We start from the raw sequence: 144,179 nt of genomic DNA, 5'->3' as shown, positions 1-144,179 counted from the left end.
GCACAGCTCTATTGCCTATGTAAGCCGTCCTAAATAATTCAGTTTTGCTCAATTTGCAGGAATCCAGGAGAGAGGGAGCTTTCCTGACCTCTTCAGACTCGCTGTTTCAGAAGTTGAGGGCCAGTACAGAGAATGTGTGTACACAGGCAGCTGTTGATTTTGTCTATTTGCAACGTGGCACATGCCAAAGACCCTGTTGATGAGCAAAGCTGCCATGGCAGACCATAAGGAGAGAGACACACCCATAGATATGAGGGGCTAAGGCCATGAAAGGCTTTGTGTGTGATAGCCAAAATCTTGAATTAAGCCCAGTAATCTATGGAGTAACTGCAGAATGGGAGTAATATGCATGCTATGCCTAGCTTCCGACAATTGAACTGTGGTGTTCTGCACCAACTGGAGTCTCCAAGTTGACTTGGAAGGGAGACCTAAGTTGATGTTGTCATGTGTGACGGACAGAACTGGCATCAGCTCCGCCTCTCCTAGGAGATAGCCAATGGGAGTGGCGGACTGCTGAGCCAGAATTAGTCCATTGAAAGGAAATGAAGGCTTTTGAGGGGGAGAAGGGTTTGAGATGCTGCTAAAGGAGGCAGAAAGATAGCTGGCTGTTAATCTGTCCTTTAATATTGAAACCTTCCTTGTTTATCCCCAGCATGTCATTAGTATAAAATCCATTCACTCCTATGTTCTGTTGTGTAAAAAAGTTTGTTTTGCTTAACCCTGGCTGGCTTAAGATTGGTAGCTGAGGGGAAATATGTCACACACACACAAACGCTGTGGTTGCAACCAATGAATGTAGTGAATTAAATAGTGGCAGCATATATGGGGACAGTAACCTCCGAGTTCTCTTTTTCTCAGTAGCACTGAGCTGTAGCTGGATGAGGGGAGGTACATACAGGGCATTGGCTATCTGGTGAAGCCTCTGGAAAAGAGGGGACCCTGTGAGCATTTAGATCAGGCCTCTCTGCCTGCTGTAGTGGAGGCTAGACAAATGGTGGCATGTGACAGTGGTCTCCCAGCCTTTACCTACCTGGAGGGCAAGAAGAGTGAAAGGCTCGTGTGTGAGAGGGGATCTAGCCACTTCCGCCATGCCGTGCCATGGATCCATGAGCCAGATCAGCAGAGAAAGGCTATTAATAGAGTCTGCAAGGGTCAACTGACCTCCATCAAAAGTGGAAAGCACAATGCTCTTCATGATACTCACTTTCCCAGCCAGCATCACTTCTGTCTTGACTGAGTTCAGATTCGATTTGTTCACTCAGCTACCTGACCACAATTGTCAGGCAGCAATTTAAAGCCACTACTGCATGTATTGTCAAAGGCTTTCACGACCGGAGAACGATGGTTGTTGTGGGTTTTCCGGGCTGTATTGCCGTGGTCTTGGCATTGTAGTTCCTGACGTTTCGCCAGCAGCTGTGGCTGGCATCTTCAGAGGTGTAGCACCAAAAGGTCTTTTGGTGCTACACCTCTGAAGATGCCAGCCACAGCTGCTGGCGAAACGTCAGGAACTACAATGCCAAGACCACGGCAATACAGCCCGGAAAACCCACAACAACCACCACTACTGCATCTCTAGGGATTTTGGATAGAGATAAAGCTTGGTGTCATCTACATCCAATTCCTTAGCTACTAATTATTTCTCCTAAATGCATCACATGAAGGTTGAATAACTTGGAGAACAGCTTCACAAGAAATTACTTTCCTCAATTGTAATAAATAAGTTTTACATTATAAAATAAGTCAAAATACTGCAGGTAAGATAAAAGCCTTTGCTTCAATCCCATACAGAATTAGGCAAATCCAAGGGTTTTTTTCAACTGGTGTGTCTGGGGTCTGAGTCCCAGCCCCCAGACTTGCCTGGAGGGAGCAGTGGGAGGCAACCGGGAGGCAGTGGCCCTACCACCCCAGCCAGCAACCAGGTCCAGAACCTGCCCACTCCAGGGGGAAGGGGCGAAAGGCCAAAGCCTCAGAGGGCTGGAGGGAGCAGGGAGAGACCAGCCAGTCCCACCCTCCAGGGGGAAGAGAGGGGGCTAAGCAGGACAGAGGAAAAGGGCCAAAGCAGGGGGAATAGGGACCCAGCAGCAGCCCAAACAGAGCCCTTACCAGCCAAGGAGGAGAAGCAGCCACTACAGCCCAGAGCCACACCCCGGCTAGAGGACAGCAGCCTGGCTCAAGAGTTGCTAGGAGCCAAGCCCCTCCAGGTGGAGCTGCCACAGGCATTCTGGGGGAGGAGATGGGTAGCCCCACCCAGCATCAATGAGCAGGCAGCCCAGAAGCTGGCCAGGGCAATTCTTCGCGAGCAAGGCCAGGCAAGCTCAGCAGCGCAGAAGCCGGCTGGGGCAGCTCCTCGTGAGCAAGGCCAGGCATGCTCAGCAGCACAGAAGCCAGCTGGGGCAGTTCCTCGTGAGCAAGGCCAGGCAAGCTCAGCAGTTCAAAGGCCTACTGGGGCAGCTCCTCGTGAGCAAGGCCAAGGAGACCTCAGCTGGGAATGGCTTGCATTCAACCCTACTGCCAGCAAGCCAAGGAAGCCAAGAAGGGATTAGTGGTAGGAGGGAAACACCTGAGAGAAGGCACAGCTGGGCCAAGTTAGGAGAGGGAACAAGCCTAGAAGGAGGGCGGGGCGGGGCAAGGAAACCCTATATAAGGTGGCTAGGAAGAGCTCTGAGGTGGTGGGTGTGAGTAAGGAGTGATGGTGTGGAGTGAGAGCAGAATAGTGCAAGAATGGAGGCTTGGAGAAGAGTTCTGGGAGAAGGAGATGATGGAGGACGCAGGGGGTAAGCAGACCAGGTTGAGCAGGCCAGCAAGTGGATTGAGAGGGAGTCAAGGTGATGTATACCACCCCTCCTTCCACAGGGCAGGGTCCGGCAGCATCCCTGGTGCCCCTCTGATGTCAGGGCCGGCCCAGCCGGCGCTCCGCCCAGCAGCGGCAGCGGCAGCGACAAGCCCTGACATGGAATGCAGTGGAACGGCATTCTGGCACCTCTTGAAAATACCCACGTATCTGGTTGCCCCACCCCAATCTCCAGACAGAGATCAGTTCCCCTGTCCTTTAGCAGGCCCACTCAGAGTGCCTGGTGCAGCCCTGGCCCTGGTGCAGAGGAATTCCCTTTCTGCAGCGCCTGCTGAGCGGCCTCTCTGTCACAGCACTGGAAGCCATAGGAGGAGGCAGTGGTGGGTGGGTGGCTGAGCAGCCTCTCCATCCTGGCTCTGGAAACTGGAAGAAGAGGCAGCGGTGGGTGGGTGAGCGCCTGCGCAGCCTCTCCACCATGCTCACCAAGCAGCCTCTCTGTCCCAGTACTGGAAGATGGAGGAGGAGGTGCCGGTGGGCAGGTGCCTGCGCACCCTCTCTGCCATGCCTGCCGAGTGGCTTCTCTGTCCTGGCGCTGGGAGCCAGAGCAGAAGATGGTGGTGGGTGGGTGGTGCCCACACAGCCTCTCCACCACACCCGCCAAGCAGCCTCTCTCAGCACTGGGAGGAGGAGGAGAAAGAGGCAGAGGGTGGGCAGGCACCCACCCGGCCTCTCCGCTGTGCCCACCAAGTGGCCTCTTTACCCCAGTGCTGAAAATCCCTGGTGATATATTGCTATGCTGGTGTAAGGGTACAAGGTATGTTTTTCCTTGAGCAGTATTCATTCCCCGCCCCTTGCCCACTCTGGATGAACGACTAATACAAGCAACATTAACAACAGAAGCAAGCACTGTTACTTTAAAACAGCTTGGTTCAGCTAAGGATGGGACAATGGCAAACATGGAAGGGTCCTTTCAGGTATTTACAAATGTCTTTTAGCTCACACAAAAATGTGCTATTCTGTCACTGGCAGAGGGCTGGGCCCAAACATTCTCCAAACCAATCAAGAACCCAGCCCAGGAGGCAATAGAAATATAAGACATATAACTCTTGAGATTGTCTTGGGCAGCTTGGGATATTGCATGAAGTTTCTTTTTTAAAATGACTGTGCAAATTGCTCGTTTGTAATTCCAGGACAACTCCAGGTCACACATTGAGGGTGGTAATCTGAGGGTTTCACCTAGGGATACCAAATTGCCTGTCCGTTTCTAGCAACACCTGAATATGCTAGATTTGGGTCACCTTGCAAACTGTTCTTGCCTCATCCTGTTTGATATTTAGAAACCATGTATGAATGACTGTTGTTTCTAAGCAAGAAACAATACAGATTAGTTTGTAGTTTGTTTGTAGACTGAAATACTTTTTTTTTCTTTAAAGGAGGCATGCTCACAATATTATTTCAAAGAATCCCGTGTGTTTCTCCCTCTTGAGAGTTCCACCACCTCTTTTCCCAGAAAAAAAGCCCTGGGCAAATAGATTTAAAAGATGCTGGAGATTGTGTTGATAGGTCCATCATCCAGGGCTCATTTCGAGGGGGAATGCACAGGAACGCAGTTCCAGCAGTTCCCCAAAGAGGTCACATGTCAGGTGGCCCCACCCACCTAATTCAGACATTTTGGGCCCATTTCTTCCTGGGTTGGGCCTGAAATGGCCCGGATCTGGCCTCTGACAGGTGGTGGATCACTCTCCTGTTCAGCAGCAGCCCGATCCTGACCATTTTGGGCCCCTTTTTGGCCATTTCGCCATTTTGGGCCCAATTTCGGCCCTGAATGGCCAGGATTGGGTCCAAAGCAGCCAGAATAGGTGATGTCGGGAGTGTGGCATATGCAAATCAGTTATGCTAATGACACATTTCTGGTGATGTCAAGGGTCGTGGCATATGCTAATGAGTTATGCTAATGTGTTGTGCTAATGAGCTCCTCCAGCTCTTTTTCTATGAAATGACCCCTGTCATCGTCTGTTTTAACCACAAGCTGCTTTAAATTAGGTTTTGGAGTTTGCTAAGAATGGGATCTCCAACCTTGTTAACTCTATGGCACATCTCAAATTTTGAGAAGGGCTAGTGGACACCGCCACAAAATGTCTGCAGTGGAAGCCACCGCCAATCACATCATTTTTGGAAGGTTCTAAACCAAGTGTTGTACTACGGATATAAAGCTGGCGCCCCCTGGGCTTTTCTGAGATGTCTTCTGGGCTGAGGAAGGTGGACGTAAGGAGGGATTCCCTCCTTGCTTTGCAGACGAATGGCAGTTTCAGTTTCCAGGAAAAGCAGAAGGTTTGCTGCCTGCCTGGGAGCATGGAGAGACTTCCAAGCCCAGGCTATGGCTATGGTCAAGATGAAGGCTCCCATGTGCCTGCATAGGGTGGCCTTATCCCTTTACTACTCAATTTGCTAGTCAGGAGTAACCCAAAGCCTTCTGTGTTTTTTTCTGTTCCATTCAAGACTCTTTGATTTGTATCTTCAAGAGTCAAGAAGCAAGGTGGCACCATGCAACACATAAGCGAGCACTATGACACCATGTTGGGGGGGTCATTTGTGCTAAGAGAGAATCCTGTGGTTTCCACCAATACTATTTTCCTGACTACAGGTGGTGAAATTGAGAAGCTGGGATTTTTCCAGGAAAAATAACTGAACTAAGAAGTTCCTCCTGATAGGAATAAGCATGATTGGAGGAAAATGATTCTTAGTTATCTGCTATTTGTTAGTCTTTGAGCTGACTGTTTCCTGCAAGATTACCTGGTAATTTTAATGTTTCCTGAATGCAGAAAATCATTTGCTTTAATTAAAGCTAGCTGACCAAGCTTTATCTAAACCACCATGAATTTGTTTGCACACATGTGCAGGTATTCCAATATCCTTGGAAGTTGTGCATTTGTCAGCCACAAAATCTTAGTCTGTGAGAATGTACTATCCTTTCTAACTGCTGATATGAATAAGAGCAAGAAGGAGTCTTATAGATCATGTGGACAGGAGGAGGATAACTAATATTGTGTGTAAGGAATCCAAGCATTTATGTTGAAGCTGTTGTTACTGAATTTAATTGCAGTGCACATTTACAAATGTAAATGCAATTAAAGATTTAAGAGCTGGTTTTATTTAAATTTCTTAGAATTCTTTCATGAAGATACAGTTTGGCTCTGCAGTTCAGCTGGAACCATGGTTCCTGGGAATGGCTCCTCTGTTATCAACTTTGTAACCTAGAGACCATGAATGTAATGTCTGGAAGTTGCCATTCTTTGCTGGGTTAACAGAGGGATTGCTTCTGCTGACAATGGAAGGAAGTTTGCTTAGATTAAAAAACAAACAATGTTTTTAATTCTTCCTTTTTCTCAGTTGATTTAGGCATATGTTATTTTTCTCCAAGTTGAAACTGCTGCTAGAGAGAACTGATAACTTGTCTTCCAGTTTCTTTGAGAACCAAAGAGAGGAGATGACGAGGACAGTGCAAGCAATTATTACCAAATCCAAGTCTCTGTTTAGCATGATTTAGTTTGAATTGATGCTTTAGCCAAAATTTGATTTGTTTGTGGTTGAAGATTTTTAACCAAATCATCTGTATGTGCAGGAATCCCCTCCTACCCATCATAGCCGCACCATCATATTCTATGCTGCTGCTTAGTTGTCAAACAACCCATCCTGTAAGGTGATCTGCTGTACATTTAAGAATGAGAATTTTTGTATGTTTTAACCATCAGTCATTTTGACACTTTTGAGCATCACTGTTAGCCCATATAACTTTACACTAAAATGAAATTATTTTTGGACTGTTTGCCACTGGATAATTTAACTGATAGTCAAGTTTTGGCAATTTTCTTTTTACATTCTGGCTTATACCAGCCCAGTGGAATTGTTGACTCTGAACTTCTCACAAACTGTTCTAGTCCATCCAAGCCTACCAACAGAATTGGATGCAAACCAGCATATGGGTCATCCTTGCTTGGTTCACAGGAAGAGCTCAGGGTAGGGAATGGAAAGGCAAGTGGTATTAATCCTTTATAGTCTGGGTCAGGGCACCTTACACTCCACAAGTGGCTGAATGGGACTTGCTAACCTGAAAGTTTTGTATATACTGTCGAATAGTGATATTCCTTTCTAGACAAGGGTAGATTTGGGGAGGGGAATCAAGAATAATTATATAAGGTGTTTCTTCATTACAAAGCTTCTTAAGAAGGGGGGGTGGGATTGGTGTGGGACTGGGTAGCCATTATATAATGAATTGGTTTATTTAATTGTCATTGTTGATAATATAGATTAAATTTTTAAAAAGGCAAAAAAAAAATAAAAGGTGTGAGGGAGAAACAAGAATTGTATCCTGCCCTGCTGTAGGCCCAATCTGGATCAGGCCCTCGTGACATTTTAAAATAATCTCATTAGGCTTTAAAATGGCAGTGGTATCCACGGGTCAGACCTGTGGATATCATCATATGTAGTCTGAGCGTGCAAATGGAGATGGGAGCAATGACACCCTTGCTTTCTGTGTCTATGCACTTTGCATAGACACATAATTGCTCTAAAAATGAATATGAGGATGACGAAAACTGCTTTGGGTCACCATTGGGAAGAAAGGCAGGATATAAATGCAGTAAATAATAATAAATATAGGGACTCTGCAACTCTTGAGTGAAGAGCACTGCACTTGAACACCTGACATCTGAGCAGCTGCAATTCCTAATGCATTAACACAAACTAATCTATTGAAATGGAGCAGAGAGGGAAGAAGTGGGCACTACAGTATTATAGAAATATTGTAAATCACTTTGAGAACCTTATGGCTTTAAAAAAGGGTATAATGTATAATATAACACTTAAGAAAATTCTTCTGCAATTTGACATCAGTTTCAGTAGCAGTTCATGGCATGGAACAACTTTTCAAGAAAATCTAACTATCTTTGAGCTCAAAGCACTAATTCCACTATCCTTTGGACCCTGGCCAGCGTTTTGACCATCTTTGTTTATCGATCTTGCAGTCTCACTCTGTGAGATCCTGATCTTTGAAATTCATCAATACAAGACTCCAAAAGAAGTTATACAATTCCACTATTGTAACAGACAATCAGAAAAACAGCTTAGTAGCTCTAGACATGCCTGTATTATATTGGGCCCATTAAACCTTTGGGTTTTCTTTAAATGTACGACTCTAGTCTTTGTCTTTTCCAGTGAAATTCATTCCATATAAACAGGTGGGGTCATTGCCTGGAAATAATACAGGCGGGTCTGTATGTTGTTCAAACGTAGTTTAATTTTGAAAATGGTGAAGATTTCCTTCTAAAATATTCTTGCCTGTTGTAAAAAAAGGGTTTTCTTTAGAGATAATGGTGATATTTTAAAATAATGTGTTTTTGTGGGGAGTGAATATTTCTTCTTTTTTCTCCTTTACTCCTTGTTTCCAGGGAACAAAAAAAAAGCGCAGTAAATCATTTACTGCCCCTCTGCAGAGCAGAATGGATGGATAGTAAAACAACAAGGGACAAATCCAAAGGGACAATGCGAGGTTAGGGAAGTGCTTCTCCTCTCTCATATAAAGAACATGTTAAGTTGCTGCTATAGTAAAAAACAAAAATGTCAAAGGAGGGGAGAAGGGTTTTCTCCTTGTGGGGAATTGGATTAAAATAGATGGTGACTGACTAGTGTGAGTAATCATGGTCTCCACTGGCTAGCATTGTGGAATCCTATTGTTAGACCCAGAACACCCTTCTGTTTGAGATGGGTGGTGTTCATTGCTATGAAGAGATTTAGAAACATTGCACTGTAAAAGCTGTGAGGGAACCCTTTGTGTGGCTAACTCTCCCAAACTCTTCCACAGTCCCCGCTAGGACACACACTTGGAAGGTCAGAAACACAGGGAGTTTCCTGGCTAAGGGAATTCTAGGTTTCATGGCACCTTACAAAATGCCCCTTTCTGCCCTCCTGGCAATTTCTCTGCTGATGTCTTCAAGTGGGACCGAGACTGGGGAGGGTGAGTTCTTTCAGCAAGAATTTCAGGATTTCAATGATTTCTAAAATATTATTAGCTCTGTTACAAATTTGCACTTCTTTTGTTGTAGCTATAGACAAGAGCATCAAAATGTGAACTTTGAAACATAGTGCATGGCATATCTTCAGATTCCTAAAGGTGGTGTAAATTTATGTGCAAGGACATTAAAGATATATTAACAGGTAACAATAACCATTAGAATGAATATTTACATCTTCACTGAGGAAGATTTGGGTTCTTTATGTAATGCAGAACTAAGGTTTACAAACATTCCTATACTAACCTTTGTTTGAATCGCAATCAAACAACTTTCTGCTATTCAGTGAGACCTTTTTTTAATTGTGGGAATTAATTATATTAGTATCTATAGGTCTGGTTGTCTGGTAATGAGTTAACTGTTTTACAATCATATTGTGATACCTGTTTGATTCTAAATGTACACACAGGCTTAGTTGCAGTTCTAGAAATGTGGATTATGAAATTTAGAATAAAGTATGAATGGTTAAAATACCATGTTTGAAAGTCCTGACTATTGAAGTCAGTGCCTGTTTCTTTCCACAGTATTGCTTTCATCAATTTTTCCCTTCAAAAGAATTAGCTATCAATGAAAATGTGAATTTTCTGTCTCTAGATTATTGGGATACCTGTTTTTAATGAAAGTAATTCCAAATGAATAAAAAAAATGGGTGGCAACTTTTTACTGAATCAATATGGTGTAAGGGAATGCATCATTCATATGGAGAGATATCTTGAGAACACACACAAACCAGAAAGAAAATTATGTGAATTATATGGTTTTATTTGGTATATTTATACCCTATCATAGGCTCCAAAAGTGACTTACAAATCAAATCTTTTACATGTTTTTAGTTAAACCTGGTTGCTGAGGTACACATTTTGTTTTAAATCTATAATCTTTTTTCCTTTCTAATTACAACCCTCATTAGCCATCTTTTTATTCCATATAAGTTTCTTCACAATTTAAAAGGGAGAGGGAATATACTGAAGGGTATTACATATCCAGTATATTGTTTTATTGCACCTCTGCTGTGATTCCTAGTAATGAATTTTAGTATTGAGAAAATCCAATTAAAATGTCTGGAATGAGAGTTTAAATCTTTCATTGTGCAATTATTCAGTAACAATTTACTTGTTTCCATTACTGTATTGCTTTATAACTGCTTGGCCCTATAATAAATTAAGAGTTAACCATTTTAATAGATCTTTAAGGAACAGAATACTCAAGAGAATCCAAAGGTCTTTCAGATGAATGGTTAAAGTGAAACATATTAACAGCAAAACTCTGTAAGAAGTTTATAATACAATTAAAACAAACAGATCAAACCTAAAATCATATAGCACTTATATATCTGGTATATATTTATATCTGATAGAATTTAAAACAGTTAAACAGTTTTGGTTCACCCTGCAAATCCCTTACTTCGTGCTACAATATTGCTTCCAGTGCACATCTGTTTCTCCTATGTTGGCATCAATCCACTCTAATACACTGAGCCCAGAATGGCTTGGGGTGCTAATGTAAGTATGGACATATCTTTGGTTAAGCAAAGACTAAGCTGACAGCCAGCATGGGTGACTAGATCATTAAAAGGTGGGGAGCCTTATCGTTAACATTTATGTAGAGTTACAATTACTCATGAGGGAGCCCCGTGGCGCAGAGTGGTAAGCGGCAGTACTGCAGCCCAAGCTCTGCTCACGACCTGAGTTCGATCTTGGCGGAAGCTGGGTTCAGGTAGCTGGCTCAAGGTTGACTTAGCCTTCCATCCTTCCAAGGTCGGTAAAGTGAGTACCCAGGTTCCTGGGGGTAAAGTGTAGATGACTGGGAAGGCAATGGCAAACCACCCCGTAACAAAAAGTCTGCCAAGAAAATGTCGTGATGCAACGTCCCCCCATGGATCAGTAATGACTTGGTGCTTGCACGGGGGGCTACCTTTACCTTTACCTACAGTTACCCAGTGTAGCTCAGAGGTTGACAGGCCCAGGTTCAAAACCCCATTCTGCCATAAAGCTTCCTGGGTGACAATGGGCCTACCATTCATGCTCAGTCTAACCTACCTCACAGGGTTGTTGTCAGGGGGAATAGAATAATCTCATCCACATACACCACCTTAGTAGATGGGTGAAAGATTCATTTGTGCAATGAAAGAAGAATGAATGGAGGTCTGCAGGTATAAAAAAGGTGCTTTCTGTCCTGTCCTGTATTATAGAGAGAATAAAAGCTGCATTTGCATTAGCAAATTCCTGCTTCTCTGCCAGATATCAGTGTGGCAGCTGGCTACCCTCCAGCTGCACGAATTTAACACAGTCCTGTACTGGATTGCTGAGCCCATGCTGTTGTGCAAGTTTCTTACTGGCACGCTTCTGGCTGCCTGTAAATTAAGCACTGTTTCTTGGCTACTTGCTGAAAGATCAGCACTTACATGGCTCTGCCTTCTTTCAAACAGGCCCCAGGAATTTGAAAACAGGAGTAGTTCTTCTGATCCTACATTTAGATGTGCACAGGAAGGCAAATTCCTTCCATCTGACTTGTCAAGATCCGTCTTCAGGGATGCTCAATAACCTGCTAGTTTGGCTTATATCCTGCTTACTAGTTACAGTTAAGGAACTGTTTGCCAAACTGCCTACATCTGAACAAAGGTAGATGTGTCCATTTGCATGGGTAGACTGTTTTCTTGCAGCTGCTCCCTCACACCACCTGTCTGCTGGTTCTGCCAGCTCCAGCTGCTAACAGTCACAGTACTAGAAGAAAAAAATTCTGTTGGAGATTTTTGACTATTACTTAGCTCAGAATGTTTTGCTATGGAGAGGTATAAGTAAATCCATTTCACATTAGCTATTCATCATAAAAACCTTTTGGATCCCCTTCTGTATCTTATGCTCCTTAAAGATCTGTGTGCCTCCAGCGGCTGTCCATGAACCTAGCTAACAATGTGACCAATTTGGAATCAGGGCTTTATGGTGGTATTCACTGGTCTTTCTTGAGTACAGGCACCTTTTAGGGGGCTCTCCCCAAGTCCTGAGGGGGAAATTGGTAGGAATCAGTGCAACAGTGCAGTCATATCTAGAAATATTGACACTTTTTTAAAAGCTCTGTTTAGAATAGAATAAAAGCTGTCAACATGATGTTTGCTGGGTGACTTTGCGCCAGTCACATACTCGCAGCCTAACCTATGTCACAGGGTTGTTGTTAGGAAAAATGGAGGAGACTGATGTAAGCCATAGCCGGCACAAAGCTGCTTGATGTGGTGCTCAAAATAAATGTTAAAAAAACACACCAAGGCAAATCTGATCAGAAGGTCACCTCGCACAAGTTCAATCTGCCAATTTTTTTTTGTCACAGTATCCCTGTCTAGTATACCATCTAAAACAATACTTGTGTACATGCAATCTTGAAGCCACACTGTCACTCATTCCTCCCAACAAAATCCCAAGTGCCTACCCTTCTTGCTCTCAAAACCATTCAGTGTTCTCCTATCAGGTTCTGAAGTATTCATCAACCTTGCCACTTGATGTGAATCAACTCACACTGCAGTATAGAGTTGTGACATGGCAACTGAAATGCTACCCGTACTTCATCTCTGCATCTGTTTTAATCCATTTGTTTCCAAAGGTTTCAATTTTTTTGTTTCATCTTTGAATTAATTCATTTTCCACTTCTCTACTGACTTCAGTGGGAAACACATTTTTGGCACTACTACTTGTTTCCCATCAAATTATGATAAATTCATGGGGATCCATATCGGAGATCCTTCCCATGTGATCCTTCCTGATTAATTTCATACAGATACAAGAAAGACTCCCAATTTTATAAGCAATTAATTATCACAAGACAGAATGGGCAGAGGCTGATGCTTGACGTTCAAAAAAGGCAAGAAGAAATATAGAGCTGACAGGTGTTTGGTACCATAAGACTGGGAAGCAGACCTTGGGGGGCACAGAAGCAGATGTTTTCCTTCTGGCCTCATGAAAACAGACCTTAGGGTGGAGTGGCCACTTGGGAGCCGAGGGGAGATAACTGGGCCTTAGGCTAGAATCTTGTTGAAGAGGCAGGCACAAGTCCCTGCCTCTTTCTCCTTGTGCTCTTAAGACAGCCTATTTGTGCACTTGGTGGCAAAAAGCTCTCTCACTCTCTCTCTCTCACACACACACACACGACTGGGCTGGAACTGTCATGGAAATAGTATTTTGGTTTTCTTAACCCATCAATTATAGATAATTATTCAAAATTACTTTTAAAGCGACCATATGATGTGGAAATACTTTTGCTTGTTTTTTTTCTGATTTCTAAATCTATTTTGTTTCTGGTCTCATTACAAAACCTCAGATTCTAGCTGTTAGAAGTGTAACAGTGTATATTAGATCCAAGATGAGACCTTCAGTACATGAACTGTGAAAAGCATGAAGCTACCTCATCTTTCATTTTAGACACCTAAAGGCTAATGGTCCCTTCCTGAATGTAAATGACAAGGTTTTGTTTTGTTTTTTCAAGTCAATAACCTCAGTGACATTTCAGGAGACAGGTAATATGTAATAACCTTTAATGGAATGGTATAATGCTTTAAATAAGAACATGAATCAACCAGCTAAAACATCTCTACAGTTTCAAAGGAGTTTAATTGCTTCTAGATGCTCCAATTAACTGACATACAACTGGTCCTTGCTAACAATATATTTTTTTTATTATGTGAGCCAGTTTGATAAGGCACAGAGCAGGCAAAAGTAAGCAAAATGATGAATCCAAAGTAGGAAAGAATTGGATTTGGATTTTCTGCATCAGGCTCTAAAAATGTCTTTACTCTCCTGTCAACCTTGTAAATGCCACTGTTCTCATTTGCCATGCTTTTCTAAGCAGTAGTGAAACAATAGTACTGACAACTTACCTGAAAACAGGCACATTTGGAAAAATAAAAACAAGTGGTACATTTACAGTGCAATCCTAAAAAGGTAACACCCATCAAAGCCCATTGACTTCAATATATTGTTACTATTGAATGGGTACAATTGGGGTGTGTATATCCTTTGTAGACTATTCCTGGACAAACTTAGACTCCTAAAGTTGGAAAGGAGCCTTATAAATCAACCCCCTGCTTAATGCAGGAAATCCAAATCTAGAGTCTCTCTGACAGATGGCTGTTCAACCTCTGTTTGAAAATTAGAGTAAAGGTGAGCCTCTCATCCCTAGCCCCAGGCAATTGATTGAACTGCTCTTATGGCTAGAGCAGACCAAGATCCTGTAACTTAAACACATTGCATCATAGGATTTATTTTACAGATCCCTGATTATCTTCATTGCCATCCAATCAGCCTGTTACAATTTGGAGACATCCTTGCTAAAGTGTTTCACTCTCAAGGAGATGACGCTACATAATGATAATGATAATGATAATGATAATGATAATGATAATGATAATGATAATGATAATGATAATGATAATGATAATGATAATGATAATATTCGATTAATATACGGCTCTTCAGGATGACTTAACGCCCACTCAGAGTGGTTAAGTAATTATTATCCCCACAACAATCACCCTGTGAGGTGGGTGGGGCTGAGAGAGCTCCGGAGAGCTGTGACTGACCCAAGGTCACTCAGCTGGCTTCAAGCGAAGGAGTGAGGAATCAAATCTGATTCTTCAGATTAGAGTCTTGCCGCTCTTAACCACTACCAGAATGGCAGTCATAGTGGCTGGCTGACCAACGGCTCCCTCCATGCCTCGAAGATGCATAACTTAGAACAATGAGGCTCCCAGGAAGCTCCTGACTCATCCCATAAATGCTCAACCTTCCTTCCCCTCATCTAGCAATCCTAATCAAAGTTATTCAGCAAACCCAGTAGCTTTCCCATCCAGTACTGATCAGGTAATCAAGCAATATTTTTGCCTATAGTTGACTTCAGATAGGCACCATCACACCTCTCCCAACTCCTTTGTCCACCTCTGGAGACAGCCATTAAGCCATTGTTTTGGGGGCAAAGATGTCAGTTTTGCCCCAGGGAATGTTTTGCCCTATAACTGGGCTTCCCAGCGATGTGCTGTGTGTGTGTGTGTGTTCTGGGACCTAACAGATACCCCCAAATTTGTTTGGGTTCTTCTCCATGAAACACTGGTCATTTTTCTGCTATCTTCATGGACCTCTGTCTTCAAGACTGGTAATTATCATCCTCCCCAAACTGCTTCTTCCCACTTTCCTCCTGTTTTTCCTAGTTAGCCTTGTACGTGTGCTGTGTGTATTTGTGTTATTGCCCTTTTTATTTCTCTTTTAATAAAAAAACCTTTCCTGTTGAACATCTGCCTGATTTATTTGACAGTTCTCCAAGGGAATAATGCCCATTCTCCAAAGGAATAATGCCCGTAAACATTGGCAGAGATTCCTAGTTACCCCTTCTTGCTTCTCTCCTTTAATGCTAATTTCCCCAACGATTTAAAGAGACCTCCTATTTGGGTAACCGCAGATCTGGTACATGGGCAAAATAAAGGTTTCTTATGTATGAATTTACCTGTTCTTATCTACCTTGAGGTACCTATTTTTAAATAAAAATATAGCAAAATGGAGTGGAACTAAGCCTGCTACCCTGTACCTTACTCTGCTGCATTCTAGTACTTGATTCCAAATTCCAATAGTGGAAAAGAGAGGAAAATTTTCAATTGTTGTACATTTTTAAAAATTTGGATTAATTATGATGACGTTAAAGCACTGGGCATTTTGGGATTTGAGGCCTAACTGCCACAACTTTATCATAAGATTAGGTTGTAAATATTCTCTTTCCTAGAATATAAATTATTTGCTATGACAGTGAGGCCATGATTGATAATGGTCACAGCTCAGTAATATATTCTGGTTATCTTACCACTGGCTATTACTTGACAGAGTGCCTGTTGAGCACCAGACATATAGACAGCTGGCATGGAACCTCATGGACAAGTGAGCTCTGGATCACCACAATTGTAGCTGATTTGGAGTTTGTATTACTTACATTTGTAAAGAATCCAGACACTGATGAACACTTAGTACATGTACTGGAGGGCAAGTCATAAGAATAGGGCATTCTGTTCTTAGATGTGCAGGCTAAATAAATCTCCAGTGATGCCCCCACAGTGCTTACTCCAGTATCAGGGCATGGGGTCACATCAGCATACTTTGCAAGTTATGCCTTAAAGCCATGGAATTTTCAGAAGTTTAATCAACCAAGTATTTAAAACTGTCTTATATAAGTAATACTGAGTCATTTTCTTGGATATTCATCAGGATTAAAATGTATGTATATTGAATGCAAAATTAAACATTTATTAAATTCATCTCCCTTTAACGTGTAGCAATTTTAATACTTACTCAGAAATCAATGAAACCATCATCTGTACTAAGGACCTAATTGAAGTGGAAATCCCAAGTTCTTTCTTTCTGTCAAAGAACCCTCCAATATTAGTAAGTAATCTGACAATCATTTTAAATAAAATACTACATTATGAACTTCTTTGTTTACAGCCTTGTAACATAACAGAACATTATCTGTTATCAAAATTTTCCTTGTCATGATCTTTGTGTGCAGTTCCCTATAAGAACTCAGTTATTTCATTTCTATGTATTTTAAGTATCTATGAAATTAGCAAGCACTCTCCTCTACTTTTAAAGGAACATTTAGGGAAAACCCATTTCCTGGCTCTGATTTGTACACCTATGTCTTTGTTATATCCTAATTGTCCGGCTACTGCCAACCAGGTGTTATAAAGTGTGACCAGAGACAAAGACACATCATTTATGGGCTGTAGTAAATAATTATTGAATTGCTAGATTCCTCTTCCAAGCTTCAAGCATGTAGCATTTTAGATGAGGTTTAGAGGGTGTGGCTTTTGAAAGAAAGATTTGTAATTCTGCTAATTTCTCTGTGCATGTGCATTAGCCTGCTGCAAATAAGCTAATCACCTGATTGTATTTCTATGTATTTTATTTGTTCACATTATCTATAGTCCGCCTTTCTCACTGAGGCTCAAGGCAGATCACACAGTGTAATCAATATAATCAATGGCTGGGACATACAATAAGCAATACAATAGGGTACAGATTGCAGATATTTGAAAACAAGCAGAAGTCTGAATACAGAGCTGGAAAAAAAGCATAAACAATGTGACATGACATAATAAACAACACAGAAACTACCAAGTAGAAGCATACTTAGTTACAGCAACAGACAGTACACAGTAGTTAATCTACAGTCCCTATCCCTTTATGAAAGCTTCACTCTGAAAAATTTACTTATAGTATAGCCCTATTACGACTGTAAAAATAAAAACCCTGAATAATTTAGTTTTGTATGGATTACAAAATGCCAGGAGAATGAGAGCCCTCGAAACCTTAACAGGCAGGCCATTCCATAAGATGAGGGGGCACAACAGGGAATATGCATGCATGGGCAACTGTTGATTTTGCCCATTTGCAAGGTGGCATGTGCAGAAGGCCCTGTTCAGATGAGCAAAGTTGCCGTGGTGGGACATATGGACTGAGGTGGTCCTGTAGGTATAAGGGACCAAGGTCACGAAGGGCTTTGTATGTAATAGCCAAAACCTTGAATTGAGCCCAAGAACAGTCTCACTTTATTGGGTAGCCAATAAAGTGACTGCAGAATGGGAGTAATACGCTCTGCCTATGTATATAAATAACAACTGCCATTATCACAAAATGTACCTGTCAACAGGAAGCAAGATAGCACATAAGACTATCACAATAACTGCTTGAGTGAATTGTAAACTAGTTGTGTACATTGGACAAGGGCCATACTCATATGATCCTATAAAAACAAGAAAATCACTACCTTCACCATTAAGTTAATAGAAGGAAATGTGAAATGTGAGAAGGGAAATTCTCATTCCACAGACCCTGCCATAAAAAAGTGGCTTCACTACTAGCATATTATGCAATGTCTCTATGTGAAATGTCAGGTACTAGGGCCAGGATATATTTATTTGATATAGCAGTTATAAAAATATCATGATGTCACCTATGTAAATTTGAAATAAAAAATGATCACTTTTCTTTCAGATCTCTGATTTGCACCTTAATGATCAAGAATGTCATGGCAATGAAATAGGAAACCTATATGTGTTCAGCATTAAGACCAATTTCTCAGACTGCGGTACAAGAATGGTAATACACAAATGATGTCCCCATTGCTTTGACTTTTTATATACTTTTTTCTGAATATTGCATTTTGCTCTCATGGCTGCTGCTTATTTAACACAAGAAGCAACTAGTTTGGAAAACTTTCTGATTCTGCATGCATTTAATTCTATATGGAACACTTATACTATCTGCCTTCCTCTAATTCTTAACATGAACAATAAGCATCATTGAAACATTAAGAACGTCTATGGAACTCAAAAAAACCAGTGTGCAGATTCCTTTTATTGTACATATAAATGGCATTTCATGGGACCACTGCGCTACTTGAGTCTATGATCATATATATGTGTGTGCGTGCTGGGAAGTATACTCATACCATTATCTGTATATTTTGCCACATAAATGGTTTAGTTTCAGTGAGGGTATATCTTGGAACTGTGTATGTGTCTGCTTCTGGATCCCTATAAACTAAATTTCCTTCATCATGACTAGGTTTGTCAGCCAGGAGCTTTGTGGGACTGGGAACATTTGTGGTGGGAAAGAGATTGGGGAAATGACATTTTGGCATCCTGCTATGTTCTAGGTATTCCCCTGAACTCTATGGTAAAAACTATAGCATTGAAGAAATTCCTAGAGTGTAATGCAATGCCACCCCCTCCACACACACATAGTTTTGCTCCTGCCACTCCATTGAGTGAGGGTGGAATAGGGGCAGTGGACAATCTCTTAAATCTAATCCAATCAAACACCAGACATTAAGCACAGAATCAGCCTGCAGAGTCAGGTTACCAGCCTCAAGGAGGGGCCTGGATTTCTCCCAGAATTACAACTCATCTCCAGACCCAGGAAAATGGCAGGTTCGTTAGGTAGGTCTCTATGGCATCATCTTCCTACTGAGCTCTCTTCCTTCCCTAACATTTGTCCTCCCCAGGCATCATCTCCAAATCTCCAAAAATTTCCTAAGCCAGAATTGGCAACCCTACTGCACAGGCCTGCAGTACTTTGCCTCCCGTCACACTTGCCCTTGCACAGCTTGTGTCAGTCACATCACCTATATGATACTTAATCCAACCTCTCGGGTAGACCCTGACAACAAGAACAGAAGGAAGAGTAGATTAGGAATCATGCTGGGTTTTGCGCTCTGCTCTGTAGGTCCATGTGCCCCAGAAATTTGGCTTTGCTAGGTGCTCTAGCACAGGGATCCGCAAACTTTTTTGACCATATGGGCACTTTTGGAATTCTGATACAGGGTGGTGGGTGCAACCATAAAATGACTGCCACAGGAGGTGGAGTCATCCATACAGAAGAAGCTGAAGTGCAGGAGAGAAATGGGGTAATTTTTAAAATACTCTGGGAAAGAGGAGTGAGTGAGAATAAAAACAACACTGTGGTGGCAGCTGCTGCTGAACCAATGTTATTGTCATCTGCATAGTCAATTAGATCTCCAGTTGCCAATCAGAAGCCCAGATGGGCAAGAACTCCACCTGGCCCCACCCACTTTCTAAACACTTAGTGGACACCAGGAAAGGTTTCAATGGGCACTCTTCATCTGACACAGCCACCATGTTATTATTTAGCTATCAATGTGGAACTCACTACTAGGGATTTTTCATTGATTTTGCAGGAATCAGATGGCAAACACATTATTTTCATCAACACCATACAGAACAACTTCTCTGATATAATCACAAGAACTTTTATCAACATTACATTTGCCTGCCGATTTCCTATTAGTTACATGGTGCAACAGCCTAATGGAGAAAATAAGATCACTGTTGATGTCAGGTAAGCCTTTTTTTAAAAAAACCCTCAATACTAATGACGTGCTAGGAATAAAGTTACTATAAAGAGGCAGCTAAACAAGGCTGGATACATCATTGCACTAAAAATGCTGCACAAATTTCAGGCTTTACTAAGGGAGAAGAATTTAAGGCTCCTTTCTCAAGGAGAATGGGCTAATCTGGCTTAGAGTTGACCTATTGTTCCCCCTGCTTCTGTGCCCCAGAGGCAAAAATTCAATGTGAAGCTTTTCCAAAGTTGTACTAGCTGAATTCTGCTTGTGATGAAGCTGTTTCAGACACAGAAAACTTGCCAGAAAAAAAACATGAAAGTCACTTAAAGTTCTGTATCATCTGGTCATCAGAAGATGCATCCAGACAAAATTTCAATCAGTGGAACAGAACTTTCTTGCTTTCCCCCTCCTACTGTAGCCTACAGATCTCCAAAAAATGCTGTTCTGGGGACATAGAGACCCTGAGGAATGACATGAGAGGGGTCTACTGCAGGAAGAAGGCATCAGTGGAAATTACTAAGTCACTAAGTCCTATACAGAGTTACTCCAGTCTAAGCCCATTGAAATCAATGGGCTTAGACTGAAGTAACTCCGGTTATGATAGTCTGGATCCAAATAGAGGACTACTAAGTTTCTTATAAGTGGATCCAAAACATTTTGATTTATCCATTGGACCACAATACAGGTGTATAATACTTCTGAAATGGCAGTATTATAATATATAGCCAACGCAGAACTAAGTATTTACTTACTGACTTTAGGGAGCAATCCTAAGCATGTCTATTTGGAACCAAGTCCCATTTTCTTCAATGACACTTACTCCCAGGAAAATGTTTGTAGGATGACACTGCCCACATATTGGCTTTAAAAGTAATTCGACAGATTCAAGTCCATCAATGGTTACTCCGGTGACTGAAGGAGCCTCCATGAACCAAGGTAGCAAATCTTTGAATATCAGTGCTAGAAGGCAACGTGGGGGGAAAGCCCTGGCCTCTATGTCCTGTTTGTTGGCCCTTTTCTCCCACTGCTACTCAGAGAGGCAGTGAGCAATAAGGGTTGCTAGTGGGAAGCGTCCCACCACAGCAGAGACCTGGCAACACTGAAACAGGGTGCTAGGCTGGATGGACCACTAGTCTGATCCAACAGGGTTCTTCCTATGCTCTTATGTACGCCATTAATTAGACTGTCTGCATCGATTTATGCAACTAAAATATGTCTGCTTTATAATTTACCACTGAAGGCTAAATACGCTTTTGTTAATGTTTGATTATTTGTTTGGCGTTTGAAATCACCAGAATAATTGTATGCTTTCAATTGCTTCATTGATCGAACCTGTGAATCTATGCATGTTTGTTCAACAGGACCATTACACTGAATACTGAAGATGGAAACTTTTCTGTGTCCATGATGCTGTATAAAGATCCACAATTTGAAGACATGTGGACTACGATTCCGCTTTTGACTCTAGAGGACAACATATTTGTCAAAGTTAAAATGGTACCTGAAGTTTATTGATTCCCTGATAAATCTGTGAACTGAGGCAGTATACAGAAAGCAAAACATAATCAGGTTCATTTCCTGTCAGAAATTGTTTCAGATAAGAGAAGCTGCATAGGATAAGGGAGGTTGTTTGCCCTTAGGGTCACTTAGGGTCACTAAGTTAGACTGTAAAACAAGACTGGAATGTGCAGGCTTGATTAATGCAGTTCCAGTTCTTCTTTCAGCATTAAATCTCAGTAGTGTTTTGCAGACAGTTTTCCAGCATTGGTGCAAAACCTTTCGTTCTCTCCCTTCATTTCCGGTTTCCCAATTAATACCCAACATACCCATACATCGTAATTTTTATTATAATCTTTATTCTGTCTTCTTCATTGTGTTTTGTGTTTGCACGAGGCATCACTTTTCATTATAAATACTTCAGGTTAATCAGTTCAGGATCCTGCTCTTTTAAAAGGGGGGGGTGAAAGGCTCCAGAGCCCCAGACACAGAACTCCCCAGCTGCATTCAGATATTACTTGTAACCAGCATTAAGCCAGGCCACGCACTTGTTACTGGCCTTGTATATAAACATCCTCCTTGAACAGAGAGAATTCAAGTTAGAAACTAACTTCAATTACTTGTAATAAACCAGTGCAGACATGTGAGTTTCTTTCTGCCAAAACCAGGATTCTAAGACAGCATTTAATTCAGGTTTAGAACACCAAACTGTTGGTGCAGGGCAGATAGGAAAACTAACTCTAGCTACCCCACATGCCTAAATCAATATAGCATTCCAGCTGGGACTCTGTGAATAAGGAGGGAAGCTCCAGCTCACTGTCTGCATGCACACTGTGGCTGATTGTAACTTCAAAGCGACACCTGAATGTAAGCACCATGCCAGATCTGATCTGACCTTTAGTTCTTCGTGTTGTTCCTAGCAGAAGTCAATCAAATACCTCACGGAAACTCCTAGGTAGGGTTTGTCTGTTCCTAGCATCTGATATTCAGAGATAGTTAAGCATAGATATCATGACTAAGCTGATCATCCATGAATTTGTATAATCCTTTTAAGAAGCCATTCAAGCTCATGGACATCACTACATGCAGCAGTAACTCCATAATTACGTACTTTGCCTAGAAGAACTTAATTCTGTCATACTTCTACTGTCAATCAACTCCATTGGATGACTCAAAGCTGGTTCCAGGTTTTGGGGGGCCCTGGTCAGAATGTGCTCAGTGGCCTCCCTATGCCCACTATTATGCTCCACTTTGTGCCCTCCCACACATGTACCCTCACATGCCTGTGCATCCTTCCTTTGCAAGCTTTCCCACCAGCTGCAGTCATAGCTGCCCTCACTGCCTGCACATCCTTTCTCCAATGGTGCTGGGAGGTGGGTGCAGCTAGGAGAACCACTGCCATGAGCACTAGGTATGGTGATGCTTTGTGCACCACCACATGCCTTTCTCCAGCAGCACTAGGTAGCATATGCAGCTGGGAGCAAAGGTGACAAAGCACTCACAAGCTGGCAGTGGAAGGGTGTGAGTGCAAGCATCAGAGGAGATGTGTGAGTAGGGAGATAGCAGCAGTGGGCCCCACCAGAAGCCACAGGCCCTGGCAGCTGCCCCACTTCACCATGTGCTGATGTTGGCCCAGGGCAGGGTGAGTTTGTATTCCAGTATTATGAGACTGGTGGACCAAGTATTCATAGGTGCTGCTGCTGAAAACAGCAACTCTCTCTTTTCTCCTCTTTCTTTTCTCTGTAACTCAAGTATTGCAAAATGTGTAGCACATCATCATATTCTGGTTTTCCTTGACCTTGGAAGTGGCAGAGAATGAAGTGAACTGGGGGTTGGAAAACAGCGAGCATAATGACATTATGTCACATGATTTGTATTGTTATTTACTTGTTTTGGGTTGCCAGCTCCAAGTTGGGAAATTCCTGGAGATTTGGGGAGTGAAAATGGGAGAAAGCAGGGTTTGGGGAGGGAAAGGGCCTCAGCATGGTATAATGCCATAGAGTCCTCCCTCCAACGCAGCCATTTTCTCCAGGTGAACTGATCTCTGTGGCCTGGAGATCAGTTGTAATTCCGGGAGATCTCCAGCTACCACCTGGAGGCTGGCAACCCTAACTTGTTTATTATTTTTACTTCATTTATACCCTGTCTTTCTGCCTAATGGGCATCCAAAGCAGCTTACTTCATTCTCCTTTCCTTCATTTTTTCCCTCACAACAACCCTAAGAGGTAGGTTAGCCTGAGTGTTTGTACTGGTCCAAGGTCACTCAAAAAGCGTCCATGGCAGAGTGCACATTTGAACTTGGGTCTCCTAGATCTTAGCCCAACACACTATCCTCTATATTCTTATGTATAAGAGACAGATGCAGACTGCCAGTTTTGGTGGCAGATCCATATTCTGCATAGCATCTAGTTCTAGCCTCAGAAAAGGAGAAAAAAATCTCAGTTCATAATATGTAATTAGCGCTGTAAAATTTGTTTTGCTTCTTTCACCAAAGTATTCAGCATACTATAATAACTCAAATCTGACCTACAGTGGGGGATGCAATGTTCTTTTAAAAGCAATTTTTAAAAATGGCACTAGTCGTAACAGTCTTTCTAAATTTCAACAAGATAAATAGTGCACCCAGACACAATACGTAATTTCTGTTCGTGCTGTATGAATACTATGTTTTATGACTTTGTGTCAAAGAAACTCTTTTACTGGTGTAGAGTATCTTACCCTGGACTATAAATGTCAGGTAATGGTAACAGGCTTTCAGTGAAAGACATTGGAATTTTAAAATGATATTTATTTGTGTGATAAGTTTTGTATGGGGATTGTTTGGCAGTTTTGCCATTGGATTTGTCTGATCTGGGTCAGGCACACATATGCATAAATACTAACTTTCTTACTCTTTTATGATTTTCCTCTTTGTGTCTGACAGGTTCCAGGTCATTTAATAATTAGGCTTGAAAACTGCTGGTCTACCCCAACAAAAGATCCTGTTCAGGCTATTCAGTATTCCTTTATTAAAGACAGGTTGGTGTCCTTTCAATGGAAACAGATTAATCATTTTGAAAATACGTTAGCTGAGTTTTTGTGTATAATGACTTACAAATTTCCATATAAAATATATGGAAAACATTAGCTTCTCTATAATTGTAAAATCAAAAAGAGTCCAGTAGCACCTTTAAGACTAACCAACTTTATTGTAGCATAAGCTTTCGAGAATCACAGTTCTCTTCGTCAGATGCATGGAGGGCAAGACGAAGAGAACTGTCATTCTCTTCGTCTTCTCTGACGAAGAGAACTGTGATTCTCGAAAGCTTATGCTACAATAAAGTTGGTTAGACTTAAAGGTGCTATTGGACTCTTTTAGATGTTGCTACTACAGACTAACACGGCTAACTCCTCTGCATCTATAATTGTATTTTGCCATTCAAAAATTCCTTTCCTTTTAAAAGAAATGGTAGGATTGAGAGAGCATTCTAGTGAATGCAAATTCATTATGCTTTTAGGGCTGCATGTGCATGTCGCTGATTACCCTGCATAGCTATGAGTTTGAGTCATTCACCTCTTGGATACTAATTCAACTGGTTTCAGTCTTCACATTTACAGCGCCATCCTAAGCAGAGTTATTCCACTTTAACCCCATTGATTTCAGTGGAATGGAGTATATCCGCATGGGATAACACTGTTGGAATTACAAATTCCTATACCATTTTTCAGAATACAGAAGCAAATTATAAAGGAAAAGTTAGTTGCTTTCTGATGTATTTTCATATTGTCATATGTATACATTATATTATTGTGTTAGGATTGCTAGCTGTAGCTGGGAACTATGTTGGAGGAATTAAGGGGTGAGATCAGGCACACTAATGTTGCATCAGTATGTGACATCACTTCCAGAAAAAAAAATGGAAGTGACATCATTATCCTCCCATTTCTCCCCATTTTTTTCCTGCCAGCCTTGGAAATGCTGGCAAGGAACAGGGGTAAGCAACAAGAGATCTCCTAATATAGCAGGCCTTGCCTGCTAATCTTGTGTGGTGGTGGTGGAGGGTACCCTCAAGTCAGAGTTGACTTATGGCAACCCTTGGTAGGATTTTCATGGTAAGAGGCTAATAGAGGTGGTTTGCCACTGCCTACCTCTGCAACCCTGGTCTTGTTTGGTGGTCTCCCATCCAATTACTAACCAAGACTGACCCTGCTTAGTTCTGAGATCTGACAAGATCGGACTCACCTGGGCTATCCATAATCGTGTATGTATGTAAAATATTTTATATGTACATATAAACAAAATATTTGTGAAGTGACCTTTAAACAATGGCCACATTTATGATTTCTTTGACAACCGTCAGTGTTTTAGTATATAGGGCTTTTCTCTTTAGTGGGAAAGCTGCCTTTCTTTCCCTAACAGTGCTGTCACCATGGTAAACTCTTTGAGGGAGGAGATTACAGCTGTAAGCTACAACTTGCAAGGGGCAATGAAGTTATTTATCACATCCAAAGGGTATGAAAAACTGGGGGGAAAGCCAATCCAGACTCAGTTGATAATATTTTTCACCTGCTTTATTTTGTATAGTAAGTAGGGTTGCCAGGTTGTGCCTGGCAACTAGTGGGAGGCTTGAAGTGGAGGACATGGGGGACTGCAACGTCTTGGGCACGGCTACATCTCCTCTTTGGAGAACCTGGAAGTGATGTAGGGTAGCTCTAGGAATCACCAGAAACACTATGGTAAAACTGTAACATTTCCAGAGATCCCTAGATCTACCCTAAGTCACTTCCTGGCTTTACCCGATGACATAGCAGTGCAGATGACGGCAGTGCTTTTTTTTTTTTATTGTCCCACCATGGGCAAAGAGGGCTGCCAGTGGGAGGCCAGGCAGCCCTAATAGACAGTACACTGTGCTAAGGCAGAAATTCTGCTAAGTGGCCTTCCTTTCTTCTGTCTTCATCCGTTTGCAGAGATTTTGATGTAACTACATGTTTTGTTTTGTGCACAGCTGCCCACAAATTGTAAAAGATGAAACCTTGTCAGTAATAATGAATGGAGAGGGTGAAGAAGCAATGTTTAGGATCCAGATGTTCAAATTTGTTGGCGTCTCCTTCAATCATGTTTTCCTGCACTGCACAGTTCAGATTTGTCACAGTACAATATCTATTTGCAAACCAGTAAGTTATTTTTGTCTGTATGCTTGGGTGTTCAAGTATTCAGTGAATATATATATATATATATAATTATATTTTATTCAGTGAATATATAATATCAAAATTTAAAGAGGAGACTTCTAAGGCTATCTTGTGGAGCAAATTCGTTTTACCTCTTCCATACATCAGTTTATCATTATTGTTAGTACTGTGAATATAGCTATCCTGATGCCTGTGAATGGGCAACTCATAAGAAGCCAAGGTCTTTAGCAAAAGGATTTTAATGTTCTTTAAAGCTTGGGAAACCTTTAGTCTTCAAAAAGTGAGGCTTTTCAGTGAGTGACAAGGGGTAATTTAGACCAATTTTTGCAGTTTGAATTCAGAGAAAGAGAGGGAGAGAGAGTGCACTGGGGTGCAGCCTTAGAAGGTGCTCTGGGAATGAATAGGCTGCTGTAATACCAGTTGTAGATGCTTTTCAGGGTTCAGGCAAGTGGGGAGAAAGCATACATTCATAACATAAATAAATGTGTGGAAGACCATAAATATACTTTATACCAAAGGTTGAATATATGCATCAGTTTTAGCATGCAAAAGGCTTTAATAACTTTGAGAGATGACATGTAATAGAATTTAATACATGACAGTATGAGCACACACATTTATCTGCTAAATGTGTATCCAGCCTTTCCATTAGTATCTTCAAGGTAGCTAACAAATACAAAATTGCATCAGTACAAAATAGACATATGAGATGTAGTGTTTCTGTTAGCTGCAGGCAATTGATACTATCAAGAGGTTGCAGTAGGATGGGAAAGGGAAGGTTTTCCTTCGGCCCTTCCTCTTCTGGGACAAGTGGCTTTGTTTCTGCCAGTAGCAAAGCTGGTAAATGGAAGGTTGTCCTTGCAGCTTCCAGGATTTCATATTTAATACCTGCCACAACAAAACAAATTAGAAGATGCAAATAACTCTAAACCATGCAGATTTTAAAATTTTATAGTGATGTTTCGATATTTTTTTAAAAAATAACATAAATAATTTAAAGTGGAGAAACAGGACATAATAGCAGATGTTGAACATTTGTTAATATTTATGACAGCTGTAGTGTGAAAATCTTTATTAAGATTTACTGTTGTTAGTCTGTATGAAAGATTATCTTTCACTGTTTCGTTCAAATTATGGAGCCTTTGTTTTTTTCACAAACATAAAAAGGGGAAGAGCACATTTTTAGCTCAGTATTTGCACATTTTGGACTGTCTGATCAGACTTCAGTCATATGAAGAGGAAATTGAGGTAATATCAGCAATCCAATTTAAATCCCTTGTTAAACTTTATATTTTTATGCAAAGTTCTGAATTGACTGGTTAATAACTGACTGTAATAAGAAAGTTCTGGGGATTACAGTTAAGGTTGTCTTAAACTGCTTAATTATTAAATTTACTGTTCAATTAACATTTCTGTTTTGATTAATGGCAGCCAATTTCAGCTAGTAAGAACAACATTATTTGAGTTAAGACATTGTGTGGGGAAAATGGATAGGGTTTTTTTGTTTTGTTAGAGAACAGACTGTGTGCGCATACTGTTTTTATAGATTTTGGAATCAAGTCCTATTAAGCACAATGTAATGTCAGTCCTCAGTCCTAGGGGCAGTTTAACTGGATGACCTTTACTGGCAATCAAGTAGCAAATTATCTAGGCAATTGAAAAAAGTCTATTTAGTGAATGCAATGTATCATGTTTCAAAACACTATTCCTTAAAACAGTGTTTGCACTTGAATCATGCAATGTTAGGCAAATGAGTACAGCATAAACTGCAGAACTGTTATGGATTGTTTTTTTAAAAAAATACCTTTGAAGTAATTGCATAGCAGTGGCAAGACTCCATACATGAATTTGTTTCTGGTGCATTGTTTCTAAAATGCCATCATATTAAAATACTGAGCAAGGGGAGGATGAAATCAGGTCAGTGTGACATTTTGGAAGGACGCTATTGAGGCTAGTTCTAGATGTCATATAAAGCAACTCAGTGTGATAAATAATGACTTGCGAGCCTTCAAGTATTTGGCTTATACAAGCATCATTCATTTAAATTCAAGATTCTATAGCATAGGTTAGTAGCTGATATCCAGCCACATGTTTCTGAACACTTAAGGCAACTTTCACCTTCAGGGCAAAAAATTCCACTGATTCCCCGACACCCACTGCAGATCTGTCCAGGTAATGACAGGATGCAAGCCCTGGCAACAACAGGGTTTCCAACAGCAGTGATTCTAATGTCACAGTCCAAAATAAAAGTCCAGGATCAGATAATGTACTTCAGAGGCAAAGTCCAAAAGTCAGCCCAAGATCTCAGCCCAAGGCCAGGAAATGTATTCCAGAGTTAAGTTCAAGGATCAGGCAACAAAGTTCCACAATCAAAAGTGTCAGGCTAGCCAGAAAGACTACAGACAAGTTGATCTCATGCTGGCTTCCGCCTCACTGTAGCCTTATATAGGGATAGGAAAGCCAGTCCCCTGCCAGGGGCAGGTGATCCTCCACTCTCACCCTCCACCTTCCCTGCCCCCTCCCCCCGCTTACCTGGGCTCCTGGAGTGCACTCCCGGGCGGAGCAGCACGCTCCTGTGAGCTGTAGTGGCATGATTCGAGCCAAATCCGGCCAGAATCAGGCCCGATTCAGCTGGATTCAGGCCTGATTATGCAAGCCGTAATCATGTGCTCACTCTGCACACAGAGAACAGGAGGAAGCGGTAAGGTAGGTGCCAGGCCTCTGACCTCCTTCTGGGGGAGGAGGGGTCGGGAAACCTGCCAACCCTATATAGGGAGTTTCCCCTACAGGTGAAGCTGAGTCCCATGTTGGGCTCCTCTCCACGTGATGAGTAAGCTGTAGTCATGAGCAGTAGTGGGGCCAGATCCTGCAATTACTTAGTAGTCTCTCCTGATATTTCCTCAGCAGAGGGGAGGTCTCATGTCATCAAACACATACTCCTGACCTTGGCTTTCTCCGCTCCTGTGGTCCTTCTGGAGACCATAGTGGTTTTAGTGGTGGGTGAGTCTGTGCCGCATCCTCCAAGCTCAAAGGCCATGTTATCTCTGGTGGTGATGTCAATAATGGGCCAGGAGGATTCATTTGGGACTTCCCTGAGGGACCTGCCTTACAGAAAGGGTCTGCCAAGGCAGGGCTTTGGGAGGGTGGTTCTCCTCCTCTGGTAAGAACTTCCCACATGATAACAGGGTGGTCCATGACAAGATCTCTATCTTGTTCCCTTTGTTTTTCCTTAGGGTCCACTGTAGATTTTTTAAAGTGCTGCTTTGGCAGCACCTGCCCCCACAACACAAGTATCTTCACTGTGTGACTGAGGCAAGCTCCGTGTATGTAAGAAAATATTTTTAAACTATATGCACACTTTAAAAAAGGCAACCTGTTAAACAGAGCTTCTGCCTGAAATGTTGAACAGTTAACTGTTAAAGAGTTATGCATGACTTCACTCCCTGACATTTAGTGGTTGGCTCTGTCTCCTGCAGCAACAACTTAGTGGTTGTGCTTACCTCCCTGTGTCAGAATTTCAAGTATGCTTGACTCAAAAGGGTTAGGGATCCCTGACATAAAAGAAGGAAATACTGTTGTATTGCTTCCAATCCCTTCCATGCCATGGAATAGCTCACATTAAGTCTGTTTCTTACTTGAACACATTCTCCCTTCCTCTTTCCAGCCACACTCTTCTTCTTCTTTTACTATTCCTTTTTGGTGGTTGGGCAGATTAAAACAGAATGGTGGGTTACATTCTGGTATTCCAGTGTGGTGTGCTATCAGAGTACATGGTTGAACATTGATATGTGTATATGCATATATGTGGCTTTTTGCAGCTGGAACTGAAAAAATTTGCCAGTATGTAACTGTTCTTTTACTTAACCAAGAGATATTTCACGTTTTCATAGGATTTCTTATTGTGAATTGCTGTGCTTCTTTTTGAGATTAACACAAACACATGCATAACTATTTGCCTTTTTCCTAGAATTGCACAAACAATGATAGTCTGGCCAGAAATAAAAGAGAAACCACACCCTTTTCTAATCACATGGTGTCTTATGGTCCTATAAAACGAAAGCTGGTAGATAATGGAGAAACTGATATAAGTAAGTGGCTAACAAAAACTTATTATAAAATATAGTTCTTAATTCAATTGTACACTAGCGGTTCTCCTTTTTAGCACCCTCAACAAATTCTATATCTTTAGTCCTGAAGAATCATACTTTATGTCAGGACTCGGAGATTCAGCTTTAAATTTCATAAACATCACACACAGGGTTTTTTTGTCACAACAGTATTTGTATACTGTTCAATGCATATCTCACTTTGAGATATGCATTGAGAAACCCACGGGTTTTTGTTACTAGTAGTATGACTCTTTGCTGAACTACCAGGCATATTCTTGTCTAGTTGATTCAACATGTAATTTCAGTGAATGAAGAATGACACCTACCAGACACCCTTTAACTTCAGTGGGATTTGCATCTTTGCAGCAATTGAGTCAGTTCAACACATTTGTTCACTGTATTGTCGAAGGCTTTCACGGCCGGAGAACGATGGTTGTTGTGGGTTTTCCGGGCTGTATTGCCATGGTCTTGGCATTGTAGTTCCTGACGTTTCGCCAGCAGCTGTGGCTGGCATCTTCAGAGGTGTAGCACCAAAAGACAGAGGTGACACTGAGAGATCTCTGTCTTTTGGTGCTACACCTCTGAAGATGCCAGCCACAGCTGCTGGCGAAACGTCAGGAACTACAATGCCAAGACCACGGCAATACAGCCCGGAAAACCCACAACAACCACATTTGTTCACTGTTAAACAACACTTTTTGATAATTTATTGAAAACTTTAAGCTTCAGAATGTGAGTAGGATTCATCCTTCACTCCCAGCATAACCAACCTGTTATACCAAAAACTTGCTTAAGAACTGAGTTCATAATTCACTGAAGGATATAGTTTACAAGCACAAGTCCCCATGTTTGATCTCCATAATTTTCAGGCATCACAATTAGTTAGAGTGGCTAGGAGAAGCTTCTTTCAGAAATTAAACATTCTAGGTCCAGTTCAAGTTCTAGTAGGCAATACTGGACCAATGTAATCTCATTATAAAGTAGCTTCATATGTTCAGATAAAATTTGTAGGATTAGTATATTCCCCTCTCACTATCATCTGATGCTGTGTTTACAGCAGCATGTATATCTATTGCAAACTTCTTTGGTAACATATATGCTTTTTTTAAGGTGAAGGAAGACTTCTGCCAATGGATATGTTAATCCTTGGAGGAATCCTAATGGCTGTTCTGGTGATAACTGTAGGTTTTGGAAACCTTTTGTTTCAGTCGAGAAGGACATACCCTGCTATGCAAGCACAGTTGACCATGTCCCGCTTTCACATCTCTGAAGTACCATCATGACAAACTGTTATTCAAGAATACTTTAAAATATTGTAGCAATGGACATGTAGAAGATTACAATTTATTTACATTATTTGTAATGTTTATTTTTATACTTCTCTGAGTCCTAGATTAGCTCTACTACTTCCATCAAATTACAAATATAGTATATCAACATTAGGAAGGAATTTGAAATAATACGAATTAAGTGAACTTATCACTGGAAGTTTTGTAGAACCATATACCTCAGGTATTTTAAAAATTGTCTACGAGTATTATTTTCTTGTAGGAAGAGTCAAATAAACCTTGTGATAATGGTACATATTATATTTTGCTAAGCGTATTCATGCTGGGAATACTGTATACAACAAAATGGATGAATTTTTATCATCACACTCAATGAATGTTCTATATATTGTTTGCAAGTTTCTCCTACAGAAAAGCAAAACCTCCAAGGAGAAAAGGTTAAAATCCAGGGGACCCTGGCCATCGAAGGGGCACATGGAGCTGGATTTGCTTTAATGTGGAGTTTGAGGTGGGACTGGAAGCAGGGTGGCTGTGTGTGTGTTGAAGGAATTTTTCTCCAGAAGCCCATAATGGCTCATAGCTGCTTTGGTTAGATCCAAACCATGAGGTGGCATGTTGATTATGTGATGCACACTTTTATTCACATGGATCTGCATTCAACTTTTAAGGCCTTATATCACCATCTTTCAGAACTAGAAAGCTCTCAAAGATCACTGAAAACTGTAATAATCAGAGTTTGGTCTGTGCTTTATATTCATAAATATAGAATAATTCCCAATATATCCAATCCTATAAATCTTTGCATTCTGAATAAAAATTCTTGAGACAAATATGCTTATTTTTCTATGTGTGGTTGTTAGTGAAAAGTGCCATCAAGTTGCAGCCGACTTATGGTGACCCTGTAGGGTTTTCAAGAAAAGAGACAAACAGAGGTGGTTTGCCATTGGCTGCCTCTGTGTAGTGATCCTGGACTTTTCTTGGTGGTCTTCCATCCAAATACTGACCAGGGTCAAACCTGATTAACTTCTGAGATCTGAAGAGAGAGACGTAGCCTAAGCTATCCAGATCAGGGCTACTGTAGTGAGATACTACGTTTGGGCTGATTTAACCTCACGTGAATATTTCATCAGTCGGCCTTGAGTAGTAACTGGATGAGAGATCTCCAATAAAGGTCAGGTTTGCAGAGGCAGGTAATGACAAACCACCTCTGTTAGTATCTTGCCATGAAAAACTCCACCAGGGGTTGCCATAAGCCAGCTATGATTTGATGGCACTCTCTACCACCACCAGCATCACTTTACAATTTGTGGAGGGACTCTCAGTGTAGCTGAACTGTAAAATAAACCCAGTCAGTGGAAAGGTGTATTGTGTCTCCCAGGTTCAGAGACCTCTGGACCTGGCTCAGCCACAGAGTCTTGGAAAACGTGGAGTAAATAACAAAGAAAAGAGCTTCTGAGCAGCCAGAGAGTATATGGGTTAGCCTATTATTGAATTCAGGGTACGCAGACCCAGTTCACATGGCAGCTTTTCAGATAAAATAAAGCAAATGTCCAGTGGCACCTTAAAAGCTAACAACATTTATTCTAGCGAGTCACAGCTCAATTTCTTCAGATGCTATACTGTTGGGCACTATTAAAAGCAAGCAAATTGGTAGTAATTATATTTGTTATATTTGTTGTCAAACTGACATATGGTAGGGATATAGAAATAAAATAATACTTTAACCAGTTATGGCCTGGGGAGGAAGATCAGTATAGTTCTAAAGTTAGAGATGGGAGTGAGGTGGACCCTAGTGGTTTCTAACACCATTTTCACTCTCAATCATTGTCCACTTTGGTGGGTGATCGGGTGTCACAAAGAACAGTAGTAGTCTCCTGCCCTCTTCCACTGTACAGTGGAGGAAGGTAATGGAGGTGGACACAAGAGGTCAGGCATACAGAAGGCATCTTACTGATGGCCTCAGCAAAAGCTTCATGTTTCTTAAAGTTAAAAAAATAAAGTGGTAGTGAAATATATCAGGTTTGCTCCTGTCTGACAAATGGTCTAAAATAAAATTTTAAAAATCCCAGGCCATGCCCTGATTGGTTGGCTATTCTGCCCAGGGTATATGAAGGGCATAATTTGTATTTTCTGCCCCAGGCATCAAAATATCTTGAGTCATTTCTTGCAGCAAACTGCCCCTTCTTCTCAACAGAACTGATACAGCCTGCTACATCATAAGCACACATGTAGCAAGCAGCAAGACAGCCAGAACAAATGATACAGCTTATTCACTTGTTCATCCTCCAACACAATATATGCCATCATGTGTTAACAATGCTCTTTATGTTGACCAAACATGCAAAACAATAACTGTACGCAAAACAATAACGGTATGCAGATCTGACTTTAGAAATTACAATATTCAGAAACCAGTGACTGAACATTTTGACCTGTTACAGTTGTCCTAGAAAAGAATTTCAAGGAAAGGAATCCAGCACAAAATCGCTGAATTAGAATTAAGTTTGAGACTGTTTACCCCTCACGTCTATTCCCCTGTAACTTCTATTGTGCCTGCTTCTTTCACTAGATGTTAGTTTGCCTATCTAACAACATTCCAGGGTGTTCTGCACCCAACTCTGAATCAACTGATTACACTTTTACTTAAATTGTTAGTCTTTAAGGTGCCGCTTAACTCGTTTTATTTGGCTTACAAACAAGCTACAGCCCTGGCACGTCCCTTTGTAGGCATGTGCCCCTTCTTTTAATATAATAAAGCTACTGTGCAACCAAATCCTAATGCACGTTTACTGGGGGTGAGTGGCACAAGGATTAGATGGCCACGTTGGTCCGTAACAAAATCCAAAACCAAAAGCTATGTAGTTTTATTAAGACACCACCTAACACAACACAGTAATCCTTCTTGATTTCAGTGGAATTGCTCCTAAGTAAGGGCTGCGAACTTTAATATTGTTTCAGAAGAGTGACAAAACGCTTCTAATATGTTTAAGTCTGTTTTAACCAACGTTAATTAGTCTAAGCGCTTCGACCATTATCTCAGAATTCGGCTCATTCCAGCCGGACAGCTTTCTGCTCGTGGACAACTTCGACCCCCTCCCCCGTGGGCAGTTTTGTTTTCCTTTCCTTCACAGGCGCAAGAGCAGAGGCTTCTACAGCACCTCCCCCACCCCTTTTACGACACTCCTCAACTGCTCTGCTGCATGGAGCAAAGGAAGAGAGCGAGGTAGCCGGAAAGCAATGTTGTGAGCCAGCACTCGCAGTCCTCCACCTCACCGGAACCGGATCGAATCTTAAGAGCGCTTGGGAGGGGCGGGCTACTCGTCTCGTCTCTTCCCTCCTCTGAGCTGTTCCATGCACGCAAGCGAGTGGGTGAGTCTCGTGTGAGGGAAGAGCAGGGAAGGGGGGGGGGGTGTCGAGGCTTCCCTCGAGGCAGCCGTGCGCTCCCGAAGCGGTTAAGCTGTTGCTGCTCCCTACCGGCCGAGGGGTAAACAAATGGCGGCAGCAATGGTAACCCGCGGTCGGGGATTCCCCTCAGCCCTCGCCCAGGCAGGAGATGGGAGGGGGAAATGGACTTCGGCTGAAGAAGTCTGTGGCGAGTTCTGGTCACCAGGACGATGGAGGCGCGTAGGCGCTGGGCAGGCTTCCCGGGAGGGACTCAGCGGCAAAAGCTGACCGGCTGACAGCTGGAGCGCTTCTTGCGGAGGCTGCCCCGGAGGCGTCGCGACTACTTTCCTCGGGAAACACTGTTTGCGTGGTTTCCCTTTATAAAAATCCTAGTCGTCTAAAGAAGAGGGAAGGGAGGGAAGGTGTGCAGCGCTGGCGGCTTCCTTCTCTCCGCAACCCCCTCCTCCTCTCCCATTCTTTTTAGTATACAGGAGGAACAATGGCTGTAGTACGGTTAGGGAGGAATGGGCCGCCTCTTCCTTCAGCCCAGTGCGGCCGGATTAGCATTTTCACTGCAGTCATCCGGGGAGCCGCGCAAGCAGACACGCGCCCGGCTCCTAGTGGTCATATTGCCCATTGTGCGTTGGTGTCGAGACAACAGCTGCAAGTCGTCTCGTCGCTCTCGCAGTCCCCACCCCGGCAAGGTGTTTGAATAATTTTCTAGATAGAGAAATACTTGGAGTTTACAGCGGAGACTTTCAGTGTTTCTTTAGGTGTGCACGCCTTGTTTTTTGCGCCAATATGAGGCGCCCTGTGAAGGGAAGCACGAACCTTAAAAGGGGTTAGTGCTGCTCCTCCGTTAAAATGCGGGAGAGGGTGTGAGCTAGTGTTGCTTTGCTTGTTTGTGATAGAGAGACTAGTGCTCTGGAAAGTTGGATTGCTTCTCCGAACAATTTCTTGTTGAAATACATTTGTTCTTCTTATGCATGGAACTTTAAAAGGCTGCCCTTTGGACCTGTAACACTTTGAAACGTTTGTTAACTGAAAGCAAGATATGGTTAGGATAAAGCAAATTTGGAATACACACTTGTAATTCCAGTAAAATTAATGAAATTTAAGAATGGTCTGCTACAGTAAACATTGGCTAGTAACATAATTTCTTAAGAAGCAAATGTAAAGACATTGCCAGTTTTCTGAAGGAAATTCTCTTATCATTTAAGATGACATCTTCTGTCACAGTATGGTTAGAGGTTTTGCGTTAAAAAAACCCTTTTAGTTATTGGCGCTTTCATAGTGAATGGATATCCGTGGGATTTATGTTGTTAGAAAGTGGTTGAAGCCTGATTGCTAAACATTTTCTGGAAATTTTGCACACTTTTAATTTTAATTTTATTAATGATATATGTAATATGTGCTGAACTTCATGTCCTTTGTGAAATTACATAATTTATACTGAAAGGCTTTGGAACAGTGTTAAAATTATTCATATCATATTTAAGTTATTAAGTCTGATGATGTCTACTGAAAACATCTCAATCTCAACCACACCATTAAACAAATATTCATTTTTGTCAAATGAAAATTAGCACTCTGAAAGTAATATTTTGAATGCCTATGTGTTTGTCATTATTAATCCCCCACCCCCATCCCCCGCCGCCCCAGGCCATTGTATAAGGTATCCCAGTTTGTGCTGTAAACCAAAAATTACACATCAGATTATGCACCAGGTCCTCAGTCCAGAACTATTAGCATACAGCTGTGGCTATTGTAGAGCAGGGGGTTAATATTGACAATTGGGGAGTGGAGTGCTGGATGTAAAGGTATTTCTGCCCCCCCCTTTACATCCTTTATGATGGTGGTGGAAAATGTCATCAAGTTGCAGCCAATTTATGGTGACCCTGTAGAGTTTTCAAGACAAGAGACAAACAGAGATGATTAGCTATTGCCTGCCTCTGCATAGCAACCCTGGACTTCCTTGTGGTCTTCTATTCAAGTACTAACTGGGGCCAGGACCCTGCTTAGCCAGGGCCATCCAGATCAGAGAAGCTTTTGTGCATAAGGGGTTTTTTTTTAGCATGTGGCTGCTGAAAACAATTCATATACAATAAAAAACTAAGCATGTTGTTAGCTTATCACGTTTGACTGTGAAGTCAAGAATTATAGTGGCAGATTCCCTCATTTCGTCATCGGCATCATTTGTTGGAAAAAGCTAGACTGATGGCTGCTTGCTTCCTAGCCATGCAGCAGAGACAGACCTAGAGGTACAGCGAATCTTCTCCTACTGGCTACTTGCTGTATTGCAGCATTTTAAAATCTTATCATTTTTTTAATCTGAGCAGCATTTTTATCAGTTAGTTGCTGTGGCTTTGTTTTATTTCTGTTCTAATTTCATTTTAGAAAATTTAGACTGACTCTGGTGTTCCATGATAAAGCTAAAGAAAAGAACTGTTCAATGTATATTTATAGAAACCCTGCCTAATACGATTGAAAGTAATAAATGTAATGATTTATTAAAATTTAAATTTAGTTGTTTCAGAATAATTATTTATAATTATAAAACCAATTGATGATTGAAGTGTCTTTTTTCCTAAATAAAGTTGATGCTTTAAACTTATTTGATACCATCTGACCATTCTGAATTGGTGGGCATGGATGCACTGTAATTTTATCTTTGGTTCTTGGACCTGCATCAAATACAGGACAAACTTTGCCTCCAAGGTCTTCATTGGAAAGTAGTCAGTATTTGCATTATAGAGAAATACTCAGCAATTAAATTACTTTAATGCTTAGTCATGTCAAATGTTTAAAGTAATAAGAAGCCTTTTGAAAGACAAAACATGTTTTATGTCAACCTGAATATTCTTTCTTTCTTTATTTTTAGGAGAAGGTATATTTCACAGAACCCTTTCAGTTTTATCAAATTTTCCCCTCTCCTCCAATTTTTGTTCATCTTTCAGTAGAAGCCCATCCTCTCCCTTCCTCCCAGTCTCTCAGGTTTCGTATCTAAGTCACCATCTACTACAAATGCAAATTAGTAATGGTTAGAATATGTTCTTGGCATTTAAGCTCAAATACATGATGTGTCTACAGTTGTTGATCTGTCAGTATGTCCCAATGCAGACTCACACTGGCAGCAGGCAAGGGATAACTCCCAAGTTGTCCAAGCAGGGCAGCACCCAGTTCCAAGGTTCAGGCACCAATTGGGCACACTCACAGCTTCAAGTCCAAAGGAGGATTCCAGAAACACATCCACAGGAACAGGCCAAGGTCAGGGACAAGAGAATCAGTTCCAAACACAGCAGCAAGGTCAGTAGTAAGCAGACTCAATGCTTCCACGCAGCCACTCCCTCTTTGGCTGCTTTTAACCCTCACAGTGCTCAGCTGCCTGTGCTACAGCAAGCACCTGCCGGCTGTCTCAGTCCTGCTCCTGCAAGCACTCATCATCACTAATGATGCTGGGCCGGTGCTGTGCTGCTAGCCTGGCACTGCGCCTTCTGGCTTGGAGGGCTCTTCTAGCCCTCTGGCAGCACTCCCGAGGCTCTGGTGATGAAGGGGGAGAGCTGGACTGCACCTGGCTTTCTGTTGCCAGCCCAGGGCTGGGAAGCTGAGGAACCGATGTGCTGGGACCTGGCTGTGGATCAATATCTGAGCCTTCAGGGCCTGCCTCCTCCTGCAGTGCTTCTGCCACTGGCTGTGGATCTGGGTCAGGTTCACCAGCTGCCTCTTCCTCAGAAGAGTCCTCTGAGTCTTTCTGCTCCGCTGGGCCAGGTTGGTCCATGACACAGTACTTAAAAAACTTGTAGAAAACAGTTATGTCATTTATACTAGCAATAGATAAATTATGTAGAATGTAATAATAATGCAACATACATACACCTACACCACAACTTTCTTGTGTATACATTGCTTGGCTCTGCTAATTGTTGGCAGTAATACTGGATAAATTGTTTACACATGGGATGTGTCTGACATTAAGTCTGTCTTCCTTGGAATGTGAAGTTAAGTAAGTACCTGTATGGGAGAATACAACCCTTTAGTGAGGATGGGAATTAACAGTTGACAGCGCATAGTAGATTCTCCTACTGGATTTAATAAAAGAAGCACTGTAGCTTGATACAAAGTTAGTGGTCACGAAAGCAATAATAATTATCATGGTATAAAATAGCGTACAGAGCTGTAATCAAGGCCCGGCAGGACCTACTATCCTTCCACTGGGCCTGCAAGACAGAGTTGTTCCACTAGGCACATGGCTGAGGCTGGGCTTCCGCCGGCCTGAAAAAAGGGTGTATAAAATTCTAACCCTCCCTTTGAAGGGATCCTGTTTTTAAATTTGTATTAATAGAAATATGCTGCTGTTTTAATGATGTTTTAATGTAGATGAAATTTTTATTGTGTTTTAAACAGGTTATCTGCCCTGAGCCCGCCCACGGGGAGAGAGGAATAGAAATTTGAAATAAATAAATAATCCTTAAGAAGAATTAGTGTTACATTCAGAGATATCAAGACACTTGCTAGTTGTGGGGGTGGTGTTTGACAAGTGAAGCTTGGTTAGATTTTCAAAACATATTATAACAGTAGCCAGGAACATAAACCATTATGTTAACAGAAATTACGTTATTCTGGAAGACTCAAGTGCTGTCCTTTCCAGAATACTTTACCAAATCAGACTGTTAGACAGTAAATACATTGGTTTTCGTAAAAGTCCTGGGCATGTCATCTGTGTTACGTTGACTGTGTACATTTCTTTCATACTTTGATCAATCCCATATGGCCTAATCTGCCTCCTTAAGATGTTGTCAGTTAAGAGCCTTGCTCTCTGTGTCTCCTACAGAGGTGAGGAGGGTTGTGACCAGCAAGCGCTTTTTCAGTGGTAGCACCTCATGTGTACCTTGGCCCACTGAAGCTCCTCAAATTTCTTTTAGACCAAAACATTTTCCTTTTACCCAGGCTTTTAACTAAGGGGTTTGATATTTTCTTTTTCAGTCGCTTTCTAGCTTGAAGGCTGCTTTACGAAGATCATTTTTAGGCTGTTTTGTGCTGTTTTAATGCTCTGTCTGGGCTAGGGTTTTTATGGTTTGTTAAGCTGTTCTACCTTGTCGGTTGCCTTGAGCATTTGCCTGATAAATCTGGAGGGTAGAGGGCCAAAGGTCTCCAGGGAGATCTGTCAGGCACAAGCTGATATTAAATGAAGGGTGTGTATTGAGCTTGACTCCCATGGAGCTGGGGAGCAGGGACCTTTGGTACTGCCATTGGTGTAGGATGACTTCGAGATGCAATAGACTATTGTATACATATGGAGTTTTTGTATTTGATTGGTATTCTGGTCCTAGAGAAGTTTACACAGAAACACTTTTCTGTCTTTGCAGGTCTGGTATAAGTGAGGGGTCTTTGAGTTTATAAGTAGAAGTGCCTTAAACATGAGATTATCTCCTTCTCTGCTTAGCTTTCTTGTATTACAGTTTCATAAGGTAGAATATTTCTATATCTGGCCCATTTTTGTAAGTGTAGCTGTTTCTGGTGTGGTTTTCCTGTAATAGGGTGTTGTACAAGGGATTCAACGTAGCAGGTGGTAATAAGCTCTTGAATACTTCTGAAAGATTTTGCTGGGATCTTTTAGAAGTTTTGCCAAGGTGCTAGTAAATTAGTTCATTTTGAGATTGATAGTAGTCATGCATAATAAAGACTAGGAAAACTAACCTGTGTGTTTGCCTGAATTCTAATAACTTATTTGTAATTGAAGGTTCATAATCTAATGATTGAAAATACTGGCTAGAATCACAGCTCAAATTTCCATGTATGGAAGGGTTTCTGTCCATGGAGCATGACTTCCCTACCCTCGCCTCTGGTAGCTCAAAATATTCCCTTACATGTTGTACCTGGTTATAGAGAACCCTCCGGAAATACCTTGCGGGAGCCAGAGGGTCTTCCACGGGAGGGAGGAATCATTGAAAATCATTCCCTTTTCTGTCTGTGGAAACTTATCCAAGCCACTGTTTAAAACATTTAAAAACATTTTTTACATTTTAAAAGTTAAAGGATAGAAATGTTTGTTCTAATTCTTTACATGGGGTTTCTGTGTGCATGCATGTGTGTGCGTGCTGTCAAGTTGCAATTGACTTATGGCAACACCAGCAAGATGCTTTCGAGTCAAGTGAGAAGTGGAAGTAGTTTGCCAGTGCCTTCCTTTGCAGAGTTTTCCTTGGTGGTTGTCCATTCAAGCACTGACCCTGCTTAGCTTCTGAGGTTTGACAAGATTTAGTTATACCATGCCACCTTCCCTCCCTTTCTTGATATATTTAAAACTTATTAACAGTAGGTCATCTTGTGCAGTCTTAAACTGTCTGAATGTAGAGCATTCTAATTTAATTCATATAACTGTAACGTTTACAGTGCTACAGGAATATTTTTCCTCAGGTACATATTTAATAGCTAAGCATTAGCACTTTTTATTTAATTTATATCTATGCCATGCTCATGGGGACTCTTTTCTGCTTATAAAATTGTAACATTCTTGCCATTTTGATTAGAGTTGTACAGAAAAAGTACATTTTTGTGAAAATTTGTCCAGTATCACTAGTGCAATCAAGTGTAAAGTAGCAATATATTTGGGTTTGTGTTGTTCTGCAAATCTAATGGTAAGTATCAAAATCTCCATGTAGCACTTTTCATCTCACAGTTATGTTTATATAGTAAACAATTCCAAGAAAAGATTGCTGAAGTGGTTGAAGAGTGTAGAAGAGGATGATTCTTTGAGTTTTTAAAAAATATTCTCTAGAAAAGTCAAATTAAGGCTTGACAGGTACAAAATTAATGGGTTTTTAAAAAAATCAGTGGTTACAAGACAAGTTTCTTGATTGGTCTCTTAAATGCTATATTTTACAAAAGATTTTCACTTTGCCTGCTTGAGAACTTAAATTGTCTCAAAACAAGTGGTAGTGCTGAAAGTAATCAAGCTGCAACGGCTCTAATGCAGTGGTCCCCTTTTTCATGCTCTGCTCCTTATAGCTAGCTGTCTGAAGCCTCTAACAGTGGATAGGAAAATCACCACTGACCTTAAACAAGGAGGATTAAATGTATGAAATACAAAGCATCCTTTCTGGGAGGGGTTCAGTGTTCAGAGTTTAAAACTGTAGCTGTAGTAACAGTACACAAGAGGCAAAGAAGGATTTGGATTACACTTGGAATACTAAGAACTTTCTATTTCAAGTCATTATTATGATCATAGTTGTTTATACAAACATCGGTCATTAGGTTGTTTGCTACAGTTGTGACAGAATTTCCAAACACATTTTGACAGTTCTAGTCAGCTGATTGTAGTATGTACAATAACATCAGGTGATCTACACCTTTGGAGAGCAAGTAGACATTGCACCAGAACTGTGGGTATTTTTAGGCTTCTTGGTTGGTAACAGGCAAGCATACATACTTCAACATCTCAAATGAACTGAATCTAGCTGCTGACATTGCCTAATCAGAAACAAACAGCTGTTCTTTCTAGGTTTGGTCATTGGCAAGAAATTGTGCACTGATTTGCAGTTACCTTAAACAGGGTGAATGGAACCAAGCTTCACTGCATTTAGTGAGCATGACTAAGAGAGGAGTAAGATTTACTAATAAAATACAGTAGTGCAGAAAGAAATGCTATTTTATGAACGTACAGTACCCCACTTGGTGTTTTCCATTGTCATGTCACAGATTGCAATGTAACTACCTTAATTTTTTTACCAGGTCAATATATTTTGCATCTCAAATACAATTTTAGCAGAGCAGTATGGATTGCTCTATGTCAGCAATTTCAATAAATGAAAAATTAAATAACTTCATTTTAAATTTAAATAGTACTTAAATAACAATGCAAACAAAAATTCTGATTTAAAAATGAATAGAACATTTATCCAAACCCAGAGCAGCTATATGCAGCTTTAAAATTTTAGTTTTACTGTTTTGTAAAATAAACATTTTAAAATAAAATATTTTCCATCTGGGTCGCTGCCTTTTCCTGGGAAACCAACTAAGAGCAGGAGGAAGCTGGCAGAAGCACACAACGGTCCACACCCTGGAAACATGGCCACTGCTATGCGCCATCCAGAGCATGAGGGAAAGGCGGGAGCTGAGCGGGCAGCCAGCAGAGGTGGCCGTGGCCAGGCAGAGGGCTGCCCCTACCCCACCCCCCCATATCACACCAGGGTGAGGCAGCCATGAGGATAAACCTGTGGCAGCCTTCACATCTAGCTTGGCCTTCAGATTAGGATTCTGGAGATTCAGGTTTGAATTCCTGCTCTGCTGTGGAAGCTTGCTGGATGTCCTTGGACCAGTCAGACATATTCTGTCTAACCTGCCTCATGGAGCTGTTGTGAGGGTAAAATAGAGAAAGGTAGAAAGTAGTGTATAAATGAAGTAAAATAAATAAATGAATTTTGAAAGGGAAAATTCTGTAGTCGTGATCTACAAACCTGGATTGCTGACATAGATTTGAACAGCTTTTTTGAAGTTCATTATTGGTTAAATTTCAATTGAACATGAGTTTGCAGCCTTTTATCTGATTATGAACTGGATTACTTAGCATTAAAGCAGCAAAGTCCTTAAAAAATGACTGCTGGATAATTAAATAAAAACACTGACTTATGTGGTTAATGCTTTTGTAATTAAAAAATTATTGTGATTCCAAATGCCTTTACTTTTATTAAAAGTTCTCTTTAAAAAGCGCTTTCACTTAGCATCACCTTTTACTATTTTATAAAATATTTAGTGGGAACATGCCTGCTGCCTGTGCAATGAAGTAACTTAAGGAAGTGACCTTGTCTCACGCTGTTGGGAGTATGCCCGCTGTGTGCTTGCTTGGATTGTCTGCTGGTGGCAGGTGATCACCAGGCCGTTTGCCACCTCCTGCTTGTCAGCACTTGGTGAGCAATGGAGCAAACCATGAGGAGATTGCCTACTACCAGCCGGCAACTGGAAGTCCTACTTAACTGTTAGCAGAATGAAGCTGAAGGGTACAGTCTTAGGTAATTTACTTCTACTCAAGCTAGCATAGAGATGTGAAGGCCCAGGAAAAAAATGGGAAAATTCAGGGGTGAAGTGTTGTCCCCTGGCACCCCTCCCCCCGAGGACATCTTTACAACTTTTTACATGGAAAAATTGTAAAATTTTCAGGAGCACTGAGAACTCTTGTGAAACATTTTCTGTTTTGGAATGAGTGAAATACCTTTCAAAATAAGATTTTACCTTTCAAGACAAGATTTTACTCATTCAGGCAGTGTGGCATGAACATTTTTATGCAAGACACTCTATTACATAATTAAATAATTACTATATGCAGACTTCCCAGTATCATGCAGTTGTTAGTGTTTTTATAAGTGAGACCCTTGGGCCAGTCATACTCTTTCAGCCTAACCTAGCTCATAGTGTGGTGGTTGTGAGAATTAAAAGGAGAAGAGAACAGTGTATGCTACTGTTGGGAGAAAGGTGGGGGGTATAAATGAAGTAAATTAAAAATATATACATTCCTGAATATATACTTTCCCAGTCTAAAGCGTTATTTCACTTACAAGGTGTAGTAGCAATTTGATTGAGAAAACTAACATGCATTCCTAAACAGTTATATTTCTCTCAGCCCGTTGACTTCAGTGTACTTAGAAGGGTGTAAGTCAGGTTAAGATTGCATCACTAGGCATTATGCTCTTAAATTCCATGAATATTCTGAGTAGTACAATTTTATTCACTAGCTGACGTATAAGTAATTCATATTACGTTATGTTAGTGAATTTTTTCTGTGGGCCTAATATACACTAAATAAAGGAAGGAGATGTCCATATACCTTGCAGCTGCTTGTACTGGTGATCTGTGTATTTTAAGTTTTGCTTAGTATTTTTATTTGATTCTCTCTCTTACTAGTGTTTTGCCAGTGGGTTGTCCCCCTCTGCATATTCTAAGAATGGAGACTATACCAAAAAGAAGCTTACTTGTTCTGCTCTGCTTTAGAAGGTCTTGATCTGGTGAGTCACTTTTTCCTGTTATATCCAAAATTATACTAAATACCTCCATAGCAGAAAAACAGTCTCTTTAATGCTGTTGCTGTTATTCAGTTGGATATTGAAATAATGTTTGAAAGAAGTGCCTTGAACAGTTAGTGCACTATATCAGTGCTATTTTTTAAAAAGCCTGTCTTTTACGGAGAAATTATGTTACCGTGAGGTTAATGTTGAGCATAGTTACCCATCATTGCAGAAAAGGTTTTAGCAGAGATCACTTTTGATATAACAGTCTTGAGAATTAGCCAAAAGGCCAATGCTGAATCTGCCAAAAGTTTTGAATTGACATTGCTGAAAAACTGATGAGTGCTGTTTATTTGTAGACAGTTGGTATACATTTTTGCATATATTATGTCACAGTGTTAATTTAGGGGCAGGACGGTTTGTAAAACCTTGATTTATGCAATGTAATTGGTTTGTCTGTGTGTATGTGTTTAATTTGGGTGCCAAGTTTTGAAGCACAACCTACTTTACTAGTCTAGGAATGTCATTCTTATTTGAAGCTCAAGTAAGCAATCTCTGCAAATGAAGAACTAGAATGTCTAATGCTATATGGGACTCTTCCAGGAAAACCCCATTCCTTGATGTGGTGGTGATCATGAAGTGATTGTCATCCTTTTCGTCTGTTGTTCAGAAATTATACATAGTCTAAAGGGAACCTTGGAGTGCAAGAGTTCAAGTATGTATGCATGTGGGCGAGGTTTGGATTATCTGAAGAGACTAAGTCTTAACTGTGGAAACTGTTTCTGATGCATATATGGTAGTGGCATGTTTTGTGTGTGTTTCATTTTTGGTCTGAGCCTGCTTATTTGTACTGCTGCAGCAGCTGGCTTAAACTCCTATTGCTTTATTCTTTCTCTAGCTGTCTTGTAGCGCTGTTCTTAGCCAGCCAGAGATACGAGCTATATGAGCTGATTGCTTTTTAGATCAGGCCTGCATGCCAATGCTGCATTATTTCTCAGATAGTTACTAATGGTAGACTTTTATGTCTGTTATGGATAGAATCCAGTCAGTGAATTGATCTTGTGCCAGAACATTGGGGTAGATCCCATGAAACATTTGTAGGAACAGTAGAACTTTTTGTCCAGAGCACATGACTTTCTTGCCCTTCCTCCACCCACTGCATCCTAAAATGCCCCCAGTGCTGGTCCTTGGGATACCATGTTCCCAAGTATGGAGGGGGGGGCAGATTTTGAACTGCAATGGGAGGAAGGAGACAAAAAAGTTGTGTTCCATGGGTGGAAATCATTCTGTCTATGGAAAACACTCCATGTGATACATCTTTTTATATTTTGTGCAAAGAATATGTCATGAATCCTTCCAGACAGGAAATGAGCTTGTAGAAAATGTTCTGCTGCTTCTTGCTTCTCCATTCTGTGAATAAAATTTTTGAAAGTGTTTGCTTAGATCTTGATTATCTTTTAAACTTCATACAAAATGTTTTACCTAAATTTAATTTTGATTTTTCTGAAGGTTCATGCAGGTTTACCCTGTGAGCTGAGGCCTTCTGTCTTACTACTTTCCTTGACAGTCTAACTCTTTTGTCAAAGTTCTTAAACTAGAGAGTTTTAAAAGCAGCTTCTAATACAGTGCAAGGACTCATGGGCATGGGTAGGGGGAGAGAGACAAGAGTGAGGTGGTATGTATAAGCCTTTACACATGCCTGAAACATAGTGCTGGTAGGTACTCACAAAGGTCTTCAACCCCCTGCACAATGCAGGATATTCTCAGATATCTCCCCCACCTCACCTCCTCCAGTAAACCCTGCTCTATAACCAGAGAAAGGCAAAAACCCTCCAGGATCCTTGGCCTGCTTATCTGGCCTGGAGAAAAAATTCTTCCTGACCCCAAAGTGGTGATCAGCATTACTCTGGGCATGTAAGAAAGCACCATAAGAGCCTAGCACCAACTTATCCCTTCATGCCCTCCCTCCCCTGTTCTGCTAGCATTAATATTAAGTCATAGAATCATCAGGAGCGGTCTGCATTGTAAATAGTAGATTGAAAGTACAGCTGGGTGGGTAGTTACTGTTATATTTGCATAGAGAAACCTAAGCCTACATCATTTTTAGTCTATCAAAACCAAATCAGAGATTAATAAAATAAGCCTGAACCAGAACTGTATGCCAATTTTAATGGTTCATCTAATGCAGATCACACAAATTATCCAGAATCCATCTGACTTTCCATCTTGACAGACATGAGGCAGATACACTGAAACTTCATAACACTAATTATATTTACTGAAAAACAAATTCCATTGTATTCAGTGGAGGATTAATCAAAGAAATATGTACAGAGGACACAGCACAACCCTGAGGGAACTGTATCCAAATTTCTCTCTCTCCAGGATCGAGAAAACTGGCTTCAGGTAGAATATGGCCATTAATTAATTTTATTTACAGCATTTTGGGGAGGGAGCAAGTCACTTGTTTGTATTGTGCCTCTGTTTTCCATGTCTGAATCTGAGATGTTAAATAATTTAGAGACTTTGCTAATGGAGGAAGGAATGTTGTTAAGGAAGAGAAAGATTAGATGGCCCGAGGCAGCTGTGGTAATATTTAAGTAGTGCATAACCATCTCTTGGTAGAGGGTCCACAAAAACTTGAACTCTCCTTTTACTGATTTTTCTGCACATATGTGGGGATGGTTGTTGAGCACTTGATGGTAACTCTAATGACAGACTACTAAATTCTCTTTTGGGAATAAGCCTCACTGGAATTGGTCTGTATACTACTTTTCTGGGACACGTTAAGAGTTTTACATCAAACAACGTTATCTGAAGTAATGCAGATATATAGGCTCTTCACTTCAAAGTATGGCTAATAGGATGCAGTAAGCTCCAATTGATGGGTCTTCTGGCTTGGGGCAGTGGAAGGGGGGAGTGCCCCATAAGCTTAAAGTTTGCCTATCATTGTTCTGGAAATTATGGTCCTAATACGTATAGTGTTCAAGCACTGTAATATGAAAAGTAATTGCAGATACATGTAACTTCAGTATATTCTTACACAAAAGAAGTGGTCTCGAATGCTGCTGCTAATGGGGTGTATATTTCAACTTCTAGCAATGGCTAGAAACCAGAGTACATTCATGTTTATAGATGCAGAGGAGTTAGCCGTGTTAGTCTGTAGTAGCAAAATCAAAAAGAGTCCAGTAGCACCATTAAGACTAACCAACTTTATTGTAGCATAAGCTTTCGAGAATCACAGTTCTCTTCGTCAGATGCATGAATCTTTTTGATTCATGTTTATGACTTTTATTAACTGTAACATACTTCACTTCAACATACCATGTTATGTGCAACAAATTCCTACACTTGTTTCAGAAGCAGGTTGTTATGCAGCTTGGAGATACTAAGAGTTACTCTTTTCACACATACTAACCCCACATCATATTGTATTTTTGCTGTGAATTTCCTAGTTATTGATTACATTGTATTCACTTGCAGTATGTAATTCACCTTGGATCTCAGTGAGAAGAGCAGACTATAAGTAAATCCCACCACCACCAATAATAATAGTCCATAGAGATAAGTTGAAAAGGGCTCTAGGCTTCCTGGCTCAGGTAGCAGTCTAGGCACACAGTGACAGTTCTAAGATGCATTTGTGTGGCTGGTCTCATGACTAATAGAATACTGTCAGTTTATGCTGCTCTGTTTCTTACTGCTTATTGTTCATGATGTGTGTGATGCTGCTGGTGGTGCAACTAAGTCTGAGCTGAAAGATTCAGGTTGTGATTGAAATTTCTGGTTTTCTATGTGGCATCTAAGTTCCTACTTTTGATATTGTACATGTGATCACATTTAGACTTTTGTGTCCTGCCCCAACCCCATTCTCTGTATGGAGTTTTTTTTACATTGTCTTAAACCTGACATATTGTTTCTTTCTATTATTCAATAGAATCGAACTTCCCATCATGGAGGAGCACCAGCATCTGCATTGTGTAAACTGTGTCAGCCGGCGTTGTATGATTAGACCAGAGGCCGGCATTTCCTGTGATTTAATTGGTTGCTCTATGGTTTGTGGAGCAGTGTTCCATTCATGCAAAGCTGAAGAGCACCGCCTTTTATGTCCACTTGAAAGAGTGCCTTGCCTGAACAGTGGTTCAGGCTGTCCGTTTACAATAACCAGAAACAAAATTGCTGAACACCTAGAAATTTGCCCTGCAAGTGTGGTATGTTGTACTATGGAGTGGAATAGATGGCCAGTAAGTTATGCAGATCGCAAATCTTATGAAAATCTAAGTAAAGATGTTGATGAAGTTGAACAGTTGGACATGGCTCTTGCCCTTCAAGACCAACGAATGCTTCTGGAATCCCTCAGAGTAGCAACAATGACATCAAAAACAGCTGATCAGGTATCAAAATCGAAAGAACAGACTTCAGTTGTGAGTGCCCCAGATGTCACCCTTCCAAATGGCTTGATGCCAGTAGATGAAGAGTCATATGGTGCACTTTATCAAGCTACTGTGGAAACAACCAAAAGTTTAGCTACAGCACTAGACATCCTAAACACTGCTACTAGAGACATAAGCATGTTAAGTTCAAAACTTGGTATTTCACCATGTGAAACAAGTGAATGCTGTCAAATTAAAGAACAAAACTGTAATAAAAGTATGCAGCATAGAAACACAGAGCATGACTGTCTAGATGAAAATAATATGGGAGCAGCTGGTGGCCTTCACTTGGATGGCTTGAGTCAAAATGTGCCGGTAGAACAAAATGGCTCAAGTGATTTTTATGATTCCATGCAACAGTGCAATTTCAACATGAACCTTGATAATTCTTTCTGCAATGGCTTTCATATAGAGAATACATGTGCAGATATGCTGCAACAGAATAATGAACTAGGAATGTCGAATTCAGAGCAATCTAATGTAGCAAATGGTATATGTAAATCTTGTGATGAGGCATCAAGTTCTTGTGCCCCCACTTCTGTAGCAACACAACTTAGGGAAGAAATACATCTGCATAGTTTGCCTAATGGCAGTATTAATCATGCATATCCACCACATGGCTATGAAGAAGACAGATTCAGAAACATAGATCTATTTTCTTTAATTCCTCAGCGTACTTACAGTTTTCTCACAAATCATTATTTCTCGGCACCAAAGGATGACAAAGCAGTAGATACATCAGATTTGGAAGTAACAGAAGATCCTATGGGTCTTCAGGGTATAGACTTAATCACAGCAGCTTTATTGTTTTGTCTGGGAGATTCTCCTGGTGGTAGGGGAATATCCGATAGCCGTGTTGTTGATGGATATCGTGTTGATTTTGGGACACAGACGTTTTCTCTCCCATCTGCAATCCTGGCCACAAATACAATGGTAGGGGAAATTGCTTCTGCCTCTGCATGTGATCATGCAAATCCACAGCTCTCGAATCCAAGCCCTTTCCAGACACTTGGCCTAGACTTGGTACTAGAATGTGTAGCCAGATACCAGACAAAGCGCTCCATGTTTACATTTGTTTGTGGACAACTGTTTAGGCGAAGTGAATTTTCTTCACACTTCAAGAATGTTCATGGTGATATTCATGCAGGCCTCAATGGTTGGATGGAACAGAGATGTCCTCTGGCTTACTATGGATGTACATATTCTCAGCGCAGATTTTGTCCTTCAACACAGGGGGCAAAGATAATTCATGACCGACATCTTAGGTCATTTGGGGTTCAGCCTTGCATTTCTACTATGCTGACAGAGCCTGATAAGAGATGCTGCTTAGGACTGCATAGCGACCATCTAAGTAGTCTTCCTTTTGAGGTTCTACAACACATTGCAGGGTTTTTAGATGGATTTAGTTTATGTCAGCTGTCACGTGTGTCACGATTAATGAGGGATGTATGTGGAAGCTTACTACAGGCTCGTGGAATGGTCATACTACTTTGGGAAAAAAGAAAGTATCCAGATGGAAATTCTTCATGGCAAATAAAAGAAAAGGTTTGTATCTATTGGTGCATGGGTGGTGGGACTAGCTTCATGATTTTCTTCTTTCCTGTCTCCTCAATATAAAAAGATGTACAGGCATACAGAAGTGCTTGCAGGTGGTAAAACAAAACTTTGTAACTCTTATTCAGAGAATAGAAGTTACCAGATTAAAAGCATGCATAAAAAAGCAAAAACATTCTACGTATGGTAGGTCATTAGCATTGTTCTAGCTCACCCCACCCACTTGAAATCTGTACATTACTTTGCGTATTTGCATGCAGGCTTACAGGTGTAATGCCTAATATGTGTATATCTATATGGGTCTTATTGGAGGATATAAATTCTAATTCAGGCTTTGATCCTGAGTGTTGGTCCATTTGCGCTCTTCATCTGTTGCAGAGGTGGTCCCTATAGTGATTATTGCTTGAAGGCTCTAATATTGGTTTTATGTGAGCAGAAGCTGCTAACTTTAGGAGACTCCCTGCAGTGGAAAAGGATGCAGTGTAATTGGAATTGAGGCTTAGGATCCAAGTCATGAAGTCTATTGTGTGTCAGTCAGAGGAAGAGGCTACCTAGATCTCTTAGTATTTGAACATATGTTGGGGCTTATGTATCCGGTTCAATACTAGAATATATTCACGTTTAAAATTACAGATAGAAGATTCCTCTGTGAACATTTTTTTAAAGTTTGTGAGCTTTTTAAACATTAGACAGCCCTGTTTATTAGCAACAAACTTCAATACAAGTTTTGAGAAGAATTTTTTTTTCTCAACTTGGAAATTTACCAACCTAGATAAGACAATAAGTTTCCTAGTAGCTGAAAGATTCCAATCACTAGTTGTAGTTGTTACTTGCACAAATAATATATTTTCTTTAAGAGTCTTTATTATCCTGTAATTTTTTTTAAAAGTTATCTTTGGTTTAGACTGAAGCTGTCCATACCAGATGCGTAATTAGCATGTTTTTCCTCATTACTGTCACCTTTGTTGCCAGTTATCTGTTTCCTTTTGATGGCTGGCATAATATGGCCATAACCAACACTCATTTAGAATTTTATCAGTTCTACTTTAAGTCTGGTAGATCCTGAACAGATTCTGTATTAAATAGGTCTGAAAATGGTTGATTCTCTTGACAGTCTTTAAAAAAAACTTGTTGAAATAATGTGTCTTTCTAGTAGGTTTGTATTTCCTAGGTTCCAACTAGGACACATGTTAAGCCTTTTTGTGACCTTGACATGCTTTGGTTCAACCTATTGGAACATTTTTCTGAGACACAGTTAGTTGTGATTTCATTATATTTTAAACTGTTCACAAGATCAATTTAATTGGTATTTTCAATATATATATACATACATACATACATACACATACACTCAGGTCCTATAAATATATAGAATCCTGGACTTGAGAGATTTTGATGGAGGGGATTTACATATTTCACCACATCCCTTGCAGACTCCCAGCTTATACATCTCTCCATATATCTACTTCAAAATCTTCCTATTAATGCAGTCCGTATAAGGTACTTTGGATTTAAAAATGAAATGGTAGTGACAGTGTTGCCTTTCAGTGCTAAGATGATTTTTAAAAAGCTTTCTTTTGCTAATGACCTAACTCAAAAAGCTGGCTATTGGGGGGCGGGGAGTAGGAAACCTTAATTTATCAACTAATAGAATGCTGAGTCATAGTTGACTTGAAGTATAAAAGGGAGATGTTCACAAGTTTGAGGGAGACCTCCAATGCCAGCCATGGTTTGGTGAATCTCACAGCATTATGGTTTGAATGCTAAGCTTTATTTCTGCTTGCACGATGCCCTACTCTGTTGCACAGGCAGCCCACTGTTCTTCTGGTGCTAAGCACATCTACAAGACCAGTGTTTTTCAATGAGCCAAAAAGGGCCTACTGCTAGAGAACATGCTCTTGTAGCACAGAATTGCTCCTGCGATGGAGGAGGGGGTGTAGCACAAGTAGAAACAAAACTGAGGATCCAAGATACATCTGCACCAAACCATTGTGTTGTTTATTAGGATCTTGGATTTTATTTCTGTTTTATTTGGCATATAAAATGTCAGTTCTAAATACCCTTTCACCCATATCACTATATTGCCTTGTTAAAATAGAAAGGTAGTCTTTAAGGTGATTATTTTTATTTTCTAGGTGTGGCGCTTCAGCACAGCTTTTTGTACTGTAAATGAATGGAAATTTGCTGACATCGTAAGCATGGCTGACCACTTGAAGAAATGCAGTTATAATGCTGTAGAAAGACGAGAGGATGCTGTGCCATTGCCATGTATGTGTGTTACACGAGAGCTTACAAAAGAAGGACGTTCATTGCGCTCTGTCCTGAAACCTGTACTTTAAATATGAAGTCACTCTGATTGCACATAATCAAGCACCTGATGTAACCTCTCTAATATTGTGACACTTTATTAGTTTACTAAAGATGATTTCTAGATAAATCTACTCTGTCAGTATGTACATAATGTTTTGAAGTGGCATTTATTTTTTATAATACTGTCTGATTAGAATTAATGAAAATTGCCTTAATGTTTGAAAATATGGAACTTGCTGGACAGGGTAGTTTTATATAACTTATATAATTTACAATTTTTTCTTTAGGGTTTTTTCGCACTTAAAGGTGCACATTTCTTTTTACCAATTTCAGACTTTTAGAGAGATGCACATTTTCAGACAGGAACTTGAATTGTATAGAGACAGGAATCTGACCAAACAACTTACATACATGGTCATTTTGCAGATTAAGAAATTTAAAAGTTTAAATGCTGAACATAATTTAGCAGTGCATATCTTAAACAATTCTTTTTATTCTTTAAAAAATGCTTTGGCCTCTTAAAATACATTGGCTCAGCTCAAATTAGTTTATAGTTGAGGTGATATAGGACATACACTTTTAGTACTGATTGCAGATGAATAGCAGACAGTCCTCAACTTGTTGAAGTCATAAGACTCCCCTGCTTTTAATGGAATTGAATTGCAGCTAAGTTGTTTCTAAATAACATGTTCTTGATGATCGATGTAGGTTACTACTGTTAACAGCCTAATTAAGAAAAATTGATATGTCATACACTTAACATTCATACTGGCAATTGAGTAAACTTTCTCCCTTCTATTAATGGATAAGGTGAACACAATTCCTGCAGCTTGCTTTAAACCAGATACACAGGATTTATAATTTTAGATTAACAAATCCAGTGAAGGGCTTATGATCCATGGTGTTGAAAGATCATCTTAACATGTATGCAGATGTATTACATGGCTTCAAGCCTATTTTAAATTTTATGGTACACTGATTCTGAGCACACTTAGGTAAGCTCCATTGAAACAAATGGAACTTATTTCCAAGCAAATGTGTTTAGAAGAGAGGTGCCAGTATGCCATCTTTATAAGATGAGAACCCATTTGTTGCATAAAGCACATCTTAATGCATGTTCATCCATTTCAGAATTTCATATTTTTCCATAGTCTTCCATTGAGGACATTATGTTTAATGTTTACTGTAATTACGAGAATGCCTTTAACTATACTAGTGTAACTTGGAGGCTTTCAGACTTGATATTACTGGGTTTTTTACACTTGGTAACTGTGTGACACAGGCTAAAGGCAGACCAAGTTTGTATCTATAAATAGGGTATTCCAATGTTAAAGAGGAAAAGTATTGAAAAGATTATTACAGAAATGGCTGAATGTTTATGAAATCATTTTAGTATACTTGATCCATATGTACAGCATACGAATCCTTTCTGGGAAATAGTACTTTATTCATAACTTAGGCTGACCCTTTTAAAAAAAAATTAAACCTCATTCTCTAGTGCCATATATTGAGACCGCTAACATTTGAATACTCATTTTTTCTATTTTCTGGAATGCCTGAATGTTGGATCAGTTAACTGTTCTCACAAGGCTGCCTTTCTCATTTGAAGAGTCTAGAGTAGAGGATTTTTCTTCAGCCCTGCAGAATCTGGTCTTCAGTCAATAGTGGAGTGTCATTTGTAATTGTAGCTGGGAAAAAAACAAACCCTTAATAATATATTGAATTTTTCATAGGTATAACCAACCCAGGCTTAGATAGAGTTTTTCTTCAGCAGTACATCTGTGATGTTTGTTGCCTCTCTCTGTCTTCTAAAAAAATATGTCAGTCTGAAATAACCAAAACTCTCCACTCAGTAGGTTTTAAAAACTGTTTACTGTATACACTGTTAATTACCTTACTTGTGTGTATTTTGGTATTACCTTTTTTCTTGTTAGAAGTGGGTAGAAAAATGTGTTAGCTCTTTGAGTATTGCAAGTACTGCAGCTCACGCTAGAAGGTTCTCTAAGCAGTTAAACCCGTGATTAATAACTAGTTCAGTTTTGTAACAATAAGGATTTGAATACTTCATTCTCATTACATGCACTTTCATTTTTGAATCAAGATACTGTGTTAAACCTTTAAAATCCAGAGCTATTAAAACATTAATGCTGTTCAAAAGAATCATGTTTTGTATACTTTTATGTGCAGGAATACAATACAGATCTAGGATACAAGTATTTTATACTGCTATGCAGTTTTTACAAAAAAACAAAGTTGTGATACAGATTGTCAGTACTTTAATTTTTTGTTGCCTTGTACTCTACTTTATATTTTAAATGTACATCAAGTCTCTCCTAGTGCTTGGTTCCTTGTTGCATTGCTTTTACTTATCAATTGTTTTTTTCTCTTACCAACATGACACTACTCCCTTGTTTAAAAAGTTTTCAGTTAATACCATTTTTGCAATGTCTGATATTGCCCTAATTAAACACATTTGCCATTGACCTCTTATTTCTTGCCTGTTTGTCTTTTTTTCTTGAACACATAAATGATCTATCTGATGTGGAAATTACATTCTTTGCCAGTATGTAATAGGTAGCATAAAAATATTTAAGAAGATGAACACACACAGGGGAGAGGCTATGGGTCAGGAGCAGAGGACCTGCTTGGTATGCAAAAAATCCTAGGTTCAATCCTTGGTATTTCCAGTTAAAATGACCATGTGGCATGTATTGTGAAAGACTGCTGCCCTTATACCCTGGAGAGCCCTGACAGCTTGAATAGAAAAACTGACCTTGTGTCAAGTGTTCATCTGTCATACCTAACAAGACCCTGTGTAGTTGTTTGTGCGCTGATGCTGTGGGTATAACTAAAGGCTGAAACTATTTCTTGACTGAGAAAGTATGCAAGGAAGGGGCTGTCTCTCACCTGAGCCTGGGAAGAGGTGCTTGCACAGACACGACCTTGAGACTTCCTACATTAGCTCTGCTTTTTCCCGCCTAGAGGCTTCCTCTTGAACTTAGTTGACGGTTACCTCAAGGGGGTGGGGATTTGGGAATTCATCCACGCTTAAGACTCCTATATATGCTTTGTGCATGTAGAGAAACGCCATTCCTGTCAAAGATGGAGTAAGATCCTGAAACTGGTAGCTTATAAATGAAGTTCTTTAACTCACGCAGTGAAGTCTTTTTGAGAGTTACCTGGCAGATCCTTACACTTTGATGGTTTGATTCACTATAAGACAGCTTCATGTTTAAGGAGGTGAAGAACTGTCACTATCAGATATGATTTCTAGAATGTGGAATGAGAATGTTCCATCCCTTAATCCATTTGACTTGTTAAAAAAAAACCTGGAAGTCTGAGTAATATTCTGGTATTTGTGTTGTAGAATTATGATGAAATAGACCCTTTACATTTCATTGTTCAGAGATCTTTTCCTTAGCTCTTAAACTATGCTAGTGCAGCTGCGTATCACTTCAGTGTCTAAACTCAAAATGCAAGAAAGGAAAATGTAGATACAAAGGTGTAGTAACATTTCTGGAAATTCTGAAGCCATGGAAATTTGGGCAAATTGAAATATAGGTAATACATATTTTCCTATCAAACCTAAACTTCCTACTGATTCAACAACATAAAAGTAAACCATAGCTTACTTAGCATTTAAAACTGAATTATTTGGCATGTTTGTGGAATTAAAAATTATAGTTGTCTATATATAGTATATTCAATATGTGAAGTAGTTGCAAACTGCTGCACCCCATTTGGATGGGGTTTAGAACAGAACATTAGAACACTAAAAGTACAAATCTTTAATGTATTAAACACATAGCACATTAATAATTGTTGCTAAAATTACTTGCATTTCAAAATATTCTTGAACAGAACTACGCAGTATACATGGAAATCACAGCTAATGCTTTATATTGTCTTATATAAATTTTTTCATAATACACATTTTGGGAAAACCCTTTCATTTTCCTCCTTCCAAAAGAGGGGGGGGGGATCAGTTTATTTCAGTGTTCCTTCAGTTTTTCCAGAGGAAAAGTATGCTTTATACTTCAAAAATGAATGAAATGTACTTTAAGACAAGGTTTTTCTCATTCAAAATGACAAAATTCATTTGAGGTTGTTCGGTCCTCTCCCAAATTTCCCAGGTTTTCCATTGGAAAAATGGGGAAAGTCCTCAACTTTTTTTCCTGCTGTGCCTTTGGGTGAGAAAACCCTTTTCCATCTTTTCTGCTTTTTTTCCTGCTGTGCCTTTGGGCGAGAAAACCCTTTTCCATCTTTTCAAAACAGAAAATACGGTGTGTTTTTTAGCATCCCCCCCAAATTTCTCAATTTTTCTATCAGAAGACTGAAATGTCCTGGGCAAACTTCTCCCTCCCCTTTTCCTGTATTTTTTTAAGGCCTTCATATTACGATATACAGGCATATGGGCTTCTATGATCAATTAGATTTTGAGAATCTAGAAATAGGTTAGGAAACATAACTAGTATGTCAAACAAAAGTAGACAATTAAGCAAGCCTTTTTATCTTGGCTTGACACTACTGAATATAGGATTCTTGTGTTAAATGACAAGGCTAAAATATAGAGACATTTGCATGTTTTTTTACAGATAGGTATAACACACTGTTTCAGGGATGACTGCCAAATACTTCGAGAAGGGTAAACCCAGGGCTTTTTCTGAGAGGGAATGCTCCAGAATGCTGTTTTGGCAGCTCTAGAATCTGCCCACATGATTCCTCCCTCTTTTGGCCCTGCGGGCTCTCCAGAGGAGGTTTAGCTGCTTTGAGTTCATTCTGCTTTTTTCCATTCCTCTGTGAAAGAGAGAGAGAGCTGGGGCCCAGCACAAGGTTTAGCTGCTTTTGAGTTTATTCTTTTTTTCCATTCGTGAGTGAGAGAGCAAGCAGAGCTCTCCAGGGGAGGTTTAGCTGCTTTGAGTTCATTCTGCTTTTTTTTCCATTTGTGAGTGAGTGAGAGTGCAAGCAGAGCTCTCCAGAGGTTTAGCTGCTTTGAGTTTATTATGCTTTTTTTCTTCATTCTTTTTTTTCATTTGTGACAGCGCGCATGCGCGCTGGGACCCGGCATGAGCTCTGCAGAGGAGGTTTAGCTGCTATGAGTTCATTCTTTTTTTTTTCATTTGTGAGAGAAAGCGCAAGCAGGGCTGCTGGGGCTGGCTCTCCAGAGGAGGTTAAGCTGCTTTGAGTTCATTCTGCTTTCATTTCATTTAGGGGTTTCTCTGCGTGCTGCTTTGAGTTCATTGTTTTATTTTCATTGGAGAAGTAGGTGGGTGGGGCTGTGTGTGTGTGCTGCTTTGAGTTCATTCTTTTCATGGGGGTGAGTGGGGCTGTGTGTGTTGCTTTCATTCTTTTGTTGACTGAAGTTGACATTGTTATTGTTCCCACAGCTTTTGAATGCATATTAGTTCTGTGTTAGTTAAATATATCAGTTATGGTTATTTGTATTAGTTAAAATATCAGTTATGGTTATTCGTTTTATGCTAGGAATGGATAGCTGTGTCCAAATCACAGAAGGCTTTCATCAATATATTCATCAGCATATAGGTGTTCTTATGTCTTAATAGCTCTAACTCAAATGGTTCTCCCCACCCTCAGCTGATTAACATCACTGAAATTGCAGTAGACATACGAGTGTTAAGGATGTTTTTATGAATATTGTTTGTCTGGGACATTAGAATATTTATGAGCATTTCACAATGTCACAACCGCTTAGCCGGTAAGGTAGAGTTGGCAGGCAACAACAAAAAACGCCATTTAAACTAAGTATAAATCTAATGCAGCTAAAGTTTAGTATCTAATTTTGAATTGCTCCAGTAAAGCAAAACCATCCCTGAAAATTCAATATTCATTAGATTAGGAATTTCAGACTCTGTGGAATTTTGAGAAAGAATTTTGGATTTTTTTTTCTACGCTGGCAGAGAGAATGTTAGAATTTAGATTTGTGAGATGGGTTTTGGATTTGCATATTTTAAAATATGATTCCAAAGAAATGAAATGTTTGGAAAAGTAAATGGAAGATTTCACTTGTAGAGGATACAGAAAGGGAAAAAACCATTTCTCAGTAGTGCAATTTCCTAATCTTACTAACATTTATCTCATCATAATGCACTGTGCTGGGTTCTGGGAGTGATGGCACTTCTGGAAGTTATGTCATCACGCATCTCTGGGAGCGTGCGCGCGTGCTTTGCACGTGCACATGCGATAATAGAGAGTTCCACCACCTCTTTTCCCAGAAAAAAAAGCCCTGGGTAAACCAATGTGTTTGGGAGAGATCTTAGGGATGACTTTACAAGTCCATAATTCAGAGGGAGTTTGGGAGTGTGTGTGTCATTTTTTTCTATTACAGAGCGACAAAACCGACATTGCACTAAATTAGAAATAAACTACAGCAGGGAGTTGTCACCTCTAGAATTTAGCATGCTTTTGACATACATACAGACTGTTCATGTATTTTTTTAAAAAAAGTTTTTTTGCATGTAGATTTGTATCCTTATCCACATATAAAAGCTAATGCTTATAGTACTTAATGTGACTATTAAAGTCATTCCAAGCCCATTCAGCTTCTTATTTGGGTAATATATCAAAACAAGCGGAAGAACTTTCAAGACCTTTCCCCCTCCCCCACTACATTCTTTTTTCTCTGAAAGCCCCTATAGTATCTCCCTTTCCCCTGCTGCCCTCTCTCTTGCCCAACCACCTGTCAACCTACTTTATCTGACCCTCAACCTTCAGCTCTGCGTGGAAAACCAATTGCGTTGTGGTGACAGCTGAGCCCAGTTGCGTGGTGGTGAAGCCAGAAGGGCTTGCGTAAGGCACCTCATTTCTCCCCTTATCCCCTTCTCCACACTATTTCCTATGTCCATCCTTCTGGCAACCCCCATGTACTCACCTTTCTTTGCTTCCTTCTCTCCTTCCCTCCCACCATGCACAAACCTTTTTATTTGCCCATTATATTATTAATTTACTTCATTTATATCTGCCTTTCTCCACAACGAAGATCCAAAGAAGCTTATATCCTTCTCCATTTTATCTTCACAAGGTCACAACTTCCCTATGAATTCAGTTAGGCTGAGAGTGTGACTGAACCACAGTCAGCCACAGCTGAGTGGCAATTCAAACCTTAATCTCCCAGCTCCTAGCCTGAAACTACTTTTTACACCATACTGTGGGGTGGCTGATGTTGAGCAGTAACAAGCAAACCACATGAAAGTAACGTGGTGGATTTTTAAATTTTTCTGTAAACCTGAGGTGTTCTTCAGGTTTGTAGAAAGACCTGTCTTGAATGTTCATGGCTTTAATCTCCCAAAGTATGCAGAGATTTGGCTGCATTGAAAATTAGATGTATTGAAGATGTTTCTGCGGAGCTCTCCTCAGGAAGATTGTTTTTATTTAATAATGTCTCTTTGTTTAGCAGACGAGTTCAATCATTTCGGAAAAACCATTTGTGGGGCAGCTGAATTACTCTGCGTAGGATCTACTCGTAGTACGTGAAGGCGGAACCGACGGCCCGTTGAATGAGCTGAAGGAGTACTAATATGTCTGTTTCCTTGGAGGAAGGATAAAAATGTACTAAGAATATAGACGAACAGTCCTAGAGCGAGATCTTTTAACCGAAGCACACCGCTTCATTCCCTCCCCCTCCCCCTCGCGTCCTTGGACGCCCCACTCTGCTCGAAAGCTCCCGTCCCTTCCAAGTCACGTGAGAGCGCGGCTCCTCGTTCCATAGGCAGCACCACACGCCTACGCGAGCGACGTCGCCTTCTCTCCGCTACGCAGCTCCATCCCCCCCCCCCTCACTCGCGGTCGAGAGCGGGAACTAAGCCCACGCCCTCTCCAACAGCCACTACAATAAAGTCTCGTAAAGGATTCGGGTTAGGCCTCCCCATGCTGTTTCGTTTCGGGGTAATCGTGCCCGCCAGGATGGCAGAAAGCGGCACCGCGCTGTGCCTATCGGGCTCCCGCCCGGAGCTGGGTCACTGGGACCCCCAGCACGCGCTGGCCATGAAACCTGCACGGCCCTCGGCTCCGCTGCCTGCTCAAGAACCGGTGCTGTGGCTGGCGGAGGTGGCCTTCCCCGAAGAAGAGGCCGCGTGCACTTTCTGGTACAAATTCCTCAGGCGGCGTGAGACAGGAGAGGCCGTCTGGGAAGGTAACGTCTCCCCTTCGCCTCGCCGTCCTTTGCGAGCGTTGGAGGAGGGAGGAGGGGCAGGGCCGCGCCTGCCAGACTGCGATCTGCTCGGTCCAATAGCACGAGGGGAGAAGAGACAGCTACTGACATGCGCAGTAAGGGTAAAGGGGCGGGTGGCCGATCTCGCCGTTTCTCAAGTCGCCTGTCAGTCAACTGCGAGTCAGCGAAGCAAACTCATTGTATAACCACAAATGTGGTCGCCATAGAAAATCCAGAACCCATGTACGCAACATCCCTTCTTCAGTTCCCAAACCCTGGGTTTCCTCTTTTCATCGGGATTAAAACGAATGACAGGAGTGCCCATTGAAAACAATGGGAGACGCTTGAAGGCCCATTAGATATAATTGGGAGCCATGAATGCCAATTGACTTACATAGGCTCCATGGAACTACAGTACAGTACCAAAAAGTTATAGTGAGGTATGGAAAGGAGTCAGAGAATCTTGCTCTGGGGCTGGAATGATGGCTGCTAGAGTGGAATGATGGTCCTGGGGACCAGCTTAACTGTTGTGAGTCTAGAATGATGGTCCATGCAAGGAGACAGACTGCTCCAGCAAAGGAAGGACTTCCCTTGCATTAGGATGACAGCTGTTGGAATCATATAGTTGCTTTGGGACTGAGATCAGAGGTCTGTGTCTGGAGTAAGTCACCACACTGGAATGAAGTACCTTACATTTCAGTTAATGTTTCTGGAAGTTGTGCAAAGATCCCCAAATATACGCTGCCTCTTTAGTTTGCCTGCTTCTCTTATGTTTTCTAGGATCATGAAGTTGGTATCAGCAGCCTCATTCTTTACTATAGACAAGTATAAATCTTGCTCTTCTCTCCCTTACTTTTCTTCCCTAGAGTCCCACAGTGTCCGGGCCTGGCTCCCTCATATTTTCCTTGTTAGCATTATGTATTACACCCAGCCTGAGCTCCCTCAGCACTTTTGCCCACTGTGTAGACCACTAACCCACTGAACCCATCCCACAGACTCTTTGCAAAACATCCCATCTCATATTCTAGGCAATGTATACTTTCATACGTGAGTATCTTAACAAATGCTTCACCCTTGTCAGACCACTTGCCCATCTTGACAAGTACTCTGACTGTCTCTGGCTCTCTAGTATCTCAGGCACAGGTGAACTGTGCTCTGCTTCCTTCCTTCCTGTTGACACTCCCTATGTCCACCTCTCAACACACTCTTACCCACAGCGTCTACTACAGCAATTACAGGAAGGATTCATAAATGAAAACTTACCCCGCCCATATTAACCGTTGAACAAAACTGGTTTAATGTTTATCTCTAAGAGTTTCTCTACACAAGGCATCTTACAAGGGGATGCTCAAGTGAAAGATCTTACACTTGTTCTCCCATTGTGGATACATATGCACTGCTAAGGAGACAGAGTGCACTTGAATATAAGACCACACAGAAAGTAAGTCACGTGTATCTCCATGTAAGATGTCTTGTGTAGAGAGACTGAAACACACAACACTGTTTGCAACAGATATATGTAGGCAGTTTTGTTTTGGCTGGTGGTAGGCAAGCTACATGATACCATCTTCTGCAGCTGCAACAGAACACCATGCATGTGAATTTGCCCAGGCATGATTCTTCTGTGCATGTTGACCATTTGTTGGTATCTTTATTGGCTAATGAGAAGATGTACTATTGCAGAGGTTATTCCTGTATGTATACTTCAGTAGCCATGGAAAGTAGTTGGTGGTGTAATTTCTGGAAGGAACCAGGAAACAGATTTTGTTCTGTGTTCCTCCTGCACTTGCAATTCCTATACAAGCCAACATTGAGTCCCATCCAGTTTCTAGAATGCTCACTGTGTATGGCACCATACTATTTTCCTTAAATCACACTACAGGTACTGTGCATTTTTTTACACTCCATGATCATCATGTTTGAAGCAGAAACCAAAAGCAAGCTGATATTATATGATTTATACTTGTCTACACCGAAGCACAAGGCTGCAGATACCGACTTCTTGACTCTAGAGAGCAGCAGAGAAGCAGGTGAAATAAAGACGTAGAGTATATTTGGAGATCATTGCACAATCTCCAGAAGCATTCACTGAAATGTAAGGTACTTCATTCCAGTATGGTAACTGTCATTCCAGACACAAATCGCTGATCTCAGTCCTAGAGGTGTATGATCCCAACAGCTATCATTCCAATGCAGGGGCAGTCCTTCCAGTGCCAGAGAAGTCTATCTGGCCACAAGGACTGTCATTCCAGTCGCAGAGCAATTTATCTCGTTGCAGGGACTATCAGTCCACTGCAGGGTCTGTCATTTTGACTTTTAATGTATTTTTTTAATGTTGTTAGCTACCCTGAGCCCATCTGTGGGGAGGATGGGGTATAAATCCAATCCAATCAATCAATAAATTCCACTCTCAGGAGGTTTTCTGATCCCAGGGACCATCATTCCTGTCCCAGAGCAATCCCAGGTCTAATCCCAGAGACTATCATTCCACTCTGGAGACTGTCATTCCAGCCTCAGAGCAAGATTTTCTAACTTCTTTCCATATTTTCATTGCAACTTTTCTGTGATTTTCAGTGGTTCAGTGGAGCAAATGCAAGTCAGTTGGCATTCATGGTTCCCCTTATTATCCAATGGATCTTTAAACCTCTTCCATTGTTTTCAGTGGACATTCTTGTAATTTGTTTAAATTCTTCCCGTTCTTTCCACCTTATAGAAAAAGTTGTATTGCCATATTGGCTTCCTAAATCGTTTATCATGTCAGTTTATTTTTTCCCCATCAAATGTGGTGAAGTGGCTTACAATAGAGCCAATAAACAATATGTTGAACCTTTTCAAGCAAAAAGCAGTAATAGTAATAAAAACCATCCAAACTTTGGCTTCTCTGCCCAAACCCAGGTGCTTGAACATTCCCGTCATCAAAAGCTCTTCCATCACCACCTAGACTATACTTTTCCCACTTTGACTGCCAACGTGAGCAAATTGGAAATCACACTTAAAATTCCTACCTTCCAGTACACTCCACATGCTCATGTTTCTACTCTTGTGACATCTATGCCACTTGGAGATGCAGCTGCTGAGGCACACTGTGGCAACAATTTGCCATTTTTAACAGCCTCTATCTTGAAGTCTTCCTTCAATAATTTATGTGGACTATGAGTCTCTGTACACAAGACATCTGACACATTAAGAACACATGTCAGGAGATGCCATGTTAGCCGGGAAGGGCAATTTAAAAAGACAGAGCCTGCGGCAGGGCAAAGGCTTTGCTACACACTGGAGCTGTGTGAAAGGGCTGTGAAATGCAGGTCCAAGCCCAGCTCTGGAAGGGAGCTCCAGCCTATTTTCATTCCTCACTGCCCTCTGGTTGTGATCCCACACAATTTTAGACCGGAAAGGTGAATTTGACAGAGCCTTCTGAGAGGTGAAGATGTAATGAACAAACCCTATGAGAAATGATCTCCACTGGCTCTGTCTTTATAAACTACGCTTCCCAGCTAATGTTGCATCTCTCTACATTTGATGAGCACACACTGAGACATCTCATGTAGAGAGACTCTGTAATAAAGGTGCACGCTGGGTAACTTGAGCAGCCTGATTAAGTCCACAGTCCTTACAGTTTGAATCTTACCAAATTTCCCATTCAGTCTCGCACAGTTCCCCTCCCCATCACAGCCCTCCAGAGGGCTTTCAAGTCCCATGATGCATAATGTTGTCAGAAGGAACCCCTCTTCCCTCTTTTGCCAACAAAAAAGCTGTTAGCATCCAATAGTATGTTTGACAATGCTGTAATAAATATATCTAGAGTGCTTATTTTAAAAGTGGCAGTGATGCAGAATTACAATACAACGGTGATTAGACTAGACTAGATTAGATTAGATTAGACTGTGTTAGACTGATAGCTTATTTCTTTTAGACCATCTCCTAATCTTTGGACAAAAATTGGAAACTATTATTAAATTCATAATTTTTTTTTAAAATAGTTGCATTTTAAAGCAAAAGTCCACCAGTAGGGGATCTGCAAGGAGTTGCTCGGGGTATCTCATTTTCCCCTCCACCAATGTCTCCTCTTTTCCTCAAAGCCCCCAAATTGTCTCTCCCCTTCCCCAGCTTCCTTCCCACCCACCAGCCAACCTACTTTTATTTGTCCCCTTGTCTTCAGCTTTCCCTCCGTCCCTCTCCTTGACGACTTTTCCCTGGAAAAATCTGGGCTATTTGTACAGTGCCAGCTTAGCCTGGCCCAATTGCACTTTTCTACACACTTTTTCCTCATTCCCTCCTTCTGTCAGCTGCCATTACCTTACCTTTTCCTGCTTCCTTCTTTCCTTCTCGCCCACCTACCAACCTACCTTTCATCTGGCCCCGTCTTTAGCTATATTATTTATTTACTACATTTATACCCTGTCTTTTTCCACAGTGTTGACCCACAGCAGCTTATATCATTCTGGTTCCCTCTAGGTTAGAGAAAAATCTCCATTCTCTCAATGTGGCTCCAATCCATGGATATAAGTGTCTTCACAAAGGGCCACAGTTGAGAATTAGACATATTGATGGTATGTTTACCTTGTTGCTTTCAAAGAGACTTTCTATTTTACCTGATAGGTATATGTGCTCAGAAGTAACAGTAAAACTAAGACTATGACACTCTCAGAAAGTTTATACTTTTTGTTTACACTAATAGTTCCACACATTGATCTGTTTTATTCAGTAATTGTAATTGCAGGTACAGTGTTTGATAGCAATTACACTTGATAGATTTGAGCAAAACACTGAATTGCAGAATATGAGTTGTTAAATAATCAAAAAGTTTTTAAATGGGATGAATGCAATCATTATCATATGGATCAATTAGTTTTCGGCACATTACTTACATTATAATGCTTCCTCATATGTATGATTGTCCCAGATGACAATTATTAAATCAAGAGCTTCAATCCTTCATTTACTCATTATTTCCTCTTGGTGGCACTATTCTACTTGAGTACCGACAAAAAACATTCTTTCTCCTATAAAGCAGCACCATAAGAACTTAATCAAGTTTTAGTGCAATCTGTTCTGTCTTTTTGTTGTTGATGGTAAAAGGCAAATGAGATTCTCTTCACCTACCTTAATTGTTCTAAGAAATCATGAATGGAATGAACATTGTATTGTAACTAGATATTGACTGACTAATCATTTCTTATTAAAAAACCCAAAGCTTTGTTTTCATTCTTTTTGCTGAGTAAAAACTATTATGCCTTTATATGCTTCCAGGTATAAGGAAATGTTGATATAGTGAGAAAGAAGTCAACTGGAAATCTGTCATAAAACCATATTTTTTGTTTTATATAACTGCATTACACAATCAATTTGTGTCAGCATATAAACATTTTACACCCCGGCATGAGCCGGGGTGCCTGCGTCACTCGCCAGGTTTCAAGAAAGAATTGTACTGATTCAGGTGACTCTACAGCCCCTGATGAAGTCTATACGACGAAATCTGCGGCCAGCCGGCCACAGCTAGGGCTGCATCATGATGTACCACCTTCGTTACATCTTGGTAGACTCCTGAAAGAAAAGGAAAGAAACAACAAAATTTTTTTGAATAGATGCATACTTACCATCTTCCTCCGTGAGCCTGGAGTCTTTGCCCTGTACCTGGAAAGCTATTGGAATAGGACCTTACTATCTTAGTCTGCCTTGGACTGATATATAAGCTATGAACCTCGTAGAGGGCTTAGTAACAAGAGAATGTACTGCATTTGTTGCATTTGCTATTTTGTATCACTGTATGTCTGTTTGACGCTGAGCATATTTGTTACATTGATGAGAGAGCGTTAGCCTTTAGAGGAATATATATATTTGTATGTTTGTATAATTATAAAGCACATTTGTTGCAGCAGTAGTGAATGTAAGTCTTTCAGGATCCATCCTGGGTGGGTTTCCCACTTTCTCCTTGTTGCCTTGTTCTAGTGCTTCCAAATAGCAAGCTTCCAGCTTCTTTACTTTGTCTTTAGGAGGATGTGTGTGTGTCTCTCTCTGGGCCTTGCTGCACATTCTGATAACTGCCTATACATTTTCTGGCTAAATGTCCCACTTTTAAGCATTTATGACACGAGATCCTTTATGTCGACAAACCAAGGCCGAGTGACGTCCTCCAAACCTGAAACGTCCCTCTAGGGCTGGAGTTATTTGCTTCTGGCTTTGGATTTTATTTAAGGGGTTCACCTGAATGTCTTTGCTGTTGAGGTGTAAATCCTTAACATTTTTCACTGCTGCCTCCATGGCTGTCTCCAGTTCTACAGTTTTGGTCCACGTCCCTTCTGATAATACATTTCTTTGAATGTGTTAATCTTGCACTCCACACACAAATCTCTCAATGTATCCTCCAAAACATTTCAAAATGTGCAGCATTCTGTAATTTTTTAAAGCTCTGCTATATAGTTTCATATAGATTCTCCTCCTTTTTTTCTTCAATTATAGAATTTTAAAAGTTCCACAATGATATTAGGTTTAGGAGTATAATGTTCAGTCAAAACATTTTGCAAATCTGTTAAACTTTTGTCTCCAGGTTTCAGAAGATGCAATAGGCCTCACAAAAGTGGATAGAAAAAAGCTGTTTTCCCACACACAAGAACAGCAAGTCTCTCAAAAATGGCAAGCAGCAGCTACCTACCCTCTCTTGCCTTTAAACCACCCTGCAAGACGACAAGAAAAGGAGAAAAAAAAGGTGCCCCCAGAAGAACAGTCAGCAAATAAACAAGCAGCAACTAACAGCAAGTCCTGACCTGGGTAACCCAGGTGAGCCTGATCTTGTCAGATCTCGGAAGCCGAGCAGGGTCGGCCGTGGTTATACTTGGATGGGAGACCTCCAACGAAGACCAGGGTTGCAGAGGCAGGCAATGGCACACCACCTCTGATAGTCTCTTGCCATGAAAACTCCACTAGAGGTCACCATGCTATGACTTGTGGGCACTCTCCACCAACAACTAACTGCAAAGTTGTCTAGGTGAAGCCACATATACATGCCTGGCCTGAGCACTTTGGTTCAGGCTCGTAAGTTCTCGCAGGCCCAGTTCTGGCTTGCCACCCTGGGAAGGGAAGGACCAGGTTCCTTAATTAATTGCACCCGCAGCCTGTTGTTCCAGACCAAGATATCCTTGGGTGGAAGAGAGTCACAGCTCTGCTTGCCCTCCCTTGCTTTCTTAGGCCTAGCAATGCTGATATTGAAGTGTGCCCTGGTTGGCTGACTGTCCTAGAAAAGATGGCTCCTCACTGCACTCAGTAACACATGCAACACATGCTGTCACATGGACACCTGGTTTAACTACTCTTTACCTCCTTTATTCCGTCAGCATGTGAGAGACTTTGCTCCATGTCAGGCCCTATGATGACCAGAGCTGCCTGGCATGGTTTTGGACTTTCTTTGTGAGTATGAGCAACTTGAAGCTACTTCAGAGAAAAGTAAGCTAGCAAGCTTTCATGTCTAGTCAGTTTTCACTAAGAACTAGGTAAGCTGTTGTTATTTTATTGCCTTTTGCTTGTGCCTTATAAAGTGGTTCCTGCCCTGCATACAGGGAACATTGTTCCTGAATTAATAAACAACACTTATATTTAAGCCTGTATCTTGAGTTTCTGACCACTTGTGTGCAAGTTCTCCCAGAACGAACCCAGGGACTGGGTAAGTCCCAAACAAATTAGGTGACCTCAACCCTCCAGAGGGCTACTAGGAGTTCTGAGTGGCAGTAATCAGTGCTTAGAAACTAGTTGAGGGTTGAACATCTAAACAAAAGTTCAAACAAACAATTTAGCAAAAGCCAAAGCACCTCCTGCCATAACAGCAAAAGCAGCTTTTAAAAAGTAAACTGCAAAAAAAACCACACACCCTTGTACCCCCCTATCCCTCCCAGACACCAGGCCAACCCCCACCCCTTCCCCAAAAGACAGGGAAAACCATTGAATCTATGACTCTCAAACCAGGTAGAAGTCCTCTAGTGGGCAGCACAGATCTCTTCCTCCAGCCAGCAGTGCAGCACCAGTAGGCAGCACATCCACTGGTGATGGGTAGGTAAATCCCAAAGGCAAAGAGAAGGGAGCAGGCCAGAGAGTTAACAGCCAAGCCTGCTTTTTTAACTCTTTGCAGGGAGTTTGAAAAAGGCTCTCTCCTTATCTGAGAATCTCATTGGCCAGATAAGGAGAACTCCTGCATGGATTGGCCACACACTCCCCCTCCCTGCCTTATTCCCCCTCCTTTCCCACCTTCCTTGAAAAAAACACAGGAGAAGCCCAGGAAAGAGCCAGCCAAGAGGTTGAAGCTGCATTTCTTGAATTAAAGTGGATTGATTCTGGAGATCTTGATCAGACTTCCTGGATCAGATCCAGGATTCTCTAAGCTGAACCTAGCCAGATTTAACCAAATTGGCATAAATTCTGCTATAAAAGCCAGTTCAGAAAGCTGGATCACACACTCCATCCACTACCATGTGCGTTCCATTGTGCAGTTGAGAGCTGCTATAACATAGTAGTTAAGTGGTCTGCCTGCAAATCAGCATTCTGCTGGTTTGAATCCCACTACTGCGCTAAGCTCACTAGCTGGCCTTGGGTAAACCACTCCTCTCAGCTCCAATTCCCCAGCTATATTGTGGGTGATAATAATAACATGGACTTTGTTCACTGCTCTGAGTGGCATACTAATCTGTCTCAAAGAGTGGTATGTAAGTGCAGTCATTATCATCATTATTACTACTACTACCACTACAAGTATTACTACAGTGGTCAAAGAAGCCACCACTTGTGGGGAAAATGTGTTGTCCCAATCCACACTTAGAACGTGTCTCCCCGCCCCCCTTTTCCTTCATATCTATATGCTTTTTACAAGGATTTTATGCATTTATCGCTGCAGGCTTTTAAATCTTTTTCAACTTCAGCCACAGGAGCTGTCCCATAAATATTTTTGTTTGTTGTAGTTTTATAAACATGAGACTTATTTTGAAACTATGGCTTGATCCAGAAGATACTCATATGCCTACACTCAGAATACCATTCATTTGTTTGCAGGGGGATTGGAATCTAGCTTTAATTGCTATACACACTCCTCTAAACAGGTGGTTGGTATGCCTCAGTCCAGCAATTGGAACCTGTGTGGAGCAGTACATGCCAGCTATTGCAGTGTTTCAGCCACTGGAATACTCCATGCAGTACCAATATGCATGCACAATTTCAGATAAGTGTGAAGCTATGTCCTGTCCTCTTAAAGTTCAGGTCTTTTGAGTTTTCCTCCATCTTCCTTTTCTGATGCTGGAGCTTACATTTTTCCTGCCATTGCTGATGTTTAGCTAGTTAGGATAACTTTCCTCTTCTGATCATGTCTTACACACTTTTATATTCTTGTTTGTTCTTCTCTCTCATATGAGCAGAACATGGCTCAGAGATCTTCGTTTTAATCTGCTTTGCAATAAAGCCAGTGGCTGTTTGATATGCCAGCCTGATCATCTTTCTTACATATCATGCCAGGAGCTGTCTGGGCTGTCCTGCAGGCTTTGAAAGGAATACTATTCAAAAAGATTGATTTGTAAGGCAGACTTTGCTGATTGCTTTGTTCTTTTGCAGTTTGGTGTGGAAGCAAATTGGATGGAAGAGTTTTTTGAATAACAGAGGTGTACAAAAAAGTTTTAAGTTCAGAACCCAACTGAAAATTAAAAATATGCCCCTGTCCTTTCTAGAATAATCATTTTTTTTGCTTTCTAACACCTTAGCATAAAGTATCTAAGACATTTGTTAAATGGCACCTATTTAGAAACACACCTATGCATCTTCTTCAAATGAAAACCCTATATGGAGAATTAGAAAAATGTGTTTGTAGTATATTGCAATGGTGCTGTACAAAATTGTATTTGATTTCATCTTATGAGGTTGTTTATTTAAAAAACAAAACTGCTCTTTGAATTACATTTCTGTAAATTAGTGAGCAAAAGAAATCCAGATTAGAGAGAAATATATTTGTAAATATAGGTTTTACAAATAAAGTCTTTATTTTGACTATAGCCCTATTCCAAGGGGATTTTTGTGTTTGTTTCAGTTATTATTCAGCGAAGTGCAACAGTATGTGGGTTAGGGTTGGCAGCCCATGGGATGCTAGCAACCCTAGGGTGGCTGGAAGTTTTGAATAATTTATTTGTTAAGATCTGGCTATCAGTTTGTCACTTTAAGAATTTAAATGGAGTAATTGCCTGTATAACTTCTAGCAACCAGATGCGAGTTACCATGGTGGTCTTATTGAAAGGAGCATACATAAGAATTACATGTGCCTAGGGAATGAATAATACACATGAGTCCATTGTATAATTTATTTTATTGATTGCATGTTGGGTGAATGCCCACACAAAGATGTTTGCTGCTGGCTGTTGCAGTTCTTGGAGAATGAGCCATGAACACCACACATTCTTGATAAAGAATCTTTGAAATGAGGTAGCAAGACGGCTCCTCGTTGGGCAGAGCTGTGAGGGCGTCTTCTTCCCTACAAGAAAAAGAAAAAAAGAATGAGAATCAACAACACAGAAGATATTGATTGTAGTAGACTATTGGATTTACCTGAGATTCACATAATCCAGCAACATTGTGGATTTTTAGTAGTACTGTTGTACATTAATGAAATTAACTCTTAAATCTGGGACTCTTGGTATATTAACTTTTGCTTATTGGAAATTTCTGTGGTCCATATAAATGAGGTGCTCTGTAAATGAGGTGAAGGATTGTTAACATTGGTTGTGTTGTATAGTGTTGATACTTGCTCTAGATTCTTTGAGTGTATTTGAGAGCTGTTATTCATTGAATCCAGCATAATTTTGTATCTTAGACTTTTGTTGTTAGGAAGTTACGATGGAATTCCCTTTTGGTGATTTTGCATTTTTAAATGAGCATGTTGGAAACTAAAGTTGCAAACTGTATAGTAAATCACAGTTCTTCCATCTATCTATGCAATCATACATCAACAACTGTACCCATTAAAAGTGCATAGTCCTTTCAATCCCATTTGTGAATGAAACTGTGAAATAGATTAATATGACTTTAGAGTGATAGTTTGTTCCTTATTTGCTCAAATATATTTCTTGTCTCCAGAGTTACACATTAGAAGCTTTGTCTGATTAACAGATGCGAACTGAGTATTAAAATAATTCCACTCACATTCGATCTTATATGTCAGTAGAAATAACCATTTTTCAAAGTTGGCACAAAAACCTATTGTCAGCCATATGAGTGTGTATATGGAGATCAGTCACCAAATATGTAGGAACATCAAGGAAGTATTGTCTAATAGGCATAGACATAAAGATTATGCCCTCCCCCATGATTAAAGGAGAACCTGTAGCTTTATGAAATGAATGTTCTCAGTGGCTGTTGCTAGGCAACCACAACTGTACTGCTAGCCTTCCAGGCTTGGTTTTTGTCTGTAAAAGGCAGGGGAAGGTATCAGAGCCCTTTCCAGGATTGTGTTGATTTTTGAGGGAGAATTCGAGGAGTCTGGCATAGAAGATAAGAGAAGTGACATAGTTGCAGTTTAATGCAACTATGCATTATTATACCTTATTAATGCATTATTATACCTTATTCGGTGGAAATATTTTAATAAAAGTCACCAAGAGTGGGTCACAGCGGAAAATGTTAAAGCTCCAAATACAGTTAAGGAGTTTCACAAACAATATCTAGATAAACCGAGGGGGAATTGAAAATAAGGGGGGGCAGAATGTCAGACAGGGGTTAACCTGTCGGTCATAGAAGGTAGGGAAATTACATAGTTGCAGTTTAGTTTTCTAGCAGTGAAAGACTGTCAAAGCCAAAAATTCCATTCCATAGGAAAAGGGGAGGGGCAAGGAGTATACAGTCAGCATTGGACAGAATATTTAGCTTTCGCTGAATACTGTTATAATAACAGCATTCATAGTTCTACAGGAGCATCGCCTTTCAAGATCACCTAAGGGTTTGAGGGCAAGGCAATGCCGTTTATTAGAGATACTCCTCCAGAGAAAGGAGGAGAGGAGAAAACTGAACTCCACAACTGATAAAGGGGAATTGTAGAACAGTGGGACCTAATTTCACAAACCTTGAGAAAAGCAAAAGAGGACTACAAGGCCCAAGCAGACAGGAAGTGCTTTTCTCAATGGGACTTAAAAGTAGAGGAACGGGTATTTGTGTCTACAAAGAACTTATGGGGAGAACAGTCTAGTAAAAAATTAGGTTGGAAGTTCGTAGGCCCATTTGAAATAGTAGAAGTCATAAATGGAGTAACAGTAAAATGAAAGCTGCCAAAGAATTTAAAGAATGTCCACCCCGTTTTCCATTGCAGCCTCCTAAAAAGGGCACCAGAACCGGACCAGTGGCATCCAGACCTGGGGACTTCCCTCCCCCCTTTGATGATGAACGGCCAACCTCATCATGAAGTAGAATCTATTTTGGATTCAAAATACAAACGAGGGACATTATTATACCTTATTCGGTGGAAATATTTTAATCAAAGTCACCAAGAGTGGGTCACAGCGGGAAATGTTAAAGCTCCAAAGATAGTTAAGGAGTTTCACAAACAATATCTAGATAAACCGAGGGGGAATTGAAAATAAGGGGGGGCAGAATGTCAGACAGGGGTTAACCTGTCTGGCATAGAAGGTAGAGAAGTTACATAGTTGCAGTTTAATGTTTGACGGGTTAACCTGTCAGTCCTAGAAGGTAGGGAAGTTACATAGTTGCAGTTTATTCTAGCATTGAAAGGCTGTCAAAGCCAAAAGTTCCATTCCATAGGAAAAGGGGAGGGGCAACGAGTATCTAGTCAGCATTGTTACAGTTAAACAGTCATTCTCAGCAATTGCCTTATGTTAGTTGGTTGTATTGGAATTCCTGAATAAAACCATTTACCGAATCTTTCTCTGCCTTGTCTGATCGGGGCGGATATTTTGAGAAGATCCACTGAAGAGAAACTGATGTAAATCATCAGTAACATATTTACTTGTTGTAGAAGACTGTTTAGCTCCCTAAATCTGATGTCAGGGTTTGCAAATTCAGCCAATGAAAGTTGAAAGTGAACTTTGCCAAAATACAGGCATGCAGCAATTTTTCATGCAGCAGATGGCACTGTTAATGCCTGAAATTGGAAAAGAATCTATTGATAAATTGTATTTGTGCGACAGTGTTGAAATGTCTGGTGAAAAATTAGTGCAGGGTGGTTTTTGGTGTCTAGGTAATTTCACCTAGAACATAAAATAGCATCCTTTCACAATATTCAAAGCACTTTGCCTTTATACTTGTAAATTATATTGGAATTTTGTGTATTGTTCATTTCCCCCCAGGCAATGGGCCCCATCATGACCGATGCAGTGTTTATAACCCAAGCAACTTGGTTGATGGAGTTTACTGCCTCCCAGTAGGGCACTGGATTGAAGTCTCTGGGCATACTGATGAGATGAAACATACAACTGACTTCTATTTTAATATAGCTGGACATCAAGCTATTCACTACTCCAGGTAACAATAAATAACAAATGGATTACTAATGGTGTTAGGTGTTTATGGGGACTTGAGGAAGAGCACAGAAGTGAATTAACAGCATGATATTGAGCATATTTACTCAAAATAAGTTTACAGTTCTGTAGGACTTACTCCCTAGTACCTAGGATTAAAGGCATAACTCTTTGTCTCTATGCTGTACAGATAAAGAACTTGCAGTATAATTTGCTGATGGCACAATAAGCTTCCTTACAGTCACACACAGCTAGCAGCACCTTAGAAAAATATTTTTACTACATGGTCTTATTTTCCTAAGTTTTCTCGCAGGAATTTACATTTCAGGTAAGGAAAAGTTTATTTGAATGTTTAGTGGCCTTGGAAGACAGGTTTTGCATGCTTATATGAACAGTTAGACAAATTATATGACTTACTCACTTGAAAGGTTAACAGCTAAGAATTGGTCAGTACACCATGTCCAGAAATACCCACACTGAACCCAACTACAATTTCTTCCCACAATGTAAACATATATACGCTTCCTTAAAGACATAAAATGAAATATCATATGACTAGCAACTACATTCCAGTAGAGAAAATGTGAGTAGAAAATCCTTATCTTGTTGTTAACAACTTGATTCTAGTATACAGAATGTAATAGTGGCTTGACTTGACTCCACAAGCACCCAGATGAAGCTCATTTCATGTGTGTCTGTCAGAAGTCGCAAGCTTCTCTGACTTTCTATTGGAACAAAGGTCCTTCATCATTTGCAACATTGCCACAAAGGAGAACCTAGTTGCTAGACATATGATAAGATTTTTCATTTTATGTCTTTAATGTATATGTTTACACTGTGTGGACAGCCACCCCCAGAATCCATATACCCCAGGTGACCACCTCCCATGGGACAAAGGGGAGTGTTGTGAGCCACCCCAGGAGCACATCGCCCCCATGCAGCCAACCTCCCAGGTCACAACTGAGAAGCAGTAGGCATCCTGCAGGTTTGGGCCCTTGGGTGCTGAGGTGCTGGGAGCTGCCACTCCCCATCCCCTCCCTCCTCTTCCACCCCTCTGACCCACCCACTGCGCTCGGCCTCCTTGCAGAGGAGCTCCCTCCATTGGTGGACCTCATTATGGAATGCAATGCTGACGTGCAATGGACACCTGTCGATTCCTGGCTGTCCACATCTGCCTCCTCCAAATTTTTGTCCCCCACAAAATCCTCATTTTCAGCCTCCTTTCCACATCTATCCCATCAAGATGTCTGTCTCCCCCCTAGAATCCTGTCTTTTAATCTCCCCGTGCCCACATCTGCCTCCTCATGATGATTTCTCTCCCACCAAGAATCAGTGCTTCCAGTCTTCCCTTGCCTACCCCATTGGGGAGATAGAGTCCAGTTGTGGCAACTCCCACCAAGGTCTGTTTCCACATTAAAAGGCTTTTCCTTTCTAGCTTCAAGGCTCCCCATCCCTTACCTGCCCCATTGGGAAGATTGGTGTTCCCCAAGTTCTCCTTGCCCTCAGGATTGATCTGCCCTTATGGATCTCCTCTGTCCTTTCCTGTACAAGAATATTCCTGTCTCCCCCCAAAACATCTACTCCTTCCTCCCCAAGACTAACCTCCTCTCTCAACCTCCTGTCTTTTGAAAGAACATTCCTTGACTGTCCCCTCAGTACTTCTGTCCCCATTCAAGCCCCAGAGCAGTTTTTCTGCTCCCAGGAACTCTCATTCTACTCTGGGGGCTGTCATTCCATTCTCAGAAGAAGATTCTCTAACTCCATCTCACATTTTCATTGCAACCTTTTGGTGCTGCAATGTATTTCAATGGAGCCAATGCAAGTCAGTTGGCATTCGTGGCTCCCATTATATCTAATGGAACTTTCCCTGGGGCACTTGTTTGGGGGGTCTATAACTCAGACATCCGAAATCCAATCTTCTCCAAACCTGGAGGGTGGCTGGAGGAGAGCCTGCTGAAGACTCCCGGTGAGATTGGCATCTCTGACTGTCAAGAGGGCCATTCTATGAACGAACAAACCAAATGAAATAGTTCATGAACTGGGCAAGTTCATGAAAGTTCATGGTTCGTGAAACACGATGAACTACGAACCACTATAAACCACCATTTTACCGGCTCATGCCCATCTCTAGTTATAGTAGATTACTATAATACAATAAAATCAATGATACATCTGTACATTTTTCAATAGAGATTTTTATAATCATATAGTTGTTTGATCTAGCATGGTGTTTTTCTCTATTTTATGCACTTCATACCGTGGTCCCCTATTTGTGTTTAGTAAGAATTGGTCAGTATACAAATCTGGTCAAGTAGTTTACTTATGGAATTTTAAAAACTTATGACATCATTTCAGATGACAGTAAGACTAGGAAATGGTGTGTTTATTTGTAACAGTGAATGCTATTTTCTTCATTTGAAATATCAAAGGGTTGTCTTTTTTTGCTTTCCAGTATATAATACACATAATACATAAGTTATGGCTGGTTAACAAGATTTTGAATAACATTCTATACCAACTGCAATTTGGAAGATGATGCTGATTTGACATCTTGACTAATATTGGTAATAACAGATGCCAGGTGTTGATTCACGGAGAGAATAAACATGAAAAACAAAAGAGATGAGATAAGGAACTTGCTGTCAGGCAAGTCAAATGTTGGCAGTAGAAACAGAAACCTGAGTCAAGTTCAGAAAGCTGGGCAGCAGTAAATATCAGATTGGAAGGCAGGTTGAGTGCTAGGAGTCTGCCACTTGGAGATAAGCAAAGTTTATGTCTTGTAAATTAGGCCATAAAAGTTGTAATAATGCAGGTGCAAGTGCTTCCTGACAACACTTGTGACTGAGGATGACCAACATAAAACAAACTGGATGGAGTTATGAATGTACCATAAGCCAACATTTGTTCTTTAAATATTCTTCTCTATTTGTGAAATTTGCTTGAGTTGCAACTAATATCTAGGTAAAATTATATAGTAAAGCAGAAGGACTGGCATGCTACTTATTTTGCATAACAATTCTCTTGTGGGAAGGAGAAACCACTAAGTATATACAGATTTTGTCAGGAATCACCAGACAGGTTTGCCACTTTTCTGTAGTAACGAGCCAGCCTTTGGTAAAACAGAAGACACAAATTAAGATATAATAAAAGGTGACCTCTTTGGTCATCATGATTTCTTTAAAGGCTGAGTCAAAGCAATAGCAAATGCTTATTATTTTCCCATCCACACAACTTTATAATTCCAGTCTAGTTCTGATTACACAGAACAGCAAACAGCCCATTCTCATATGCCATAACAGTCATGAGAAGCCAGTTTAATGAAGGCTGAATCCATTCATTCATGGATATGAATCCAGTGGCATCTTAGATACTAAAAAGGGAGCTCTGGCTCTTGAAAGCTTACACTCTGAAAATCTTGTTGATCTCCAAGGTACCACTGGACTCAAATCCTGCTGTTTTTTGCAGACCAACATGGCTACCCACCCAAAATAATTCATTCATATCATTTATAGTCTGCCTTTCTCACTGAGACTCAAGGCAGCTTGCGCAGTGCATGTCAATATGATGAATAGCTGGGATATCCATAAACAATACAATTGCGGGGGGAGGCATTCCACACAGGGTTTTTTTGTTGTTGTTGGTTCTGGCTCCATACTGCTTCAATTTATACCCTGATTTCCACACACATTTTTTTCCTTTAATTTTTACTTCAAGTTTTAAGTTTTTCCCTGTTTTTTCCAGTTCTTTTGAAACCGCTTTTACCCTGATCTTTTTCTAGAAGCCAATTTTGAGTTGATTTTTCCTTGTGCATAATGTGTTTTTTTGGTTTTGTTCGTCCTGCCCACTCCCATCCTACTTTTTAATGATTGGATGTTTATCATTGTCAAATTACTTCTTCCCACGCCTTCCTTTCCCTCCTCCTGGTTTCCTTTATATTGTCATTTTCGTAGCATTATATTGCCCTACCATTTTAACAATATATGCAGCAGGTTCTCTGAATTCCCAGCTTTTGTTTTTAAAAAAGTAAGTCTCTAGGCTGTTCCATTGCAGAGATGTACCTTTTTCATTATACCTTATACTTAAGTTCTTTTAAAAAACAAAAGCTGGGAATTCAGAGAATCTGCTGCACCTGTTATTATAATGGTATAACAATATGGCAATATAAAAATGATTTTTTTAAAAAAAAATTGCCATTTCTGGTGCCAGATAAAGCATCACAGTTTGAAAAGCACATAGCCACTGCTGCTCTGGACCCCATCCCAACAGAGGTCAGTTTGCCTCACCAATGCTGGCTTCCACCTCTCAGCTCTGGGTCAACCCAGGCAGGGCTTTCTGGCTTGAAATGTGGGGGCGGGACTTAGGTATGGTGGCAGAACTTGCCCCCTTTTAGGCTTCCCCATGCAAAGTCTTCCTAATGTGTTTATTTTTGACCTTTAAAAAAAATTCAGCCCATATATCAATATAAGCATGCACAAAAAAATAAAAAGGGAGAGTGCTGTGAGATCACTGATGATGCCATTGACAATAGCAGCCTCCCTTGAAAATCCTGATTATTTAAGGCATGTATAGAACAAAATAAACCAACTCCACAACTGTAAAAATGCAAAGGAATTGCAGACGTGCAGAAGAACCATACTCAAACCGATTCCAGTGCCTGGAGATTGACAGCTGAGAAAATCAGGAATAAGTTGAGTGTGCAGAAAAGGCCAGGGTGCACAGCCTTACCAGCTTTGTAAACAGTAGCTTATTTCTGTGTGTAGATCTGTGTTGCTAAATCAATGGTTTTGTGTTTGAAGCATAAGATGCTTCATCAGGAAAAGAGCAAGAAAGAAAGTAATGATTTAAAATAGCAAAGTATTCAGTTAAATGTAGCATGCAATCCAGATGCAGCCATTAGATAGCTGTTGTTTGATCCACCAGATTCCAGTTACACTCTTAGTCCAAAGGTTTCAGTGATAAAGAACCAATGGCAGTATCCCTAAAGAGTCTTGACAACATGGCTTTGATGCAGCTCTGATTGCCAACCAGTCAGATGTGTATATGTGCAGTGGTATTTCAGTGCCTCAAACATAAACTTTGAAAATGGATGCAAAGCTTGAATGGGAATGCTACCTTGGAGACTGGTATAAGTAGTTTTCAAGATTGCTTTGTTACTTGCCTTGGAAAGAGTCGTATGCTCAAAAAAATTGCATTTTATCTCTTTGAGAAGTCAATTATGTGAAATATTTTTACGGTAAAAGATTTCTGTGGGACAGTGGTTCTTACTTTAGTTTCTGTCTTGCCTCTTTGCTTTGCTTTAACAAAATCCAAGGAGTCACATTATTTTGAAGGCTGTTAATGCTCTTAATCATCATTAATAAAATTCAAGTCAGCACTGAATTATGCAACCAGAATCACTGAAGAAAAATTGTCTCCTTTTGTTTAATTTGAACTGAGTATGAAAAACGAAAAAGAAACCTTTTCAGCTGCTTAAAGAAAAATAACCTGTGTGCTAAGTGTCACCCTGGAGTGATTTTTTATTGCTAAATTATAGCATGAACTGTGGTGAGGAAAGGGATGGCTTTTAACTGGAATTCAGTGAGCTGTGCCATTTGAGCTGAAAGTGAAAATGATGCCCTGTGGTTAAATAATTAATTAAGAACCAAGCTATGACACCTATTGGGATTTCTCCTTTTGGAACTAAATTCTGAGGCCAATTCCTCCTCTTTTGCTATAGGAGTTCAATAGCAACTGCATCAGTAACAAGGCTCAAAAATAATGAACAACAGAGCAAAAGTCATTGATTGTATTGTAAATTTTAAAGAGAGTCTCGATACAGGCTCTCATTTAAAACAGGGGAACAAGACTTGAGTTGCTTCTAATGCATGCTAATGAGTTTATCCTGGTCTTTTGGAAGTCAGTGGAAATTTTGCCATTGATTTCAGACTGAATAGCATTGAACATCCTAATGACTCAGGAAAGTTAAACATATTCAGTATATCATTTATCAATTAAATGGTCCAAATAAGTAACTAACAATACAATCCTATGCCAAGTCATCCCTTTTCTCTTAAGAGCACGAAGTGGCTGATAACATATCAGTGTAAAAACCACTACATTAAAACCTGTTTCTAATAAATACATGAAAAACAACCCACTACAACCTACATACAAATATTGCATTGGTTCTCATCACTACATGGGTTACTAACAGCACTGTATTTCTTTATCTGGAAGTTTCGGCAACTTCAATTAATACAAAATGCAGCAAGCAACTCATTACTTAACTGGATGTAGTTGCTTGCAACTTAACTTACCTGTTCTTAAATGGTTGCATTGGACTGTTTTCTTTTGATTTTAATTTAAGTTGCTGGTTCTTATCATTAAAGCTGTTCATAATAGGCAAGCAAGCCTGACATCAGCCTCCATTTTGTGTGGTGTGTCGTCTGGCTGCCTGGTGTTGATTGGGGGGTTTGTCATAGGCTTACCTGTAGACACTACTAGGTTCAGGGGTTGCTTGATTCCTGAAGAGGAATTAAGCTACTTGCTAGTGTAGATAGTGTCACATATCTAAATAGGACCTTTTAAAGAGATTTTTGTTCCAGCTACAGGTTTAGATCCATGACCATTAGCAAGCTTTCAGAGTATGTAGGTAGGTATTAAAAGAAACTCAATTTTGGCTAGGTGCTTTTGATGGGTTGGTAATTTAATTTGAGGATGAAGCAGGAGGAGAAGATTGTGGAGAATGAGGAAGAGATTGTGAAAGTGGTGACCTCTCTCATTTCAATTCCTTTGCCCTCAGCCATATTCTTCTGTCCAGTCTAGACATGGTGTGTCTGGCCCAAGCACCTCACAGAAGGCACTCCTAGGGTACTCGAAGCTGCAGGGCAGCATGGGTCCCCCTTGTTCTCCAGCATCTGGGAGCATTTCCTGAAGATGAAGGGCCCCTGGCTTTGGTATGCACGGTGCCAGTACTGTAGGGCTCAGGTCATTACCTGCTCACTGATTTACTAAAAAATCTCAAAATATTGAATCTAACCCAAAGGCAGTTCTGGTGGCCCAAAATGAGGAAGGATGTGTCCCTATATGTGGCCACCTGTCAAGTATGCTTAATGGGAAAACTGAGAGGGGGAAAACCACCAGGATTGTTACAACCAATGGTGAATCATCCTCGACCTTGGACTGTAGTATCAATGGATTTTATCACAGATCTTCCTCCGAGTAAAGGAAAGACAGTGATTTGGGTGGTGGTGGATCTGTTCTCTAAACAGGCTCATTTTGTCCCTTGTACCAAGCTACCCACAGCCAAGAAGCTAGCCAGTCTGTTCATGTTGCACGTAGTGAGGCTTCACTTTTTCCTAATAAAGTAATTTTGGATAGAGGCCCACAGTTTATTGCTAAATTTTGGAAACAGTTAATGGAAGTGACCGGCATCACCCAAGGGATGTCATCGGGATACCATCCAGAAATGGATGGGCAGACAGAAAGGGTCAATCAGGTGTTGGAACAATTTCTAAGATGCTATATAAACTATCAGCAGGATAATTGGACAGAATACTTAGCTTTCGCTGAATACTGTTATAACAACTGCATTCACAGCTCTACCGGAGCATCGCTTTTCAAGATCACCCAAGAGTTTGAGGGCAAGGCGATGCTGTTTATTAGAGACACTCATCTGGAGAAAGGAGGAGAGGAGAAAACGGAACTCCACAATTGGTGGAGGGGAATTGTAGAACAATGGGACCTAATTTCACAGACCCTAAGAAAAGCAAAAGAGGATTACAAGGCCTAAGCAGACAAGAAGCGCTCTCCTCAATGGGACTTAAAGTAGGAGGACGGGTATTTATATCTACAAAGAACTTACGGGGAGAACAGTCTAGTAAAAAATTAGGTTGGAAGTTCGTAGGCCCATTTGAAATAATAGAAATCATTAATGGAGTAACAGTAAGATTAAAACTGCTGAAGAATTTAAAGAATGTCCACCCCATTTTCCATTGAAGCCTCCTGAAAAGGGCACCAGATCTGGACCAGTGGCACCCAGAACCAGGGACTCTCTCCCCCCCCCCCCCCCCCGGTGATGGTGAATGGCCATCTGCATCATGAAGTAGAATCTATTCTGAATTCAAAACACAAACAAGGGAAACTATTATACCTTATTTGGTGGAAACATTTTAATCAAAGTCACCAAGAATGGGTCACAGCAGAAGATGTTAAAGCTCCAAAATTAGTTAAGGAGTTTTACAAACGATATCCAGATAAACCAAGGGGGAGTTGAAAATAAGGGGGGCAGAATGTCAGACAGGGGTTAACCTTTCTGGCATAGAAGGCAGAAGTTACATAGTTGCAGTTTAATGTCTGACAGGACTTAGCCTGTCAGTTATAGAAGGTAGGGAAGTTACATAGTTACAGTTTAGTTTTCTAGCGTTGAAAGGCTGTCAAAGCCAAGAGTTCTGTTTCATAGGAAAAGGGAGGGGCAAGGAGTATATAGTCAGCATTGTTACAGTTAAACAGTCATTCTCAGCAATTGCCTTATGTTAGTTGGTTGTACTGTGATTCCTGAATTTAAAAAAATCCATTTACTGAATCTGTCTCTGCCTGATGTGATTGGTGCGGATATTTTTGGGAAGATCCATGGAACAGAAACTGACAGTGAGTTGTATAGAGCTTTAATGTAATAACCAGCAGTTCTGACCAGCAATGGAAACACATCAATGACCAATGTCATTCTTTTAAAGCTTGTAAAATATGATGCTTGCAATCAATGGCAGTAAGAAATCTTGCTGCCACATTCTATACCAGTTAAAGCCTCTAAAAAAATCTTCAAAAACTGCTCCATATAGTATACATTATAGTAATTTAAACCAATTGTGACTAGAACATGGATAACCGTGGTTAGATGTTGTCTCTCAAAGACAGGCATGTATAGCCTTATAATGCCAATATATACCTCCTTATAAAGATATGTGTCTCAATTAACTATTTCCTCTTTCATACTTTATCTGGGATTTTTAAATATATTTCCAGTGGAATCCTAAGCAGAGTTACTCCAGTCTAAGCTCATTGAAACTGCAGACTTGACTACTGGACTGGAGTAACTCTTTTTAGGATTTCATGGTACCTCCTTGGGATCAGTAAAAATAGAGTCTTCACAATTTTTTAATCTTTTGCATATGCATACCATATGCTTACCTTTTTATTTTTGGTCTCTTGTTTTTTTTTCCATCTTATGTTGCCAAATGGAGAAGGAATTAATAGACTGCTCATCATGTAAATCACTGAAGTGGATTTTTGGTTGGTGCAAAGCCCTTAGTTTCAAAACTATGGCATATTCTTCCACAGAAGATGTGGTGTTTAATGGTGATAAAAGCAGGTGTTTCTTTTTAGTTGTCAAGTCTTTTCCCATATGAGTATCCCAGATAAGCAGACTAAATCACATCTAAGAAGGAAATTTGCCAGTGCTTAATTACTTTTCATCACGGTGCCACCAATAGTGAAAAGAGGGGGAAATGAACATGCATCATAGCCTAATTAATTCCACTAATTTAAAAACCCTGCAGTAGAATTGCCTTATATTGTATAGTTTCATTAGTGAGTAAGAAGCATTCTAAAACTGAATTGTGCTGCTACTGAACTTAATCACAACCATGAATACTATTCACAAATTTTACAGCAGTGTTGTTTTAGTAATATGTAAGGTCTTCATGGATTGATCCCTTTTTTCAACCAGATTGCTGCTGTTTCTGCAAGTCTGCTTACATAAAATCTGCATGTTAAAATGTAATTTGGTGAACAGATCATATTGCTTGCAAGTGTCCGTATCTTCCCTCATCATTGAGATTACTGTTTCACCTCACAGGGCCTTCCAAAGAACACTTTCCTGAGAGGAAGTCCTGTTGAATAGACTTGAGTAGGATTTTGAGTTGACCTGCATTCGATTGTACTGTTAGTAACTAATTTGCTAGTATGCTTGAGTTGATACTGTCTGAATATATGTTGACACTGGGGAGCTGGGTCAGCAAAGCACCCCAGTTTCACTGGCAGAACAGTACTATCAGTTTACCTTGCTGGAACAGCTTCATAGATGCAGGGGCTAAAAAGGGTGATGGCAGGGAGAAGCAGGGCTTAGGAAGAATCCTGTTTCTCAGCCTTTGGTCCTACTCCCAGTGACAACATAATATTATGCCAGAAAAAGTTAAAGCATTCCCATTTAACTCAGTAGATAACAAACACTCCCTTCCTCGTGCTCTACCTCTATAGTCATCTTACTATAACATCAGCTATATATAAACCCCAGACAGGAAGCTACATTTCAGATAACAGGGACCAAGCTATATAAAATCTAGCAACAGAGCCCATTGTGTGGGAAAAATACACTGGGCCTCTCTGCCGCCTCCGCAGCCTCCCAGAGGCATGGCGCAGGCAGTAGGGGGGCCTGACATGGTGACGCAATCTTGCCGAGGCCCCGCAGAGGCCATGCTGGGCCTTCCCATCATTGCAGCAGCCTCCTCTGGGCCTCTGGAGGGCTGCACCACTGTGCCAGACCTTCCTGCAACTGCGGTGGCCTCTGAGGCATCTCCACGGCAAGCCACATTGCCGACAACTCACTTTTTATCCCCACGGAGGGGCCTGCAATTGTGCCTGCGTGGGGATAAAAAGTGAGTCGTCACCAATATGGCTTGCCTTTTATATAGTAGGAAGTATGTACCTGCGTGGACCTTTGGGGGACTCACCTTAGGAATTGCTCTGGTTTTCAGTAGGGGTCAGGACTGCTGTGAGAGAAGAGGAGTGGCTTTTGCCTTCCCTCCTGTGCTGTTTTGCTTAGTGGAAACAGCTGCATGGGAAGAGTGCCCCTTTCTTGGGCTCCATGTGTCATCAATCACATGATCCTATGACACATGGAGATTGAGAAAGGTGTTACCGAGCAGCCCCCCCTCCCTCCAGAGGCCAGCCACGAACTGGGTCTGAGTTCTACACTAAAAGACTGCAGTGCCTGTGTTCCTCTAATACACGTGTCAGTTTCATATCTGATGCTGCAACAGACTGACAGTTCCTGGACAATTGCTCTCAAAACTCTTACATGGCACTGCCCTGCTCAAGCTTATATCTGGACTCTCCTGTGTGATGCTGCCCTGTTGCCAACCATGGACTGTGTCTTAAACGCTGCTCCCTTGCTTGCCATGAGAGCTTGCCTCACTCTGGGCTCCAGCTACGCTGCCAGCAGCCAGATGCCAGCCAGGGGAAACCTTCTGCGAGGGTGGCCAGGCGCTCCCTGGCCAGCTCCTGCCGGGAGCCTCCCATGGGCTGATTGTCCTCACTGCCAGACAATCTGCTGGTAAGCCCTAGCCAACAGCCAAGAAGCCGAGGGGAACAGCCTGCTTTGGGAAGCCATTGCGAAGGAGCGAGCAGATCACGTACGCTGCAAGAGAATCCCACTCTCCTTTGCATTTCTTAACACCTATCCTGAATGGAGATTGATCATCAGTCAGCCAGGGCAATCAACAAGCGCACATCAAAGCAACCTTTGCACTCCGGACTTGAAGGCACCAGGATGGGCGCTGGGAACGAGCAAACGGCCCGGTTCCCCTTCCTCCTCCCCTCCCCTCTCCCCAAAGGTGTCATTTATAAATTAATCAGACTTCAAACATGGTCCAATCAAGGCAGTCCCGATGGGCTCAATTTCTTTGATTTAAGTCGTGAGAACCACAGAATAAGGCACCAGCCCCTGGGTGCTTTGAAAGTATATAAGCTAGCCCCTCAAACCTGAGGGTGCGCGCGCGCCAGCCCCATCCCACTTCCTTGCTGTCTCTCCGTGATTCCAGTGCGGGCGCTGGATCATGTCACCTCTGACATGCCTACTGCTTGTGAGTATGCCCTTGTCATCGTGGGGTTCCTGCTCAGGTCTCTAATTTTCATACTCTAATTTTCATACTTAGATCTTGTATGTAACCTTGGATGTGTGTGTAATTTCAGGCATATGCCACACAATTAGAAAATACATGTTATTGATTGAACATCTGTAGTCTGCCTCTTTGTCACGGGGATTTCTGAAAATGGACCTTGGTATAGCTGGCTAGATCCGCGCTGTTTTAGTTCTGGACTGCTAAGCTAACTCCCCATCCTATTAACAGAGCAGTTCCAGTAACAGATTAATGGTGGAGAATGTGGGCAGCCCGGTTTGTCTGAATCCAGATGAGTCGACACATTTGTTTTCGGCAAACTGACGTAGAGGGAAACTTTTCGGAACTCCGTGCAAAGAGAGCAACCTAGCTTAGGGAATTAAATGTGTGAATGCGTTTGGCTCTAGCGAGCATCTATATGCGTGGGTTGGCTTGTCCCCTTTTCCTCCTTCAGCCAGTTACGGACAGATTGCCTTATTTTAACTGTGGGCAAGAAACTCTGTGCTGGTGAAGTTCCCTGGCCACTTCCCGGGCCACCTAAACGCGTCTATGTGGGTGGGATTACAGAAGTAGGCTCCAGTTTTCATAAGCAACACATATAAAACTCTCTCCCGTCCCCCTTCCCTCCTCAGCCCGTCCAAATCCCCGCTCCCCCCCAGCACTTAGACTTCAACCTCCTCTCCGGAGGAAACGTGAAGAGGTTGATAGTTCGTTTGTTTAACTTGCTTTGGGAATCTACAGCTAGGTTCCTGAAGCACTGTGCTTGAGTTTTAAGTAAGACTCTCGGGCACTTCTTGCTTGGGAGTAAAGAAAGTTTACTCCTGAGCGTTTTTTTTGCTTGGGGACTCACAGAAACAGTCCTTGAGCCCTTTTGTTTGCGGCAAGCAGCCGCCCCGTGCGCGCTTTGGTCTTTTGGTCTTGGCTTGGAGACAGCTTTAACAGTCTGTCTCTGGGCAGTAGGCCTGGGGATCTTTTGAGTTCTTGGGTTTAGAGAACCTGGGAGCGCCTTTTTCCTGGTCTCGTGGCTTGTAACCGAGCCTACACGAGAATAGGAGTTGAAAGCAAGGAAACCCTCACCCCCTTTGGAAACCCTTTTAAAAGTCCTTGAGGACTAAGAGGAGAGGAGCTCCGAAAAAAAATAAGTCCCTGGAGAGGACGGTGTAATCCTGTGTATGCCCCTTTAAGAATCCTTGAGGACTTGTAAAAGCCCCTGGAGAGGACTGGCTTAAAGGACCCCCCCCCATGGGCATTGCATCAGTGTGCAAAATAAAAATAAAAATAAAATAATAATAATAAAAATGTACCGTACTAACACCAGAGTACCCCACTTGGAGAAGTGGGTGGTAAAGAAAGGAAAACACCCTTGGGAATCCTGTCCAAATAGCTAGAGATGCTTTCCAGGATTTTTGTGGAAAGGAGAAACCCAATTCGGATGAGGAAGACAGGCTCTTCCAAGCCGGGAGAAATGCTAACCTCCCCAGATCAGCCCTCAAAGTAAGCATCCCTTGCCAGCCAGCAGACACCCCCCCCCCCCACTCTGCTGCTGAGCTTGGACAGAAAACAGTTTCCCCTCTAGAGCTGAACATCTAATGGATTGTAGAATTCCTTGAAGAAACTCAGACACCCTAGATTTTATAATATCTAGTGCAAAAGGTAAAAGAAAGAAAGAATTTTGTGTAAGGAAGCTTGTATTTGTGTGCATGAGGAATGGTAGGAAGTGACTTCTTGCCATCCGGCAGGGATAGCAGCTGCAATCTGTTCCCCCTGTTTATGTGTGGGTGTGCAAATTGTGTGTAAGAAGGGCCCCTTGCTTCTCAAGGGACTCTGAGCATCTTCAGGAGGATTGTATTTTGTGGGCATTTCCAGGCTGGGTGGTGGACTGGCAGACAGCGCAGGACAGTCTGTAACCTGGTGTTAACCCTTGGTACCGGGAAACAGCAGGAGCAGATGTGGCTGGGTTCTGTGTGCGAGACATACACCATACTTGAGTTATGGTCCAATTTACTCCCTCCACTCTCGACTTCTGACCAGTTCAGGGGCCGGGGAAGTTGCTCGGTGTGTTAGTGGTTGCATTTGTAGGTTGAATTTGATTGCGGATAGGTGAAACAGTCCTTCTGCTAAGAATTCATCCTGGCCCCCTCTTTCGCTAGGTCCCCCAGCAAGGGAACTCAGACCTAGTGGATGCAGGCAAAAGGCTTATTTGTTGTGTTGTCTAGGACTGATTTTTCTGGTAAAACTCTGATTTGGAATGTTAAAATGACACCTGAGATAGGATAAATGTGTTGTGGATATTGAGTAAAAAGGATGATAGTTTAAGTTAGAGAAAAGTGATTTAGTTTTGGAGAAAGGAAATCTAGCCTCCAAACGAGAAATGGCCCGTGCTACCACAAAGGCCGTCCATGATAGAGTATCTTCCCTAAAACAACAATTAAGGGAAGACAGGTAGCTGAATTTCTGGCTGCTCAGATTAAGGCCAACCACCAGGCTTGTTGTGTTAGGATGAGAGCTCTGGAGAGTCAACTTGGTTTGCTTAGAGAGTTGATCGCCTCTACTCATTCCAGTGACTTGCCGAGACGCTCCCTCCTGACCTGCTTGCCTCTTGATGCCTTGGCCAAATACTGCCAAAAGAGAGCCAGAAATGCAGCAGAAGTAGAACAGAGTCTTTTGACCAGGACCCTAAGAGATTTTTATGGGCAGAACTTAGGAGACGTGGCTCACTTCTGTCCTCCTCAAGACCTCCTTAAGAGAGGCATAATCTGTCATCCGCAGACCTCCTTAAGAGAGTCAAAATCTGCCATCCCACCTTAAAGCGGGAAGCCTGTGTTAACCCTCTCTGCGCCTATTTGTCTCAACCACCCAACCTGGGTCTCCATGGTCCGGGAAGCTAAATTTACCCAAACCTGAAAGGAGAAGAGATAGAAATTCTTAATAAGGGAAGAAGGAACTGACAGAAAACTTAGAAACTCCCTCAAGAAATAGAAAGCTTTGTAAATGGCCAGTTTGAAGAAAAAAAAAACACTCACTGGCATGATGTGTAATAAAACTCCTGGTGTATAGTACTATGTGTAATAATACTCCAGAGGATAGGATAGGACTTTTGAAGCCCCTCCAGTCTAATGCTGAGAGCAGCAGAAGAGACTGTGCTTCCCTACCACGGAACTAGAAATTTGGCCCAGCCTCTGAGCATGTGCAGAGCTTTAAAAAAAAAAAAAAGCCATTCCCCAAGCAATTGTCTTGGCTCCCATAGAACGCCCCCAGCCGAGCTATGCAGAACCCACCGTGACTGGGCCCTGCAAACCAGTCAAATGGGAGCGCAAATGCAGCCCCCTTAGGAGACCCAAAACGGCGTTAAAAATCACTGAGGTCAGCTAGCTTGGTCTCAGCTTTCCCGAACCAGCAACTCTGAAGAAAAGATTGTGTGGTGCATCTGTGGTTTAATAGTATTTGTACTGATTCAGAGACATTTGTGCATCGGTTTCCCCATTTTAAAATACTTAAGCCCAAAGTTTAGTGAAAAGGTGGAACCTCCAGTCATGAATGTAGTAATGCCCCCAGGCTGAGATCAGCCTAAATAAAAGTGTTTATTGGTTTCCTCTTAGAACTTGGAATAGAAAGGACCCAAGAGTAGTAGAAAGTCTCCAGGATGGAATGTAAATTCGGGTCCCCACAACCCCATCCCTTTTTTAATTGTGAGATTTTCTCTCTCTCTCTCTCTCTCTCTCTCTCTCTCTCTCTCTCTCTCTCTCTCTCTCTCTCTCTCTCTCTCTCTCAATATGTTTATGAACCTCTGCTTTCAGAGGCACTTTGTTGTACCCCACTTTATGGAAGTCACTGGCCTTCTGAAAACAAGGGGGGGAGAAATAGCCTCTCCCACAACCCAATCCATTGTTTTCAGAAGCCCAGACAATCTTGGTTAAAGGCATAAACCCAAAATTATTACATCATCATTGCATTATTGTTGATTACATGCTGCAAGACAAAAATTTTCCCGTAGGACGGATCTTTCTTTAATAAACTGCCATATGCCCGGTTGAATTAACCAATAGCCTACCTTGCAGGAAGGGTGGTGCCTTTGAATAGCTGACAGCTGCACCCACCCCATTCTTTTCTTTGCTTAAGCCAACTCAATACTGGCATATATATATATATGTATCCCCTTTTGTTATATGTCTAATAAATGGACTGGATTGTTGGGTGAAATGATAATATTGGATGTTAAGTAGGAGCTAGATGGTGTGTGTAAAGAATAATTATTAAGACAGAAGGAAAGATGAAGGCAAGCTGTATATTTCAGTTGGTCTAATAGGAAGTAATATGTAGAGGTAGGATCATTTGGTATGTGCAAAGAGGTTTAGAGATATTTCTGAGAACTGTTTGGAATAAAGATGTAGAGAATTAACGCTTTGAAACACCCGGCAGCCAGTGTCCTCTTTACTACTGTACAATTTACCTTGATGCTGACCTGCTCAGCAGCAAGAAGTTCTTCCCCTCCCCCTTCCCCTTTTTTTTGCTATGTTTTCCTTTTCCAAATGCTGTTAGTGTTCTTGTGATTTTTGAGGAAGCAGACATGAGACCCTCCAGCAACCCCTTTTGGAAACCTACCTACGGAGCAGCCAAAGGAGCAGAATTTGAGACTCCTTCGCTGTCCAGAGGCTGCCTCCGTTTTTCTGGCTGATTTGATTCAAAGGCCAGCACCAGCTCCATGGAAGGGCAGCCCTCTCTTCCAAGGGGACCCCTCATTTTTTTCTCTTTTTGCTAAAGGACATGCGTGTCATTCCATTTTTGTTTTTGGGGACATTGCCGCTTATTCTGTCCAATGCCCTTTCTGATACAAGGGGGGGTGTAAACACTTTCCTTCCTACCTTGTGTACCTAGTTGCATTTCTTTTGCCCCTCATTCGGTTACTTATTTGATTGAATGTATTCCTGAACTGAGTTCATCCGATCTATGCTTACTGTTCAAATTGATTTTGATCTGCTTTTTGCATTAAGTTCATTGGGTGTTAAGCTAATTTTTATCTTTGGTTTTTCCTTACATTATTGAATTGTTATTTGCCTTCTTAATTTTGACCTGCTTTTTGCAGTAAGTTCATGAAGTGTTAAGCTAATTTTATATTTGGTTTTCCCCTTATATTATTGAATTGGTGTTATTTACCTTTTCATTTGTTCTATTCTGACTCACTAGTTATGATGATGCTTGTATGTTTACATAGGGCACTGCCATTTGATTGGATTCCTTGCCCTTCACCAACCATATCTGATTCCTATGCCTTTAATGCCTAGGGTTAATTCATAGTATCCCATTCACTTAGTGCTTTTGGTCTTTGTGCATCATATTGTTGCATTTTCTTTGCTTTAACTATTTGCATCCATGTTCATGGTCAATGCTTTGCTGTTATATCGCTTTAAGGGTTGTCTAGAAATCTTTGTGTATTTCTCTTGTCACCTTCATTGTTATGCCTCTCACCTGTCAACTCTCACGCAGGGGAAGCCACTATACTGGTTGAATTAATTTTGATATGCTTTATTTTTATCAGTTGTTTTTTATATGTGCTATTTTGACATAATGCCCTCATTTATTCTATGCTTGTATGTTTTTGTGGAGCACTGCCTTTCATTCTGATTGTTTGCTTTTCACTGACACTATTGGATTTCCATTGGACTCTCGCATTGATTATGCTGCCTTAATGCCTGTGTTACTTCACTGCATTTCACCCTGTATGTGTATACATATTGTAATGGCTTACTAGTACTATATGTATAAGAGCATGCATGATTTATATGAATGTAAGATGCTTGTGATGATGCTCAATGAGGCTGTCTGCCCACCCAGCAGCTCCTACCTTAAGCCGCTCTGATGTATAGCCCCCTTGGGCACTAGGGGGGGAGGTCTCTCTTATTAGGGCACCTCACCCCTACCAGCCTAGCTACTGCATGCTCAGACCACAGGGAATGGAGATTACTCCATCCACCTCCAAGCTCCACCAAGCGGAGACCCAGCCAATTGACCAGAAGCTGTGTGCCTAGAACTCCTCCTTGATCCCCACCGACCCTGCACTGCGAAGTGACAGCGGAGTGGAAGTGTGTTCTTGTTTCACGTATTCATAGGCTGAATGAGCTTGTTTCTGTATATATATGCGTAACCCTGTTTGACAGCTATACTGTAAACTGTGCCTCTGTGAATACTGTATGCTTGCATCTACCCGTTATTATTGATTGCATGTGACTATGGCCTACTGATGGTGTATACTATGCCTGCTGATTCCTACTGGTCGCTCATTGCTTATTAACCACTATAATTGATTACTGCTTATTGGTTACTACCTTTGATTATTAATGTAATACTGAATATTAAGGTTTAGCCCTCCTCAGCTGGAGCCCCACCGCTACAGGAATATCCAATCTGACCATGCACCCAATTGTTGTTATGTTGATCTTCCAGGTCTTGGTGCTCTCCGTCCATCCCTTGCGTGTTTTATTACCATTGTTGTTATGAACCATGATAGTTGTGTGTACATTTATGCGCATGGACTGAACCAGTCCCATGGACACTTTGCCTGCCGGACACCGCCCTGAGGCCCTCTTGTGGACTAGGGGGGGAGCGTTCCTCTCTACCTCTCGACCCACGATCTGCCTCCAGACGGCCACCTGTGGCTCCACCTCCATGAGGACTAGAAACTGTGTGCCTGACGCCTTGTCTACCAGCCCACGCTCCAGCACTGCAGTTCAACGCAGACGTCTAGGGGAGTGCACAGACACATGGACTAAGTTTGCTTGTCTCTTGTATATATGCAACCCAGTCTCATAGCTGTGCTGTGGACTGCGCCATCTGTGATCTTTTTCCTCCCCTGGTCCCTATGGACTTATTCCAACAACTTGCCTTCTAGGAAGTGTAGTCCTATGAATTTAGTTCCCCAAGTTGTATGCCGTATGAATTGTTCTCTCAAATCCGTTTTCCTCAACTATAGTGCTTTTAGGTATTATTGTCATTATCCTTGTGTTTGTTTGTACTATGAACCACATTATGTTTTGAGTCTATGCATATTTTATTTCGTTATAAAATGCCCTCAGCTTAGCCTATGGCCATACCACCAGTACCCATGTCTCTGCTTTGCTTTTGCTTTTGGCCATATATGAAATAACCATGGTTCTTATGTATGCATCTGTACCACTGTAAGCCACCTCTGAGTCTAGCCACATGGGAATGATGTCTGTTCATGAATTGTGATGCGATGTCTAGTCTTGTATGATTACTTCCACCCTCTATGAGTGGATAGGTCTATGAATGAATTGTTTTGTGTTTACGAATTGCTCTTTTATGAATTGCTCTGTACCCATGAATTACTATGCATTCATGAATTGCTTTACACCTGTGTCTGGGCTTATGAGTTGCTATGTACCCCTCACCCGGAAATGAGAGATGAATTGTTTCAAACCATGTATGTGCTGCTTCCCGCTTTTACCTGAATGAATTACCTTGTGGTTGTACAGTCACTGATCATTCTGTGAAGTATCTCTGCCCTTAAGTATGTGCATATGAGTTATCTTGCATATTATGAAATTGTGTATTCCTGCTTGTGCTAACGGTTGCATCTTGGATATATGTGTGTATATGTATCTATATATATACGTGTATTTATACATACATATATAGGTAGTTTTCCTGAGCTGGACACAGAGATGTGCAGCCCATTGGCTGATCTAAATTTTGTAATCTGGATGTGTGGTTCTCCATACCAAATTTGCAAATGACACCTCCCCTTCCTCCCCCTTCCCTCTCCCACCCCCTGGATGCTCAACCACCAGAGGTGCCACTCTTGCTCAACGGTGAAGACATGTTCGGGGACCGACCCTCCTGGGTCGGGTGGTCCCCGAGGGGGGGAATTGTTACCGAGCAGCCCCCCCTCCCTCCAGAGGCCAGCCACGAACTGGGTCTGAGTTCTACACTAAAAGACTGCAGTGCCTGTGTTCCTCTAATACACGTGTCAGTTTCATATCTGATGCTGCAACAGACTGACAGTTCCTGGACAATTGCTCTCAAAACTCTTACATGGCACTGCCCTGCTCAAGCTTATATCTGGACTCTCCTGTGTGATGCTGCCCTGTTGCCAACCATGGACTGTGTCTTAAACGCTGCTCCCTTGCTTGCCATGAGAGCTTGCCTCACTCTGGGCTCCAGCTACGCTGCCAGCAGCCAGATGCCAGCCAGGGGAAACCTTCTGCGAGGGTGGCCAGGCGCTCCCTGGCCAGCTCCTGCCGGGAGCCTCCCATGGGCTGATTGTCCTCACTGCCAGACAATCTGCTGGTAAGCCCTAGCCAACAGCCAAGAAGCCGAGGGGAACAGCCTGCTTTGGGAAGCCATTGCGAAGGAGCGAGCAGATCACGTACGCTGCAAGAGAATCCCACTCTCCTTTGCATTTCTTAACACCTATCCTGAATGGAGATTGATCATCAGTCAGCCAGGGCAATCAACAAGCGCACATCAAAGCAACCTTTGCACTCCGGACTTGAAGGCACCAGGATGGGCGCTGGGAACGAGCAAACGGCCCGGTTCCCCTTCCTCCTCCCCTCCCCTCTCCCCAAAGGTGTCATTTATAAATTAATCAGACTTCAAACATGGTCCAATCAAGGCAGTCCCGATGGGCTCAATTTCTTTGATTTAAGTCGTGAGAACCACAGAATAAGGCACCAGCCCCTGGGTGCTTTGAAAGTATATAAGCTAGCCCCTCAAACCTGAGGGTGCGCGCGCGCCAGCCCCATCCCACTTCCTTGCTGTCTCTCCGTGATTCCAGTGCGGGCGCTGGATCATGTCACCTCTGACATGCCTACTGCTTGTGAGTATGCCCTTGTCATCGTGGGGTTCCTGCTCAGGTCTCTAATTTTCATACTCTAATTTTCATACTTAGATCTTGTATGTAACCTTGGATGTGTGTGTAATTTCAGGCATATGCCACACAATTAGAAAATACATGTTATTGATTGAACATCTGTAGTCTGCCTCTTTGTCACGGGGATTTCTGAAAATGGACCTTGGTATAGCTGGCTAGATCCGCGCTGTTTTAGTTCTGGACTGCTAAGCTAACTCCCCATCCTATTAACAGAGCAGTTCCAGTAACAAAGGGGCTCCTGCAGCTGTTTCTATTAGGTAGAATGGCACATGAGGGATTGCAGAAGCCCCTCCCACCCCCATAGCATTTCTCACCACCACTGAGCAATGGAGCAGTTTCTAAAGTGAGCCCCTTGATGTTATGCGTGACTGCAAGTCAAGTCGGGGGACTCACGTCTAGTCTATTGTATAGTTAGGCCCTAGGTCACACAGCACAAGGCTACATCATTTTAGTGTCATGTTTAGAAAATGTGTTGCTCCCGACAATTGCAATAGGTGACTGCCCCTTAAATTCATCTTTCTACAGATATGTTGGCCCAAATGAACCAACCAAATTCTTTTTGTATCCCACTAAGAGGCGCTGTCATTACACAGGGTCCTTGCAGTGCATGATGATATTTTCACTCTGTAAACTATACAAAAATCATCAAAGTATGTCCAGAGACAGGGAAACAAGATCAAGATAATGAAAGAGATGCCAAAAAGGATTCTCCAAGAAAGGAAAAAATACAGGGAACTGACCCAAAAATTAAGAGAAAAGAATATCAGATACAGATGGAAATTACCAGAAGGACTAAGTTTTTATTTTAATGGGGTAAGAGTTATAATCAAGACAAGAGAACAGATGGAAAAGTTTTTTGAAGAAAATTTAGAGGAATTTCCCAGATTATTAAGAATGTAACACAATGGAATACAAATTACTATCGTGGAATGTAAATGGATTAAACTCACCCCAAAAGAGAAAAGCAATTTTTCACTGGCTAAAGAAACAAAATTGTAATATAATTTGTCTACAAGAAACACATATTAAGGATCAAGATATCAAATATTTGAAAAATAAACAATTAGGAAAAGAATATGCAGCATCGTCAAAACAAAAGAAAAAAGGAGTAGTGATGTATATCAAAGAAGATATAGACTCTAAATTAATTTTTCAAGATCAGAATGGAAGGTATCTGGCTGTGGAAATTAATGTAAATGCAAAAGAAACACTGATAATAGGTTTATATGTACCCAATGGCGCAAAAGACCAGTTTTACAGAGAAATAATAGAGAAATTGGATCAAGACTCATATGACCAAATGATAATGGCTGGAGACTTTAATGGTGTGGTGGATTTACAAATGGACAGGAAGTTAAAGGGAGGCAAGCAGAAATCTGGGAAATTACCGAAAGTATTTTTTGAATTAGTACAGCAAGAAAAGTTGGAGGATGTGTGGAGAAGAGAAAATCCTAAAGGTAAAGACTTTACATACTACTCCGCGAGACGTGCATCTTTTTCAAGAATAGATATGATTTGGACATCGAAAGAACTAGCTTTATAGACAAAAAAAGTGGAAATTTTGCCAAGGGTGAGTTCAGACCATAACCCAATACTATGGAAAACTATAATGGGCCGGAAAAAATTACGATGGAGAATAAATGAAGATTTATTGCAAAATCAGGAAAATATAAAACATTTAAAGGAAGAGACCAAACAATTTTTTCGAATAAATAATAACAATGAAGTTTCAACCCAGTTGGTATGGGACACATACAAGGCAGTAATAAGAGGAAATTTAATTTCATTAAATAATAAGGATAAGAAAAGAAAGCAAGAGAAGTGGCAAGAGATACAGGAGAAACTATATAAAAAAGAACAGGAGTTAAAGAAAAAACCTGGTAAAAATCAATACGACGAGATCAAAATACTGCAGGAGCAAGTAAGAGCCATTAATAACAAAGAACTAGAATGGAAATTAAAGACACTTCAGGAGAAATCATTTGAAGGAGCAAACAAACCAGGAAAGTACCTAGCCTGGCAATTGAAAAAGAAAAAAGAGAAGAAAATTATTAATAGGATAATGGAAGAAGGAAAAGAATTGAAAGACCAGCAAACAATTAAGCATGCCTTTTACAAATATTATGCGAAATTATTTCAAAAGAAAGCAGTAAACTTGGAAGAAATGGACCGATATTTACAAAAAACAGATTTACCAAGGATATCAAAAAAAATGAAGCAGAGACTGAATGCTCCAGTAACAGAGGAAGAAATTATACAAGCAATAGAAGCAGCAAAGATCGGGAAAGCACCAGGACCAGATGGGATCACAGCTAAATTTTATAAAGTAATGAAGGAAGACCTTGTACCGATATTAAAAAATATAATGAATGATATACTTCAAGGAAAAGGGCTTCCAGATACATGGAATGAAGCGAGCATTGTTCTGATCCCAAAAGAACCACAAGATTTGACAGATGTGAAAAATTATAGACCAATTTCGCTTATAAATAATGACTATAAAATATTGGCAAGAATATTAGCAGACAGACTTAAAATATGGCTAATGGACTTTATAGGAGAGAACCAGGCTGGATTCTTACCAAACAGACAACTAAAAGACAACTTGAGAGTGGTTATAAATGCTACTGAATATTTTGACAAGTGACCAGTTAAAGAAGTTGGCTTTTTCTTTGCAGATGCAGAGAAGGCCTTTGACAACTTGAGCTGGGACTTTATGTTCGCATCAATGGAAAAGATGGACTTAGGTAAAGAATTTATAGAAGCAGTAAAAACAATATATAAGGAACAAAGAGTGACAATCTGAGTCAATGACGATCTGACAGAGAAGTTTGAAATAAGGAAAGGTACAGGACAAGGATGTCCACTGTCACCATTGTCATTTGTTATGGTCTTAGAAATATTACTAAGGCAGATTAGAGAAGATGACAACATAGAAGCAATAAAAATAAAGGGATCTTCATATAAGTTCAGAGCTTTTGCAGATGATGTGATGTTTATAGCAGAAGATCCACTACAAACTTTGCCAAGACTACTGCATAAAATTAAGGAATTTGGAGATTTGGCAGGCTTTTTTATAAATAAAAAGAAGTCAAAAATAATAACCAAGAATATGACCAAGAAGAAGCAACAGGAACTGAGTGAATTAACAAATTGTGAAGTGGTACACAAGACTAAATATTTGGGAATAGAGCTGACAGCTAAAAATATTGATCTATTCAAGAATAATTATGAAAAGCTCTGGACACAAATTGAAAGAGAGATGATAAAATGGAATAAATTAAACTTATCGTGGTTTGGTCGGATTGCCACAGTTAAAATGAACGTGTTGCCTAGAATTATGTTCCTAATGCAAACAATACCAATTATAAAAGACAAAAAACAATTTGAAAAATGGCAGAAGAAAATATCGGAATTTGTGTGGGCAGGGAAGAAACCAAGAGTAAAGATGAAATTACTTTGTGATGCTAAGGAAAGAGGTGGAATGCAATTATCTGATCTTCGACTTTACCATGAGGCGATATGTCTAGTCTGGTTAAAAGAATGGGTGTCTTTAGCCAATCATAAATTGTTAACTTTGGAAGGCTATAACAAACTTTTTGGATGGCATGCGTATATGTGGTATGGTAAGTACAAAATGGATGCAATGTTTCAGCACTACTATCTGAGAAGAAATTTATTGTTGACTTGGCTGAAGTATAAAAAATTTATAGATCAGAAGAAACCACTGTGGATTATACCAGCGGAGGTGATCAACCCAAACCTAGAATATAAAGGAAAAGAATGGCTTACCCTCAAGGACTTAACAGAAGTAGTAGATAAGGAGGTAAAACTCAAACCAAATGAGGAGTTGCCATTTAAATATGGTTGGTTACAATATAGACAAATTAAAGACCTATTTGATACAGATCAAAGGAAGACAGGTTTTAGAATTAAGAATTCAGAATTTGAGGAACTTTTGTTAGTAGATAGTAATAAAGCAATTTCTAAAATGTATAAATTGTTATTGAAATGGTTCACAGAAGATGAAACAGTCACAGTACAAATGGTAAAGTGGGCAATAAACTGTAACAATGAAATAATGATGGAAGCATGGGAACAATTGTGGAAAAATACGTTAAAAATATCAACATGTACCAGTATTAGAGAGAATGGCTATAAAATGTTATATAGATGGTATTTAACACCGAAAAAATTAGCCATAGCTAATAAGCAGCTATCTAATAAGTGTTGGAAATGTAAGGAGCATGAAGGTTCTCTATTTCATATGTGGTGGACTTGCCGTAAGGCTAGAGACTTTTGAGCTAAAATATGTGCTGAGATGTCTTTGATACTCCAGTATAATGTTAAAAATCCAGAAGTGCTGTTATTATCTTTGCACTTAGAAGATGTTAATAGAAATGACAAGACATTGCTATATTATATGATAACAGCAGCAAGAATATTATATGCTCAATACTGGAAGAAAGAAGAAATACCTGAAATTGAAGAATGGACAAACAAATTGTTGTACATGGCTGAAATGGACAAACTAACAAGAAACTTGAAGGATCAAGAACCAAAAACATTTTTGGAAGATTGGAAAAAGCTGAAAAAATATATAGAAAAGAAATGTTAAGGGACAATTATGGTCTTTTGAAGGGTTTTAATGATACTAAATAAGATAAGATATAATTAAGATCTTTACTAATAACAAGATAAGAACAACTATAATATAGAAATAATGTGATACTAATAGCGGGGGATTCGAGTGCTGTTGGAAGTCAACATTGAAAAGGGGGAGGGGGGTGGGGAAATATACTTGTGGGAATTGAAATGGATTGTATTTGTGTTTTAATCTGACTATATATTGACGCATCCAATAAAAATGTATTAATTTTTTTAAAAAGTATGTCCAGAGACCAAACCTGTTATCAGAATTGAAATCAATGAACTTAGGCATGCCTGATTGTAAGAGATCAGATCAACAGTGCTTACCCTGTGGACATTTGGAAGACACTTTGGAAGCATGCCAGTCAAGTACAGTTCAAGTGGCTCTAAAAAAGAATGAATCAGAAAGCTTGATTGACGAAGTGGTAAAGCATGTGCTGCAGATCCTGAAAACTTAGGGATGATTAAGTAGATACTAAAGGGAGAATTCACTGCTGCTTAAAAAATGCATTGGCTTTCAGCTAAACAAAATCAGCCATATAAACAAATTTAATGGCTGGTGAGTGACTTTACAACCAATTTCTTCTACAAAGGAGCTTAATTTTGGCAAGTATTTAGCCTTAACCATAGGTGATGACTAGAGGTGGGCATGAACAGGAAAAAAAATGAACACGATGTTCGTTGTTCATTGCCATCCATGAACAGGGAATCACAAACAACCATGGACATGACCCTGTTCACAAACATGGGGAACCTCCTTCCCTTCAAAGTTTCCCTCCTTGCAGCTAGCTAGAGGGAGAGGGAAGACTCTGAAGGGAAGAAGGTTCCCCACACCTTTTGCAAATGGTGTGGGGAACTTCCTTCAAAGTCTCCCAGCTGGAGGGAAGGGGGGAGACTTTGTCAGGAAACCCCTGACAAGCAGCTGAGTGCAGCCTTCCGGGTGAAATGCCCTTCTCCCTGCTTCTACATCCCAGCAGGCTGCATTCAGCCGCTTGTCAGGGGTTTCCCTGACAAGCAGCTGAGTGGGGGATTTAAATGTCCCTCTTCCTGTGCTGCGCAGCAGCAGGGAGAGGGAAATTTAAACCCCAGCAGGCTGCAATCAGCCTTTGTCAGGGTTTTCCCTGACAAGCAGCTGAGTCGGGGGTGAAGTGCCCCTGGGCTTAGATTGGGGTTGGCAGGACAGCAGGAATTCAGACAGAGTTCAGAAAGTCCGTGCCTACTGTTGCCAAGGGAATTGATTGAAAGGAGCCAGACTGTCTGGCTTGACGAACGGCTGATGAACACCATGAACAGGGCTTGGAACGAACACATGTTCATCAGGAACAGGGCCTCATAAACAGCTTGCTCACGAACAGCTGATCGGGCTGTTTGTGACTTTTTTTTGTTCCTATTGCTGTTCATGCCCACCTCTAGTGATGACTATATAGTGTCTCATTACAGATAAGCAAGTTAAAAGCATCACTTAAAGTCTGCTTACACAGGGCTGCTTTTATAAGGCTTCTGGGCAAGGATGGGTTGCTTATGGGACTAGAAGGAGGTTTATGAGCTTGATAATTTTTTTAATGCTTCAGAGTGGCAATGTACACTGCAAAATGGTGTCAGTACAGCAATGATCTTTTACAGCCCTGGGCCCACAGCATCTCTATGGATAAGATGATTCAAAAGTGTATTGATTAAATGAAAATTTGTGGTTTCAGCTGTATCCAGAATGAATTGTCAAATTTAATTAAGAATGTGCAAACTTGGGAAGAGATTCATCCAAGCATTCATACTTTGGCATTGTTAAAGTAATTAAAAGGGCACAGAGAGACAAAAAACTGTGTGTTTGACTTCACAGAAGTCTGTGTTCACTCTGCTTATGTTGGCTCTACTTTCAGAATGTTCCAAGATGTTTCTGACCTTCAGTCATGCTTGTGAGGAAAAAATGTCCATTTCTCTACTGGACAGAGAAACACTGCCTAGACTGATGAGGCATGTGTGAATAAATTTGTTCTCAAGCCTTTCCTTAAGATTGTCTGTTTATCAGTGGGAATCCTTGTGTAGTAGTCCCTATGGGTACCCAGGACAGAGCAGATATTGCTACGGGCAGCCTTGTCATCCAGTCTTTCTGCTAGACTTCCATTTCTAGTCAGCGGCTGAGGAAGTGTTGCTGACAACTGGTAACCAACATTTTGGGTATGACTGAGATGCAACAACTGTAATGTTGACTGCCCTCTGCTTTCCTGACTTGCTCTGATGTGTATGCTTTGTTTTATATATCTCAATTTCTATTTACATTTGGTGCTAATTTAGAGTTGGCTCATACATTATATAGAATTAGGAAAAGAAGCAGAAAAATATTGTGTTTTTTCTTTCTTGTGGAAAGTGGGACTCACTCAGATATTACTTGCCATGACATCATTAAGTGGCTGTAACTATCTCTTGCTTAAGTGGTTGAATCATACTTTAATATTCTGGTAATAGTGGTCAGGTTTCACATTGCAAAACTTGCTTTTGTTCAGGAGAATCCATTTGGATGGCTGTTACCCAAACAGCTTCTTTGGAAAGACCAAGATCCCAGGAACTGTTATGATGACATAGATCATAGATAACCAAATAGCAGGATCAGGTTCATACCATAATTTTGTCCCACATATGCAACTCATTCTCATATCAATTCTATCTTGGTGCTTACCAGTGTTGGAGAACAGAAAAGGATGCCATGAAATGCTTGACTCCTTTGCTGCTCTTTTGTTTATTCCAAGTTTACATAAGAACTGTCAGGTTTAGAATGCAGGAAAGGAAAATAGCAAAGTCAGTTGCTTTGAGAATGGGAGTGCCTGTTAGGGTCAAAACAGATGAGTCACTGAGAGATTATGATTAGGTTAATGGAGCTCAGGGGAGAGGTCCATTTCAATAGGAGAAACCATGCATAGGTTGACACCTGGATTGAGGCGGGTCTCTGCTGCTGGTATTACTAGATTTGATGGCAATGTTCGGTATGGTCGATTATGACCTTTTGATCTACTACCTCACCAATGTGAAGATACGTGGGACCGCCTTGCAGTGGCTGATCTCCTTTCTCCACGGTCAGGGACAGAGCATGGTGCATGGGGAGCAGATGTTGCAACAGTACCCACTGATATGCAATGTTCGTCAAGGGGCGATTCCCCAATGTTATTTAACATCTATATGCACCCCCCTGCCCAGTTGGCCCGAAGCTCTGGACTGGGTTGTCATCAGTATGCTGATGACACCTAGTTATAACTGTTGATGGACAGATGAATGGATACTACCCTGGAAGTTCTGGACAGTGTGTTGGATGCTGTTATTGTGTGGATAAAGCAGAATCGACTGAAGTTGAACCCTATGAAGATAGAGGTCCTGTATCTGAGCTGTGTGTTGCCGAGTTCGGGAATCTGGCTCTCAGCCGTTGATGGGTGCCTTTGATGTCTATGTTGACGGTGAGGGTTCTGGATGCTTCCCTATCAATGGAGGCCCAGGTCTCGTCGGTTGCCAGATCTGCGTACTTCTATCTCTGGCAAGTCAGGCACCTTGCTCCATACATTTCTACCCATGAGCTAGCTAGAGTGATCCACGTGACGGTCACCTCCAGATTGGACTACTGTAACTCTACACAGGACTACCCTTGAAACTGACCCTGAAACTGCAACTGGTCCAGAATGTGGCAGCGTGTGTCCTTACGGGGACCGTGTTCAGGGCATATATTCAAACTGTGCTGAGCCAGCTGCACTGGCTCTCAATTGAATTCCGAGTCAAGTTCAAGGTTCTGGTTTTTACCTTTAAACCTGTGTATCTGCGGGACAGTCTCTCCCTGTATGTTCCCTAGAGGGTGTTACGCTCAGCAGATCAACATCTGCTGGTGATCCCTGGCCCCAAGGATGTTTGCCTGGCCTCAACCAGGGTCAGAGCCTTTTCGACTCTGCAGGACCTGTTACAGTTTCACCAGGCCTGCAAAACACAGATGTTTAGTCAGACCTATGATTAAGATTCTGGTTGAGAAGCTGGCAGACTATCCTGCTGGTCCCTCACCTGGTCTGCTCTTCTTCCACCATCTTAATCAGATCTACCATACCTGCCCCACAGCAAGTTTGTGACTGAAATTGTGGGTTGAGTGCCGCATCTTGGAGATCCTTGTGGATTGTGCTTATTGTTTTTATACTATATTTTATAATATTTTGTTACTGTTTTATGGATTGTTGTATCTATTGATATGATACTGTGACCCGCCCTGAGCCTGCTTGTGCAGAGGGTGGGATAGAAATCTAATATAAATTTATTAGATTTATATTATATTCTTTATTTATATAAATAAATAAACTCTCGGTATATTAAATGATTAAACTCTTTTATCTCTTTTCTGTGTGGTTTGTAGCACACTTGGTTTAAATTTAGTCCATGATGGAAAGATCATGGTTCTCCCAGAATCTTGTCTGTTATAACCTTTCATTGTCTTCCCTTCTACTCCATGCCTGACAGCTCTTACATACATTTGGAGCAGATGATAGTGCCAAAAGGAAGCTGATGCATTTCAGCTTTTGAGTTCTTCCCAGTATCCTGGTTATGAAAATGACATCATAGCAGGGGCACTCTGGGGGGAGGGGTCCATGTGAGTTTGTGAGTTGGGGGAATTAACGTACAAGGAGAAGCAGTGAGAAGGGGTAATTGCGATCTCCACCAAAATATAACAGGATAGTTCCCTTAGAAAACTCTCAAATAAGCAGGCAGATGTTCTACAGGAAAGATTTCTGTATTAACAGAGATGTAAAAGGCAAACATACAGAGCTAACTAGAAAACAGGAAGGAAAGTGGGAGAGAGTAGTTGGGATGGGGTGATATTTACCAGTTTAGGAGTGAAAGGATGTCTATAGAGACAGCAGCTTGAGTGACCAGCACTTTGCAGCAGGAAGGAGAAGGCTCAGACACATGTCTGAGGGTTTGCGAGTGGATCCAAGGACACACAGTGAGCACATGGAAGGGAGCCCAATTATAGAGCAAAATGTATCCTGGGGCGAAACTGATGTCTTGCTCCAAAGACAATGACTTGATGACTGTCTCTGGACAATGGAGTTGGGAGAGGCTCCCTAAGGTGGCCTATAGGTGTGAAAAGTGCTTGATGACCTGATTAGGAAGGTGGGTGAGGGAAGAATAGAAGTGTGTGGATGAGATGAACTCAGAAACTCTTAGAAGGCTTTTTTGTTTCACTTAAGTGCTTCTCCTAGGCGTGGAGGAGAAGCTAATCTATCGAACACACCAACTGGTAATTTTCCAACTTCAGCCGTGGTTGGCAGCTATTCTGCCTTGCCAGGCAGTGTCTTGTGCTTATGGGGCAAATGAGGAAGTGTTTATGATATTCTATATTCATAAACTGCCTTTTCAATATAAGGAAGGTGTCTGACTACTAACACTAGTTGTCTCTCATTGTTGCCTTATGCTCTTTGCATGTGTTTGTTCACACTTTCCTTCTGCTGGAACTGTAGGATGTTCTTTATTTCCACACAGTTGTCAAGATAAGGTTAAAAATATGTCTTCTAAGTAAGGAAAGAGTACCACAAGTGTGGGCAGCCTGTATAACAATGCATGCTGCTACTATAGCCATAACTATTCTTCATGTATATTTATGTGGTTGGTTATAGAAAATCTTCAAGTATTTTAACATGCAGTGTTTTAACATATTTATCTTGATAGAATTTTGCCAAATCTATGGCTGGGAAGTTGCCCTCGTCAAGTGGAGCATGTGACTGTGAAGCTAAAACATGAATTGGGTATTACAGCTGTAATGAACTTCCAGACTGAATGGGATATTGTTCAGAATTCCTGGGGATGTAACCGCTATCCAGAACCTATGACCCCAGAGGTTCTCATGAAGCTGTACAAAGAAGAAGGCCTTGCTTATGTCTGGATGCCAACACCAGACATGAGTACAGAAGGTAATGTCTAGATTTTACCTTCTGCAGAATATTCTGGAGAAAGAAAAATCTTTCAAGAATATAGCTGCACTGTGTGAACAATTGGCTGTAACTTTCATATAAGTTTGTTATCTTCCATGTAATTTGTTTACAGGTTAACAGGACATTACTGTATCTTTTGCTCCTTGACTGGGCCTTGATCCTGTTTGTATTATCGTTAGTTGATAATGCCTTGTTCTGTGTATATGTGAATTAGTTTGAGTCTGTTTGCCTGTTCACTGCCCCTTTACCCTTAATTTTCTTCATATCCCATTATATCATATTGGAGAATCCACTTCTTCATTCTCAAACATTATTAGTGAGTTCGGCTTGTCTTCGAAAAGTAAATTCCTCCTATCACTACTAATCTAAGTTGCATTAAAAGTATATTTTTCAAAAGCCTATCTGGTCTTCTGAATTCAAAACTTATGAGTTCTATACTACCTCCAGTAGAATTTCTTTAATCAAAAATAATTTTAATAATGAATTATGATCAACCTACAATCCTCAGCAAAGTCACACCTTTCTAAACCCATTGACTTCAGTGGATTTAGAAGTGTGTAACTATTTCTAGGATTACATTATAAACGATTTGCACTAGCAGTCAGTCTACTCAACACAGACAGAAAAAAAACTTCATTTGCCAATTTAATCAATTGTTATTTGTATTGCATACATATAGCTTATATATAAATTGGGTGACATTAAATAAGTATTGCTAGTTCAGCAAGTGAAAGTCACATGCAGAACTGTGCCCCAACACAGCAGTTTTGAGTGGAAAAACAATAGGCGAGGAAAGCATTTTTTTTTAAAAAAAATATTTTATGAAAAGAGAAAACAGCATTGAACTGTAGAAAAAATATCAAAAGCAGGCTATATAACAGAAAATGACATTAGACATTAAACATAATAGTAATCAAAACAAAATATGTAACAAAGTATTAAAACTACATAATAATATAACAAAAAATAACATTAGAGAATAGACATTATATCCAAAACAGAATATATAGCAAATTATTAAACTACGTATTTCTCCTCTCTATCCCCCCCACTTACTTAAGTTAAAATACATTATACTCACCATTTTATATTCAACATTTTTTAAAAAACTCTTTATCTTTCTGCCACATAGTAAAAAAAAAAAACCTTCCGATTTTTCCTGAAATTCTGAAATTAGCTTATTATGTATATAAGAAGTGAATTTAGCCATTTACAGATAAACATACAATTTATTCATCCATTCAGTGTGACAATTTATTGTGTGTTATTCAGTGTGACAATTTACATACAATTTATTCATCCATTCATCCATCTGGATAAAGTTCCACCTTCTATTTTGTTGTACAACTACTCTTGCGGCCATCAGCATAGACTTAGAGTTCACTGTGTTCTTTTTTAATATTACTTGGTAGAATATTTAATAACATATTTTTGGAGGTTTAATATCTTTTGCATCTCTTCATATATTTTTATCTTCTCGCTTTCTTGCATTCTCACCCCATGTGATGGAATGTTGCGTCTGTACATTGACATTTCCAGCCCTTTCCACTATAGTCCTTATTAGTTTTTGCAATTTCTTTACGAGTAATAAAGCATTTTAAAAACATTTTATACCAGTTCTCCCTTAACATTTGACAATCCATAAATTTAATTTCTTTAGTCCATAAAGATTCCCATTGACTCATAGAGATTTTCTTCTACGTTTTGCATCCATTTTATCATACAGTTTTTAACTTGTTCTGATTCTGTTTCATACTGCAATAACATTTTATATACTTTTCCTAACATATGTATTGGATCTCCACCGATTACTTGTTCAAACAGTTTTTTCTCTTAGTTGACCATCTTCTTTGGATAGTTGCTCTTTAAAATTGGACACTACTTGATGGTACATCAACCATGGAATGTTTTTTCCTTGAGCTTGAATTTCTTGCCATGTTTTTATTTTCCCATACTTGTCATTATATATTCATAATTTACATGATCAGTTCTATTTCTTGTAGTAATACCATAGTAGGTGTCTATTGGTGATGTCATTGGTGAAATTGGTGGACTTAGTCTGCTTCTACATTGAAACCATATTCTTAATATGGTAATCTCTCAAAATATGAGTGTCATCCGGTCTTTGAATAGTTTTTAGTGATTTCTTAATCCATAAATAATTATGAATTCCTTCCTTGGTATCAATTGTCTCCAATTTTATATGTCTGTTTGAATTTATATTCCAATCTGTTATAAACTAATGCTGCTGCTTGGAGGTACAATTTAATATTTAGTACCTCCAATTCACCTTGGCTTTTTTCATCTTGTAATATTTTGAATCGTATTTTTGGTTTCTTGCCATTCCATGCAAAGTTATTTATCCTTTCTTGCCACCTTTTAAAAATCTTTTCATCAATATGAGTTGGTAACATTTGAAACAAATTCAGTTTTGGTAATTATTTTAACAGCAGAGATTCTCTGTAGGCATGAAAATATTCAATTTTTCCCACCTTTGTAAATCTTCAATGATGCCTTTCTAAACTTTTTGATACTTGACTTTGTATAGGTTATTGCTTTGTCCTGTCACATATATTACCAGATATTTTATTAGGTTTCTGGTAATAACACAATCTGTTATTTTTTTCTGTCTCCTTTTGTTCATCTCTATTTATCAATAATATCATTATCTTGGTCTTCTTTTTATTCAATTTATATCCAGAATATAATCCAAATCTTGTTATTTGTTCCATTACAAATTTCAAGGAGTCATTTGGTTTTGTCACTGATATAACAACATCATCAGCATAGCTTTTCATTGTATATTCTTCTTTGCCTTCTTTCATTCCAACAATTTTGGCATCTTGCCTGATTTTCATTGCCAATACGTCTGAAGCAATAATAAACAATAATGGGGTTATCGGGCATCCCCGTCAAGTTCCTTTTGCTATATCTATTTTCTCCATTAAAGATCCGTTTACCAGAATTTTTGCTTGCTGATAAATATAGATGCTTTGTCTCCAATTTAAAAACTACTTTTCATATTCTGTAGTGTTTCCATCAAGAATTTCCAAAACACATTATCAAAGTTTTCTCTGCATCCAAAAACATAAATACCATTTTTAATCCTTTTCTCCTTGAATATTCAATTGCATCAATTAAATATCTTATATTATCTCTCATATATCTCTTTGGGACAAATGCTGTTTGATGTTCATGTATTAAATCTGGAATACATTTTCTTAGCCTCTCTGCCATTATTGTTGTGAAAATTTTATAATCCACATTCAATAGGGAGATTGGTCTATATGATTTCAGCAGAAATAGGTCATTCGCTTCTTTGTGTATCAGACTTATATTCACCTCTTGCCACATTGGTGATAAATTCCTTTCTGTCTTGTATCCCAGCCATTTCTTGTTCTGCATAAACTACTTGATTTCCTTTCTTGATTCTAGGTATTCATCTTTTTTCTTTCTCCTTTCTTAAACAATACACCAAATATCTTCCAGGTTTATTCACTACTTCAAAATTCCTTTAAGTATTGTAATTTTTTCTGCCCTTCTACTTCCAATAAATGTAATTGGTTTTTAATTGCTTAATTTCTTCCATTTTCTTTTATCACGAGTAATCTTATGTTCTTGTTCCAATATCTTCAATTTTTGTATTAAATTCCTTACGGTTTCCTGTTTTTTTTTCTTTTGCGTAGCATTGGCCAGTAAAGTTCCTCTAATATAAGTTTTACTAGCTTCTCATATTGTTGTTGAATTAACATTGATTGTGTCATGTCTGTGCCCCATCCATGCCACTACTTAATGCTGACCTGTTGTTCCTGAACCAATGCTGTTGTTTCTGAACCAATGTTTCATGCTATGACTTGATGTCATATTGCCAGTGCCATAACTGTTTCCTTTCACAGGCTTATTGAAGCTGCAGGTGCCTTATCTAACGGATTGTAGAAACTTTCAGTGCTTCTGATCTTGTATACTGCTCACTCCCATGCACTGCTATGTCTCAATTTTGATCTCTTGCTTTCTCAGTGTCTCGACTTGATAGTACAAATATGTGAGACATTCTCAGGATGAGTTCGCGCCAAAAGTCCTCTTTTACTGTTGCGAGGGGGAAGGAGCAAATGTGTGTGTTAAGAGGAAGGATTTTCCCACAGGTTACCATTCTTGTCAACCTGTTCCTACTGCTTAGATGCTTACCTTGCTTCTGATTAATTCTATGGACATATCTGTGGAAATGATCTGATTTCTGAATAAAGCCATTTAACCAAGAGCCTGGATTTCTTGCTGCAATGATACAGGGATCTATCTGCCACAGACTGTCATCCATAGCCTGACAGTTTGTGCTATTCAGCTTGAAATATTCCATCAATTTGTTCTTACATTTTTGTACAACTTCATCCTGTAGCAGTAGAGTATCATTTAATCTCCATCTTCTTTATTTCTTGCTCCCATTCTTCCAGATTAGCTCTATCAGATTATGGTCGGCCAAAGTCCTCAGAAGAATCTGTTTTCTCAACTTTTGTGATTAAATTTTTAGATACCCAACACGTATCTATTTTGGAGTATGTTTGATGTCTGTCTGAAAAATATGTATAGTCTCACTTCCTTAAGTGCAATAGTCTCCAGACAGCTTCAAGTTCCAGGATGCATATATAGTTGAACACACCTTGGGGGAGTTTCCCTCTCAGATTTTTAGATCAGTCTATTTTGGAACTAGCACTGCATTCATATCTCCAAAACTTAAAATTTCCCACTCTTGAAAATCTAATAATACTTAATAAAACTTTTCAAAAAAATCCCATTTAGAATTATTGGGTGCATATATTGACATCACTGTGCATACTTGTCCTTTTGGTAAATTGACCTGTAAAATCAGATATCTTCTATTATTATCTTTAAGTTCTTCAAGAACCTCTAGACTCTGGTGGTTAATATAAATTGCTACACCTTTTTTTTCTTCACTTGTGATAATGATGTGCCTTTGAAGATTCAAGATTGAAGGCAATTTATATTGAAGTTGGAATTTTAAGTTATTTGCCTAAAATCCACATGGATCTTATTTTTTGTGCGTGGCTATTGTAAATATTGGATACATAACACTTTAATTTGTAACAATTTGTCAATGTGTCTTTAAATTGTTATAATTCTATGCTTGTGTAGGAGATACTGTATAAAACACTTTGGCTAAACCTTGTTTTTAATTAGCCTGTTTTCAGAGTGGGTTGTTTATTTTAATAGGAATATTTCTAGGGCAAAAGGAATTTTACAGTAATATTGTCTCTGCTGCCACACTTGCTTCAGATTTCCAAATTCTTTTCATTTCTTTATTATATTTGATGACAGGTCTTGAAATATTTATATTTCTTTTCCTTCAATTTTCAGCAACTCCTTTCTGTATGGTAAGAAAATTGTATCTTTCGATTTTTTATGAGTAAAAGTGATCGATTTATCTCGAGGTACCTTGTTCCAGCTTGCATACTTAGAATTAATACTAAAAATTTGCTCAATCTCTGGGAAGTCCCCTTGCACTTTGAAACATTTTGTATTAACTTTTGAAATCCATTCTCTAAGTCCAAGTCCCCAAACTTTTCTGAAATCCCACAAAATCTCAAATTGTTGCACCTCAGTTTTGTTTTCCGAATTTCTATTCTCTGATCTGCTTCTGTTAAGGAGCTTGCATGTAGATCTTGTGCTAATTGAATTTGTTCCTGTGTCCCTCAAAGTTCCTTCTGCTGATCCTTGATTTCTTGAATATCTTGTTTATTTATTTATTATATTTATATTTCAATTTATATACCGCCCATCCCCAGGGGCTCTGGGCGGTGAACAGTTAAACAATTTACTTTCCTGAATTTTTTTATTTACGTTTTGCAGCCCAGAACTCAGACCTTAGGTCTTGTATGTCTTCCCCAAATCCAGAAGAAGTTTCTTGTTCTTCTGATATGTTTTCTGTAGTTGAGTCAGAAGTTTTTTTGTTTTCTTGACGTATTTCTTCAATCACCTCCAATGTCTTCTGAACCAATTCAGTAGATAAAGTTTGGAACTATCATGACATGGAGAACATTACTTTCTCCACCAATATATTGAAGTCGTCTTCTGAGGAAAGTTCAGTCTTTGCTTTTCTGGTACCTTTGGTCATTTTCTTCAGTTTACCTAAACTCCTTCATCTCCTGAAGACTACATACAACTTATCCATATAACAATATATTTATAACAGTATACTTATATGTTCAGTTTTCAGTATTTAGCATTCAATATATCCAACATTCATATGACAATATTACCAGGTGAACACATTCTTTAACGGTCTACATCTTAAGCTGTGTAGATAATACTTTATAGTAATTGCTAATTTATAATAATTAATAAACACCAGTATTCAATATAGATATCAAAATTAACTGTTTAAATTATACATCTCATGTGGCAGTTTAAATCTTCCTATTTCCATTTTAAAATTATACCAGCATCCAACAAATAGATTTAAAAGGGGGGGGGGGCAAAGTAAAGATTTTAAGGTAGTGAATGTCAATTCATTTTTCAGCCCCTTTCATTCTTCATACCACAAATGGATAAAAAGCCCAAAAAGATGGGGAAAAAAACAAGAAAAAAGCTGTTGAATATTAAATATTAAAAATCAATTCTTTCTTCAAGCCAGCAGGTGGTAGTAGAGTGCTATTTATGAGTTTTGTAAAGCTGGGATGGTCTAATTCAGTTCCAACCTGCAGGTGGCAATAGGGTTCAGTTTGTAAATTTCCAGTGTTCTTATTTTTGCTTTCAGCTTTCACCCATTTTCTCCTAAAAGAACATTTCCAACACAGCCCAGTAATATATTTGTTAAAATCTTTATATTTTTAAAATATCTTTAATGCCAGATATAACAAAGCAATTCTACAGTGTTATTTTATATGAACATATGAGACTATTATTATCAAAATTGAGAACAAACTTATATTCTGAATATTTATCTTTTCTACATCATCATGTACATCCAGTCATTTGCCATAGGCAGTGTCAAGGAAGGCCAGCTCTTTATGTGTGTTTCAACTAGTTTCTTTTTCATTTTTTCCCTCTCCATTAACTTTGAAAGGGTGGTAGATCTTCACCAGCAGGAGACACAGGAAGATGGGGGGAAACAGGGAAATCTTTCAGCTTCTGATGTTTTTTGGGAAAAAAATTGTATTGCCCATGGGAAAATTATTAATTTTTACTTATGGAACAACTTCAACCAATTTATGCATGGGGCAAATGTGGGTATACTTGAATCTTATGTATCACAAAGAAAAGAAACTTGGGAAAACAGGCATTGCACCCTTCCCCCAATAGGCCTCTGTCCTCCCTGAAAAGCCATTTCTGAGAGCTGGGACCCTCATCAACATGTAGTGAAGAGGGGAAACTGGATGAAATCACCATAGGGGAATCAGGAAGTCAGGCAAGATCTGCCTCTAGGGATCCTTTGAGTTTGCACTTGATACAATTGAACCAATTAGTGATAAGGGACAAGACATTTTATAAAATTCCCTGTACAACAACCGTCTATCACATCCTGCTGCAGTAGATCTATTTGTCAAAACCTATGTTGCGGACAAATACTTCACCAGATTGGGGTATAATTTATAAATAATTGAAATGTTGAAATTTCTCTTTGTTCGCCCATGTCTTCAGTCTCATTTCTTGTTTATTTTGCTCACAGTTTTTAATGATGGTAATATTTTATATTGCTAATTTTATTGGTAATTTGCTCACCCATAGAACATGGCTAGATCAAAATCAATTCTTTTTTAAAAATTCAGATTCCTGTCACTGAATCAAATGACTCTTCAATTCATTCTTATATATGACTGAAATTAAAGGATTTTTTTAAAAATTAGTATCTGTTAATTTTCAATATTACTGCAATCCCATTTTCAAATTTACATTGTTTGCTTCTCATATTTTTATGTTGTTCTCTTTATCCAGCCTAGAGAGCAATCTTAAGCAGGTCGACTCAGAATCATTTTCAGGTCTTACTCCCAGGAAAATGTTCTTAGAATTACACAATGGCTGAAGTAGTTTGAGTGTTTGGTAAATGAGGCTATGGATGTCTAAATTTGTTTCTGAGATTACACTCTTGTCTCCTTCCAGTTTGCTTTAAGTAATTGCCAGTATAGGTTGGGCTAGATTTCCTTGTTTCCCCATGCTTGAAAGAATCTTACAGAGTCCCAGTTCTTAGAGTTCTGTGACTGTCTCTTGAGCTGTGTAACTCTCATTGAATAACAAAACTTTGTTTGACTCAGGGGCAGCCCACAGGGTGCTTCAGCCCCTGTGCCTGCTTCCTTAGGAAGTTCCACCTCATATTTTGGGAACCATATTTCTAGATTCCCCTCCCCCCAGTAAGTGCCATAATAAAAGTGACCTTATGTGTTATATTTATTTATTTGATATATCCTGTTTTTCACTTCAGAGAATTTCCAAGGCAACTCATAAATGAGATACACAATAATGATAACATCCATAAGATAAAAACTGTCAGTAATTATCAATAAAATACTATAGTGGGTAGAGAATCTTACTTTACCATTATAAAATCAGGATGAAAACAGATGTAATATAAACTGTTTGAGGAGTTCCCAGCCAATCATGGCTCCTGTTTAGGGTTGCCCATTCTGGCTTGGGAAATTCCTGGAGATTAGGGGACTGGTGTCTGGAGATGGCAGTTTGCGAAGGGAGTTCAGCAGAAATGTGATGACATACAGTCCATCTTCTGAAGCTGCCATTTCCTCTAAGGGAACTGAGCTTTGTAATCTGGAAATGAGTTGCAATTCTGAGGAGATCTCCAGGCCTCATTGGGAGGTTGGCAACCTGACTCCCGATACAGACATGCAGGGCTTTTGTTATTACAGAGCTTGAGCTGGTGACGATGCTTCTAGATAAATGTCTGTTACCATACTGAGATTTTAAATCTATATTCATTTCTTGAGGAGGGTATGACACAATTACTGTTTTCAGCCTATCCCCTTGTTACAAATTTGTTAATACGATAATATAGTTCCCATCAGTTGTTCCTGGATTCCTTCCTCCTCCAAACCACCATCAATGAGGCAAGCAGAGAATAGAGAGTCATACATCCTCCATCATGTCTGGATCCAGTTCCCAGCCCCACCTCCCAGCCATTTGTTATCAAAGGGAGGGCAGGCAGCAGCCAAACAGCCTTCTTTTGTGCCTGGATCCTGCTGAGCTGAGAATCCTCTTGCCAAGAAATATTTGTATTGAATTTTAACTGGCATTTGTATTGAGTTTTTGAAATTTCGGCTAGCTGCTCTGGGACTGAGCTTTAGGCTAAAAAGTGGGACACAATTATAATATTAATGTGCATGGTGTTTTGCAGGAACACACTTAGAACACCGTAGAAGTTGTGGCTGCAATGGAAGCAAAGACCAAGCAGTATGATTTTCTTAGTAAATATGCATAAAATTAGGTTCTCTTCAGTCTTATGCACGTTTACTTAGGAATTAGAGTAAAGTAAGACTTGTTTCTGAGTAAATATGCCTAAGGCCAAGCTGCCTTTGGGTGGGGAAAATACATGATTGATGGGTGGGGAAAGTTGTACACATTTGTTTAGATTTACCATCAAATATACTGAGACTAAACTGAATGTTTTTGAAAAATTCTCTGCCTCTTAGGCTCTTAATTGCTGGTTTGCATGACTGAATTTGTTTCTGGCTATGAAAGAGTAGTGGTTGTTATTCACATGGTCAATTGTTCAAGCAGCAGCTTATTTATTTCCTTCATTGGTAGAACGCTTTTCTCCCCAATTGGGGAGACAGAGACCTACATCATTCGTTTCTCCAATTTATTATCACAACAGAATACATTTGATAAGAACTGTACAGCACTTTGTAAACCGAAAGATGCAACAAAAATGATTAATAGTCTGTGGCCTTTGATATCCCACTTAATATAGTCATGTTAAGAGAGACAGCCATGTAGTGTAGGAAAGTGAAGTCACTTCAGATGTTACATTTTTCCCCATACAGAAATAAGTGCTGATAATGGAATATTTGTTTTCACTTAACATGAAGTTTCCTTTCTCAGTGGTCCAGAAGTGGGGCAGCCTTACTTCTGGGATATAGCTCCTCCTCTCTGAAGGCAGGGTCAGTCTGCTGATTTTGATCCTGGAGGAGATCATGTAGTGTAGGAAAGTGAAGTCACTTCAGATGTTACATTTTTCCCCATACAGAAATAAGTGCTGATAATGGAATATTTGTTTTCACTTAACATGAAGTTTCCTTTCTCAGTGGTCCAGAAGTGGGGCAGCCTTACTTCTGGGATATAGCTCCTCCTCTCTGAAGGCAGGGTCAGTCTGCTGATTTTGATCCTGGAGGAGACGGGCTTGTCCTGAAAATCACCAGTCTGTTCCCAAGCCTTGACTCCCTAAGACAGAAAACAACTCCCTTAAACTTTTTTCTTCTTTTTATATTAAGGACCCTCCCCTGATACCAGTGGGAGGAAAACTACCATCCTAACTCTCCAGTCAATCCTAGAAGCTGCCCCCAAGAAACTCGGGTGGGTAGGACTGCCCCACTCCTGGACCACCAAGAAAGGAAGCTTCACAGTAAGTGAAAACTAATCTTCAATTCTCCGGTGGTCCTAGGAGTGGGGAAGTCCTTCCTTCTGGGACATGAGAAAGCAGTGTGCCCCAGGGTAGGTCATCTGGCTTCCAGACCTAGAGGTTGTGTTGTAGCATCCTCCTGCCAAAAACTGCCTCTGCAAAAGCCAACTTATCTATTCTGTAGTGCCTGGTGATTGAGTGCTCTGATTTCCATGTGGCTGCCTTACAGATAGTCTCTAATGTCTGAAAAGATCTATGGGCTGCTGATGTCGCTTCCCCCTTTGGTGAGAGTGCCATGACACCTTAAGGTATCTCCAGACCTCTGGCTTTATTATTTATGTATTTATTTATTTTATGGTATTTATATTCCGCCCTTCCTGCAAGCAGGCTCAGGGCGAATATGCCAGAATTATGTACCGTCTGATCCACTTACGTAGCATAGGAACGGGCACTCTCTCAAGGGGACCTCCTGAAAAAACACAAATAGTGTCTCAAACTTGCGAGACTGTTAAGTTCTGTCCAAGTAGAAGCTCACAGATCTATTCTACACACATCAAAGAAACACATCTCATGCTTCAGATTAGGACAGAAGGAAGGCAGCCCTATCTCTTCCATCCTATGAAAGGTGGATTTCACTTTTGTTTGGTTCATACTATTACTCTGTCGTTTTGAAAAAATACATAGCCTCCTGTCTACTGATAGTTCCTGCAGTTTTGACACTCTTCTAGCTGATGTGATTCCCACTAGAAAAGATGTTCAGATGTTCTTAAAGGTCAATTCCTTTAGAGGACATGCGGTCATAGACTCAGAGTGGTCTTTGTATAATTCTACCAGTACCCAATTAAGATTCCATGTGGGAAACTGGTGAATCCATGGAGGATTCTACAATGAGATCCCCATTTAGAATCTCTTGATACGAGAGTGATGTATTAGGAAATTTCCCTTCCTAGAATCCCTAATTGTCTAGATGGCCGCAACCTGCCATCTAAGAGTGCTGGTGCTAAGACTTTTATCCAGCCCTTCTTGAAGGAAGGCCAGTAGCTCCCTAACTGGTACTGATAAGGTTTCCTTGCCTCTATCCGTGCACCATGTCTGGAAAAACGTGCCAGTTGTTGTTATAGGCTCTGTTGAACTCTTTCTGGAGGCTAATATGGTACTAATTATGCCCTCTGCATAAACTAACTGTATTAATTGTTCACACTCAACCTCCAGGGTGTGAGATTTAGCAGAGCTGGTCAAGGATGTGGTATTATTTCCTGCATTAACAGGTCCTACTTCAGTGGAAGGCACCAGGGATCCATACTCAAGAGCCTCTTCAGGTCGTGAAACCATATCCTTGGCCAGAAGGATGCTATGAGAATCACTTCTGCACGTTGCTCTATGATTTTTCTGAACAACTCTGTGCAATAGTTGTATAAGGAAAAGGCGTACCAGAGTTGAGGAGGCCGCTTGCAGTTCAAGGCATCTACCCCTGTGGCCTGAGGGTTTCTTTCTCTTGAAATGAATCTCAAGACCTGACAATTTTGATCACTTACAAATATGTTCACCTCCACCTTGCTGAATCTCAGGCAGACCAGTTAAGAAATCTCTCTGAATGGCGTTCATTCCTATTGGTCCATCACTCTCCAGTTTAGCTTGTCCACCAGGGAGTTGTGCTGGCCTGCTACATGTACTGCCTTTAAAGATTTGAGATGATTTTCCACCCATTTCAGCATGATGTATGCTTCTTCATGTAGTGACTTGAATCTGGTGCCTCCTTGCCTTTCCACATATTCTTTGGCCATCATATTATCCATCTGTATGCCACCATGGAACCGGATAAGGTCCAGCCACCTGTTGATCTCCTGTTTGAGGATCGTTGGCAACTAAACTATCTTGGACCTCTTGGTATAGTAACAGGAATCTCTGGAGTGCATGGGCCTAGAACCTTGCCCACTGGAGGGCATCCTAATCCTAATACCCTCGTCTCCAGCAGCTGAGCCAGAAGCATCACTTCCACCTCCTGGTTCCTTAAGACCTCTGTTGCCATTATCCAAACCTTTGTTGTCTTTCCTGTGACAGAATCTGTCTCAAGTCATATCTATCACTACCCCCAGGTGCAATATTTACTGAGTCTAAAGGAAAACTGCTCTTTTCCTCATCGACCACAAATCCACGATCCCATAGGCAAGCTACAATCAGTTTCGCTGCTTCTATCCCTTGTAGCAGGGATGGAGCCATGATCAAGATGTCGTCCACATACGGAAAAGGAGCCACTCTGCAGTCTCATGTGCTATTGGGGTTACCAGGATTTTGGTGACCACCCTGGGTGATGCTTTCAAGTCAAAAGGCAGAGCCTGATATTGGAAGTGCCTCTGAGAGATCAATGGAAGCCAGAAATTCTCCCTTCTGAGTGGCAGTCAGGACAGATTTGAGTATTTCCATTCTGAACTTTCTTGTTCTGGTGTGTCTGTTATATTTGGCCAATTCTTTTTTGGATCTGGAGGAAAAGCCCACGTGGCACAGAATTGAATTCCAGTAAATATCCATTAGTCACAGTAATCCAGCTTCTACCTGTCACTTACTACCGGTTGACAAAGGTTTGCAAAGCATTGTAAGCTCCCTCTGATCCCAGTTGTACCTACCGCCTCAGCATAGAAACACTGAAATTGCGTTCTTCAACCCCTTGGAATTCCGACCGGATTTGTTGAGGAAGGAGGGGCTACCCTCCTTTGATGTTTGATCTACTATCTTCCTTTGAATGATCTGATGTATCCTGTATAGGAAGGATTCTTGGACAAAAGGACTGAAACCTCTCTTTTCTTTGCTCTCCTCCAGGTATTTGTACAGAGCTTCTCCAAACACTTTGAGGCCTATGAAGGGTTCCACAGTTACTTTGGCTTGGGACGAAGGGTCCACATCTCAGTTCCTAAGCCAAGTGTTGCACCTTTCTGCCACGCTGAAAACCATAGTTGTTGCTGACAATAGTACAGCATCTAAGAGCACATATGGCACAAAGGCTGTTGCCATGGCTATTTTCTTGGTTCTGTCCTTCAGCTCTTTGAGGGCATTGCTGCTCACCACTGTTAGGACTGAAAACCCAAGAGAATGCGAGAGAGATGTAGTGGAAGCTTCAAATTTTTGCGCACAGCTACTTCGATCCATCTGACACAAGGATTCTTGGGCAGATCGTCCGCATCAATAGGAATCACAGAATTAGCAGCCAGGCAGGTCACCAGATCATTCACTAATTACAGTTTGATCTCTTAGTAGTCTCTGAAACCAGTGTATAAAACTTAGAAAAAGAAATAGGGTAGTTAGCTTTGGGTGTTGCCAGAGTTTCCCACTCGACCTTCACCAAGCCATAAAAGGCTACTGGGAGGGGAAACCCTGAAGGTGTTCTTCCTGATTTGGGGAGAGGGGCCTCTCCAACCCCTCTGGGAAAAACTAGACCTGGTTCCTTTTTCTCCTTGGCCTTATGGGAAATCTCTAGGACCCTCAATACCATAAGGAGCAGTCTAGTATGCAGCTCCTGGGGGAAAACAACTTGTTTGCATCAGGGTGATGTTATACTATGTTGTACTAGGGAATTTCCTGTCTTCTAATAGTTCCCCTTTCTCCTTGGCTGAGGAAGATTAAGATAGCTCAGAATTCTCAGGACGGATAGAGGGCTGTGCTCTCTAAGGTACTTCCCTCCTCTTTGATATAAGCGGAGGAGAGATCTAGCTCCTTTTTCCTTTCTTGCAGTCAGGACCCCCCCCACACACACACACACACTGGGTTGCCCCTCTTGTCCACCTAAGGATCCAGCCACTAGTCTACTTGTCTGTGCTCCTTCAAGATCACTTTGAATTCTTTATTTCTGTCCTGAGCCATACCAGTAGCTTTGTAATAATAACAATCACTGTGCATATATATAACTCTTCTAGGCATAATAGTGCCAATCAGAGTTGTGAACAAGGTATTATCATTATCCTCCCAATACTGCTGTGGAACTGAGGATGAGAGGAGTGGCTTACCCAGAGCCACCTACTGAGCTCATGGCAATTGTGGGATTTGAACCAGCAGAGTGCTGATTTGCAGCCCAGCTACTTAACCAATGTATTACAGTAGCTCTCTTTTTTAGTATCCTTGTCTGACAGAACCACGCTCTGGACCACCTCCCTTTCACTAGCCTGTTGAAAGACCCAGGAGGAGGCCAAGGCTAGGGAGTTTAGCAAATCTAGGTCACATTTACTCTCTCTGAGGCCTGAGTGGTTGCTAGGCCTGCCTTTGCTCCCTTTCCCTAACCTGTTGAAAAGCCCGGGGGGAGGCTGAAGCTAGGGTGGTTGGCACATCTAGGTTGCACATTATGCTCTCTGATGCCTGGGAGGTGGCTAGGCCTGCCTTTGCTGACAGGTCACTAGGCATGCCTTTGTTCCTTTTCACTAGCCTGTTGAAAGGCCCAGGAGGAGACCGAGGCTTGAGAGTGTCATGGTGCAGCTAGGGCTCAGTGACAGTGAAGGCTCCTCAGAGGAGGAGGGGTCCTAGGTAACCAGCCCAGGGTTGACAGGAGCCAACCAGCAGGAGAACGAAGTGCAGGCATGCCAGGACCTACAGTCAGAAGCTGGGTCAGAAGCAACTCTATCCTCCAGCTCTGACTCAGCAGGTGAAGGCCAGCGAGCAGCTCCCAGCTCTCCAGGATCACCAGTGCCTCTGGAACGCTGTAAACACAGACTAAGGGCAGAACTATAAGCAAAAATGCACAGTGCATGCTTGATGGCTTGAAGGCAGCTACCTGCTGACAGTGAAGATGAGTCTTTACAGGACTGTGCCTGAGAAGCCGGCTGGCTGCATGACGTATGGGCGTGCAGACTATGAAGCCTCCAGAGAGACACTTAGGGACGTGGCTGCAACGTGTATGTTGAGATGCTGACTTGCCGACACTAGCTGATTGATTGCTGGAAGACCTGACCTCAGCCTGAACAACCTGATTTGGAACTTCCCCTGGCCTTGTTATTCTGAGTAACTGGAAGAGACACTGTAACCTGATACTGGAGCCTGGCAGCAAGTACAGAGGGTTTGGCAAATCTAGGTCACAGATTACACTCTCTGATGCCTGGGAGTTGGGTAGGCTTGCCTTTGCTGACAGGTGGCTAGGCTTTTTACTAGCCTGTTGAAAGGCTTGAGAGGAGGCCAAGGTTAGGGAGTCTGGCAAATCTAGGTCGCAGATTACACTCTCTGAGGCCTGGGAGGCGGCTTTGCTGCCTTTGCTGACATTCCCACCAACAGATATTTTCCTGTGAAAAGGAAAGTGACGTAATAGTACACTCAGAAATCCTGGCCGAAGGATTTTATTTGGGATGAGCGGGCTTCAAGGCTTCCACTGCTCTTACCCTCCTCCTTCCTTTTGTGCCACCTGTTCCCCGCTGTTTCAGTCTTACCACAGTTCAGATGGGACTGCCAGGGTTGGAGCAGGTCCTCTTCTGCTGCTGGGGCCTGCTCCTTCCAAACCTGTGGGAGTTATCAAGAGAGTTAGGCTGCATACCAGGCTACCATGGACTCAAAAACCACACCCTCTGGTCATCTAAGGGGAGGGGGGTCCTCCCAGCCTGATGGTTGGGGACCTTGGTGGGAGTCCATAGTTGAGGCTGTGGAATCAAGGAGTACCTGGGACCATCAGTTCTATCACTCACCATTGCTCTGATGCGATATGGGTGGGATTGGGATGGGGGCAGTAGATCCTCTTTTCAATGCGAGCTCAATACTGTACTTCATCCAGGATCACTGTGCTCTGTAAAGCTCCACCAAAGATATCCTGCTTGGAAGGCAGGGCCAGAAAGACTGGCGAGATATATCCTGGAAGTAAGGACTGTCCCACTCGTAGGACCACCAGAGAATGTACGTATACATTATCATTTTAAGTAAGGTATGTATAATTTTCTCAATCAGTGTACTTAACAATGAACACTACATTCATACTATACTTCACATTATCCAGTATACTTACATGAAAAAAATTTTTTGTGTGTGTGTATGTAATTGTTTGGAAGGAAATGAGCAATAACATTAAACTTAAAAGAGTGTGTGGTATATAATTGAACCAGTAACAAGCACCATCTTTGTAGGAGGTCTTTAAGCAATGAATTAATTTTTTAGCTTATCAGGGGAATTTTTAGATCATTTGTTTAAATTGTCTCTTAGCATATATTTGACATTTTCTGCAAGAAAATTTGTCTTGTCAAGTCAAGTTTATTATTACAGTCTGTGACCAGTACATATGTCTTGAAAAGTCAGTGACCTGGTTTTCTGCCAATTATATTAAATTAAATAAAAACTGATTTTGTGTTAGCAGAAATCTTATTCTATTCTTTAAAAATTAGAATAAGTTGTAAGGCATTTAAGTGGCTTCAAATACAAACTACAATCAAAACATTTTCCCAGTATTTAGTAATAAAGGGATAACAAACTTTTAAAAACACAGTTTTAATGGGTATTTAGACCAGTCTGCATATTATACTTACTATTATGGCTCTAGTGGTGCAAGTATACTCTGAGTTTACTTATCATGTCATTTACTTTATTTGGGCAAATAATGTTACAAACAGCTGTAGATGTTATATTCCTAGTATGGAAGCACCCTCCATATAATCCGTATGATGTCAAATAGCCCTTGTTCTCTGTAATGAGAGATAGTAGAAAGAATGCTAATAGTGATACTCTTTATTTTTGTGCAGCAAGTCCTATTGTCTTGAAGTGATTGTAAATCACAGCTTACAGTTCAAAAATGAATGGTTAAAATGCAGTAATAAGGTAACTCTGAACCCTTAATCTCTCCATCATGTGCTAGCTTTTCAGTCACCATAAAGTAGGATTCAGTTAGAACTTGTTTGTTTGGATGGTCACTGAACAGATAGTAGTTGGCTACACTGGTCCATTAGAATGGGATATATAAATTGTTACAATAGCGGAACATCACAAAAGAGGATATTAAATTGGTATCACAGGTATAAACAAAAGTATTTAAGATAGGAATATACAACTGTGAAAAAATAAGATGTTATTTTAAAGGACTGTTGAATCTTTGCTCAGCAGGCTGCACTCTATCAAACAGTGTTATACACACGTATCCCAGGACTAAGCACATTATATTGCCTATGGCCAAATTCTTGGAAAGGGTTGCCATTTAAAAACCCAGAAGCTGTAGAATTTATAATCCTCTGGCTCTCCTGAGCATCTCTAACCTGTCATCATAAAGCAATCCCTAATTATAAGTCACAAAACTAAAAGAACATTTTTAAAAACAGATGAAAATAAGTGAACTATATATAGTACTATATATAGCTTGTTCTGGAATTATGATTTCAAAGCTCTTTGAATGTTATACTATTAACAATGCTTCTAACTGTCTTTCTTTGGCATGCATTTGACAGTTGTTCTGTTTTTATTCATAGGTAGAGTGCAGATGTTGCCTCAGGCTGTCTGTCTCCTTCACGGGCTCCTAGAGAATCGGCATACTGTCTATGTTCATTGCAACGCAGGCGTTGGCAGGTCCACAGCTGCAGTTTGTGGCTGGTTAAAATATGTGCTTGGATGGAATTTGAGGAAAGTGCAGTATTTTGTGGCTTCCAGAAGAGCAGCCGTCTACATTGATGAAGAGGCACTTGTGCGTGCTGAGGAGGATTTCTTTCAGAAATTTGGACCTCTTCGCTCCTCATGCAAGCCTTAACAGAGAAAGAGGAAATCAGTAGAGGTGTTGCCAAACCCAAACATTTGACACATCACAGATCTGACTCCCAAAGCAATATGAGTGCCTGAAAATCATTATAGATCATTATTATTCATAAGAACAAGAAGAGTGGTATGCTATCTGAATGCATGTATTACATTTTAATTTTTCCTAAAAACTTAAGCAAAACTGCTCCAATTCAGCTTTGCATGCATGCAGAGCCAGAGCTGTGAGTGGGAAGTTCTCCCAGAAAAGCAGTAGTCATATTGCTAAGCAGGATGGGGGAGACGGAATAATGGGAAACTAAATCCACCCTCCTGACTCACAAACCGTTGCTGAAGCACTATTTAGATTTTTTAAATAGTATTTCACATATACAACTCTACTAGCTACAAACACAGCATCCATTCATAAATTCTTCTCCTCATCCAGATGGCATCTATGAAGTATGTAAGTGAAGAGACAGAAATACAGATAAATTCCTGGAGGAAGGCATTAAAAATCAATACGTGTTCATGATTTTTTTTTTTACACAGTCAGGACTATATGGTCATTTCAAAGAGAATCTTTTGCAGAATCTCTGTAAAATGGAAGCTATAATAAAGTAGAGTGAATTAAAAGAACATAAGGAGTTTGTGTAGCACTCTCTACATTGGCTCATTTGTTTGTTATGCATGACCGAAACTTTATCTTACAACTTGAGTAATTATTAGTTCATCTTTGGTCTTCTGTGCAGTCCCACATGGGACTGTGCATGTGCAGGCCTACCATTTCGGAGGTTTTTTTACCTAAACATCCAGCAGTGGGCGCTCCCTCCTCTCAGAGTGCCCGTGCGTCTGCTTTCCCTCCAAAACTGGCCCTGTAGAGGCAGGGCGTCCCTTGCTACCCTCAGTTCTCTCTTTCACCACCGTGCTGAGAGGTTCCAGCTCATTGTTAGGAGTTAAGTATTCTGCTTTCTTCCGTTTGTGTGCTGATCATTTCTCTGGAATGTCTGAGAAAGCTCTTTTCAAGCGATGCGTTAAGTGCAACGCTCAAATGACCAAGAGCGGAACCACAAGTGATGCCTGACACAGGTTGGACACTTGTCAGCTTCCCTCAAGTTTTGATGGGAAATGTAGGCATCCTAGTCTTGCAGCTTGACTCTCTGACTGCTGTCCAATGGACTTTTTAACTGTCACTTGTCCAACATTCCACCAAGCTGCCTACATTCCCCATCAAAACTGGAGGGAAGCTGACAAGTGTCCAACCTGTGTCAGGCGTCACTTGTGGTTCCGCTCCAAGATGGATGGTCATTCTCTCTGCCTGATGTGCCTCAGCAAAGGTCACCAGCCGCAGAGTTGTAAACATTTCCAGAAGTTTACTCCTAAGGCCAGGGCAGAGAGATCTAGCTGGCTGAAGGTGCCATTATGTCGAGGAGATCCCTGATCGGGGGTGAAATGCTCCTTTCTGTGCTGCTTAGCAGTGGCACAGAAAGGGACATTTCACCCCGCAGTCTTGGATCTATGGTTGCTGTGGGTTTTCCAGGCTGTATTGCCGTGGTCTTGGCATTGTAGTTCCTGACGTTTCGCCAGCAGCTGTGGCTGGCATCTTCAGAGGTGTAGCACCAAAAGACAGAGATCTCTCACTGAGAGATCTCTGTCTTTTGGTGCTACACCTCTGAAGATGCCAGCCACAGCTGCTGGCGAAACGTCAGGAACTACAATGCCAAGACCACGGCAATACAGCCCGGAAAACCCACAACAACCATCGTTCTCCGGCCGTGAAAGCCTTCGACAATACAGTCTTGGATCTGCTGCTTGTCGGGAAGATCCTTGACAAGCAGCTGATCAGGAGGTTTAAATGTCGCACAGAAAGGGGTATTGGGCTTTTATATGAACCAGATGAACTGGCAGACAAGTTCATGGGAAAACAGGGTTCCATGAACCGCTGGTTTGCGGAACACAAACCAGCCCAGTTCGTGACGAACTTTAGTTCATCTTGCAGTTCGTGCCCATCTCTGCTCTGAGCGGTTTACTAGAACTGTTTGAGAAACTGTGCAGTACTAACCAAGAAACTTTTTCAGACACAGTAACTGTTTGTTCTGACTGGCTAAGGATGTGCACATACTGATCTCATTGCCCAGTTACTCAACTCCCAATGATTTGCAGCTAGATCAGCTGTATCCATTGAAAAGCCAGTTTGGTGTGATGTTTAAGAGCAGTGGGACTTTAATCTGGAGAACCGGATTTGATTCCCCACTCCTCTGCTTGAAGCCAGTCACAGCTTCTAGGAACTCTCTCAGCCCCACCCACCTCACAGGGTGATTGTTGTGGAGATAATAATAATGTACTTTGCAAACCGCTGTGAGTGGATGTTAAGTTGTCCTGAAGGGCAGTATATAAATCGAATGTTGTTGTTATAAAAGTTGTGGTCACATCTAGAGATTTGAAGGAGCCTAGATTCAGCCTGAATAGGTACTCCCAAGGTGGACCCACTGACTAATGACTATATGTTTGGCACTGACCATGTAGTTCAGATTCAGTGTCAGACACCACACTTGAGGTTCTGGATGCTGGTTTCATGAATCCAGTAATGGAAATCGTATTGCAGCATGATTGTGTACCTTTTGCTCCTGATATAGGAGGGAGCCCACTGTGACAATGCATTCTCTCCATATAAGGATTCTACCTATTGTACATGTTAAATTCAACAAGACTTTGCATCAGGATATTTCCAAAATTAAAAGAGCTAGTATCTAATGACAATTAGCTGAATCCTGTTTTATTTTTCTTTGTTTTAAATCCCAAATATGTGGCTACTGAACATCCATCAGTGCCAACATTATTTGAACTAGGGGAAGTCTGAGTTTCAATATATCATAACTGCGGAAGAGCTTACTACCATTCATTTTAGCTAATGGAAATATCTTGATATCCCAGTGCACATAGTTTCACATTTACTTGAAATTTCAGAAATCTTATCATTGTAAACCATTTTCAGCCAAAACATCCTCCCCCTGCACCCATATGCAATGTGAAGATGATAAAACTGTACTACATACAAGTATGCCATAAGCATTCCTTTTAATGCCCCCTTATGATGTAAGCCCCACTCACTCCTCTCACTGTGAAGCAGATTTTCTCTCCAAAATGATCAAGATTGGTTGTTGTGGCTGGGCAGCCTCTGGTAGCATGTCTCTGGGTATAAAATTAAGTTCCTTTTGTCCTACACTTTAAATCTTTTTTTTTTTTTTGCTTATATCCCAGCCCTAATGTTTGGTAGGGGAGAAGCAGGAACCCCTGTCTTCTTTATATGAAATGGTATTAGAGGCTGAGTAAAATTCAAAAGGAAACATCAGATTTATTAAACAGGCAGGGATGGTATATAGGTAGACACGGGAAGTAAAGCTGAAGTAAATTTTGATTGTAGAATAGATTACTTTACAAGCATTAGGCACAATAATTTTCTTAAAGCTTAGTTTCAGTAGTTACAGATCTTAAAAATGAGGATGGCAGTTTCAGACTTAGGTTACTTTAAAAAGGTTCCTTCATAGATTTCATTTTACAACTCAGGTGTTCTGACTTCAATATAGCACTCTTTTCCCTTTATACCAGACCCAGGGTCCTCCTCAGAGCCAAAAAAACCTGTTAAAAATGCTGGGCAGGAATTATTCTTCTCCTAAAGATATAACCTTAGTCACTTGGCTGAAGGGGAGTCTCCTTTCGCTACCCGCTTCCTCTGTAACAACACCCTCCTCCCTCTGTTGCCTAGAGCACTCTCCCATAACCTGGACATGGACTTTATATATGAACTGTGCAAAACTTGGTACTGAGGCCAATACTATGTAAGAAGAGGGAACTCCATGGGACTGACAAGGCAACCCCTAGCCAGTACCCACAAGCAACCCCCCCTGCAAACACTCTGGAGTAGCCACTCTGCACCCAGATAAACGTGCCTGCTTGCCAAGATGCCAGCCACTGAGATCCCCACAGCAACTGGGACCAGTAGTGAAAGACAGGCCATGTTCCAGAGACAGTTTAAAAGGACAACTATTTTCCTGTGGAAGCCATGACATGTCAGCGTCCTTGTCACGAACTGTTTTCCAGATGTGCCTCTTGATATGGAGATGCCAAGAACAAAAGGCGCCTCCGGATCTCCTGGTAATCTCACATCAAGATAATCACTTCCATCCATCAAGCCATGGACTATCATAAAATGCAGATCATTCTCCATCTACTCTTCCTCCCTGTTCTTTCATCCCTCTGGAAGTGTCAGCATGGACTATCATAAAACCTAATCACTTCCCATCCATCTATCCCCCTTCCTTCCTACCCCTCTTGAGGTGTCACAAAGAAAAACATTAGATTTCAAATTATCCACCCCAGATCCTTTGTGTCCTAATAAAGTGGCACATTAATTGCTTTTGTTAAATTTCCTGAGAACCATTTGACAGGGCATGAAGCCCACCCTGGGTCTAGCCCAGGGGCTGAAATTGGCTATTTAAGGGAGATGCTCAAAGTCCCCTCCCATCCTACCTTGTGCAGTGCAGGCCATTTCAATAGGCACTCTGCCCTTCGCTGCTGGATCTCTGCTTTTCCTCAGGACAGGTGTGTATTGTCCAACAACGATATTCCTGCTAATGCAACTGTCTCTATATTTTTCCCACCTTTGTTTTCTAGTCTTGCACTGAATGTGTGTGTGATTCTTGGACTCCGTAAGCTCAAATGTTACTAAGTAAAAGCCTTGATGCATTGAAATATTAGTCTCCTCTCTTGTTGTGCGTGCTCCAGAAACTCTGACCCTGATATACACAGGTCATGATCCCAAAATACACACCAATTGCCTATTATTTCCCCATCTTTGAAGCAGTTTGGCTAACACCTCCAGGTCTGTCTTGTCTGTAAATTAGGGCTGGCTTTCACACTTAAGTACTTTAACTAAAAGTCTTCTTTAAACCTACAGCTGTCCCAGTTAGGGCAAACTTTTTCTTCTTCCTCACACAGAAGGTTACTAGTCTGACCCCATCCCCCTTGCCAGACTCTAAAATTCAACTACTTCCAACAATTATGTCAGCACCAATTGTTACCTTCTCACTGGCCAATCACAGAGAGGAAGAAGCAGCCTGTCAATCATCCTCCCTTCAGGCAGTATTTTAACCCTTTCCTTTTCACTTTCTGGGTGCTGCACTTTGTAAACCTTTCATTTAAAAGCCAATCCCATCACACCCCTCCTCTGTAGGATGCTGATAACAACACTGGACTACATTACAAGGTTCTTGTGAGTTAATTAGCATCTCGCCCTTGTTCTGTGTTTTGTTAGCTGTCAATCTGATAGCAGCAGAATCAAGTCAAGCTTGGAGCTTCTGTACATGTTCTCTCCCCAGTTTTTTAGCCGCCGTGTCAGTTTTATTTTCTTACAGAAGTAGCTCAATGTGATCAGGTTTTCTGGGTGATGTTGCTGTTATCATAGCACTTTTTCTTTTTAAATGTGCATGCACTGTATTGATGTATCAATCTACTGCTAGAAGGACTAGTATGCATATAAGTGAGAATTGCCATACAGTCCCTGTGCAGAAATGCACTCTAAGAGCTAAACCACATGAGGTGAATTGCATGAGGATCCTCAAGTGAAGAGAGATGCAATGTTAGCCAGGAAGCATAGTCTGAATTTCACATCTCTCTACAGAGCCGGCTAGATCTCTCCTCAGAGGGTTTGTTAATTTCACTTCTCTACAGAGCTGGCAAAGTTCATTCTTCAGAGGGTTTGTTAATAACTTACAGAGCCTTTGAGGAGGCAAAGAGGAAATTAACCAACCCTCTGAAGAGCAATGAAAAATAAATATAGAAAGAAGGCTATAAAGGCACATACAATTATTATAGCAATATATATGGAGATTGTATTAAAAAATAGATAGTTTAAACAGTGAAATGTAGATTGATATATTAGAAAATTGGAGATATAGAAGAATTTGAACATGCTTAGAATAAGTGATATAACATATATAGGATTTAGAAAAATTATGGTTAAGAGTAATTTGAGTAATAAGGGGTTCGGGGTTGGAAAGCTGTTGGAAGTCAGTAAGGAGGGGGGGGAAAGGGTGGGGGCTGATATAATTTAGATAAGACGGGGAAATTGTGTATTGAATAATATTGTATGTACTCACCAATAAAAATTTTTTTAAAAAAATAAAAAAAATTATTATAGCAATATATCGATCAGGGAGCATTTTTTTAAAAAACACACAAGGAAAAATTAGTTATTTCCATGTGGGGCAAAAAGGGGGTAGGGCACGTCAAGAGTTAGGCACAAAGGCAAAGAATGTGAAAGCGCATGACTCAAATTCAGTTGCTAGAAAAATACTGGGGTACAAGTTCTCCCAAAACAACCAGGAAAAAGAAAAATGGGGAAAGCGCAAGGTAAAAATTCATGACTCAGGAGAATGTGCAGAAGCCAAGGGATAAACTGAAGCCATTTGGGGCTAGAAATGACATAATAATGCCATGCAGAAAACCCCTAAGTATAATGTATAGCCTGCATTCATCTTGAAAGAGATGAAGGTCGTTCTTCAAGGTGTTGTTCTGTCTGCCAAAAACCTGAGTTCTTGGCAGGATCTTTTTGCTTACAAAGGTTTCTGTTTTGCTTTAAGTATTTCCATTAAAACTAATAATGAAAAGTATTCCAGTAACTCTGACTCCTAAGTTTAAAATTGCGTTGACAATTTTATCTGTGGGTTACAGATGAAAACAGAAAAGATCAGACTGGGACTCAAACCCACAGATGAATTACAGCACCTTCAGGCAAACATGCAAACACAAAAAAGATTAAAGAAAAGGATCTCTCAAATTTCTAAATGCAACCGTGGCCACGATTCTCAAATGGCAAAATGTGCACATATGTGCATCCCTTAAAATGCATAATCAAATGGGCAACATTGCACACCGTGCAGACTAACAAGTTCACATCTTTCCAGTAACTAAATGGAATGTTAGTATGCCAGCAGTCAGGAGTCTATGTATTGAAAAAAATCACACACACACACCTGCATTTAAATGTGCATCATGATTAAGTGGCTGGGCTGTGAATCAGCACTTTGCTAGTTCAAATCTCACTATTGCCTTGAACTCAGTAGATGGCCTTGGGTAAGCCATTCCCTCAGCCTTGGCTCCCCAGCTGTATTGTGGGGTTAATAATACACTGACTTAGTTCACAGCTCTGAGTGAACTCTAGCACTAATCTGTCTAGAAGAACAGTATGTAATTGCAGTTGTTGTTATCATGGGAGAGGATCATATGAACGGGAAACGGTGGCAAGAAGAAACAGTGCATGCACAGATTATTTTTATTTTTACGAATTCGGAAATCCAGGCCAGAAAGATAATGAAAAGCAATGTATATCGGTCCTGTTCTTCAACCAGAACCAGGTGACTTGGTAGGCCATTTTTAAATATATATATATATATTGTACTTGAAAAGAGAAAAAAGAGAAAAAAATTAAAATAAACCTCATATACAATAGAAATAAAAATATGACAACAATACTAAGAAATCTACTAAAAGATTATTCGGTTTCATTTTCCCGGCCATGTGGGACGCTCCTCTCCGCAGGTCTGGGAGGAAACATCCGAGCAGCCTGACCGGGCGGTTGACCTGCGAGGGATAACCCCCAGGACTCCCAGTGAGGGAGGGAGGGTTAACCCCCAGGACTCCCAGCGAGGGAGGCAGGGTCCGTAGCGCAGCGGGAAGAACCCCCTGAAAGCAATGCAGGGGGTAAATTGCCCGTTTGCTCCAATGGAGGCCGGCAGACTTGCGCAGCACTTCGCGTGCTGCTGGGCCATGGAGAACGGCAATAAGCAGATTTAAGGTGAAAACCTGTAAGTAAGCGAATCCCTTCTGATTTCTAAGCGTATGCGAAGGATTGGTAGGAGTTGAAGCTAAGAAGGTGCGGATTTCTTCCCCTTCACGGAGTTTCGGAACTTAGCTGGCGCCCCCCCCCCCTCAAGATGGCGACGAAAAAGCAGAGCCCTGCAATGAGTAAATTGGTGATGGCGATGTTACAGGGGAAGGGGGAAACTTTGGAAGAGATGGTCAGACGAGCGGTCTTTGAAGCTATGCAGCCCTTTGTAGCGAAGTTAAATGAAATGGGGCAAAAGGTTGATTCAGTGGAAAGCGAAGTGAAAACCATTAAAGAAACAGCGTCTGGAGCAGAGCAGTCTGCACGCGAAAACGTAGTACTCATGAAAGCAACAAGTAAAGAAGTGAAGCTCTTGGAGAATCAAATAATAGGATTGCAAGTGGACCGTGCCCGAACGGTACTGCGTCTTCAGAATGTAAAAGAGGAGCAAAGTGAAAATTTAAAAGATTTGGTGTCGGGACTTTTGGCGTCATTCGCAAAGGCAACTAAAGAAGAGTTAAAAAGCGATATTTTGGAAGTCCGTGGACATCTTCAAAGTATGCAATGAAGCGTCAGCTGCCTCGCGAGATTATTATTGACTTTTCATCTAAGAAGACACGGGACACCATCTTATATAATTCGTACAATGTGGACTTGGACTATTTGGGCAACAAGGTTAAAATATTGAAGGATGTTCCATTTTTGCCTCGTAAAAGAAGATTTAAGTATAAAAGACTTGCATCTTTCCTGAGGAAATGTGATGTAAAATACAAATGGTTGTTTCCGGAAGGCGTCTGGTTCAGATATAAGGATCAAACCTACAAGATTACATCGGAAGTACAGCTGACAGACTTTTTGTTCAACCATCAGGAGTTTCAGCAAGAAGAAAGTTCAAAGTCTGAAGGGGAAAGTGGGGGGGGAGGAGAGAACGAGCGCAGCTGTTGCAGCTGCGCAGAGAGAACAGAGACCGAGATGCAGGGGGGCGGGGAAGAAGACCTGATCCTGAATATGGTCTGTATTGTATAAGATCTACCAATCTGATAGCATATTAGAAAGTTAACTTTAAAGAAAAATTGCAGCATGAAGGGAATACAAGACATGTAGAGTAGTGTGCGTTTTTTGTTTATATGTTGCTCTTCCCTTTTCCCCAGTCCCCCCTTTTCCCTTATATCTTTGTAGTCTTTTGTAGTTTTTTGTTAGATATTAAAAATAAAAAAATTTACAAAAAAAAAAAAAAGAAATCTACTAAAAGATGCCTTAGTGCTTATGATATAGTGTGGAATGATTATCTGTAAATGTTAATAGGGGTACTGTACCTTTAAACAACTTGTGATCTAGCTGCTTGTTAGTACTTATGGGATTGGGGTGGTTCCCCCCAGACCGTCTTCCCAGTGCATTGAATGAACGCACATGAACATTTTTGAATGCATTATGGGTGAGTGATTAAGCTAATACAATGAGCTAGGCTATGGTAACAAATCTTTATTCATGTGAATACTGTGGACGTGTAACTATAATTGACATTATGATTCTGTTTGTAGAATTGTGTGACTGTTTTGGTGGTACAGAAGTAGCCCCTGATGAAGTGGATATTTCATGAAACAAGCTCAAAGAACGAGCCGGCAGCTTGTAGGGCCTGGGGAACCCCCTGCTGGGTTTATCCCTCTCTTTTTCCATCTTGACTTCCACCTGGATTTGGAGACCAAAGAATAAAACATTAACAGTCAGTTCACTTTCAGCTACAACGTCACACTTACCTGTATGTCTTCGGCGATAACACCGCATTTACCTGGAGTTGTCCACTTGGGAACCCCTTTGGTGCTTTTGGGGTTCCCTTGCTTCATTTGATTTGCATTTTGAACCTACTGCATATCAATTAGAGGGAGTCTAGAGCTCTTCAAGCAAGAATACACGCTAATAGAAGGACTTTGATAGCTCTATGAGACTACCTCGAAGGGACGTTGTGATATTCATGTTTGTATTCGGGACTTTGAATTATGGGTACTTGTTTGTACTTTGTAAATAATTGTGTATAGCACATTTTGCCACTGAGCCCTCTAAGGAAAAAGTAACTTTTGTTAATTATAGTATCTTAGTCTGTTATTTATAGCAGCAAGTGCTGTTGTTGGGTGAATTATTCAAAGTATGTCATCTATGTGGCCCTGAGGATAGGAATGGGATATAGCAATGACAGCTACTCTGGGATATAACAAAACAAAGTAAACTTTTATTTCGTCAAGAAGCGTATTGGTTTCATAAAAGTAGTTCTCGGTTCTTAAAGTTACTTCATTTAAACTCATTCATACAGATCTCTTCTAAGGCTTCACACACAGCCTCTTTCTCTAACTCAATATTTCTCTCACAGAAATGCTTAAAACTCCTCAGGCAGCACACAGCTAGCCTCTCTGACTCTTATTCACAGAAATATTAAACCTACTCAGGCAGCACACAGCCGGCCTCCCTTTCCCTGACTAAGAGCCAAACTAAAAGTGACGTCTTACACAGGTTGGACACTAGTCGGCTTCCCTCAAGTTTTGATGGGAAATGTAGGCATCCTGGTCTTGCAGCTGTAATGGAGAGCCAAGCTGTAAAACCAGGGTGCCTACATTTCCCATCAAAACTTGAGGGAAGCCGACTAGTGTCCAACCTGTGTAAGACGTCACTTGTAGTTTGGCTCTGAGTGTCCTTTCACAAACATGCTCAGTTCAGGTTCCATACAGGTTATATTTCTCTCATAAACACTTCAATATACTCAGGCAGCACACAGCTAGCCTACATCCATAAAAGGTTTCTAAATATGTACAAATAATTCCATACGCAATTTTTATGTATATGCCATATGTTCAAATATAGATAAAGTTGTAAGGTCCTCTATCCACTGAATTCTGAGTGGTGGTCATTTGTTTCTTCAGTGCTGTAATATAAGTCTTCTAGCTATAGTAAGGGCATGAAGAGTCCATTTTCATTGACCATCAATTAGATTCCAGGATACAGGCAGATAGTTTAAAAGTATATGTACCTCCTCAAAAATCAGTGTTTATATATGAAAGGAAGAGAAAAAAAGAAAATTAAAATACATCAAGTTGAATTGGAAGTTTTAAATCTTGGGAAAATTTTCACTGGAGAGAAATTCAAACATGTCCCTAGTTTTACAGTTAAAAATTAATTCTGATAAATGGTTATCTATGAATGCAGGTGCACTGGTTAATCAAAGTAAATCTGACATTGTAAACCAAGGTATAGAGCTTTAGTTAATGGGAGAAAGCTAATTCTCGTTAAATTGCACACCTACATCTACTCATCACTAGGGTTGCCGGTTGTTTTCTGGCAGTGGGAGACTTCCTGCCCCCTGCCTGTTGCCACTCAGTTGAGTGGCAGGAGGAAAATGGTGTATCCTTCCTCTTGTCTGATCTTTATTTACTCAGTATGCTAATTTTAGGGACTTCTTTCCAGCTGTCCCTTTCTCTTCCTGTTTTTTGTGCTTTTTCTGACCTCCATGAGAGAAATGTGCTTTCAGGATCTCCATTCTATAGTTAGATAGCTAGAATACCTACAGATTTCTTTAACCATTAAGAGCATCCATTCCTTTCTTAAAGCAACAAGCTGTGTGTGGACTTTATTTTAAAAGCCCTTCTTTTGCTAGTGCGCAGTCAGCTCCTGCTAACAGGTTTTAACTATGGTTCTGCAAAGAAGAACCATAGGGAGACAGAGGAGGAAAAGAATTTGCAAGCTCAACAACAAACTGGGTTTGTGCACTTTTCTACTTAATTTGGCAGCCAATGAAATTATAATCCGCCCTGAGCCTGCTTGCGGGGAGGGCGGAATATAGATACGATAAAATAAAATAAAATAAAAATAATTATCTAAGACCCCTTTCACACTTACAGTTTAAAGTGCTATTTCTGAGCAGTTGGGGTGATCGCAATGGCTTCGGCTTGGCACCCACTCCTTTCACACTATTCCCAGCAGTTTTGATTTGGCCTCTTGTGATTCCTTTCAGACCTGCCTCGAAGCCTCTGTTCAGTTTCAGGCTTTTGGGCCATTGCAGTACACATTACCAGAGGTGTTTTTTTTTTTTTAACTTTGAGCATGTGTAGTAACATTTCAACATTACTACATTTTCTGACCGACAAGCCCCCCACCTTCAACCAACCTCCCCGACTCCACTGTTCTCAGGGGTAAGGCACAAGGGGGAGCAGACCCCCTTTGCACAGAGGGGAGCAGACTCGTACCCAGCCCCAGCTCAGCTGAGACACGCCGAGCCGGGGCTCAGCTGGGGCAGCCACTCTCTTACTCCGCAGCCCAGCTGCTAAATTCAAATGTAGTACTTGTAAAAGTTTCTATGCACTTTCTATTGTTATATCTTTTCTTTTTAAATAAAATCTATACTTAAAAAAATTACAAAAGCATTTCTCAGGGCCCTTCATCTCAGTGGAAGGCAATGCATTACATCTAAGTAACATGAAAGAGCGATGATACCTTGGAACTGTTAAATAAAAGAAATATATAGACACCTCAAACATTTTTGATAAGATAAATGGAAGTAGGGAAACATTTCTGACCGGCTTGTAGTTTTAGCATAGCTCAGTCTTTTTTAAGTAGTCATCTTTGTACAGTTAAAAGGAATTTCTTCAATGAGTCTCTAAAATTTAGGCTCAGGTTTAATATTACAAGTTTTAAATCAATTGGCCTGAACCAAGTTCCCAAGCAGGGCCGGATTGACCGGGGGGGCAGGGGGGTAGTCTGCCCCCAGTGCTGCCAAAGAGGGGGCGCCGGGCACAGTTGCCAGCCCCAGGAGTGCGCTGCCAGCCCCAGGAGCTTGCCTGGGGAAAGGCGAACAGCGCGAGCAGCCTCCCAGCCAACCACGCTGCCTTTTGCCTTTTCCACAGGACAAGGGGCGGCCAGCTTGCGGGAAAGGCAAAAGGCAGCGCGGGTGGCTGGAGACCACCCACGCTGTTCGCCTTTCCCCAGGATAAGGGGCGAGTGGCAAGCCAGACGCCCCTTGTCCTGGGGAAAGGCAAAAGGCAGCGCGGGTGGCTGGGAGGCCACCCGTGCCGTTCACCTTTCTCCAGGACAAGGGGCACATGGCAAGCCAGCCGCCCCTTGTCCTGCGGGGCAGGTGAACGGCGTGGGCAGCCTCCGAGCCACTCGCGCTGCCACCAGCTCCACAGCGTGCCGGGACAGCCAGCTTGCCGCGGGGGCGGGGGGGTGCCCCAACGTGATGACGTCATGGGAGTGACGTCATCACACAGCACCAGGAGCACATGTGCGCTGACTACGGTTGCCCTGGGCACTGGCAACCGTAGATCCGGCCCTGTTCCCAAGCAGGAGTCAGTGGTTACTAATTGCATGGTAGAGCATTAGGTTCATGGAGTGATAATCTGAACTTGATTGCATGGTACCATACTAATGTTGAAATATGCAGGAGCCCAAGTTCTAGCTGCACCATGGCCAAAGGTACCCTGGGAGGAAGAGAAAGGATTTTACAGGAAAAAGTTTGTTGAAACTTATCAAGAGGATCTATTAGTCCATTGATCCAGATTGGGGCAGCATAGAGTAATTTAGGAAGAATGACAGCCTTATATAACCAAAGTGGGATAAATTGGCCACACTTAGTATAAAGGAATTTTTAAGAGTGATTAATGTCATTTGGTTCTTTCTTATGACAGAATTTATGTGGGAGTTCCAGGATAAATCAGAACTAAATATTTAAACTGTCTTACTTCTTTGTTACTTTCTCAATAAATTTGCCAGGGATGTTCCTTCAAATGCCTTGACTTGGGGAATCTCAAGATCTTTGTTTGGGCAAAGTTAATTGCCAGAAACTCTTGAGCACAAAAGACACAATAATCATTCATAAGTTTCTTCAAGCCAGTTGAGGTTTGGCTGAGGAGAATATTCCCAGTTATATAATTTCTTGATCAGGACTAGGGGTGTGCAAAGGCACAGTGCTTCGGCTTTCCCGATTCGGGCATACCCGAATCGAGAAGCCGATTCGGGAATCGCTGTCCCCCGAATCGCTGAGCCGATTCGGGAATGGCGATTCGGGGCGATTCAGGGTGATTCAGGGCGATTCGGGAAAGCTTTTTCAATGGGGAGGCATTTTCCCACCGAATCAACCCAAAATTTGTGGGGGCCTTCCGCTAACTCCCCTCTAACAACCCCCCAAGTTTCAGACCGATTGGACTTTGGGGGGCATGTTATGTCCCCCCAAACCAGGTCCCCCTATCCTCGCCTAAAAAAGGGCATAGCTTTAGGTTGCTGCTGCTGATCTTCATTCATTTTTTCCTATGGGAAAAAAATGAAGAGGCAGGCTTCCTTTGCCAGGGGTGGCATTTTGCATGCAAAATGCCCCCCAACCCTCAGGGGCCCTTCTCCCACCTTTCCTCCCACCCCCACCAAGGCTCAGCCTGCTCCCACTTGGGGGGGCCATTTCATGGCCTCCCCAAGTAGGTGCTCTTATCTCTACAACCTACAGCTGGGGGAGGCTTGTCTTGCCAGGGGTGGCATTTTGCATGCAAAATGCCCCCCAACCCTCTGGGGCCCTTCTCCCACCTTTCCTCCCACCCCCACCAAGGATCAGCCTGCTCCCACTTGGGGGGGGCATTTCATGGCCTCCCCAAGTAGGTGCTCTCAGCCCCCAAAGTCCACCCCCTACAGCCCCACACAAACCCAATTCCCCCCAGCTGCCACACACAGACCCAAATCCCCACATTAGCCCCTCACAGACCCAAATCCACCCCCAGCAGCCCTATACCCACCATAACCCCAGGAACAGGCTGGCCAGCCCTTCCCCTTTGGGAACTTCTAAACTCTCTTTCCCAGGGCAAATCCGCACAGCCCAGGGGTGCCACAATGGGAACACTCCTGAGTGCCAACTTGTCCCTGGGAAAGAGCACCTGACCTGACACGCAGACAACCACCCCCTGACACCCCCACCACCTACAGAGAAGGCTGGGAACCAACCTCACATCAAAGAAGGGAACACACACACAATGATTCAAGTTTAAAAAAACTTTATTTTCTCACTTTCAAAGTACAATAGGTCAACAAATCACATCAAATCACACTAATTGTCCCCTACACTACAGGACTACACAATTCACTACACATCAGAGAATCTTAAATTTTTTTTTTAACAAACTCTAAAATTTTTGAACTGAATTGGGTTATACAGTAGGAGTGCACAACAGGGCATGAAAACAGAAGTCCCCTAGACAAAATTAACACAACCAACTTCAAATCAGAGATTCAACAAAACCATAACAAGACCTTTCAAAAACACTTCATTTCATGAACTGCTTAAATTTACACAGCAGCAAGGCACAAAAGGGCATGAAAACAGCATGCTTGTGGTGAGTCACACTACACAAACATAACACAACTAAATTAATACTAAACAATCAGCAAAACTTGAAAACAGCATTACAAGATGTGGGTTGCACAGCGGGAGGGCAAAATGGGTCAAAAACACTTTCTGTCTTGGACAGATGTAGGCAACACGGCAGCAGGGCACACCCACAGGCAGGACAGCATTGTCTTAGACTCTTAGTCAGAAAATAACACAACCATCATGAAATAAAATACTAATTTGCTCATCCCCTCGACACGTCCTCCATAACAACAAAATACCACACAAAAAGAATTTTTCTCTTTCACAATTTCTTTATTTCTAGGTGCATGAGCCCATCTGTCAACCACCCCTCCATCACCAAACTTAATTGGGGGGAAACCACTGCAACAAGGTCCAGCAGAACCAATGTCATTTCCTTGGGCTATGCTTTCAGTTCAGCCACACAACGCTGGAGCTGGCACTGCCAAGGCACAGACCATTGGTATTTGTGGAGCGGTGTTGCAGAGTTCCCCCACACACACCAGCCTCAGCATGTAACTGGAAACATCTGCGAGACATCATCATTGGCTGGTGCCCATCCCCAACTGTTCCCGCTCCCCCCCCCCCCGCCAGCAAACCAAACAGCAACATTTCAACTTTTTTTTTGGTTTTTTTTTTTAAAGAACATTTGAACTCTTAACAAACATTTCAACTTTTGGGGGAGTTTTCTTTTTTTTTTTTTAAGAAAAATTGAACTCTCTTAACAAACATTTCAACTTTGGGGTTTTTTTTTTAAAAGAAAATATGAACTCTTTAACAAACATTTCAACTTTTTTTGTTTTGTTTTTTTAATTCAACACTGAAAAACATTTTAAACATTCCAAACAGAAGGATCATCTGACATTTTCCCATTCCCTAATCCCCACCTAAGCAATCCCTATCTAACCTATTTCTCCCTCCAGTGGCAATCCATGTTTCTGGGGCATTATTTTTCAGGATAAATTTGGTCCCACAGGGTCTGTCTCAGTGCTGGGAGATGTTTTGAATTCCCTTGGGGGGGGCTTTCAAATTGCTGGGTGTTTTCCCTTTGCCACTGGTTCCTAACCACCCTCCCTCTACTGACCGGTTTTAACTGCGTCTACAGGGTTTTATGCAGGGGAGAGCGCGATTCCAAAGGATTGGACTCACAGAGGATGCAGGCCACAAGTTGGGCTCACCTCAGTCACTCTGGAAGTCCAGTCCTGAGAAATCGAAGAGGTGAGAGTTGACCTTCAGGAAGGTCAACTGCTCGACTCTCCATGGGAGAAGGCGAGTGCGATGTGGGCCGACAATGTCGCCCACATGAGAAAACACGCGCTCGCTCTCCACGCTCGTCGGAGGGCATGAGAGCAGCCGCTGCGCCTCGAGGGTGAGGTCTGGCCAGACCGACTCCTTCTTGGCCCAGTAGCTGAGCGGATCGGTGGAGAGCGACTCGCAGGGCTCCGCAAGGTAGTCCCTGACCATTGTCTCCGCCGGATTCTCTCTCACGGTCCTCACGACCCCAGAGGGGACGAGGGCCCACCGGAGCATCTCAATCTTCATCGGCTCTCCGGTGGTGGCTGCGGGGGGGGGGGGCTGCGCAGAGGGGGCGTCAGAGGGACCCGCACGGCAGGGCCCCTCTTGCATCCCCCCTGTCGACAGGTGTCCCCTCGCGGCCTGCCTGCGCCTCACCCAAGAGCAGAGGGCATTTCTGGCTTGGGTGAGGTTCCCATCCCACTCGGCGAAATTGCCCTTTATGCGCGGGTCACACATGGTCGCCAACATGTATGACTCGATCTGCGTGAGAGGAGTTAGCCTGGCATCTATGCCATGCTGCAGCCTTCTCACCAGTGTGCGCACCGCCGGAACAAGGTCAGCACGGGGCGCGACCTGGTCTGCAAGGGTGGCCAGATTCCTCTGGAGTGTGTGCACCAGGGGAATGACCAGACCGAGGGTCACCGTGTCTGACGAGACCGCCACAGTGAAGTCCTTGAAGGGCTTCAGGACCTCCACTGTCTGGGTGACAGTGAGCCAATCCTCCCGGCTGAACTCACCCACCTGACTCGCACCGCGGCTCTCGGAGAGCCACGCGTGGAGTGCGGCCTGCTGCTCCACCAAGCGCTCAAACATGGCGCAGGTGGAGTTCCAGTGAGTGCTCACGTCAGTGATCAGAGCGTGCTCCGGCACACCTGTCCTGACCTGTGTCTGGCGCAGTTCGTGCGTAGTTTTCACGCTGCGCGAGAAGTGACTCGTGAGCCTCCGACATTTCTGAATCAGTAACTGGAGTTCACGGGTCCGGGTATCAAGGGGTTACTTCGAGGAGCCCAACCCCAGTGCATCTCTCACCACTAGGTGAAGTTTGTGAGCCACACAGTAGATGCACTCTTGGCTCACTAGAAGCGCCGCTGCCCTCATGTTCTTGCCACCGTCCGTCACCATGCATCCCATGGTGGCGGGTCCCTGGCCTACCCACTCTTCCAACTGTCTCCTCAAGGTGGCAGCGATGTTCTCCGCCATGTGGGACACGTCGAGCACCTCAGCGTGAAGCAAGGCCTTGTGGTAGCCAGCCCGGCGGTCTCCCATCCTTCCCTGGCTAGCTGTGCTAGGCACCTCCCTCCGGCCCCCACCCAGAACCGCCTCAGGTTCCCACCAGTGAGCAGTAAGTGAGAGGTACGCTTGCTGCACACTTGGGCAGGTCCAGATGTCGGATGTGAAGTGCACAGTACTCCTGGCTACCCGGGACAGCTGTGCCTTCACATGGTCCCTGGCAGCCCTGTAAAACGAGGGCACCACCGATCTGCTCAACGTCGTGCAAGCAGGGACGGCGTACCAGGGAAAGAAATCATGGAGCAGCCCTGAGAAGCCGAAGTCTTCCACTATGGAGAACGGTCTCCCATCCACCGCTACTATATTGACGATGTGGCGCGTGAGGCGCCGGCTCGCCCTCCGGATCCCCTCTCTGGGCATACTAGGGCCCTGCGTACCAAGCATCTCCGGGAGAGAGGCTTGGCGTCCCTTCCCTACAGGAAACCTTGCGGGGAGAGCACCAGAGGAGCCTGCCTCCTTCTGGCTAGCTGGCGGCCGTGTGGCGCCACTTGAACTCTCCTCCCAAAGAAGCACTGCCTGGTGGTGCCTCTTCATGTGGTTCCTCATCCCAGACGTGGTGAAATGCTGCGCATCTCTGCCACGGCTGACGCGCTGCCCACAATGCAGGCACTGGGTTGTTCGGGAATCCTCCGTTGTCTGGAAGTGCTTCCAGAATTCGGAGGTAAAGGGCAGCCCACGCTTCACAGAAGAAGCGCTTTTGGGCCCACCCCGAGGTATCTCCTGTGAGGTGCTCTGGCCGGACACACCGTGTCCCACTCTCGGCCGGGCAGGTGGGGATGGACGAGGCTGAAGGGGCAGAGATGTGGGCTCTTCCACCACAGTCTCTGCCTCTTCCTCCTGCATCCTCTCCTCCTGCACAGCCGCGAGAGGCCTGCTGCTGGCCTCAGAGGAAACTGGGGTGGACCACCCAAGGGGGGGTCTCACGGGCAGTTCCTCCAACATCCTCCGGGTTCCTGGGGTGATCGTGAGGGATGGAAAAGTCACATGCACCACGTCCATCCCAGGAGACACCACATGCTGCCCCTCCTCCAGCAGCTGGCTCGCAACCACTGGAGGAGGAGGAGCCTCAGCAGCAGGCCCCCACCCAGTGCCAGCCCCTGCCTCATGCACCTGGGTTGGGGGTGGCCCTCCAGCAGCTGCCTCAGGAAAGAGAGTCTTGCGAACCCTCTTCCTGTCACCAAAAGCCAGGCTGGTGAACAGCAGCAGTGCAGGGGAGGGCCTCCTCCACTCAGATGGGGGGGCTGCCGCAGCAGTCCCCCTCTCCCTCCCCTCCTCCCATCTTGATTTCTCCCCAGCCTTTCCCCCGGGGCCCCTCTCTGCTTTCCTCTCTGACATACTTTCCCCTCCCGAAATCTACACTGAATAATCAGAAAACCTTGGGAAAACAAAGGTCAACTTTGTTTTCGAGACCTAAGTTACCTGCTCTAAATCTGTGCTTCTAGTGGCTCTGTGACTTGGAGATGAACAATCAAGTGCCTTTTTAAGCGACCCTATTTATGTCGGGGAACCTGAGCCTGCCAAACAGCTGAATTCCTCCGGAATTGAGCTGGCCCTAAACCCCAGTAGGTGACAGACAGCC

At 41.4% G+C, this 144,179-nt stretch overlaps 2 protein-coding genes across 3 annotated transcripts; both read left to right on the top strand.

Moving 5' to 3' along the window:
* Positions 1-35,067: 35,067 nt before the first annotated feature.
* FBXO30 (F-box protein 30) lies at positions 35,068-55,982 on the top strand. Of its 2 annotated transcripts, XM_054987257.1 has the most exons (5): positions 35,068-35,188; positions 45,098-45,198; positions 45,802-45,913; positions 49,133-51,173; positions 53,318-55,982. In XM_054987257.1, the coding sequence occupies exons 4-5, from the start codon at positions 49,149-49,151 to the stop codon at positions 53,519-53,521; spliced, it is 2,229 nt and encodes a 742-aa protein (XP_054843232.1). In that variant the 5' UTR covers positions 35,068-35,188; positions 45,098-45,198; positions 45,802-45,913; positions 49,133-49,148; the 3' UTR covers positions 53,522-55,982. The 2 variants fall into 2 exon arrangements, with proteins under 2 accessions (XP_054843232.1, XP_054843225.1); XM_054987250.1 differs by lacking the exon at positions 45,802-45,913.
* A 5,325-nt stretch (positions 55,983-61,307) lies between these two features.
* EPM2A (EPM2A glucan phosphatase, laforin) lies at positions 61,308-125,381 on the top strand. The gene is made up of 4 exons (XM_054999862.1): positions 61,308-61,641; positions 74,973-75,147; positions 106,245-106,486; positions 124,499-125,381. The coding sequence occupies exons 1-4, from the start codon at positions 61,377-61,379 to the stop codon at positions 124,771-124,773; spliced, it is 957 nt and encodes a 318-aa protein (XP_054855837.1). The 5' UTR covers positions 61,308-61,376; the 3' UTR covers positions 124,774-125,381.
* The last annotated feature ends 18,798 nt before the right edge of the window (positions 125,382-144,179 follow it).

The sequence above is a fragment of the Eublepharis macularius genome, chromosome 1 (genome assembly GCF_028583425.1).
Source record: "Eublepharis macularius isolate TG4126 chromosome 1, MPM_Emac_v1.0, whole genome shotgun sequence".
Lineage (NCBI taxonomy): Eukaryota > Metazoa > Chordata > Lepidosauria > Squamata > Eublepharidae > Eublepharis > Eublepharis macularius.
This window is presented reverse-complemented; position numbering and strand designations above follow the sequence as displayed.

What these genes read in the sequence shown, in the direction of transcription:
- FBXO30 (XM_054987250.1), top strand. Translation starts at nt 49,149, where the DNA reads ATGGAGGAGCACCAGCATCTGCATTGTGTAAACTGTGTCAGCCGGCGT. An exon ending in CATGGCAAATAAAAGAAAAG is followed by an intron (nt 51,174 to 53,317) that starts GTTTGTATCTAT and finishes TTTATTTTCTAG; the next exon opens with GTGTGGCGCTTCAGCACAGC.
- EPM2A (XM_054999862.1), top strand. Translation starts at nt 61,377, where the DNA reads ATGCTGTTTCGTTTCGGGGTAATCGTGCCCGCCAGGATGGCAGAAAGC. An exon ending in AGGAGAGGCCGTCTGGGAAG is followed by an intron (nt 61,642 to 74,972) that starts GTAACGTCTCCC and finishes ATTTCCCCCCAG; the next exon opens with GCAATGGGCCCCATCATGAC. An exon ending in CAAGCTATTCACTACTCCAG is followed by an intron (nt 75,148 to 106,244) that starts GTAACAATAAAT and finishes TTATCTTGATAG; the next exon opens with AATTTTGCCAAATCTATGGC.